We start from the raw sequence: 120000 nt of genomic DNA, 5'->3' as shown, positions 1-120000 counted from the left end.
CCGCCCCGTGGTGCCGACTTCCAGCGCCGCTCAAGTTCACAGAGCGAGCTCCAGTCTAGAATGTTCAGGTGATCACCTGAACATTCATCTACAACCTCTGTCGTGAAGCAGCACGACAGTAGAGTATAGAGTGTAGTACAGATAGTAGCATAGCACAGTAGCATTGGAAAACAAGCTGGTTAGATGGGTTAGTAGGACTACATCAATTCATTTATACTTAATCAACTACTAAATGTGTTTTGTTTCATCTGCCTCTGCTCACTCTGTGTTCTGATTGTTTCAGGTGTGCTGGAGACAGAGCAGCAAAACACCTGCCTGCCACACACTGTTAGACCTGCTCTGTCTCTCTGGATTGAGCTCCGGCATCTGTTTGGATCTCCGGTCTTACCCTGATCTCCTCTGTCCCCTTTAGTCTCAAATAAACCTGTTTCTGTGTGTCTCTAATGCCACATAACAACATTATATACAAGTTCAGTATTGTTGACTAACGCACGATATTTTATTAAAGCACTCAAATACGTTTTGATTGCGATGAAAGTGAATTAAAAATGCCGCCTAGTTCACCAACACACAGTCTTAGTGATTTATAAGAGGCCTGCATCTCCCATGACAGATGCTGTGTATTTATTTAGTCTTGATGCAGAGAATCTATGTCTGTTTATCACACACACACACACACACACACACACACACACACACACAGCTGGAACAGCCGTCAGGAGCAATGTGGTGTTTAAGTGTCACACCGGCACGTAGACCAGTGGAGCCGGGAATCAAACTCACAACCATCCATCTGAAAGACGACTCGCTCTGACACTCATTTTATTTTTCACCTGAAAATGGCATAAAGAAAAAGAAGAGAACGTTCTGTGTGTTTCAGAGAGCAGAGCTGGGTGTTAACTAACTGACTTAACTAATTATAGTCAGTCAGTCATCATCTAACCGCTTTATCCTCCACCAGAGGGTCGCGGGGGGTGCTGTGCCAATCTCAGCTACATCGGGCGATAGGCGGGTACACCCTGGACAGTTCGCCAGTCCATCGCAGGGCCACACACACAGATAGAGACAAACAACCATTCACTCTCACACTCACTCCTACGGTCAATCCAGAGTGTCCAATTCACCTAATCCCCACATTGCATGTTTTTGGACTGTGGGAGGAAGCCGGAGAACCCGGAGAGAACCCACGCACACACGGGGAGAACATGCAAACTCCATGCAGAAAGGCCCTTGTTCCAACCGGGGCTCGAACCCAGGTCTTCTCGCTGCAAGGTGAGAGTGCTAACCACTACACCACCGTGTGGCCCACTAATTATAATAATAATTATTATTTATTTATAGCAATTACAGCAAATATATTGCTACAAGGACTAAAAACAGCCAAACACTTTAATGTGGACAGAGTTGGACATTCAAGACGTCACTGGACTGTGGAAACCTGGACGCTATCAGCACGGACGTACATTTGACAGGTCAGTGAACGCATCACAGCCGAGCAGAACTACAGAGCAGACAGATAGATAGACATAGAGACAGACAGATAGACAGATAGACATAGAGACAGGCAGAGACAGACAGACAGACAGACAGAGAATGACAGACAGACAGACAGACAGAGAGAGAGACAGACATAGAAATAGACAGAGAGAGAGACAGACAGAGACAGACAGAGAGAGCCGACAGACAGATAGACATAGAGACAGACAGACAGAGAGGGCCAGAGACAGACAGACAGAGAGAGACAGAGACAGACAGACATAGAGAGAGACAGAGCAGCAGGTGATGTGCAGTCGTGACACAGAACGACAGTTTGCGTCTACAGAGCCGCAGACGATGACGTTTAAACACAAATCAGCGTTTTTAGTCCAAGTTTATTCCACTCAATCACCAACGACTTGAAGTTTTGAAGTGAACAGTCAAACACTACGTTATGCTTCACTACTTTCTTTATATTTGAACAGGTTTATTTCACTCAAACACTCATAAATAAGGAGGAGTTGAATGTGTATGTTGATTTGTGGACTAAGTATAATTATTAAGTCAAAATCCTAACATTACATTACACAACTAGATATTTGTACACTTTTTTATACGCAGCGTCAGTCATTCTGTTTCAGTCACTCCAGCGCCCATGAAGAGCAGCGTGACTGACACCTGCTGCAGCCAATCACGGCGCAGCACCAGCATATTTTCACATTTTGTACAATAACATCCGGATTGACTGTTTTAAAACTGTTTTATGATCGCGTGTCTAATTTCACACTTTCAAATAAAAACAGATAAAACAAAGTAAAAAAAAAGACAATAATTGATATAATGAATGAACTTATTACCGTTTTCAAAAGATTTCAAAGGATTGATCACTTCATTTTATTTGAACTGTGTGATTGACTGATGACTGACTATCTTCAGGTTCTCGTTCACTCTTCATTTTGAGTTCATGCTGCGACTGTGGTGAAGACACAGCTCACGCTCACGCAGCCGCTCACGCAGCCGCTCACGCAGCCGCTCACGCAGCCGCTCACGCTCACATGTAACATAGAGCAGTCATCAGTGTCTGTTATGTTAACCTAATGAATGTATGTCTTCATCTGTGCTAATCCCGGCGGGCAGCTCAGCAGAGGGTCACGCTGTGGTCAGAGGGGCGTGGGGGGGCGGGGGAGGGCGGGCGGCGCTCTGTCACCGCTGCTTGACACGCTCAAAGGAGCAACTTCCCTTTCATCATACCAGGGGTCAGAGTTTTACTACCTCCCAGAGCCGAGCCAGCGCACTGCACTGTGCAAACTCTGAGCTGCAGCAGCATCTGATAATCATCATCTTACAAAACAAAGCATGTGGACACACTCTGACTGTTCACACTGGACCTGCAGCCGTGCAACACCAAGAAACTCTTGTATTAAAATTCATTTGAATGTTTTACATATGTTGTCTTGTTTTTCATTTATTGGACTTTGAGTGGATGTTTTATTTTATAACGTCTTCAGTTTCTCTGGTTTCTGCAGCAGCAGAGTGAAAGAAGGTTATAGAGCAGAGGCTCAAAGTTATTTACAATTCAATCCTGTTACAAATAAAAAAAAACTAATAATGAATCAGTGAGTATTTTTAAACCAGCTCTGTGATTTCAGCCTTTTAAATATAAATGTTTTCTTTATCAATGTAAACTGAAAATATTTGGTTTGAAAAACACTGAATGACGATTCATCAGAACAATTTTACACAAATGAACAGACAATTAAAATGAAACCATCCAATAAGGAACTCAAAGGGATTGAAATGTGACACGCTAGTTATTCATTAAGGGAGATACCAACTGTACCAAAAACACTTAACTCTAAGTTGTTTTAAGTTCAATTATCAAAAGTATTTAGGCTTTACGATCGGGGATCACTGCTGACGTCCTGAATCCATTTCATGTCCCAAAACAATTCAATGCTCGATTATGGAAGAGATTTCAAGTTTTCTTCAGTCGTTAGCTGAGAGCGACTGGACTTGTTGTCCAAGAGGCTTCTTCAGTTCTGACTAACCAGAGGGAAGAAGCAGGTTTTTAACCTCTGAGGCTGATACAGAGTCGACTTGTAGACAACATTTTATAGAATTAATGATTCATGAACAAATGTGAATTAGTGTGACTGTTACTTTGCTGTTGCAGCTCCAAATCTTTGCCCTGACCGGTCTGGAAGTTTTTAAATCCAAACTAAAAACATTTTAGACTGGATTTTAATTCACTTTGCTTCTGCTCTTCCTTTTCTCACTCATTCATTGATTCTTATTTAATTGATTCATAAAATTGTACATTTTATTTCTGCTATTTTATTGTAGGGTATGTTTTATTATTTCATGTAAAGCACGTTGGTCAACACTGGTTGATGAAACAGTGTGTGTGTGTGTGTGTGTGTGTGTGTGTGTGTGTGTTGAGGTAATGAGTACAGCAACAGTTTAGCAGATCCCTCTTACAAAGGTCAATATGCACAGCTCTGTGTATCTTCTCTGTTGACTGTGACGTGAGCACAAACCAATCATCATCATCACCATCACCATCAGTTTGAAGGAAACAAATCAGCTGAGACTCTTCTCTCATTCATCGTCACAGGCCAGTGTCTTACTGTTGAGACTCCCGACAGCAGAGAGCATCCTCTCAGCTCAGCTGCTCATTTTATAACCCACCAACAAGCACATCCTCCTGCCCTGCACTCTGACAGCAACGCCGTCCTGGCTCTACATACCAAGTTCAGTGTTTTACAGCTGCCTGTAAACTCCTCCTCCTCCTCCTCCTCCTCCTCCCAAATTCAAACTCAAATTGAAGACATTTATGGCGTCAGGCCGGGCGACGTGTTGAATATCACAGAGGCCTGACAACAGCAGGGCCTGCAGCAGACTTACAGTAACATACATCTCCCCTAAAACATAGACTTCATGGCAGGAAGCTCCCCCGCTGTTCACCAGCAGCTGTTGGAGCCTCAGGTTGAGCCACGACGGAGGCAGCAAACATCCCAGTGCCACTGCAGCCTGTAGCTCATGGATCAAGTGGAGGCTGTAAATACTTTGCCAGGTTAGATGGAGGTCAGCACAGAGCCGACCATTAATGCTTCTAGAGCAACGTCCCAATGGCCCTGGTCACCGTTCCCATAGTGCTCGCTGCAGTGCGGCGCCACCTCCCCCATGTGTTCACCACCGCTCACACAACAACAACAACAACAACAAACGCAGCCTCAGCAGAGAACTGTGACGATGACCCTGCAACATGTTCACAAACTTCTATGTTTAGTAAATATTCTGTTAAAGATTCATGTGACTGGACAAATACAGAATAATAACAATAACAATAAGAAGAAGAAGAAGAAGAAGAAGAATCAATTGCAACACCTAAATCTCATTATTTTGTATTACACAGAAAACCCGGAAAATGACTTCAGTTGATATGAAGATATGATCTATAAATGATATGAAGCTTACTTTAACTTGAACTTACTCTTTTTAAGTTTATCAACCATTTTATTTGTTCTCTGAATTATGTTTAGTCAGGTCACAGAATCCCAATTCATTTAAAAGTCTCCTTTGTCAAGACTAAAACTCTGTCTATGCATCATTTCAAGAGTCTTTCATGAGTCATTAATGTCATGAGATTCTTCATTTAAATGTGTTTTACACATTTGGATTGAAGTGAAACACGTCAAGGAATATGTTTGTGTGTTAGTAAAAATGCACGGATGTTAAAATGTGCTCAAGAAAAACAGGGTGACCTAATGTGTCGTGCCGTGTTGTGTTGTGTTGTGTTGTGCCGTGTTGTGTTGTGTTGTGTTGTGTGGTACATGGGTTTGCTGTTCTTCTTTTCAATGATGTTGCGTTGCCGCCTGACCATCTTCATTGTGACCACAGAGATGTGTGTTGCCTGGAAACTGCAGCACTGGGATCAAGGACACTCAGCCTTCAGACCTCTGGGACAAATAAATACGGTATTTTTGACCATGTGACTGAAGAATATGATTTTCCTCCATGTTTTAAATTTAAAACTCATCAGTAATCATTAAACTTCCATGCACAGTACAAATATGTAAGTGATCTCCGTCGTCAGTGTCATAATTATGAGCCGGGTATGGCTACGTGCGCCGTGGTCAAACGTGCGCCGTGGTCAAACGTGCGCCGTGGTCAAACGTGCGCCGTGGTCAAACGTGCGCCGTGGTCAAACGTGCGCCGTGGTCAAACGTGCGCCGAGGTCACACGTGCACTGTGGTCACACACACAATGATGATGTTCACAAATGTCTTGTTTTGTCCACAAACCAAAATGATTTCCTTTAAATGATTTCTTTGTTCTCCAGAGAATAAAATATTCACATTAAAGTGGTTTTAATCATGAAAAAAGCTTCAAACCGATTCATTGATTATCAAAATAGTTGCCGATTAATTTAGTCATCCATTAATAATCAATTCATCGATTGATTGCTTCAGCTCTAGTTGCTACAATGTGTCTGCAGCTCACACTGGGGGTGTGGTTAAATGGTTGATTCCACCTTTACTTTGGAAGGTCTGGATCGTGACGTTGTTTTTGGAGATTGTGAGATTGTGTCGCCAGTCAGAACAGATTGAATACTGTCTTTGCTCCAGTAAACAAGCACAGACGAGGATTGTATTTATTGAAACTCTGTGGCAATATGTTCCCTTTCAGTTCCCTTTTATTGGCTGGTGATTTGTGATTTAGCTAAAAAAATTCATTAAATAAATAAATAAATAAAAAGGCGCAAAAAAGAAAGAAATCTCAGCTGTTTTCAAACCAAGGTGACGTGTGGATGTGGAACAAGAACACTAAGACAATAGTACACCATCTGCACTCATCTGTCACTGTCATTAATGCCATTCATTAATATTACACGCTACTTTTATGTAATTATAAATAGTCAATCTTAGATTTTAGAGATTTATAAATATCAATGTTAATGTTTTGTTGCTACATTGTCAAATTTATTCCAACTTGACAAAAGATTCATTATAAATAGAGATTAAATGTAAAAAGACAAAGATTTAAAGTTTAAAGAGAAACTTACATACATAATTAATATCTTTTCTGTCATCATTTGTCTTAAAATAACTAACAGTTTGTCGATTTACAGATAATGTCTAAGGTTTTCAGTCCTGTTTTTTCAAAAAAGAGAAACTACTATAAACAGTTATTTAAAGAGTTATTTACCCTAAATTTAAGGTTCGGCTCACAAAAATCATTATCATTATTATTATTATTATTATTATTATTATTATTATTATTACTGAGCAAGGAATTACTAAGCTTTTGTGAATGATTAGAATCAAGTGTGGATGAACAGGAGCCTGATTTAAGATAAGATTTTGGCCCTTTAATTCATTTCTATTCCACTTTGTACCAGAATCAAATGAAAGGATGAAGCTTCAATCTTTTTGGTTTTCCTTCACGCTCACGTTTAAATCCCTTCATTCGTCAATATCAAGTCTTTAAAATGGAAACAAACACAAACATCTGCTGTGGAGCCGCTGGTGAGATAAATCACTCTGTTTGAAATGCTAATCAGCCGAGGGGAAGAATTTTCCTGCATCTGCTCAAATGATCTGGGAACGTCCCGAGAGGAGCGACGCCGTCGTTTCACAGCGTTGTCATTAAGACAAACAAAATAAAACTTTAACAATAAAAACACCACTGATGTTTGATCGATGGATATCTGACTTATTCTTGAATCCATTTCTTTTTACAATTAAAGACTTTTTTAATGAAGGTCTGTGATATTCAGAAACTTTATAAACATGTATTTATATATATATATATACACACATGTATATATACACATCATGATATCTGTACGACGGTAAACTGAAAAAAACAAACTACTGAGATGATCAAATGTTTACATCATTTTCTGCATTTCATGGATGATCATAAACATAAATAAATTGACTGATTGGGGAAATAGTTTGTTGATTGAAAAAAAAAAGTGATTGATGTGTTTTAACAACTACGTGCAAATGACTTTGGTTTCCTGAGATTTCCTGATAAAAGTTGTAGTGTTTATTTCTTTAGTATTGAAGTAAATGAAGTGAAATGAAAACATTTACATTTATAACAGCTGAGTTTGTATTTAAGCTTTAACACATGAACACCAGCAGAAATACAAACTATTATAAAACTATTATACTTGAATGTAAAAACGAGAGCTTACATTCACTTCTGTTACCTTCATGTATATATTGCCTGTTCTTTGTGTTGTTTTGTAAGAGTTCCTATTATATTTGTTTATTTATGTATGAACTATTGCATATTATTGTATTGTGTCATTATTTATTTACTCATAATTTTGGTTATGAAAAGGAGAACTGGAGGTGTGTCTTTGAAGACTGTGGAGGACAATCAGGCCTTGACGTCCTTCTCGCACAGGTAAGAAGACAACTGCAGAACTGGTCCAGTGAAGATCAGCAGCTTCTTCTGCACATCTCTCAAATGATTGTCTGGAGGTTCTACAACTATGAAGCAGCATCACACCGTCAACACGATCACGTTCTTAACAACCAAGTTCCTCCTCAATGTCTAAGATGAAGTATTTTGACTAAACTTCAGAAAGTTAGATAAACCCTAATAAACCCTGGATCAGCTCATCTAAATGAATATAACATCGCACATAAGCGGTCAGCTGGTCAGCTGAGTCCAACCCCCGCTTCACACAGAACACGAGATGCAGAATTTAACAGCTTCATCCAGGAAACAATCGGGTTTTTATTTTCTAATGTATTCATTTTCTCCCTCTATATCCTCCACGTGAGGTCAGCAGTCACACAACCATTCACTCTATGGTCAATTTAGATTTGTCCATGTTGTTCAATTCCCCTGTGGAAGGAAACCTGGAGAAAACCCACTCACACACGGGTAGAACATGCCAACTCCAATACAACATAATAATATCATCTATAATAATATCATCTATAACAACAGTGACTATCATCGGGGGACGAGAGAGAAGAAAGAGAACTGTGTCAACAGATCTGCTGATAGTGGAGAAGAAGAAAACATGGACCCCCCACTGTACCCCTCCTGGCTTATCATTCAAGTGAAACACTGGGGGTTTTACATCCTATCCCTCTCCACCCAGTGTCCCCTTCACCCTGCCCTGGGGGACAGCACACACACACACACACACACACACACAGAGAGAGAGAGAGGGTGGGTCCAAATTCCTGGTCAATTCAAAGATCAATGAAAATTGAGTTTGTTATATCATTGGAAGCTGAAGGAGCTTTGACTCCTTTGTTTCAGTAACAATGTAAATTGATAAGAGACAAAAAAGCTTCAACACTTTTCACCTATCAGTGACAGGTGAACCAGCTGGACTTTACCATCTGCACATACATCTCATTTGTCTGTGGGTAATTGCCATGAGCCCTGAATCAGCTGTTTTTGTTTTCTCTTTCTTCATCGTCGTGCAGTAAAAAACATGACGACAATGATTATCCCCAACATTAATATAAGATATGATTTAACATGAAGAACATTACAAGACCATGTTTGAACAGCTAATGTGTGTGTATGTGTATATTAAACTAAAATGACTTTACTGTTATTCGTATCGTCGTTATTGTTATAGTAAGATTATTATGATCAAACTAAATAAATAAAAAAGTATGAATAATTAAAAGTTAATTTTATGAATGTTTTCATAATCTGCTGGTGACGATTGAAGCATGAAGGTGATTCACTTCCATGTTTTAATAAATGCATGAGTAACATAACTGCACCATCCTGCATATTCTTGCTCAAAGTCACCTGTTATCCTACAACACACGCACACACACACACACATACATACGTGTGTGTGTGTGTGTGTGTGTGTGTGTGTGTGTATTCCAGATTTGGGGAAGTGAAGAGCTGATCCAGCTCCAGGGTATTCTCCAAGTTCAAAAGTTCACCTTTTACGATCGCCCTGAACAGACTGACTGAGTGACCACCAAATAAAAACATTCCAACCTCTGTTCCCACTGACACACACACACACACACACACACACACACACACACACACACACACACACACACACACACAGAAAAGGTTTTCTATACCCATGTTTAGATAGAACTGCAGCCACTGGCTGATATTTGAATATTTGATGCTGATTTCTTCTTCTCTGTCTCTGCAAAGTGCGTTTTAAATCTTCAGTGCAGGACACTTGTGCATTTTAAGCAAAGAGGAAAATGTGTAAACTCACATAAATATATTGGACTATTAAATAATAATAATAATAATAATCTGCTGCCAATTATTCAAAAAAAAGTCCATCTTATCAATCCAACCAATTAGTGGGTGAATAAATAACCACAGGCCATTCAAGTGCATATCTAGCAGCATGTTTTCTAATATATTAGTCTCATACTGTTTTGTTCACTGTACACTTTTGTGTTGATGCATTCACCACACACACACATAAGCACACAAACCACGCGACAACTATTGTGTTCATGTAAGGAGAAAATACGGCCACATGTTTACAGGGTTCAGGGATTACTTTAATTCTTTGTCCACATTATTATATTTTTAGATTATATCATTATTATTATTATTACAATATTAATTGCTTTTGTTTCTAGTAGGACTGTTTTGAAGTGTGCACAACTTTCTTACATTTTATTTTTCAAACAACAACATTTGAATCAATGTATTCATATTTGGCTTATTCTTATTTCCTCGGCTGTTTTGCACTAACAATCATTTAACTTCAGTGTGACGTGCAGCAGGAACATGACAACATGACAACATGACAACATGACAACATGAGAACATGAGAACATGAATGGTCTAATCACACACGCAACAGCAGTACGTGCAGGTGTGTGTGTGTGTGTGTGTGTTGCCTACCGTTGACGGACTTGCTGTTGTTTCTTTCCGGGTAGTCGAACCCATTCGTCCTCTGCTCTATGTCCATCCTCCCGAGTCCTTCACCGAGGCTGGTGAAGATGAAGATGAAGATGACAGCGGTGCTGGTTGTGATGAAGGTGATGAAGGTGATGAAGGTGCAGTCACAAGTGAACGCCGCTGCTTTGTCCCCGCACTCACTCTCCCGACAGCAGAGCCATGCTTTGAGCTCCTTCCTTCAGTCACTCACAGTAACACAGTCACTGGATCCACACCCCCAGCGCTGGTGCGTTCACGGACCGAGAGCGTGCTGGAAGATAGTGGCATCCAATTCTGAGAGAGTTCAAGTGTTCAAAGAGTTTCTGTCAATGACTTGTAATACAGACAGAGGTTGACTCGCTCTGCAGCTTTGCAGCTCTGCAGCTGTGCAGCTCTGCAGCTGTGCAGCTCTGCAGCTGTGCAGCTGTGCAGCTGCTGTGATGCAAAGACAAAAGAATTAAAGGTGGAGTGTGGAAGCTCAGGTGATTGTTGTTATTGATGATGTCATGTTGCAGTGAACTGGAAATGTTTCACAACACTTTACACAGACACAAGTAGACGCACATTAATGTCAGAGAATAGCACAACATATTTTTGCATTATTCACATTTTTGCATCACTCAACCAACACATTAGCATCGAGATTCAGTCACGTCCATGACAGACGTATGATGACAGGAAGAAACATCTTCAGTCATGTTCTCTCTCTGCAACGCAGCATCTGACCTCTTGTTCGCGATGTTAGCAGCATAATAATAATAATAATAATAATAATGTTAGATTATATTTGTTCACAGAGGCTAAATGCTAGCGCTGCAGTCAAACCACTGTGCCGTGAAATGATTTTTGTCCTGAAGGCAGCATATTTTAGCCAGAAGAGTTTTAAACCACGTTTATAAATGAAGGATTTCTACAAATGAACACGAATGGCTATGCTAATGGCTATGCTCACTGGTGGAACATGAACTCATGGCCCACACTAGAGGATATTTGGCCAGTTTTTGGTCCTGATCTGGTCTTTCCAACAAATCTTTACACGATTTTAACAATAACCACTGAGAGCAAGTTGACCTTTCAGCCATGACTTCATCCACAGTTTGTTTTTTTTCTACCTGAGCACAAAACATCGTGCGCACACGACAGCTGTTCACCGACGGCACGTCTGCTCCCATGTCTGTTTATATTCTGAAGTTTCTGTGAGATCCAGAATCCCTGAAACTGTTTGATTAGACACCAGGTGTGTGGTCCTGACTGATCGTCTCAGGATTAAAACAAAGTTTGAGAAATGAGTGAAAGCTGACTAGTAAAATCAATCAATCAGACTTTCTTTATATTGCATCTTTCTTACAAAGCAATGCAACTCAAAGCATTTGACAGGATCAAAACAAAACAAGGAACAACTAAGTAACTAATAAAAGTATCTTGAACTGATTCTCAAAGAAACCAGGAACCATTGCAATCATTTTAAAATTGTAATAATTGCTGATGAGTAAAACACCTGCAGGAGCTGAGCTGTGTTCTTCTTGGTGAACTTTGTAAAACCAGAAAAAACACATTTAAACCTGGAATTATTATTATTATTTGTTTCCTCCTGGAGCCACATGGGGGACTAGTGGTTAGTGCTATTACCTTGCAGCAAAAACACCTGATAATGACCCAGTTGGAACTGGAAGTGCCGTTCTGCATATTGTCCCTGTGTGTGTGTGTGTGTGTGTGTCCTGGTTTCCTCCCACAGTCCAAACACATGTGCGAGTCAAAGGTTGTTTGAAGGATAAGGTGACAGACAATAATAAGCTCATGATGGGCGTGGCTTCCGTCACCTGTGCTCCTGTTCATCACACCTGCACCTCATCTACTGATCACTGCTGCTGCTGCTGCTGCTGCTGCTGCTGCTGCTGCTGCTGCTGCTGCTGCTGCTGCTGCATGGTCAGTTTGCTGCTGCTGCTGCTGCTGCTGCTGCTGCTGCATGGTCAGTTTGCTGCCCAGGACTCAGACGACAGGACTCCGACCTGCATCAGCGTCTCCTGAAACATGTCGTCATCCTGTGAACAAACCTCCAGCAGATACTTGTAACATTCTCGAGTCTCAGAAACAATTAAACTCAGTTTGAATTCCTTGACTTTTTGCTTAATCGTCATTGTGTGAAAAGTAACTGTTGATTTTAGACAGAAAAAGGAGGATTTGTCCTCGAGGTCACAGGCTGTATATAAAAGTATTAGTATATAAAAACAAACTCTAAATGCTCCAACAAGATCTGACCGGTGCTCACTGACGTCACGACCAGCACGCACAGGATGATCTGAGCTGTCCGTCACACCGGTGTCTTCACATACTGTATCATCTACTTTCTAATAAATGAGAACATCATTTACAATATTGACACCTTGTCCCAAAAGACCTGAAACCAGTGATTTTGACCATGAACTTTATAGATGACAAGTAGAAGCTCTTTCACATTTAAACTGATTTATTTTAATCAGCTGTCGCCCCCTGGTGGTTATCTGCTACTTCCATCCTACGTTGAGGGCTTCACACACATAAGGTCACAGTCTATTTATATACAGTATTTGATTAAAACCTACAGATATTTTGTGTATTTTGGAACAAAAAATGTAATTGAGAAAATAACACTGAAGTACTTCAAAACTTCAAAATGAGTGAGTGAATTTTTCCTTTCTGTGAAAATGAGATGAGAGCAAGAATGTGTTGTAGGCTGACCATAGTTACAAGAGTCAATGGTATAATATGTTTTCATTATATACAAACACTGCATTATAGCAAAACTGAACAAATACACGAATGTAAAAATATAATCAATGATTTTCTTTTTCAGAAAAGTGTGAAACTAAACATTTCCACTGCAGAAATGGAAAACATAAACAAATAATGTAACAGACACATGAATTCAAGTCTTTAAAATAACAGCATTGCAGTTCATCTAAGAATAATGGAAATGATGGGCTTTTGTGATCATTTGGGTTTGAAGACATTTAGAATGTTACATTCACTTTATTATTTATTTATTTATTATAAGACCCAGTCTGAAAGAACGTTTTAAAGGAAGTCTAAAAGAAACTTCTCCCACAAAACGATACAGCTGAATGAATGAATGAATGAATGAATGAATGACTTCCTTGGTAGCGAGTGGTGATGTTGTTGTTGCGTAGTCTTTTACATTACCGCCCCCTGGTGGACTGGAAAACAACAGCTTGTTGTCATCATCATGTAAAGTATGTTTTGTGAATAAGTGAATAAGTGAATGAACTGCAGACCAATAATATCAATATATTCATGTCATTGTTCACAGGGAACTGAAGGATTACAAATAAAAAAGTCCTCACATCACAGAATACCTGTGCATGTAAACCATGTTTCCTTACATAATATACATGACAATACAATCCAAACTTTTCAAACTTCCAGAGCATTTTAAAAGACGGCCAGTAGGTGGCACTATTGCCTGAATAAAAACACACCGCTTAAATGCCACTTCCTGTGATCTGCGGAGGGTTAGAAGATGGTTTGGTCCATATATGGACATGACATTTGAAATCACTTTTTCATGATGAATGCTGCGTTTCATTTGCATCAGTTTCCGGGTGCGCGCGACTCACCGTCACACCGTTACATGTGTGTTTGAAACATGACAACATGCTCTACTGTGTGTGTGGCGTTGTATTATTGTATGCCTCTTTAGGACCTTTGTGGCATCAACACTGACCTTTACTAAATGTAATAAATTAAGACCTACTCCTCAATGAGACCAAAACCTGGTCCTAATGACGCAGAACCTCATTTCTGTGGAACTGGATATTGTTTTCTTTAGTAACATATAACAGACTCTATATCTCTCTCCATCCTCCTCTTTTCTGATAGATTATAACGTAACCCTATTGTAAGATATGAATAGTTAAGTAGTTAAGTTGGGGTTAGTTAACTGGTTATGGTTAAATGTAGGAATAGTGCTTTGTTTAAGCTGTCCAAGTGAGTTTGTGTGTGTGTGTGTGTGACCTGGTTTTAGGGTTAGAATTGGGTTTATTTTAGTGTCCTCAGTAAGAGTGCTACACGAGAATGTGTGTGTCCTTTGTTACTTTTTCTCTCATGTCTTTGGTCTCCATGAGGACTACTAGACCAAAACCTGGTCCTAATGAGGCACAACCTCCTTTCTGAAGAACTGGTTAGGACTAAGATGTAAATTGTGGTTAGGTTAAGCATTAACTGGTTAAGGTTAAGTTTAGAAATAAGACTTTGGTTAAGATGTCCAAATGAATGAAAATCAAAAGAATAGCTGTGAAAACCTGTGTGTGTGTGTGTGTACGCGCGCGCGTAAACCCCTCCCACCACTGAAGCTGGGACACAGTCAATAGTTTAAGTCGGAGCGCGCACACCTACATACACTGACACGCAGCATCCATCCATACATGCAGACAGACAGACAGACAGATGGAGCTGATGTAGCTGCACTGCTGCGCCACATGGACTGAACGCAGTGACTTACTCCAGTGCGTCAGTTTGGATCTTGCGCTTGGATCTTTGGATCGAGACTCTGCGGAGTGAAAATGTGGAGATACACGAACCTGTTCGCCTGTCTGTTGCTGTTGTGTAAGGATGCGGCTTCACAGAGCAAGGTAAAACATGGTCTCAGTCAAGATCTGCTCCCTTTATTTACCCGATTTAGTGCACGGCTGAATTGTAATTACTGCGTAAATCAGAGTTGTTGTGTCGGCATGTTCGTGTTCTCTTCTCTCTAACTTTACACCTGTAAACAAGTAAACAAGTGTCTTTTTGACATCCAAGTCTCCCAGGTCAGACATTTAGGTTTTGTATCTAAAGGCAGGAGATGATTCACTTGAGTCCACTTAATCCGGCAGACGACGGTTCTTGTGTGACATGAGTGTAACAATAGGTTGATGTAATGATACCTCTGTGTGGGTACGATGGTACCCTGCTATCTAATATCTGCTTGGCCTTGTTTGTGCAGCTGCTGGACTCCAGTAACCCCCCATCCACACACACAACCCCACTGTCCCTCAGCCTTAAGCTACACACACACACACACTGTCAAACTGCCAGAAGATGAAACACATGTACACACTGACCAGAGGAACTGCTGTATATAACCAAGTATGGTGTGTGTGTGTGTGTGTGTGTCAGTGAAGTGTGTGTGTGTCAGTGAAGTGTGTGTGTGTGTCAGTGAAGTGTGTGTGTGTCAGTGTGTGTGTGTGTGTGTGTGTCTTTGTAGTGTCATGCGTCATGTGGACAAACGCATCTCACTGCGTGCTTTGGTTTGTATGGGTTGTTTTTCCATAAGTGTCTAGTTACACATACACACTCAGTCACCTCGGCGACACAGCTGTGAACTCACTGATGCATTTAACATTGAATTGAATTGAATTGAATTGAATTGAATTGAACATCTACAGCTATTTAAGTTTCAAAGACTTCATTCTCCAAGTGTGATACTAATATTATTCTCCCGTAAAGAAGACATGAACGTCATGACTCTGATTGCTGATTGTTATTTCTATTTTGACACTGTTTTTGGATTATGTCCAGTGATGTTTGACCAGTATTGGGCCGAAATTGATACTAAGTATCGCACTGGGTCATCTCTAGAATAGAGTAGAATCCGGAGAAGGTCCATGGATGTTGTAAAGGAGGACATGAGGACAGTTGGTGTCACAGAAGAGGACAGACGGAGGCAGATGATCCGCTGTGGTGCCTCGTAAGAGGAGAAGCTGAAAGAAGAAAACTAGAAAAGACCATAATGGAAATTTATTTCTATTGTATAAGACAATGGAATTTGTGGTGGATTCTGACACAAACAACACAAAATACCTCTGAAAGATCGTCTGTGCAGCTCTTCCTTTCTTGGATTGACAGTTTTTAGCAGCTCTTTCTCCTGGTGTTACTGAAGAGTGAGCACATGGCTGGAGCTGTATGTCAGTCCGGAACTCACATGTACGTGGATCGTTTGCCAACGGTGACACTGTCAGTGCAGTATTTAATATTATGACAAATACGTATACGTATCTGGTGAAGCAGTGAGATTATTTGACTTTTAAATTCCAGCGTCTTTGTTCACTGGTTTTAAATGTCAGAAAAAGAGCTTAAAACTTCAAACTCTCTTAAAACACAAAGGGTTAGATGACTTAGATGAATATGTGATGTGAAATTAGAAAGAAATTGTGTTGTGTCTGCAGCTGTGTCTCAGAAGTGGATCATCCAATAAACACAAGGTCACTGGTTTGATCCCTGTTCCAAATGGGAAAGTGCCCTTGGGCAATACACTGAACCCCACACTGACAGCTGCACCAGAGACTGGTGACTGAGTGATGTGTGTGTGGATAATGAGTGTGAATGAGTGAAGGCAGTTTCCTGTGCAATGAAAAGCTCAGTGTTGTCAGGACCAGAAAAGACTGATTTAATTCCAGTGGATGTACAAGTTAGTTAGAGCAACATTATAGCACTATTTAAAAAATACAGCTGTGAAAGCAGATGTTTATCATACACTGTTTTGTCTCCTCTTCTGTTCTGTTAGTGTGGAAGATTTAAAATAACCGAATAAAATGTACACCTGCAATATCTCAAAACAGCCTTTTCTGACATCACTCACTCTCCCACACCAAAGTCGACAGTTTACATCAGAGCACACAGGAGCGTCCTCCATCAGTCTCTCTTACGTTCAGTTCACTGTTCATCTTATATGTTGTGTGTTGTCTGGTTTGGGTTGAAGTGGGCTGAGAGCTGATGGAGGGAGAGTGGGGAGCAGGGGGGCGTGGTCTGGGTGTGGAGTCTGACACAGTTGCAGCTGTGTGAGACGAGACGAGAGAACGATGATGTGGTGACATGAAAGGGGGAGGAGTCTGGGAGAACGAGCCAGTACATATACAGTATAGCCCAATATACAATACAGTAGTTTGTGATTTCATTTCTTTCCGTTACTATGTAACATGTCATGTCTGTTGCCAAGTGCCAGAGTCTTCTAACCTCCTGATGTCACTCATGTCAGGACAGTGAAGAAGAGCAGGGCGGGACTGCATTTGTTGCCTTATATGATTGTCGTGCTTCCCAAAATAAAAATGGTACGAGTGTCACTTAACATTACAATAGTTAGTGCTGGCATCAGCCTCAAGAGTAGTCACTGTTTACATTTATTCAACGTTCTCGTTGGAGTAATAAATGACTTTGCATTCAGCTTTAGTGTCTTTAAGTCCAGAGCCAGTGATTAAGCTAACTGTCGCTGCTGGTGGATTTATACTCAATTCAAATATACACCATGAATGTTCTTTTATAAAAAGATCTGATATAGGTAGTTCATATATAGCACCATCATTTACTGTCAAATACTGAATACCCCAGTGATGCATCTGCATTATACCAAGTGTGTATGTTCTCTCCACGTGTCCACGGGTTCTCCCGTTTCCTCCCACAGTCACAAACATGCAGACGTTCATTGGACGCTCTAACGTGACCGTAGCTGTGTGTAGTTGTTGGTCTCTGTGTGTCCAGGGTGTGACCTTTCCCACTATGTCAGTGTGGAGTGGAATCATGGAGAGATCACTAATGAACTCAAATCTCTGTGGTTGCAGACTCTGCTGGACTATTACAGTGTGCCCGTCTCGCCAGGATTGTGTGGACCAGGCGTTTGTTGCAGCCAAAAATATGCTTGAGTTCATATTTTAACAATTCAGTTAACCAAGAATAATTGACAGATGAACTGTTAGTGAAATGTTTTGTTATTTGCAGCCAGTTTTCTACTGCAAGCCACCGAAAACCACCCAAACTCTGTAAGTGATGAACATTATGGTTAGTTAGTGTTGTATAAATCACAAAGAGCAGAGTGAACAGCAAACAAGCTCCATCTGTAGTTTAAAGAAGAGAATCTTTGTTCAAACTGTGAGATGCTGTCACACAATAATAACCCACTGTAAATAAGATTTATTTATGTTGCATTAACTCATTTAATGTCAAGTGTTACAAGCTGCAGCATTTAGATGAAACATTTGATGAATTGCAATTATTCACAGCAAATTCTGTGGTTATTTGTTTTTCAACACCACAATGCTGCATTCAAGTTTCATAACATTATTTGATTTCAGAACCTGTTATGATGTTTAAACAGGAACTAGTCCCACTTCACACATGCACAGAGCAGAGGCACAGGGTCCACTGCAGCTCATCTCCACTAGCACAAACATGGCTCGTAGGACACAGGACTTGCTGGTCTACTCACATGAACAAGTTCAAACACTGACACAATCATATCATTTACTCAACACACAAAGCTAAAATATCTGCTTTTCTTCATGGGATTTGGTGTGAGGGTAAGGGTTAGTGTGAGAGACACAAAGTGGTGACACATGCGCTGGTTGCCTGTTGGAAAAATCTCGAGCTACAATATGCATTTAAAGAACGAGGGATGGGCACGAGTATTTGATTATTCAATCGCGTACCAGATTATAACAAGTTGATCACTTACTGTGACTAAACATTAAAACACAAAAAGATGCTCTTATATATTCATATTGCATTTTTAAAAACTAAAAATATTTCTACTTTGTGTTGCATCCCTTATCACAAGGAGGCAGCGAGTGGACGTGTGTGTGTTTGCAGAAGTGATGAAATTCAAGCTGCTCCTCTAAGCTCAACACACTGTAGATCCAGCTAAAGTCCTGAAATTTACCAGGGTCTTTGAATGCATCTTGTTAGCTGCTCCTGTTACTGCAACAATCTCACCCCATTGTGGAATCATCATTTCATAGAGAACATAGAGTCCACAGAGAGCGTGTGGACACATAAACAGAGCTAACAGGAATGTAGAAGTGTCTTCTAATTAACGTCTCTGTGTTAATGTGTGTGTGTGTGTGTTTGTCTCTGCCCTCGACCTCACGGCTGAGCTCACATTTAAGGCTTTAGTTAAATTCCTCCTTTGTACCAAGTTTGTTTATCATACATGCAGCTAATTAGGTTTAAGAATATGAGCTGCAGACATTTCACAGACCTTCTATATGGGGAAAGTCCCCAAATCACAACATCGGTCGTGACAAGAGAGCTGTAATATTTTTGATTAACACAATGAATGATTTCCAAGAGCGGTTTAGTAAGAGACTTACAACTTCTAACTAATGTTATTTCAAAACATACATCAAAAATCAAAAATCTGTCTCTCTCAACTTTGTTTGGAGACCCAAAAAGTCTCTCCCATGAGCCATCTGTGGGAACCACTGCTTTAGAATCATCATCTGATGACTTCAGGCTGCTTTGAGCTGGTGTTTTTTGTGCGTTTGTGGGAAACAATCAAAAGGGGGCAGGGCTGGATGTGATGAGTGGTTGAATTAGCTGTAGGTCGAAACAAGAATCCCAGTGCTGCAGTGCACTGACTTTAGTGAGGTAAGAACACACAGTCCCGGCCATAACAACTCAGTTAGATTAAAAAAACAATGGTACACAACCGGCATAATGATTTCTTTCAGGCTTTCGGTTTTGTTTTGCCGTTGTACTCGATTAACTGATTAACTATATGACTAGTTTGTTCAGAATCAGCTGTTTATTACAGAATCACAGAAAAAAGCAACTATTCAGTACAGCTGAGCAGATGCAGAGGCTAAAATCATATTCAATATTTCATCATGATATCACAAAACAAATATTAGTATCAGTGCCATATTCCAACTGATCTCCTTCAACACTGGTTTCAGTATCTCACTGTATGTCACCACCTCACTCATGTTTCAATGGTTTAGAATTTCCCATTTAATCTATGAACTGTCCTCGTAAGAACGGAAGCACACAGATCAGAAAAGTGTGTTTGATTGACAGGAAGCTATCTTTCACTGAGCATGTGCAGGCTGTTGTGTAAACTAAATTCCAAATGAATGTTACTTTGTACCAGGAAAGTAACGTCGAGCCTGACGGGAGCTCACCTCTCATCATATAAGCCCTAACCCTCGTGACCTTTGGAGGAGACTGGGCCTGTCATAAACCACAGGACAGACACACATGTGCTATCACTTCACACACACGTGGTCCTGCCCTTATAGAACGGAGAACTAATATGAGGTAATATGGAATATTGACATTTCTGCACAAATACTTCAACTGAACTGAAAATTCCCCCATTTCTCACAGAGTAATATTTCCTTGTTGCTGTGAGTGAAAGAGAAACATTTGTTCTTCCTCTAACAGATGAACACACACAGAACATGAAATAACATAATATGTCCGTTTATTTAGTTTAATACTCATCTTCTCTCTGGTTTGGAGGTGTTTTTGTTCATCTGATATCATTTTGCTCTTTTGAAATTGAAATTCACAAATTACATTTTGACGTATGACACATTGACGGAGAAACAAAACCCAGCTATTCTCAAACATTACGGTCAAACACTGGGGCGCTGGTGGATGAGTGGTGGAGTGCGTTGTCTTTTAACTGGAGGGTTGACCACTAATATGGATGAACGCCACTGCTGTTACTTCGACATTTAAGACTCGTCTTTTGTCCCTCCCAACACTGCTGTCCTACTCTTGCTCATACAGTGTATTGTGAGTCTCAGTAGGGAAACGTTTGTGTGTATCATATTTTAATTGTATTACAGTTTTGGCAAACATGCACTCTAGCGGTCTGTCCAAGGCTTAACGAAGGTGAGGAGGAGGAGGAGGAGGGAGGAGCTAGGGGTTCATTAGTGGAGGAATGTATGTGGAGTGTGTGTGTGTGTGTGTGTGTGTGTGTGTGCGTGCATGCTTTCCCATCCATTATTGCAGACTTATTCTGATAAAGGGCAAGAGTCCCATGTCAAGTGAAAAGGCACAACGTTGACAAATGCTGCAGCCACATGAAAACAGGGTGGATTAGCAGATCAGACCTCTTGAGCAGAACTCATGTCTATGATCCTGCTGGGCCACATTGTTCAAGCCCAGCTGAACAGTGACTGCTGCATAGCAACATGAGCTTAAGTTGCTTTAAGATGGAGAAGTCAATGAAATTCCAGGCAGATTAACGTTGGTAAGCTTAACTACAGGAGAGATATTTGTATTGTCATGACTCTGAATCACAGCTGCCTCCTCCTCCTGCTCCTCCTCCTCCTCCTCCTCCTCCACCTCCTCCTCCTCCTGTCAAATCAAATGTGCCAGTATACCCAGCAGACTGCTCTGCATCTGTGGACCTAGCAGCATGAGCATTCAATTCTTACTTTGAGCTTTAAGTCACTGAGTTTGGCCTTTCAAATGAAGTCAAGTTACAGGTCAAAAGGTCACGACTCAAACATGAACTTACGTCTGATCGACTGCTGCGGCCTTCAACACATGCATACACATACACAACACATGCATACACAACATGCAGCGACTGTAATGATATTTGACCATTTATTGTATAACATTTTGCTTCTTAACCCTTTTCCATTGCTACGTTTAAATATACAGTGTACAGACGGTATAAGAATGTGCAATAAAGAGTGTCTTATAAGCTTTTTCAGCACAACCCAGGAAATCTGTATGTAAACACACCTGAGCAAAAAGTAGTCCGAATGTTTAAAGTCGGATTTAATTTAAAACAAAGTTTTTTATAAACAAAAAGATAAGAAAAGAAAAGAAAAACTAGTATCATGTCTGTCTATTTTGTGACTTCTGCACAATTATTGCTACTTTCTATCACTACTAAACATGCATAACTGTGACTCAACAACACATAAGGAGACATAAAAAAAGCATTTTTTAAAGCCTGAATATGTGACCTGTAAACACGCCCCCCAGGATGTCCATATAAGGAGTTGTGTTTTATTCCCAGGGTGGGTGCACCTGCGGGAGCACTAAGGGTTAAAGCAATCACCGCTGGTGCTTTGTTTTCTGTGTATGAAGAAAGCTGTGAACATGGCCTGACAATCAGTGGCCAGCTGGTGATGCATGACTGTGTTTGTCTCAGGGCTTTTCCTCTGAGTCACGCAGGCTAACAACCAAAAGAAGGGAAACGTGGCTCATTTTCAGGGTTACTTTCCTTCCCTTGCTTTTGTTTCCCTGCAACAGCATTGGATTTATTATTCATGGGAGTCCAGCATGGGTGAGACCAGTGGAATAGATGACTGGAAAGACTAACCACCGGAGGAAGGAAGTGCACAGCTCTGCATGCAGTGTGTCTTAATATTTACTCAACCCCACCCCATAATTTATGTGCTTGAATAAATCAGGTCTAAATATCTTTGTCTTCCAAGTTATATTCTTATACAGCACCACAGGCTGCTTATGTCTGTCTTTCTTTCTTTCTTTCTTTCTTTCTTTCTTTCTTTCTTTCTTTCTTTCTTTCTTTCTTTCTTCTTTTCAATAACTTCAATAAAAAAACGAATTATAATGTTTTCATTGAAAGCCCTGGACACACAGATCCATCTACAATGTCTGGCCTATGCTGCCTCTAAAGACTTGTTAACTCATCACAGGAAGTAGGGATGGGATAATGTACTATTCCATGTGTATTTTAAGTGTCCATCTGTAATAAAAACCTTTTTAGAATATGTTGATATGCTGTTGATATTGACATGCAGTACGCCACTAACTACTATGGTATATATGACATTAATAACAATACAGTTTTTGTGCCTCCTGCGTTTTAAATAGCGGCACTTGTGTTCGAAGTTTACCTGCACATACGTAGCTATTACCATCTTACATACAGTAAGTGTGACACAAGTCATCCTGATCTGTTCAGATGTTGTTGAGATATTATAAGAAAGGGTTGTTTTCTTACCAACATGAAATGGGAACACACTTGTGTCACTAACATCACAGAAAGATTCACATTCATCCTTAAAGAACTGGAGACAGGAAGTTGCTAACAGGACAAACTTACAGATGAACCCACTGTGATGAAAACATGACCTCCTTGGTGGAGGTTAAAAAAAGAAAAACGTGTCCACATATGAATCTACTATTTGTCGTACTGGCTAAAAACAAAGTCATATTTTGTCTTTTGCAGTCTGAAATGCTGAATGTTACTTTGCATAAAGAGTAAGAATCAACATCTGGACAGATGTGAGGAATGTAAAAATGCATTCTAATGCCAGATGTGAGATGAACTCGGCCTCTAACAGCGATCGTTTAAAGAAGATTCAATCTGTTCTACTTAAATTGTAAAATGAATGTTTTGTTGCCTCTAGATCTTTGGGGAGAGCGAGTCCGTCCGCATGACATCAGAGGGTTCAGACTGCCGCTGTAAGTGCATCATGCGGCCTCTAAGCAAGGACGCCTGCCAGCGGCTGAAAAGCGGCGCCGTCCGTGTGGAGGACTTCTACACGGTGGAGACAGTCAGCTCCGGATCAGACTGTAAATGCTCGTGCACGGCACCGCCGTCCTCCCTCAACCCCTGTGAGAATGAGTGGAAGATGGAGAAGCTGAAGAAACAGGCGCCGGAGTTGCTAAAGGTGAACATGTAGCATAGATGATGTATCATAGATGAACTAGTACTGCATGTACTGCATGTACTGTATGTTCCTGTATGTTCCTGTATGTTCCTGTATGTTTGATCTGACTGCACTTAACCTATGGATCACCCCAATCTCTTAAGGAAGTAATTACGCTTGAAAAAACCGACTGAGAGTCTGTGTGCTGCTCACTGAGTGGAACGAGCCACTTAAGTGATTGCTGCAGTTCAACCTGTGAGCACTGTGTTGATGAGACTGCAACTGATGCAAGTCATTTGCATTTTCTGGCCTGAATGAGCAGCTCCAGTCTATGGTGGACCTCCTCGAGGGGACGCTTTACAGCATGGATCTACTGAAAGTGCACTCCTACATCAATAAAGTCATGTCACAGATGAACACGCTGGAGGAGGTAAGCAACAAAACGCTTCCTCACATGCTTTACACTTAACGGCGTGGCTGGAGACGTTGTATCGAGATGATGCTGTTCCTCTTGCAGACCATCAAGACTAACCTGACCCGGGAGAATGAGTTTGTGCGAGACAGCATGACGAGCCTCACCAACCAGTTCAAGAAGTACGAGAACTACTCCAACGTCATGATGAGCATCAAGAAGGAGATCTCCAGCCTCAGCCTGCAGCTGCTGCAGAAGGACTCTGCTGAGACTAAAGCTCAGGTTACATTTGGTCGTGAGCGTCCTTGACTAGAAATATCTCAGATTAACTAGTGCTGGGCAGTATACCCAAAACTGTTTTTTTATTATGACTATTTTTCATAGGCTGTATAGCAAAACACTATTCGGGGGGGAGGGGCCAAATGAATCCTAAGGGCTTAGCTGATGAAGTGATGTGGTAGTAATAGCAGGTGTCGAGTGGCGTCTGTTCTACCTGCAACTGAAGGTAGAACAGAGCGACAGCGAAAAGAAAAACTGTGTCTGTTGTTTGGAAGTTTTTTTGGGTTTAAAAAGTCTGACGTGGACCAAACAACGATTTAGTGCAAATGTTGTTGGGCTTAAGTTGTTGGAAGCGGGTTAGGGTTCGGATTAAACACAAATTACAGACTATAGCTTTTGATAAAACAAAAACCTGAAGAAGAGTGGAAAGTAAACTGTAAACACTTCATAGCTTCAGGACAGACTTTAGATTTCTATCAAGTCATATTCATTCACAACACACATGCGTATTAAAGAAATCAACTGTAAACACTTTATAGCTTAAGGTTCTCACTATGTAATTAGAATTTTGTGGTTTTTTCTTTTGGATTTTAGCCCTTCCTTACCCCACACACACACACACACACACACACACACACACACACACACAGATACTCTCCACAGAACATTTGTAGAAAGACAAAAACAGTTCTATTATAGAGTTAATATTATTAAAGTATCTTGTGTGGTAATGTTCCATCAATGAACATGAACTTTAAAACCACACACACACACACACACACGTGTCATAAAAAACAATGATTTATTTTTTCCCAGATTGTCCAGCCCTCGTGTGGGTGGATAATTCCATGTTGTGTCACATGACGTCGTGTCCTAACAGAGTGTGATATGCATTTGCTTTTCACAGGATACTAATGGTGCAAAAACTGTAAAAGCACTCAACAAAAAGGCGTCTGCTGTCAAACCTCCTCTGAAACCACCCAAAGAAAAGGTTGTTAAGGTTGTCACAAAAGAGGTTGTTAAACCTGGGAAAGCAGTCAAGCCCAACCCTACAGCCAAAGCCAAGGTGGCCGGCCACCAGCCTGGTGTGGTGAGGGGCATCACGTACTACAAGGCTGCCAAGGCCAGTGATGGAGAGCATGGAGAAGGTGAGAGGTTTTAACACTCACACATGAGCTGAGTTTGCTCTCCCATCTGTGTGTGTGTGTGTGTGTGTGTGTGTGTGTAGGGGGGGTTCTGCCACACTGGAATTTGCTGCTATGTGTGAATGTAAGAGTGAATCTGTATGTTGTGGAGGATAAAGCAGTACACAACGTTTTCTGTCTGTAATTGTGGTGCTTTTTTTAACCCGGGTAATCCACATCTGTGTGGCTAACAATACAAGATTTACTCCTCTGTTGCTGTAAAAAAGCTGCTGTAGTCTGGGTGGGATTGGATTGCTGCTGTAGTCTGGGTGGGATTGGATTGCTGCTGCACATTCAGAGAGCAGGAAATCCAAATCTTTTATTGACAAAATACAGGGAGGTGTTGCAATGCTGTGTTAATGGAGCACTGCCATGTCCATGATATGCCTCAGCTTCACTCCTCACAACAATGTCTCTTTAAGTCTAGTTGAATGAATAGGTATGCTGCATTTGCACAGGGCGCACACACACACACACACACACACAGTCCAGAAACAGGAAGTGGTAGTATTATTATTATTATTATTTGTGTGGTAGCTGCTGACCACAGTTCTCACCTGTACAGTGGACGTTGTGTTCTGTGTTGCAGAAATAATAGAAATGTGAAATTCTCTCATATTATTATATAGAACACATGTATTACTGCACGTGTAGAGAACAGTATGATATCTTCATCACGATCAACATGTTTAAAGGCATCTTTGATCTCTATAGTAATCAAGTAACAATCAAATACAGGATGTGTCCCATCTGCTTCACTAAATCCAGATGGAAGTCACGTCCGTTATTTATGAGCGATCTTCTTCTTTCATGGGCTCTTCACACTTTGGTTAAAACAGGTTTATTGTGGAGGCGAGTTGGGTTCAGTGGCAGGTCCTGAGCATAAACATCTGCTGTAATCTGACGATTCTCTCCACCCCAGCCTTCACTGGGTCCATGTGTTCATGTCGTGTCAGGAGATTCTTATGCTGCAGCGCTGTAATCTCATCACATCTGTGTGGCAGCACAGGATCAGAAGGAGAGCAGCCGCTCACTCTGTCAGGATCATCTTTGATTTATTATCTCAACATCAGCGCAGTGTACTGTACATCGACGTTTGAAACTACAAAACAGGAAGAAGGATTTTTTTCAATCTATTGTTGGTGGCTTTCCGCTCTTAAGACCATCAGAGGATGCAAATGTTCTTTGTACCATCAACAGACATGAGGTCATCGATGCGACTGGTCCACATCTAAAGGCAAAGCTATTAACGTGATCCAAATGGCAGACTAAACCCTTTCATCGGCCTTCATGAAAGGATGAGATGCAATGAAATCTCTTCTCAAAGGCACCGATGACGCTGTACTGTATTGTTCACAAGATGCTTCTAATTAGCTTCACATCTAAATCGGTTTCTGAAGAAGAGCTGTTTTCATTTGGTTTGGTTTCATTGCATTTGGTTTTAGCTTTTACTGAAAAAAAAACCAAAAAAACAAATCTCACAGTGAATCTTGGTTCCTTTCTTATTCTCTCCATGTGCACATGGGTTTTCTGTGTTTTCTGATTTCCTCCCACAGTCCAAACACATACAGAGGTTACATTAACTGTAAATATGAACATGGGTTGTTGGGCGTGACCAGAAACCCGTCAAGATCCCGACAAGTCTTAAATACGTCTTATGGAGCATTTACTGTGTGGTCTGTGCTGTGAACGCTTTACTGGTTTAGAGCTGAATTTGAAAAGAGACCACAGCCCTTCACACTACAGCCTCATACTGTGTAATAACGAGAACAGGAAGCAGCTTGTTTACAGCATTACTGTCCTGTCTGTCCTTGTTTTATCAAATGAAGAATTTGTTCATCCTTTTATCTTCGGCCTGATTTTCACCCTCATCTCTTCCTTGGCAGAGAACGCTGCCAAAACCTTCACAGTCCACCACGTCACAGAAAGCCAGTCTGAGGATGGAGGAGCTGAAATGATCCTGGAAGCTGTGGAGGCGTCTGTGGCTGAGCCCACTGACACCACAGCAACAACAACCACCACCACCACAACAACACCCACAACCACCACAACCACCACCACTGCACCCACAACCACCACAACCACCACAACCACGGCGGCGTCTGAAAATCCAGCTCCAACCATCGTGCTGATGCTCGACAACTCCAACAACAACAGTCGCCCCACTCTTCACAGAGCAGGTGTGTGTGTGTGTGTGTGTGTGTGTGTGTGTGGGTACACAGTGACAGCGTCTGGGTTCACGCTGCCAACAAATCTTTGACTGTGAAATTGATTTAACTAATCTCATTTTAATGCCAGCCACTCTCCCCCAGGCTAACAAGGGAAATGTTCCGCTTGTTTCTTCCAGGGAAGATCCTCAACTGTGAGGGGACTCTGGAATCCATCGAGCAGCCACAGAAACAGCACAGTTATGGGCGTAATGAGGGAGCCTGGATGAAGGATCCTCTGGCCAAAGACAACAAGATTTATGTCACTAATTATTACTATGGTAACAACCTGGTGGAGTTCCGTAACCTGGACAACTTCAAACAAGGTGCGCTTCATTTGGGTCTTTTTTAAAGAGTAACTTTTCAGGTGTATCTAGAAATGTTATTTTCTAATCCAGAAGCAAATCTTCAAGTCTTGAAATGATATATTGTGAGAAATGGCACACTGACGGTCTCTCTGGTCAAACACAGCAGCATTCAAATGGTGCCATCAGCTTCCTTTTATTTATTGATGACACCCAAGTAGCAAGTGAGTGAAAATACTCTTTAAAGACTCTTTAAAGAGTCTTTAAAGAGTATTTTCACTTTTTTGGTGCTTGGAATGAGAGAGGAATTTGGCCTGAGCAGCAGATGAATCCAGACACTGGTGGTAATGGTGACTGATGATCTGGAGGAAGAGGAATGATGAATATGATCATGATGAAGACAGTGATGATGGGAGATGGAGAACACGTGTTACAGCAGCATGAATGAACTAAAAAGACAACTCTAACATAAAAGCTTAACACAAATGACAGCTGGTGGACGCCATGTTGAGGTTTTGAAGCAGAAGTTCAGAGGCATCACATGATATCAGCTGTCAGTCATTGTTAACCATTGAAGTTAATTCAATTGACAGAGTGGTCCAAACTGGCAAACGTCTTGCTGTGAGCCAACGGTGCTCACCGCATGCACCACCATGTGCCCTGCCTTCTGATTTATCTAAATAACACTGACTTATCAAACATGGATCATGAACACTGATTGTCTGCATGGACAGTGAGTCATTTACAATCTAGAGATGTTCATTTAAATAAAGGGCAGTCTAATGTTAAGATGAAGGGTCTCTGGTGAGCCTGTAGTTCAGTGGCCAGATTATATTAGCAGTATTAGCAGATATGCTATCTCAGCGTTTGAATGAATAGTAGTGTTTGATTGTTTGACACCAGCAAGCTCAGTAACTAACCCATGTCTCATGGCTTCAGTGGGAAAGTCAACCTCGTCACACCCAAGTCCACTGAAGAATTGGATTACACTCACTCTCCGATGATCTGCCCTCGTAGGACTGGGATTGTTGATGTAGATGTGTTTTCTTACATGTGCGGTGTCGTGCAGTGTGCTGAGCTCACAGCTGTGTGCGCTTGACTTGGTATCTTGGTCAGTGGTGGTGATGCCTGCTGCTCCCTGACGTGATCTGTCCTTTCAACTGGGCACAGCTGGGAGTGATGGGGGGTGGTGGCAGTGGTAGATCATTATCATGATCTGAATCAGACTTCCTGAGGTTAGAAGGTTAACATAGCAGATGGGATCTTACGTCCTCCAGCGAGCTCCTGTGTGCAGACACAGTATGGCATAGTGAAAACACGGCCTACAGGCTTTGTATATAATCACCACACAGAGGTCTTAAAACACAACATCCAGCTGCAACATGAATGAATGAATGAATGAATGAATGATTCCAGCTACAGTAGATGGATCGAGTCTCATCTTTTAGTAAATCAGAAGGTTTTCCATGGCAAATAGCAGCTATGCTGTAAACAGACTTCATAATAAAGCTATTTTAAACGATATGTTGTTTTTTGTCTTAGGGCGCTGGAGCAACCTTTTCAAATTACCATATAACTGGATTGGAACAGGCCATGTTGTCTATAATGGAGCCTTCTACTACAACAGAGCCTTCACCAAGAACATCATCAAGTATGATCTGAGGATGCGATACGTGGCAGCCTGGACGCTGCTGCATGACGTGGTCTATGAGGACACCACCCCATGGAAGTGGAGGGGTCACTCAGACATTGATTTTGCAGTGGACGAAAGTGGCCTGTGGGTGATCTACCCTTCTGTGGACTATGACTACAACCAGCAGGAGCTGATTGTCATCAGTAAACTGGATCCCGGTGACCTGTCCTTGAAAAAAGAGACGACCTGGAGGACTGGTCTCAAGAGGAACTCTTACGGGAACTGCTTCATCATCTGTGGCGTCTTGTATGCCGTCAATGTGTACAACCAGAAAGAGGGTGAGGTGAACTATGCTTATGACACCCACACCAACAGTGATGCCGTCCCACGCCTGCCCTTCATCAATGAGTTTGCCTATACGACCCAGATTGACTACAACCCCAAGGAAAAGGTTTTGTATGCGTGGGACAACGGCCATCAGCTGACGTATCAGGTTAACTTCCTTGACCAGTGACCACAGCTAGTTTGTGTTCTGAATAAGCGCACGGTAGGCCTGCCAGTATGGCACCTATGTACAGAAAGAACATGCTCAGTATTTGAAAACAAACATGCAGGCATATTGGACTAAACAGGACAGAATCACCAATTCATGCTTGATGTGACCTCACTAAACAACAAACTTACATGCCTCAAAAATGTTTGTACATGATGTTAATAGAATGAGACGTAAACGGTGGAAATAATCGAATGGGTTAATGAGTTAAATTTCATTAGGTTTTATATATCTTCATTTAGAGCTCGTCAGCAGGCGAAAACAAGACATACATACAATAGTTACTGTTGTTGAGCTCAAGGGCTGCATTTATCTCTGTATATGATGTACAGTAGTATATGTAGCAAAAGAGTCAATCGTAATAGAAACCAAAGGGTATTTTTACCAGGATTGGGACTTAGCTGCAGCATGTTCCTCTAGTCTTCAAACAGCAAAACACAGCTGTGAATGAGGGAAGAGGGTGAGTCTGAGGAGATGAGACTGAAGAAACAAGGAAGAATATGACAGACTGGGTTGGAGTAAGAGTTTTCTAATTCCAGAAGATTGCACTATTGCAACATCATGGACACAAGCTGCAGTTATATCACATAGAAGAAGAAGAACAAGAAGAAGATGAAGAGTTAATAAGGGCAGAGCATGCAGCCTACTGTCTGCATACTGTCCACGTTTCTACACTTTTTTATCTGTCTATTCCCATGAGTATGTGCGAGCATGCATGAGAGGACGTGTGCTCGTACCCAAGCATGTAAAACTCAGTGTTCAACAACTATGACAAACTGCAGCAAAGAGAATGGAGACTGACGCTGGACTGACACTGGACTGACGCTGGACTGACGCTGGACTGATGCTGGACTGACGCTGGACTGATGCTGGACTGACGCTGACTGACGACTGACTGGATGCTGACTGACGCTTGACCTGGACTGCTGACTGACGCTGCGCTGAACTGACTGACGCGACTGACTGGACTGGACGACTGACGCTGACGCTGACTGACGCTGGACTGGGACTTGATGGACGCTGGACTGACGCTGGACTGACTGACGCTGGACTGATGCTGACTGACGCTGGACTGACGACTGGACGCTGACTCTGACTGACTGGACTGACGCTGACTGACTGACTGACTTTGCTGACGCTGCTGACTGACGCTGACCGACGCTGGACTGACACTGGACTGATGCTTGACTGACGCTGGACTGACACTGGACTGACGCCTGACGCTGGACTGACGCTGGACTGACGTGGCCCCTTGTTTTAGGATGAATTACATTTCAGTCCTAACCTGACCTAGCATGAGATAATATTGAATATAATATTTTTGTTTTGCATTCTGTATTTTCTTTGTAGGAACCAGACACATGTAGAGTAAGCTGAAGCATAAACTGACTTCATCTATGATGACGAGAAAGGAGGAAGAGTGTGTGTAAGGTTCAGCGTGTCATCATAGACAGTAACTCCCATTCTCCACAGAAACACTTTCAGTTTCTACTTATTGTCACTTCATTTCCGTCGTTATACACCCACTTATTAAATGTTTACATCATATTTTACATAAAGCATCTACTTTATCCTATTTTACGCCATTATTCACAGAAAGAACCATATCTGACCCAAGTCTGACAATTATTTATGACTTGTCGTCCAAACCCGGTCTTTGGGGTCCTGACGGGCTCAGATCGGGTATCCGTGCTCTAACACACATGGAAATGTGAAACCGCTCTGTGCAGACACAGAATGTGGAAAGTATGACCCATAATGAAGTAGTACATGCAGGACTGGTCTTGAAACTAAGAGAAATATTTAAAAATCTATATTTACCTGCTGTATTAGATAATGTAGCGAGGCTTAATTTAACAACCAACATTAGGTTCCAAAAAAGTCATCGTGTAATAATTGTCTTTGTGCTGACGATACACTACGGTACAACTCTGCGGGGACTGCAGTCATGATCTCAAATTGTAAAAAATAATCACACTGCTGGAGACAAACATGGCTGCCTGCAGGGACTCAAGGAAACAAGGATTTAATGGTGTGTTCCATTTATAGTAGGAAGTTCCTAGTCACAGGTTTTAACTGGAGCACCCCCTCAGGTTGGGTTTCAAATTCTATGATGGTTAATAGATAAAACACTGCACCTAATGAATTCCACATTTTCACAGCTTGTTGAGTTAACTTAACTCCACTGAGTATCTTTGAGATGTGCTGGAAAAGACTTAAGACAGAGATCCAACTCCATCAGCATCGACACAAGATTTGGGCGAAAAACGAATGCAGTCGTGGATTGAAATAAATGTTGTGACGTTGCATGAGCTCAGTGTTTCCTAACCCTGGTCCTGAGGGAACACTGCCCCGCATCCTGCTCTGACACACCTGATTCAGATGAACAGCTCGTTGCCAGGTTGACGAGCTGGATGCAGTGTTCACTGAGGACCAGGGTTGGGAAACACTGCATTAGCTTATCATAACAAATGCCACGGTGAATACATGTGCCATCAAACTAAAGGCTATCCAACAAAATAATAGCGTGTGCAGGTCGTGTATTTGCCTCTCTGACATTTAACTCACCCAAGAGATTATTTCTGCCTCTGAGAAATGTTAGTAAAAGTGAATTATTCGTCCTTTGAGCACTTTGTTTATTACTCTGGCCTCATGATGCTTCTTGTCTCTTTACCATTGAGTTTGTTTTAAGGGATGTGTTGATTGTAATATGAACTCCAAAACAGCTAGACTAAGCTTTTATATTTACAGGAATTCATTCAACATTTAATATCATGCAACCTCACTCTGGTGAGGTTTGCATCTTATTAACATGCATTTATGATTTATAACCACTACATTAGTTCTGATTACTGTGTGTTTGAACATTCTCATCTCTGTGTAAATTATGACCTAATATAAAATGTGCACCATCCATCTGCAATAAACCATGAACAAGTGACAGTGCAGACAGTACATTACCAGGCAAACAGTGAGAATGTTGGGGTTTTAGACATTTAAGATAACGATAAGAACACTTCATGGTGTTTTTAAGCTCTCACAACCAACTGCATTCTTTTCCCTCTTCTTGAATCAGTTCATTTCATTGCATGCAATTTTTGTTCAGTTGCAAAGTCTTTGTACTTCAATGTCATGAAATGTAACAACACTTGAAAGCAGCTGTGTCTGTGGTATGAAACAATAAAGGTCAGTTGTGAGATTTATAAATCCATGTGCAGTGTACAGATCCAGTACATGTTCATACCACGGGAGAACAGAACCCAGCTGCTGAAGGGATGATGACCAGAGTGACTCAGTTCTTCTGAGTTCTGGATAACAGCTCTCATGAGTTCTGCTTAGTTCTGGAGTAGAGGTCGTTGTGCTCCAGTGATCTCGGTCCAAAACTACAGTCAAAGAAGGAGCTTCGGTTCACGGCTGGGGATTTGAAAAGATCAGCTCCAGTCATGCAACTTTGGAGAGAGAGCTGAACTGTGGGTGTGGGTGTGGGTGTGGCTGGTCCATGCATGTGGGCTTGATTTAAGAAAATCAAATCTCACTCATTGTCTCCACTTCGTCCTTCACGGTCTCAGGGTCCACAGAGGACCGGTCTCCAGTCCATCACAGGGACAAGTCATTCACTCTGCATGTTCTGGACTGTGAGAGGAAGCTGGTGTACCTGAACGAACCAATGAGGACACAGATGTGCAAACTCCACACAGAAAGGGCTCTCAGTCAAACCGGGATTCAAACAGGTGACCTTCTTGCTATGAGGCAACAATACCAGCCGCCATGTGACCCACAAAATCGAATCCCTAGCTCTGTTCAAAGAGGCATGCACTGTTGTTCCTTAATGAGTATGGAGCAAGCACTAATGGTGCATCCACTCATGAACTCACGAAAGGTTGGCGTGTTGTCAGATGAACAATAACGTCCACACAAGTCGAGGTGATGCACAGTGACAATTCACATGACCTATGCTGCTTCTCATGGTGGACACAAAGACCCTCCTGTTGCTAAATCAGGACCCGACTTGATCCTGTTCACATCACCGGGGGCCTCCTGTATATCAGCATCACACACTCATATGTCCTCATGTCCTCATGTCCTCATGGAGCTCAGGGTGTAAAGCCTTTGTCCGACAGTAAACCCAGGAAGTGCGAGGTTGAGTCATTATATTCATGTTCAAGAACTAATTGGGTTAATTATCCACATGGATGATTGCTATCCTGAGGTTATTGTCTGTGTCTGTATAGAACGTTTCCATGTTAATCATAACCACATGAACACATGAACACATGAACACATGAACACATCAGGGCCTCACACACCCACACATCTAATAGAAAATGGAGTCACATGACATAACCCTCTGTTCACTCCCACACTTTGTTTGTAGTGACACACCCGTCATGGTGCAGGGTTTTCAAACTCAATCACAGTCAAACTGCTTTTATCATAAAAGTCAAATATTGATTTTGAAATGGTTTGTATTTATAGATTCTAGACTTTACATCGATGTGTAGCACATTTTATATCACTCATCCTTCACACACGTCATCACAGTCATCACAGTCATCACAAGCAACTTGGGGTTAAGTGTCTTGCCCAAGAACACCTGGGAATGTAGACTAGCAGAGCCTGGAATCCAACCCACAACCTGTCGGCCCCCACATTACTGTTACTGTTTCAAGTTATATACACATTTGCAGACATTTGACCTCCAACCATGAACCCCCTGTTCCTGCACACCCGTCTATACATACATCACTTCATGTACCCCCAGTTTGGGAAGCTCATGCACACTCGTGTCGACTGTTCACAGTGTGTGTGTGTGTGTGTGTTCTTCAAAATAAAAGAAGAATTAAAAAAAACATGTTGTCATACAGGTGTTGCAGGTTTAAAACCCACTGGTGCTCACATGATGAAATGGAGCTCATGACAACAGTCGACGACTTCACTGACACTTTGATTCAGACTCTTTGGGCTCATGACAAAGATCCAGCTGAACAGGATGTGAGAGCAGCTTTCACAAAGTCTCTGCTGCTTTATTAAATCTCACTGGTCAAATACTCATAACCATCCACTTACAAGTGCTTCTCCCTCTCTGAGCTCGTCTGTGGGAGCTGGCACACACTCAATAATGTCTTGTGTTCTTTTCCGAGGGGGCTTTCCTGACGTTTAGGCTAGTGACAGCAGAACAGACCATTGTATGAGACACAATAGAGGCCTTTGGAGATGACAGAGGAGGAGGAGGAGGAGGAGGAGGAGGAGGAGGATCTGTGTTACAGACAAAGATCAAAGATGATTTATTTATCTATTGTTTTATCATCACTTATCAAGACATGCTAATCACTATAGAAACACAGACAGACCATTTAATGATGAGGAAATGAAGAAGAGACACGTCACAAACACGTGTCAACAGGTGAAATGTTAGATTTCTATTCACATGTGTCATGTGGATGTGCGTGAGGACAGAGAGAAGTCACCTGACAGTCTGTACAGTCGCTCTGAGTGAGAGTTTGCTCCGGTTGATCAACACTAATCTCATTTCAAACACACTTCATTCGTCTGCTTCAGTCCAAATGTTGTTTGTATGGATCTTATTTACTGTCACTCACATACAGATACAGAATATCCATTTAGTCTAATCACATTATCTAACATCCAGGAATTGTCTTTCCTCGGCGCGCTGGAGCTACGGCGATGACTCGTTACAATGTGAACATGAAGTTTGCCAAAGAGAAATCCCCTCCACAAATGACTTCCAGACAACATTTCCACTGGCAGCAGCTTCTATCGTTGAAACAAAAGAGCAAAGACACAGAAAGTTATCTGCATGTGTTGTTCTTGGCTCAGCATGAGAGGAAGGACACAACCACAGTGTATCAGGATGAGGACCCTGGGGGTGGGGCCAGGAATGTCCTCGTCTTTGGAGTAAAGCCAACAACAATGTTTCAGAGGAAAATAAGAAACTACAGCACCAGAGTGACTTCAGCCGCAGCTCCGCCTCCTTCACGCTGTCCCTCCCAACGCCAGCTCCGGTGTCACCACACATGTGAACACTGTGCAGCTGCTTTGTTTTGAATAAACAATTCTTAACAGCTGGGATTATGGTGGCGAGCCTGACGTCAGTTAACATGAGCAGCTTCACCACAGATCACATTCATTCCCAGAAGATATATGATGTTACAAATGTGAAGAAACAGCTTCAGTCACGACCACTGATCCCTGACACCACCAGGAATGCATGTTATTGTCTGCTTGTAGAGCAAATAGAAGAGTGTTTGCATGTTTATTACAGAGGCCTGAAGGAAACACGGAGGAACACGAAGCTTTAAAGACTTTTAAATATGAACAAATGTCACTTACAGTCAAAACCATTCACATGTCACATGACTTTACACAATAGACCCGAACTCTGCAAGATGGAGGTCACGTGAGAGTAAAGCTGGCTGCTGACACGATTCTGACAAGCCTGACAGAATACACACAAACACTCCCTCAGTCACGTCTGATAGTATTGCTTGACAGAGTCTGAATTGTCACAATGTCAGGCTTGTGTTTGAGTGAACTTTTGATTGAAGGAACTGTTTCCTCTGACTTGTGCACTTGTTGAACTGTGCAGAGACAAATGATTCAGCGTAGGCTTTGATGAAGACGTCTGTCTCACACATACTTGACATTCAGCACAAAGCCAGTTTGTCCCCTGGTCTTGAGGAATGCCGGCTGAATCCAGACTAACAAAGAATGGAAGCATTGTGGTGATGATCAGATATCTCACGCGCAGCTGCTGTCTGGGGGCTAACGGCTATGACACCAAGTGTATTACTGCTGCTTCATACACTCATCCGCCAACACTTTTGAGTGTAGAGTTCCATGTTGTCGTATTTGAAACGACTGCACACTCATGACACGCTGCAAGTGTTCTTTTGTTAGAACATCCTCTGACTGCGACGTCTTCTGCATTTAACAGGAGGAGGTGATCATCAGACGCACCATCAGAGAGGACACGGCACCACTTCCTTCTCAATGAATCCCAGCAGAAACAAAACAGAGCTCAGACACAGTGAGACCAGATCAGCTACTTTATGATGCACTGCATGGATTTACTGTATAGAGAGCTTATCTATAACTCTGCCATTCACCCATTCACTCACACTTTCATACATTGCATCTATGTGCAGCACACTTCTTTCAAGACAATGATAAAGGGTTCTGTTTTATTCTGAGTGTCCTCAGGAAACTGGTCCAGTTAGTGCTGGTCTTGGTTCCACCACCAACTCTACATGTGTCAACCAAAGAAATTTAGGAAGGAGGGAATTTACTAAAGCAGCAGCATCAGTGAAAATGAACAGGAGGTTCTCTGTCAGTGATACTGGTCACTTCAGAGCAGATAATGAACTCTCTCAGGTCACATGGTCCATTCTGATGTGACTGCAGTCGTCTTTCAGTGTCTTTCAGTGTCTTTCAGTGTCTTTGTCTTTCAAAATACTACGTTGGGATTTCTGAGTGAACAGCGAACTTTGTTAAACTTTTTAATTAGGTCATAAAAGCTGGGTTTTTGAGTTGATCTTTGATTTCTCTAAACTGTCTTGTCTCTTATTTCGTGGAGGTCTAGCACAAGTAAGTCAGTTGAATCCGCCTCATTGTTTCAAGAATGACTCTCTTCAGGCTCCTGACTTTCTCCTGAGATCTGTTTGCACGCACTCGCGTCTTCGTGGTGTTTTTCAGGTGTTGATTTTCAAATTCCTGAGTCGGTGACTTACGTCTGGTCCAGCCACAGTCCAACTTCGAGAGGAAGCTTCATCTTCCAAAAGACCAATAGCTCCCTCGTCTCCTTGATCGACGTCTAGAGTCTCCATGTGTCTCAAATGAACTGCATATTAAACTGATCCAGGTCAACAAAGAGTTCCTGCAGGACTCTCTATTTAAACGTGGTCATCTACTCCAGGTTATGATTTCAATATCACAAACTTTGTTGTTACTTTAACTGCAAAGGGTCTGTGGCTCTACTCACTTACTAGGGCAGCCCGGAGGGTCGCCGGTTCAAATCCCCACCCGGCCAAAAAGGGCTGGGGTACCCCTGAGCAAGGTACCCAACTCCCAATGCTCCCCGGGCACTACTCGGTGTGGCAGCCCACTGCTCCTAATTTAAGGATGGGTCAAATGCAGAGGAATACTTTCCCTAAGGGGATTAATAAAAATAAAATTCTTAACTTCTTACTGCGATCGCCACCATCACAAATGTGGCTGAACTGCTGTAGCACAAAGAAATGCTAAGAATTAGCTTCAGTTACTGACAACGCCTGCAACATGGTTGTTGTTGCTGCTCAGTTCCTACATGTGAGACTCAGCCAGCACTGAACTCATCAGCTGTATCAAGGGGCGGATCACAGCATCACTGGAGAGTCGTCTATGACCCGTCAACAGTGACAGCATTTACACTTGACCCACTCCTCAAGGGATAGACTTTCCTTTCCTTTCCTTTCCTTTCCTTTCCTTTCCTTTGTCAAATGTAACTCTGTGTCCAAAACTTAAATCAAATTAGTAATAATAACCAGCCCTAATTATTTGCTGCCCTTCCCTCGGGGGAACAGAGTAATGGTACAAAATGACCGTCAGCTGATTGGGTGACATATTTCAAATGATTGTGTTGATTTTCAGTTGTGTAAGTGTAACTGTGCTCCTCAGCTCTGCTTGTATGAATTCCTCAGGGCTCAGTCCTCGAGTCGATCCTTTTCTCACTGAACATACTCACATCTTGTTTAGTGCTAAAGCTAATCATGTACATCCACTGCTTCTCTCCATGATTGCTTTCTATATTTGTTTTATATGGAGAAAGCTAATGCTAACCACAGGGTCAGTGTGTCACCCTGAAAGTCTTGAAAACGAGTCACACGTCTGACACAAACATGATGCATTGAGGCAACTGCTGCTGAATCAATCTCACGCTGGTGTCAGAGGAGAAACTGTGGGTAAATCCCCTCTGGCTGCTTCACACACTGACACACATCACTTTGAGGTTGGACATAGTTCATGCGTCTGGATTCATCACTAATGCTGCGTCTCACGGAGAAACATGAGCTGAGGTGTGTTTCATGCTCTGTGCAACGGTGATGGTGTCTCTCACGTCAGCTCGTGTTCCAAAATAACACACTGCTTACATTTGACATCGTCTGTGCTCAAGATGTGGCTAATGCAATTAGCAGCATGTCTCTGTGTGTGTGTGTGTGTGTGTAGGAGACGTTCTAAAAACAAATATCTGTGCACTTTACAGGTAGAACCATGCTGTGACCTCATAGATCAACGTTCTGACCAGTGAGAGCAGTTTGTGCTTCTTTGTCTGCAAAGGTTTAATATGGAGAGTGAAAACATGGCTGCCAAAGAGGACACAAGGGAAAAGCTGATTATTCAACAAAGAGGTACGAGATATGTTTATTTATGTATATATATACATGTGTGTGTGTGTGTGTATGTATGTATATATATCATTAAAAGGACTTTACTGATGTCAGGTGTATTTGTGAATCTACTGCTCAACTGTGACGAGGAGAAAAGTAGCTCCTTCAACACAAGAAATCTGATAAAGAACCAACACGACAAACATCAAAGGATACCAAGTATTATTCATTTAAATCTAATTCACTGTTCATCTGTTTCTATACTTTTGTGTTTTTGTCGATGGAAATAAAATGTGAAATAATGATCTCTGGACTCAAACTCAAATGTTTAACATGGAAAACAGCAAAAATAAAGCAAGTGTTGTCACTCTTCCAAAACCTTTGGACTTAGACTGCACATGTTTAAATCTATCTAATGCTGTATTTTGTTCAAAGTCAATATGAGAAAGTACTCAGTATCAGCACGTGTTCAAACTCAAGTCAAAACACTTGTAATTTGTGTATCTCTAATAATAGACCAGAGTATTTACAATAATCACGTGGACATTTGCACTATTTCAGGACAAAAACTGAAAGACATTCACAGCCCTGCACTGTCTGCGACGTGGCTGTAGATCATTCATATAACACATATATATATATATATACTGTATATATATATATATATATATATATATATATATATATATATATATACAGTATATATATATATATATAACATCATATTTTCCCATCAGTGTTTTCTCCAAATGCCTCGATGATATTTGAAGAATATGTTTTCACTGCTGAACAAAAGGTGAAACACGTCATGTCACGTCTGTATGTGAGAGAATGCACTTTATAGAAATAGATGTGTAAACGCTCAGTATTTATAAAACACTTTTCTAGTCCAGTCTCACGTTCACTCACACATTCATACAGAGCAGCAGCAGCAGCAGCAGCAGCTATATGCACGCACACACACACACACACACGCTGACGTGTTGTTGCTGACATGGTTACATGTTTGTCTTCATATGTGACCAACAAGAGAAATATGTCATGTGAACACAAGTTCTATTATCTGCTCTATTATTTATCTTTGAATCTTTTTTCTTTTCTTTTACTTGCTGTTTTTAGTGTGTTAGTATTTTAGCATCCAGTGTTTCTCTCTCTCTTCTTCACTTCTATGAATAATAAAGTGTGATCTTATGTTCTATGACTGAGAACTTCATCACAGTTCACATGTATTTACACATCATCAGCACACACACATCAATGCTTTGGACAAAGCAGTAACTCTTACTCCTGCTCTAACAACAGAGACAGAGACAGAGACAGAGACAGGGACAGAGACAGAGACAGGGACAGAGACAGAGACAGGGACAGAGCAGTGATTTCACACCGTGTCAAACACATCAATATGAGAGGAAAACAGTTACTCTATCTATCCTGCACTTCACAGAGACACACGGAGACACACAGAGACACACGGAGACACACAGAGACACAGAGACACGCACACTGAATGATAAAGAGTCAAATATGAGCGTGGATTCACAGCCAGATGTTGGCAGAGCATGTAAAGCAGAAAGAGGAGCAGCATGTATAATTCCAGGACTCTTTGTCAGGAGTGGACGTCACATGTTCTACATTATTTCTCTTTACAGGACACAGAAAAGCTTATATTTCATCACCATTTGATAGTAGTATATTTCCTTAAATACTCAGAAGTGCATGTACATGAACCTTCAGTGGAAAACCACTTCCTATGTTGCAATAACAATAACAATAACAATAATAATAATAATAATGATAAGAGATTGACTTGAGTCATGGGAGGAGCTAAGGACAGAGAGTCAGTATTAAAGAATATCATAGCATGTCCTGTGAGCTTCATTCTGATACGTAGATGCATAGATGTCTTTTTTGGACAACGTGCTTACATTGTCTTTCCAAAGAGACTCTGGTCTCTATCTCTTGGCTGGACGTGGCGCACAGATGGAAGTCAAAGTATTATTGTTATTATTATTATTATTATTATTATTATTATTATTATTATTATGACATTCAGAAATCCTCAGCATGTGTTCACTGGCGTGAGCCCTCGTTGACAGAGAGTCATGTGATCGTAGTGTCTGCGTATATTCTCGTCATCGTGTTATTTTTAAGGACGCACAAGTCGCACTGACAAGACTTTAGATATCTGAATCATATCTGTTTTATTTCCACATATGAACGAATGATATCTGACTCATGTGCTTTTCTCACGGGTCACATCTGATTCACGTCACATCTGAAGTGGATCAGGTGCAGCATGTGGTGTAAACTCCTCTGAGACAAGCTTGTGCTTTAGTTACATGGTCTTAGCTCTTAGCTCATGGTCTTAGCATGTGTCTGCTACATTCCAACCATTGTCTGAGTCTCTCAGTATAGCATCTCAGGTCACATGGCTGCACACAGGAAGGGATTTGTTTTATGTCAAGACAGATGAAGACAATGAAACGAATGAAAAACAACTACAAATGTCAAAGCTCCTTTGCTCCGCCCACTCCTGCTGCGCTCCTGTATACACAGATGTGACAGAGTTCGTGTTCATGAAAGATAAACAGAGGCACAACAGACAGACATCAGCCAAACTTACTCAAGAGGGTTTCGGATTACATGGTGATTAAGAGTCGGCCATTAAACTTCACAATCATGTGACTGTGAATGTGTGAACGAGGTCAGAGCGTCATAATCATATTATACATGTTCTGACATTCATTCTCGCGACTGTAACAAAGTCTGTGCAAGATCACATTCCTTCTTATGAACATCTGGATTGTCTCTTTGGATTCCTGACAGCTGTTGAATTTATTGTAGCTTAAAGTTTCACATTTACTGCAGTGGATCAGTGGTAGAGTAGAACTGTCATTAACCTGAATATGACAAGTAATTATAATGAACTTAGATACATTACACTACTGATTTACCTCATTACACTGTGTGTGTGTGTGTGTGTGTGTGCCCTTTAATTACTTATGAATATGTGGTTTCATACTCGGCATCTTGTGGTTAAGGGTGGGCTTTGGCATTGATATACATATACATATATATATGTATATATATGTATATATATATGTATATATACATATATATATATATATATATATATAATAACAGCTTTGTGCCTTACTACAGTATGTACAGTGCCTTGATCACATTAAACAGAGTCTGATGTTCTCCAGGATGTGAAGGCTGCGGTCTCTGGTGTAAATATGACAGTAATGTGTTGTTTAGATGATCAACCAAAGCCAGCAGCAACATCGTGAAGCAATACATGAACTTTGAAAGAATCCACATGATGGTGATGATGTTGTGATTGAAAAAGCATACAAGCCCAGACCTCTCCTGTCTCTGCATGCTCTGTGTTTATTATTTCATATGTCAAGTGGGCAACGCTGTCGTGGTTCATTACTTTACGACCGTCCCGGGGCCTTTTGACACTCTGAGTATGATACAAAGTATGACACGGAGCTTTGTTACAGCAGATCACGCGTCTTTCATCTGTGATGTGTGGAAACACTCTGGTCACAGAATCACAGCACTGCTCCTCACAACCTGCAGCAGCTGAAAGGTTGAAACAATAGAAGTTTCACAGGAGGTGTAATCAAACACCAGCACTGCCAAGATCCAAGAGGGATGGGAGGGAGTCCTGACCCAGTGAAGCCTCATTCACCACCCACAGAGAGCGACAATGATATCATGGTTCCAAGCAGGAAAACCCCTGAAAGTCTGTGGAGAGGAACATCGTGTGAAGGTCTGAGACAAAGACAAGAGCGACAGTGTGGTCAAACACGTCCATCCACAGCTCACACTGAGTCTTTTCAGGAGAGGACAAGCTGTGAGGACAGGTCAAAGGTCAGCCCTGAGTCTTCAATGAGATAAATGAAGATTCATATTGAAGTGACTGATGAAATCCCGTCCACTAATAACACACACACACACACACACACACACACTGCACAACTGATGACACAACATGTGTCATTCACTATAAAGTCAACTTGAAGTTTCTTCTTTTTTTAAAGTTGCCACATTGGAATTGTCTCTTGACGCATGAAGACATGAACATGAAGTTTTCAAAGTTGTGTTTTGGAGAGAATGCTGTTGTTGTCTGGACAAACACATTATATTAGACACTTTTATTGTTGGCAAATGAATAATTACAACAACTATTGAAACACTTGAAACCTCAAAATAAGTCAGTGGTTGACGAGTTTCCTCTAGAGTGTAAACGCCCTTTTCATAATTTATATCAACATTTCTCTCACAACAGAAGTGTGCACCAGTAGAGCTGACGACACAAGTGTGTCGAGCGTAGGACGTGATAAGGTAGGAAACCTTAGGTTTCGCCACCCTGGGAATTACTGTCAGACACAAGTTACAGGTTCAGGGTACGCAGAGGGCAGGAGACGTGGTTCCAAGTTAACGCATACTTTTTATTACACATTCATTTGTTCTAAAATCTCATTAAAACTCATAAACAAAGAGAAAAACCTAAACAGGACTGAGGCGAGTGGCTGGACGTGGAAACACGACAGAATCATGGTGATGATTGACACCACCAGAGCAGCAGAGCAGCAGAGCAGCAGCAACTGAAGGAGGATCACAAGAAATTAGTGAGGCTGCACACTCACAACAAGAGAAGAAAACTCAAGACAAACTATAAACATGGGCAGGTCACAGGCTTCAATAAACTAACCCAACAGATGACCAGAGAACTAAACTAAACTTAATTACCTCAACTACAAAACAAAATGAAATTACAGAAGCAAAATCCCCGTTTAACGCAGACACAACTCCAGAAGTGATGAACACTTTCACACATTCACACATTCACTCAGTACGAGGGACCAACGCCTCCTGTGCAGCTGTGAAGCACCTGATGACCGCAGCAGCGGCACAGTGAGGTGGTTAACAACAACAACAACAACAATAATGACAACAATAACAACAATAACGACAACAATAACGATAACAACAACAACAACAATAACAACAACAACAATAACGACAACGACAACAATAATAACAACAACAATAACAACAACAACAACAATAACAACAGCAACAATAATAACAACAATAACAACAACAATAACAACAACAATAACAACAACAATAACAACAACAACAACAATAATGACAACAATAACGATAACAATAACAACAACAATAATGACAACAATAACGATAACAATAATAACAACAACAACAATAACAACAGCAACAATAACAACAATAACAACAACAATAACAACAACAACAATAACAACAACAATAACAACAACAATAATGACAACAATACGATAACAATAAACAACAATAATGACAACAATAACGATAACAATAATAACAACAACAACAACAATAACAACAGCAACAATAATAACAACAATAACAACAACAATAACAACAACAACAACAACAACAATAATGACAACAATAACAACAACAACAATAATGACAACAATAACATAACAATAATAACAACAACAACAACAATAACAACAGCAACAATAATAACAACGACAACAATAACAACAATAACGACAACAATAACGACAACAATAACAATAATAACAACAACAACGAAACTGTTGAGTATGCTACGATTAATGCGGCTGCATTTTACAATATACAACAGACACGCACGAGAGGAGGAAGTGAAGAAGGTTCCAGACAGCCGGCAGCATTTACCTGTGACCCCACTAGCATTAGCCACCCAGTAGCATCAACCAACGACCAGAGAGAGAAGAGTCTCACACCACTGACACGACACGACACGACACAACACAACACGACACAAGGCGTGGAACATACTGACTGCAGGTGAAACCACGAGCGGACATACCTGTCGGGGACGCGACCTCTGACCCGGAACCGACACAGGTGACAGGCGCGGGGGAAGAGCCGGCTCGCCTCAATGATTACCGGAACTGAAGCCATGGCAACCGATGCGCACATACTGCTACACAAGGTAACAACAAATGTGTTTACCTCTACAGACTGTGTTTCTCCACAGTGAATCAGCACACTGCAGCTTTACTGAGGTCAGTATCACAGTATCAGCACAGTCTCATCACAGACTGGTCACCTGACGTGTGTCTACATTCTGTGGCTAAACTTCTCAATGATAGCTCTCTGTTATAGAAGAATATGTCATCTGCTTGTATGATCCTGACTCACCCTCTAATCAACTTCACAAGTGAGTCTGTGTCTATAATTATGGACATGTTGTGCGCTGGTGTAGTGTTAGTGCAGAAGATTACAGTGTAGCTGGTGCCACAGGTCCCACAACCAGCGGAACCCGAAATAACAGAACACGACCACAGCGACGAAACATGGGACAGGGACCTGTGATGCGTCCCGGCACAGAGGCTGAAGGAACTGCCACACGAGAATAAATGCTGACGCCATGGAAACATCACGTCTCCAATTATGAAGGATCATTATTATTATGAAGAAGAAGAAGAAGATTTTTGTTAAGGTTTTGAATGTGTTATATTCGTCTTTTGGTTTCTCCCTCTTTAGACCGGAGCTCTGTCCTTTTCCTTCACTGTGTTCACACCCATTTTAATAGTCTGGGTGTCAACACTTTCAAACATACCAGGGGTTACCAAGGGTAACACACACTAATGCTTCTATAATCTCATGATCATATTTTTCTTCCATATTCTGTGAATACATCTGTTACATGTTTGTTTCGCGCTCTGTCCAAAACAAATGTTTACTTACTTCCTGTTTACTTCACTTTCATTTGCTCGAGCATGTTTGTGTCTGGTAAACAAACCTGTGAGACTTCCTGCTCATGTTCTGATAATCTCACAGGTAAACTGACCATTCGTTAGCCTGTGGTCAGTGTCTGAAGTGAATAATGTCGGAATCTTACACTCTGAGTGAATGAGTGAGTGAGAGAAATGTAACAGTGACAACAAAGGGTTATTCACACATTCATCTCTGAGGTTTTAAAATAGGAATTGATGTGGAATATGAGATGAGTCAGTGAGGCTGGAGAGTGAGGGAGCGAGGGAGTGAGAGAGTGAGGGAGTGGGGAATAAGTCAAAACTATTTGTTGACGTAGCAACAAACGTCTCTGAGGAGGAATTTGTTTTCACTCACAGGGGGCGGAGTTAAAGCTGTGGTGAGAGAAACAAGCAGATTGATGGTCTGTGATGCCATCTCATCACTCACTCATGCTGTTGCTCCTGCTGAGCGGCTCCACATGCAGCTGCCTGAGCCACTTAGTAGCAGGTAGAACATCCTGCAGACGGAGCATGGTGGTGCTTGTGGCAGCTGAGGTCAGAGGTCATGTGAAACCGTTTCCCTGAAGACCCCGTGGAACGCACATGCTTCTTATTATGAGGCCGAGCTTCTAACAGAAACGTCCTTATTGAATCAGCTCCAAAACTGTCTTCTGTTTAATGTAATATCAGATGAAAGTCGACAGAGCGGCGGAACACGGGGGGGAGTGGCTCAGTGGTTAAGACCTGTGTGCAAAAGACTTTGTGGTCGCAAGTTTGACTCCACCCCTGGCTGATTGTACTCAATTCCCTTGTAAGTCGCTTTTGAAAAAGCGTCTGCTAAACGACATGTAAGGCTAACACCAGCAGGCTAACACCAGGCTGCAGCTTCTGGAGTCTGTAGGCACCTCCCACTTCCAAGAGGCGTGTCCAATGTAGATCAAGTGATCTGTACACAACTGGACAAACCTACAACCAATCAGACCAGTGAAGAAGGTCAACAAAGGTGCGTGATGTCAGTCAGTCAGTCGTCATCTACCGCTCTGTCCTCCACCAGAGGGTCGCGGGGGCGATAGGTGCGTGATGTATCGTTTAAAATCATATAAAATAAAAGCAACAAAAGCTTTTCTCTCTGACATCATCGTGTTAATCTTTCATCTCTCGGCTGTTACATTACATTTAACAGACATGAACAGTAACCATGTTCAGTACCAGCTCAGTCCTGACACTCACACACACTCACACACACACACACACACACACACGCACACAGCTGTGACAGTCCACCTCCACGTCTGTTTACATTTAAATCCTTGAAGTGAGCAGTTTGTTGCCTGTTCTCAGAGAGTCTGTGTCGTCAGAGTCACTCAGGTTAGGCTGTGATGACATAATATGACCCGTCTCACCCTCTATGATGAGGATGATGTGAGACCAGCTCAGTGGAGCGCGTTGTTTCTGGTCTACGTGTCAAAGACTCCTGACAGCGTGTGAGCGCTTTGAAAGACGAGTGATAGATGCGCTGTATGAATGGGTGAGTGAATGGGTGAATGGCAAAACTGTAACGCAGCATTGAGTGATCATCAAGTCCAGAAAAGTTGTATACAAATACAAACCATTTACACAACACGTGAGTGAGCGCGTCCTTCTCTTCATTATCTTCATGACACAAAGACACTTTGATTAGATTGGAGGGTCATTTACAGCAGTAGGTTTGGAACACGTCCTCATTATTTCACAGCCTGCTCCACAGCTCTCTTGGCCGAGTGTGAGCTGGAATGTTTATTGTTTGTTTATTTCCTGCTGAATATTCCAAGAGCACTGTTCCCACCAAATGACCCAAGGAGAGGAAACAACAGCAGAGGTGGAGTAAAGCACGCGTGCTGTTATTAACTCCATCAGCTGACACTTGGTAACCAGAGAGCTTTGTTAAAACATCCGCCATCATTGTGTTACACAAACTGAGGCTTGTAACTATGTCCCCGTCCCCCCCCCCCGACCTCACCCACATCCCATCTTATCTACCACAAACAAACAAACCAGTCAGCTCATGTTGCCATAGCAACAGGAACAGTCCTGTGGGTGAAATCAACTCGTGGGTGTGGATTCATATTAGACGAGAGAGAGAAACACAAGCATGGGATTTTGTTCAACTCAAGACCTCACGATTCCTCAGGGAGAACTGATGCATGATGGGAATGAGAGCAGGTAAGAGCATCATTGAACACTAATGAAGTGTAACCCCTGAACCCACACATGCTTTCTGTTAAGACGCTGTTGATAATTCTGCCCGTTTAAGTCACTGAAACTAAACGTCCAATCAGTTCCAGAGGGCGAGGCCGTCTGTTTCTCTTTAAAATATGGCAGACGGTTGAAATGGTGCTGATCTGAGCTGCTATAGAAAGAGAGACATGACAAGACTGTGTTCACACTACAAGATTATTCACATGGAAACACAACAGAACGTCAGGTTTTCTGCTTCTGTGACAAAGTGACACACAGCACTGACTTTGCAATGCATGTATTACTCCAGCTGGAAAATGACATTTGGAATCTGCTCACTTTCCCGCACCAAAGTCCATAGAGAAAATCAGCATTTTTAGCTCACATTTTAGCTGCTGCTGCTGCTGCTGCTGCTGTTTTTTTGCCGCTGAGGTAAATCTGAACAAAATAACCCAGCAGACATAGTTGAATGTATTTGAATCATTTTGCCTGAGACAACCACACAATTGTGACTTTAAAGCCGCTGTACGTGAAACATGATTCAGTGTGTGTCTCGCTACCTCTGACAGTGAATAATAAAGTTTCCAATATCCAACAAATCTTTATCCAATCAGGACATTCAGTGACCGACATGTGACAAATATAGTGTGTGTAGTGTAGTGTTCTCGTGCAGCTGGTGAATGAGGACTAAACACTAAGTTAAACTTATCAAACTAACTAACTTCACACTTGAGTTCATCATCAGTGACTGAACTGACCATGGATTCACACAGAAGAACAGTCAGAGGCCATGTGGTCCACACATTACGTGAGTTTACTTAATCCAGAGTAAATCCTGGTTCCACTTAGTGGGTGAGCCACTCGAGAGCCAGATACTGTGAAGTACTTCTTCATTACTTCATTTATCAAATATCATAATGTTACGTTTTAAAATCCATATGAACAGCACATGTGCAGCGTGTCTCTGCAGGTGAACGTGTGAACGTGTGATGAGTGACAGGAGGAAACACGACACACATGACCCTCTGCTGCCTCCCAGACCACGCCCCCACGTGGACATGCACCTCTGCCCGACCGACACTCAGCCTCTGTGTCTCCAAGGTGACGAATGATACGCACGACGACACAAACCGTCAAACAGTGACATCACGACATAGATGTTGTGACACTGCTAACAACAATGAAGCTACTGATCAATAAGTTCTCAATTTAAATGTGTAAACAACACTTTGAGGCAGGAAGTGACCTCGTCAGGTGGTACACAGCATTACGATAAACATTTGAAAGGATGAAAGATGAATTATTATAACTCCAAAGACTAAGTGAGAACATCTGTGTCAGACACACTGTTCTGCACAGGTCACTGCAGAGGAAACATCATGACTTTAGAGGCCGTTTGGAACTGTTGTGTTTGACACAAACAAACTTTATAAATCATGTTTGGATTGGGTGGACGGGTTCTAAAAAAATAAAACCTACAAAACAAAAATGAATGAAGCACTTTAGAGTTATATATAGAAAACTACAAAAAATTCATTACACTAAATGAAGCTCAAGGTGTTCACTGTTCACTCACTGAGCTCTAGCCTGTAAACTGTTTCAGAACAAATGATGATAAATGATGATGAATTATGACAAATGATGATAAATGATGACAAATGATGATAAATGATGACAAATGATGATAAATGATGACAAATGATGATAAATGACAAATGATGATAAATGATGATAAATGACAAATGATGATAAATGATGATGAATGATAAATGATGACAAATGATAAATGATGATAAATGATGACAAATGATGATAAATGATGATAAATGGTGACAAATGATGATAAATGATGACAAATGATGAAAATGATTATAAATGATGATAAATGACAAATAATGATAAATGATGACAAATGATAATGAATGATAAATGATGACAAATAATGACAAATTATGATAAATGATAATAAATGATGATAAATGATAATAAATGATGACAAATGCTGATGAATGATAAATGATGACAAATAATGATAAATGATGACAAATAATTATGACAAATGATGATAAATTATGACAAATGATAAATTATGATAAATGATGATACATGATTAGAAATGATGATAAATGATGATAAATGATGGCAAATGGTGACAAATGATGACAAATGATGACAAATAATGATAAATGGATATTTATTGTGAATCCTGTCACAGTGCAGGGGTTTTGCTGTCCCCTCCAGCAGAGGCCTGGCAGCAGCAGCAGCACCACCACCACCACCACCAGGGCGGCGCCTCTGAGCAGAGGGGGAGCAGATGCCAGGCTGATTGTGTTGCGCAGAGGAAGTGTGGAGAGCAGAGCACAGGCAGAGTCCAGGATCAGGAGTGGAACCACACACACTGGAGCTGGACTCAATCAAAGAGCAGGTGAATGTTTCCACTGCCACTGGGCAAGGCAGCTTTATTTGGATCCAATCCCCCACTGTTCCCCAGGAACAGAAGTGCCCAGCCTGTGTGTGGTCACTATGGGATGTAATAAGGATGAGTTCCATTCAGAAGGTCATAGGATCATTAAAACAAACTCTGGTTACTAGTGAAGTGCTAAATCACTTGACTAGTAACGAGAAAACATTCCTTTGTTAGTGAAGACAACATATTCAACACAATCATGATCACATGCAGACACTGAAAGGTCCAGGAGGAGAAGAGCTTTCTTAAAAGCACAGCATGAAGCCATGTAATCATACATTCATGTAATCATAGGGTTTAACGTCTGAGGAAGAAGAAATTAAAGATTTAACAAAGAGCTACACTGAAGACACCGAGGACACTGAAGACTGACGTCAGTGTCTTCAGTGTCCTCGGTGTCTTCAGTGACATCACTGAAGACACTGATGTCACTGATGTCACTTACGACACTGAAGACACTGAAGACACTGATGTCACTGAAGACACTGACATCACTGAAGACACTGACATCACTGAAGACACTGGAAGACACTGACACACTGAAGACACTGACATCGCTGGAGACACTGAAGACACTGACATCACTGAAGACACTGACAACACTGATGTCACTGAAGACACTGACATCACTGGCGTCACTGGCGTCACTGACAACACTGACAACACTGAAGACACTGACATCACTGAAGACACTGACATCACTGACGTCACTGAAGACACTGAAGACACTGACATCACTGAAGACACTGACAATAACAAAAGGCTCGTCTTCATCTTGCACCACTCAAAGCTGCTTTACAGTTTTGCCATTCACCCATTCACCCATCACCTTTGTCCTATCACACATCTTTCATGATCTCTGTCAGTCTGTCGTCAGGGGAACGTGGGGTTAATCATTAGTACACTTGCGGAGCTGGGAATCAAACCCACAACCTTCCAGTTAAAAGACAACTTGCTTCACCACTGAGTTATTGTTTCCCCAAAAAGACCAACCTCACAGAATGTGTTCTGGCTCCAGTCAAATGTTTATTAGAACGTTAAAAACTGTGTTTTTAGTTCATGGACAAGAATGAAATTGCAAGATATAATTTTAAGAGGATAAAGTTAAAGTTAAAATGGAAATCATACTATTAAAATATTAAGAAAACAATTGTGTGATTAAACGATTAGTGGTTTGGTCCATAAAAAGTCAGAAAATGTTTGAAAGTGTTGATCAAACCTGAAAATGATGTTCTCAAATATCGACAAATCAGAATGATTCAGTTTTAATGACATTGTTGTTAAATGGAGCAAATAATAGTTATATTCATAATTAAGAGAACTTAATTATTTAAAAACTACGGACTATATGACGTTAAGTCAGTCATGGATTCATTGTTGTAACTCTAATTATTACTTTGCCTCATGACAGCTAAATAAAGCATCAGCTGTACTTTATCATAGGAAACTGTGCTCTGGGTCTCATTGTTTTTTTAGAGAAATAATAAAAGCATAAAAGCTCTTTGAACAGCAGCAGCTGTGCTAATACTGTTGCTAATGTGCTGCTCATGTCTGTTCTTACTTAACAAGACGCGCCACGTTCCCCATCATGTCACAGGCTGCAGATGATCTTGAAAATAATATTTATAAGAATACATTTAATACTTTATTCTCGTAATATTAATGTTACACCTTTTATCCTGTAATATTACGACTTTATTCTCATAATATTGTGACGTTTATCTCTATAGTTTGAATTATGGGCAGCGAAGGGGACAGAGGACATTACATTGACTTACAGTCATTTCCTGAAGACTCACTCTAACCTTAACCATAACTGTAATATAACCCTAAATTTCAAATTTTAAATTTTTAAATATTATAGAGACGGAGATGGAGAAGGACGAAGCTTTATAGTTCAGTCAGTAGAAGAGTGTATACTGGTATTTAAAACGCCTCGTGTGTAATTCAAGATGCTATCCTTCATCATCATCATCAACGCTCTCCCTTATCAGCAACACCAGCGAGAATATTCCTAAACAAGACAAGTCCTCACAACATGAGTGAGTAAACAGACGGAGGTCCCCACAACATGACTAATACCAACATGAACACACACACACACAGTACAATACACAATAGCTTCCATGTGGCTTCACATTGTCATAATCACATCCAGACAACATGCACATGTTGTGCAGGAACAAAACAGCTGTGCTTGTTTGTGGTGACTCAAATAAATAATCTAATTTCATCGCCAATTGACATGAAAGTTTGTCTGTGGAGCATTCCTCCCGTATTATCTGGATCGAGGGCAGTGGATGTTGTTGCTGCAGTTTGGGTAATTGCCTCTTGGATATCCTCTGGTGATAAACAGACACAGTTGTTCAGAACATCCATCACCAGCTCCAGAGCTGTCGATGACATCTGCATCAAAGATGTCACTGTAACTCCTCCCCCAGAACCTCCCAGAACCCCCGACAACAACGACAGACGGGCTGGTCAGCGTCAACCCGGCGCCGCCAAGGTTCCTGAACTCCATCTGTATCTGCCTTCAACACTGTGTGAGGACACGGACCACGACTCAGAGGCAGAGGAGACGAGGTACGAGTCACAGTCACAGTAGAACACATCATATTCTTCTATTATCAGCACACAGAAGTGATGTCATGATCAGGGCGGGGAGGTGCAAATATTTCCCCAAGCATTTACAACAACTGCAGTGCATGTAACGCCATGGCCACTTGTTTTAATATTTCACTTTTCAGGAACCACAACTCCACAAGGGGGCGCTCCTCTGTGCTCGTAAGGTTGCGCTGCTTGTTGGTGATTAAATTAAAGCTTTAGCAGAGCTCCACACACACGTGGACATTGTCAGGCGTTAATGAGACAGAAGACATCAGAGAGTATGAGACGTCTTAAAGACGCTGCAAACATCAGACTTGTGTTCATCTTCAGGGGAACATGAACATTTACTGTATGTCCACACAATAATAGTGACTTTGAATTATGGAGGAAAATATTTTTAGGATCTCAATCATCATTTCAACATAGTATGATTTCTATTTGTAAATAATAAAGTCATAAAGCCCAGCATGTACTGGGGCGGGACACTGTGATCGGCAGGTGGTACAGTCAGGCTCCTCCCTCTCCTCTGTATGTTATTGTTACTTCTGGAAGCTTCAAGACTGGAGTCAACACTGGAACAGGAACAGGAACAGGTCGTTGTTTTAGTTTGTTAACTCTAATGTTTCTGTTCCAGGCCTTCATCATCATCATCATCATCATCATCATCATCATCATCAAACAACAACCTGATGTCACACCAGGCAACCCCGCCTTTCTGAGGCAGCACGACACGTCACCTACTGATGACATCACACAGAGCCACTGAACACAGCAGCACGACGCCGTCACCTACTGATGACATCACACAGAGCCACTGAACACAGCAGCACGACGCCGTCACCTACTGATGACATCACACAGAGCCACTGAACACAGCAGCACGACGCCGTCACCTACTGATGACATCACACAGAGCCACTGAACACAGCAGCACGACGCCGTCAGCTACTGATGACATTCACAGGCCGTTACTGATGACATCATCATCATCATCATCACTGAACACAGCATCATCTGATGACATCACACAGAGCCACTGAACACAGCAACAACCTGATGACATGCCACTGACCACAGCACACCACTGATGACATCACACAGAGCCACTGACCGCCTTTCTGATGAGAGCAGCACGCACACGTCACCTACTGATGACATCACACAGAGCCACTGAACACAGCAGCACGACGCCGTCACCTACTGATGACATCACACAGAGCCACTGAACACAGCAGCACGACGCCGTCACCTACTGATGACATCACACAGAGCCACTGAACACAGCAGCACGACGCCGTCACCTACTGATGACATCACACAGAGCCACTGAACACAGCAGCACGACGCCGTCAGCTACTGTGTTCCACTGCTGCAGCGTGTGTGCAGTAACAGGTGTCACTCATTTACATTTATATGGTGACTCTCTCGTCAGTAAACCAAAGAACTAGTTACATCAATGTTAAATGTCAATCAGTAGTTGACACATGAGTCAGCATCTTACATACAGACCACCTCCGGCCTCAAACAACCTTGGACACGCCCCCTGGCAGGAAACAGCGCGGTTCATCCCGTAGACGTAAGAGAACTCGTCTCTTAGTTTTTTACATTGTCCCTGATCCCCACAGCTGCTGTGAAACACGGTCACTGTGAGCAGAAGAAGCAAAGGATTATCTCTCTAAGTCTGACTTCAGTGATTCACTGCTGCTGCATCAGTGACATGAGTTTAGATTTAGAGTTCTGTGTTAAAATGACATCATCACTAAACTATAAATGTAAACCATGCAGGTGACAGAATGCTGACCGTGTTCATGGTTCAGTGTCCAGTCTCCTCACCGGCCTCCTCTCAGCACAGTGATAACACATCATACACCACACACTGTGCTCAGGAGCCATCTGGACTCCACTGCTGCTCCGAAACGGTCTGAGTGCACAGGAACCTGAGAGAGGAAGGAAGAGGGAAGAGGAAAGAGGAAAGAGGAAAGAGGAAAGAGGGAACAGGGAAGAGGGAAGAGTTGTCATGTCATGGATGTTGAGTAAAATAAAGAAATGACAAATATTCCATGTTACTGCATTTTTATTGGGCGTCACAACCACAGACAGTGGACTCACAGAAGTGTCTGTTTCTGTGGCTGAGGTAAACACTCTGTGACGTCTGCTGTGACCATGCCGGGTCCCCAGAGGATCACTAGCCTCCATGACCTCTCCCTCTCAGACATGATGAAGAACTTGTGTTTGATGTTTGTTGGTTTTGGTCATGACCAAACCTTAATGCCACAAAGTCTTCACACACTTTGGTTTGTTTATGTGTGTAAACATGATTGTCCGAGGTTTTCAAGATGATTCACTCTCTTGTAAGAATGAAAAACTGTAAAGTTCTGGGAGGTTCCCTGACACCAAAACATCACAACAATAGCTTTTACTTTTCAGAGCTTACCAAGGATAAAGTAGGCAGCAGCACTGAGGGAGAGGATGATGAGGAAGATGGTGCCCAACCCCAGATCTCCCATGGAACAAGCATTTGGACAAGCACAGGGGCTCTCCACCCAGATCTGCAGGGGCTGCTCAGCACTGAGGCTCTGGGCCCGGATGAAAGACGCGGTCTGGTTTGGATTACAGTGATAATGCACCACTGTCAGAGGACGCTCCTCATGAGCTGGTGCAGGGAGGAAAGAGAAGAACAACACATTCACACTCACTGTGAACATCTCAGTCAGGTCTGAGTATACGTGCAGACATCTGACCCTTCCATAGGTGGCGCTGTGCCTTTCTATAAGCTACTGCTGTTGACTTTCCTGTTGATCTTTTATGTCACAGACAAACAAAGAGATGGACGATTTCAAGCATGAAGGTCATCTCTTCTTCACTGATGTCATGTGGTTGTTTGTTGTTTTCCTGCAGCAGTAATGCAGTCGGGCTCAAAGCCCAACCCCAGTCCTTTTAAGTGTCTAATAGAGAGTAATGGGACTAAGAATGGAATGATCTATTTTAGTCCACAATATGAAGTTGTGTTGTCATAAGGTCAACACAGCTATCATCACTTTTCTTTTTAATAATTAAAACAATAATATGTTCTGGTTCCTTTGATCCATAAAACTAAGAAATCATTAAATAGGAATAATTCTGGTCAAGGTTTCTGAAACACGTACGGACGTATGTGGACCAAACAACTAACGAGTGATTATGAAAATGATTGTTCACTGCAGTTAACAACTCCATCACGTGTGAGCAGATATCACTCACCAAAATATGAGACAGACAGCGTCCTCAGAGTGTCGTTGTAGTGGAACTGATTCCCTTCATGTCGTCCATAACTGACACAGCGGCTGATGTGTTTGTCCCGCCTGTGATCACATTATTATATATATATATTTATTCACACTTCCATTATTCCATATTCACATACATGTGAGATATATGAGATACACACACACATACACGTATATACAGTGAGGGTGAGATCCTGAGCTCTGACTACAAATGGAACAGCAGGGAGTCCAAAATGCTGCTGCAACCCCAAGGGATTGTGGGTGATGTGGTACTTGTCAATGAAACCATAAAAGCTACAGTTGATATTGTTGGACTTCTTAATGATTTCTCTGTCCTGTTTATACTTTAATATTCAGGATTAAAGGCTTAAAGTCACCCACAGTATCTCAGTATTACACATACACACATTTACAGCGCCCTCTGGTGGCTCATCAACAGCTACATACATTTACACTGAATTGAAATGAACATTTAACAACAGTGTGTTTTTCCTGGTTCTCTTTCAGATGAAGTCTGATATGAATCAGTGATGTGTTGGTAAACAGTTGGTCTGCAGATGTGTGCTGTCAGTGCTGGTGTTTAAAGCAACAGTGTGTAACTTTGAACACGTCGTCACTGTTGCAAACAAGTGTTTTTACAGCTGACCTCAGTGCATTCCACTTTGGCTTTCTCCTGGATTTGAACGATCGACTGATTTTAAAAAGCACTCGACAGCTCCTCTCAGCACCAGACGAGGGTTTGAGGGTTGAGAATGAAGCGAAGCAGAGGAGACTATAAAAAAAGCCTTCAAGGGATTCCAGCTGCTTCCACTGTCTGTGGATGTCAAGACAGGAATGTAGAAGACCATGAAAAGTGCACATCTGCAGGGCAGAGAGGTGAAAGTGAACCTCCAGAGGACACAGGCAGAGCCGATGATGCACTAATGCACTGGGTCTGCCAACACACAGTCACACAAAGAGGTTCAATACCTCGGTCTAAATATAATCAGCATCATTTAGATACTGGCCAATATTAGCTTTAAAATGTATTATTGGATCACTCCCAATATATCAGCAAAGAAGACACACAGAAGAGAGGATTATACTCTCAGTCAGTGACTGTGAGCGTGAACAGACACAAGTTTCTGCAAGAAGACGACGATCCACAGCAGATCTCAGCATCCACAACTCTGACAAACATTAGTTTTAATGTCTGTGACTGTGTGTGTGTGAGACTGTGTGACAATATATTATATATTCAACATATAATAATATGGTGTTGCACAAACATCATTTTAGAGTGTGCCGTCATAAATGTTATCTAAAACAAATCGGTGCAAATTGGTTTGGGGACCCCCAAAATCTCCCTTGACCCATGTCCCGACACGGTCTTTGGGCACCCCTGCAGTCAGTACTTTTACAGTCACACCCTTTGACCTCAGATTTACAACTCTGCAACTCGCAGCAACCTCACACTGCCCCAGGTCAGGATTCCAAGATGGCTTCTTCTTGTAGCGTGAATATAATTCTGTCATAACTGACAGTAAATCAGCCACACACATGGTGCGCTTTCATTTGTAACTCTTTGTGGAGAGTGTCGTTATCGACTGTTATCACAAACAGTGACGAGCCCCAGATGTGGTCGTTTTTTCTGACTTCTCAACTGAACTCGGGAACGACGTCACTCTCAGCTCCGACTTCCGATGTAAATGGAACAGTTTTTTGTCAGCAGAGGGCGTGGCTGTGTGTCAGCACCTCATAAAGCATGAACTATCATTAGAATCATTTCTTATGGTATAATAAACATACCGTAAAGTTAAATCAGCACTAAGTTTACCTGATGATGAGGGACGCAGCGATGTTGCTGCAGTCACTCCCCGTCATGTCCTCCAAGTGTGAGAATGGACGACAGGGACTGAATGAAAACAGCATGTCATCACCGTCTGCTGTGTCCTCCGCTGTCACAGGCCTCAAACGGCCCAGGAAACCGTCTTCATCGCCCACGGCGTCCAGGTTAATCAGGCCGCTCCCGTCCTTCATGATACACTGGCAGTTGTTGACTTTAAAGCAGCCGGACTTCTTGGCAGAGCTGGAATAAGAAGAGAGAGTAGAGGAAAACAAACTGAGACACAGTGAGAGGTAGACTGCAGGAAGACTCATGGTGACGGTGTGTGCATCAAACAGACCATTGTGAGCACTCGTGTGTTGTTAGGTAACTAAAGAGCAGCTAACAGCACGGTGACAGCAGGAAAGTCATTAGAATGAAGGTGATTGCCATTCCAGACATTCCTGAGGCCCACTGTGCTCACACCAGTGTTTGTCTGGAGAGGACGAGGACACACAGTCCCATCATCACTGCAGGAGCACCATTACATCACAGCTCCAGTGAAAACTGTCCTCACAAACAAAGACCTGGGCCAGATCATGAGCCAAAACTGCCAATAATTCTTTTTTTTTTGCATGACTTGTTTTTTTATAAACCAACACATCTGTTAAATTTGCCATTGTTAGTTGAGATTAGAAGAATAAAAGGTCTGTAGAAACACAGCCAGTTCTGTTACATTTCAGTCTGAAGCTCCAGTTTAAGGGAAATCCCTAAAAGGTCTCACAGGAGTTTCCCAACATCAGCAGTTACTTTCCTGTAAGAAATGTTATTATAATATTGTACTACACATACATGCGTTTGCTGTTCAGTTGCAAAATCCATCAATTTTGATACATTTTCTGTTGAATTCCTTACAATACACTCAACTTAGTTCAAAGATATACAAACAATACAAATTCAAATAAATGGATTGAAATTGTCAAAGTATTCACATGTGCTGCCCTCATGTGGTCAAACGCATTAATTACCATGTCTGTCAAAATGATAAAGGTCTAATTCAGAGCAGACCTTAGGGACCAAACCACCACTGAACATTTCCAGAAAACACTTCCTTCACCTCACAGCTCAGACATGTGACCTGGAGAAACGTTTGTTTGTGTTACCGACAAATCGCTTAAACGTTTGATACGCGTGATGACATCACACTGATGCAGAGGAAACAGTTCACAGCAGACCAAAGTCTTTAACACAGATTTTATTAACTCAATAGAAAAAGCATCTATGCTTTGACTGCAAATTTGCGCATGGAGTAGAGGAGATCCTTCCTCTGCTGCTTCTTGGTACGCAGACCCTCTTCGTGCTTGTTGAGCCGGCGGCGCAGAGCTCTGGTCTTCTTGGGTCTCAGATCCAGGGGCTTGTACTTCTTACCCTGAAATACATTAAATAGACTTTGAGCAGGGAAAGAAAATCTGGTTTTCAACAACGTGGAAAACCAGAGTTTAAAAATAGAGAATACTTTCATACACAGCTGGCAAAAGGTTTTTGTACTGTCACCAGGAGATATGACATGCAAAAGCACATCACATTACTGTGTTTGACACTGACTGCAATCTTCCAGAGTTAAGCAGGGATGCACTATAATATCGGTATGATGTCAGTATCTGCAGATATTGGCTTTAAATCGTATTATTGGATGTCAACGAACACCTAGAGCTGATCTGACTAATGATTACAATAATAGGTTAAATAGTCTCCTCCTTCTACAACTATTGTTCCTTTACATTCATTTTGCTCAATCATGAAAATGTATCCATCCAAAAAGGTTAATACGGTTTTGTTCAGTCGGACAGAAAACGTTTTTTTAATTACAGTGACATGTTACGACCACTTTTTCTGTCTAACAAACAAACCTTGAGCTCAAGAAAATCTTCATGCAACATGAAAAATAAGTTAATTTCACTACAGAAGAGACTAAGTGACCTCTGCAGTTGGACACAGAAACATCGGCCAAACACTTGATATATTGATGTATCTGCAGAACGTCTTCAATCACCATTTATCATTTCATTATGAAATATTATTCAACCATATTTGAATAACCGGATATAAACGTCACAACAACTAATCAATAGCCACACAATGACAGTTGCGATCATGTACTGTAGAGAGAAATCATTCATTTGAATAGTTGCAGTCAGCCGTTGCTCACAGGAACATTTGGGTAGTTCAGTCTCAGTCTTTTGGTAAGCAGTTGTTGAAAATGCATCAGCAAAACATCAGCTCAACAAATATCATCACAGACAAGTGAACCAAAGAAAAAAGAACCCAAGTCCCGAGCAGGCGTGTGCGCTGGTTAAGACCAGAGCAGTCAGTGCTCTCTCACCTTGTAGAACTTCCTCAGGTTCTCCTTCTGTGTCTGGTTGACAACAGTCAGGACTCTGGCGATGGACTTACGGACGACGCGGCTGAAGAGGAGCAGAGCTACAGTTTAGTTTAAATGTTCATCATTGTGTGACTGTAAATAAGTGAAGACAACAACAGTAACACTTGGAAGCTGACAAGGAAAACTGGTCATAAAAACATGTCATGGAAAACACAGGATTGCTGTTAATCTGGCAAAGAAGCTAGTGTTACAAGGCTGCGGCTTAAGATCCTTTTCATAATGATCTGATGTGTCCATTTTCTCCATTAATAGAGTGCTTCTCAGAACATCAAACAATGTTGATCAGTGTTTACCAAATCTGGAAATTGAGTTGTCAAATGTCTCGTCCACAAACAAATTATTCAGTTTCAATAATTTGTTATTTGGAGCCATTAAACATTTACGTTTAAGGTGAAAAACCTGAAAGCTTGTTTTAATTACTGAGAAAACTCAAACCGATTAGAACAGGCGTTTGGTAATTTGGGTGAACATTTGGGTAGTTCAGTCTCAGTCTTTTGGTAAGCAGTTGTTGAAAATGCATCAGCAAAACATCAGCTCAACAAATATCATCACAGACAAGTGAACCAAAGAAAAAAGCCCAAGTCCCAAGCAGGCGTTTGTGTGCATGTCATCTTAAACCATTAGTTGCAAGCACGTATGAAACCACCGATCTTTAACAGTCCATTAAGTTACCATTTAACGTTTTTCAGTTTAGATTTGTCGATCAATCAATCGGCAGAGTTGAGGTCAGCGAGGAGATGCATCAGATATGTACTGAACTTAAGGGGTCTAACAGCACCTGGACCTGCTGTGATCCTCAACACCACGACTGGAAACGTAAGAGTTTAAGTGTGATGTTCAATAAGTTTGCATTACGTACATCTTGGAGAGCTTAGAAGCAGCACCGCCGGTCACTTTGGCCACACGGAGCTGGGACAGTTCATTTTTCAGATCATCCAGCTGCTTCAGCAGCTCTTCCTTCTTCTTACCCCGCAGATCTCGTGCCTTGATCTTGGCCTGGACCAGAAGAGGATGATTTTAGACACTGACAAGAAACATTAGCATCAGTAATGACACGAGCCAAACACGGGGTGCTAGTTAGCTTAACAATTACACTTCGAACACAATCATCTTCTAACCCGACACCAATGATTCAGATTATTCATGTACGCGTTAATGTTTCAACCCGCTTCAAGAATTTGCTACGGCACATGATATAAACCAGGCCGTTGAAACCGATTAACTAGCACTGTTAGCACGCTGGCTATATGTAGCCTGATGTGTTAGCTTACGACTAGCAGCTCAAGTAAAGCAATGACTTGTCAATCCAGCGCTACGCAATTTAACATTTAAATACATTTCGGAGACAGTTTACTTATCGAAGCGTATACGAGCGACTAGAGCACACATTTATGTGCCAATGTGACGCGCGTTCGCTGAGATTTAACCAAATTTCACGTGGGAAAAAGCGAATTTAAGAGAAGAGCGTCAGCCCCTCACCATGTTTCTTCTCGCTGCCCTGCTGGAAAGGCCGGACGCTCCGCGTGCTCACAAAAAGTAGCTTCCGGGGAAGTTCTTCTTCGTCGGCTTAGTGTTCACAAGCAAACAGCGCCACCTGCGGGTGTAGGTCAGATGAAACAACTGAAAGACGGCGAAGGTATTTGTGGAATTCAGGTCTCTGTTTGTCTGCTTCATCATGTATTTACTCCATCTGTGTGTGTGTGTGTGTGTGTGTGTGTGTGCAAATTATAATTCAATCATTTTTATTTTCATGTTGCCCACAACACAATATACAAAATCATGTCTAATGTGAATACAATTTTCATAAAAGGTGTAATTTAGAATGTGCACATATTCTAATTAATAATGTTTACATAAATGTTGATGGCGTAAAATGATGAGTTTATAAATGTTAATAATACATGCATATGTACAAATTATAATCACATTTTAAAATATTACATTATTAGAAAAAAAAAAACCCTTCCCAATACAGAGGAAGCCAGAGCCACAGGGAGGTTTCTAGATTTTTGGTTTTAATATTAAGAAACAAGAGAAAAGGGAAACCCAGCAGCAAATGTTAAATCATACAAAGCAAAAAGACAAACACTGTAGTGACTGTTTGGCGAGTTTTACCACAGCAGAATTAGTGCATTGACTCTTTGTTTAGATTCTCATGGAGACAGTATTTAATCACCCAGCAGGGAAACGTTCTGTGGTCACAGATGTTTTCTTGCTATGGAAGTATGAAGACAACAGATGAATGACATGAAGAACAACCAGTGTTTCCCTAACTTTCTATGGAGACCCATCTCATAACTCTGATATAAATCATGACAAGAGCAAATTTGTGCATAATGAAGCAACTCATTTACAGCTGATATCATTTAGAATTTTATGCATGTTATATAAAATATAAACCCATAAATCTTAACTATAACATTGGGAAAATTGCATGGGGGACCCAAAAACATCTCCCACAACTCCTCTGTGGGTCTCGACCCGCTCTTTGGGAGCCACTGGTTTAGACGACGACCCTTGTATGTTCTATGATTCAATGATTCTGCTTTCGTTGGACATCCCATGATTCCGTTTGAACAGCAGACATGCAGATCCTCCCACTGATTTAAAAATATGATAAATACTGCAAAACAAACATCAAACCATTTACATCCACTGATTTATAAAGTTCTCGACGCATACCATATGTACATGTTTCTGTACATAAATAGACACATGGAATGTACATTCATTTACATTAGCAAAGGCAGGTAAAGGTAGAGCATGTCCTTCTGGCATTAATTACATCAAATTCACTTATTACACCACACCATTGTTATTATTATTATTATAATAATTATAAACCAAACAGTCAAATAAAGTCCACATCAATCATATTGTAGATTCATCAGTGTAGGCTCGTGGCAGCCATATTTGGAGTCTTCTTTGACCCTGAAGGGGGCGCTCTTTCAAACAACAAGTTATTTTAGCTTATTGGTGGTTTAGGTTGGAGCCTACAGCCCAGAGAAAGTCGTGTCGTGGTGAGAACAGTCAGTGGTCATGAAGAGCAGTTGTAATGGTTTACCCTGACTGACCACACTGACATCAGCACGTGTAAGGTCATGTTTAATACAGACACACGGTCAAACCACGGCAGCCAGCACGAACACAAGGAAACACTGATTTTAGTCACGCCTAATAAAACCCTCATCATCTTCAGCACAGGACACAAAACCTCTTATCAGCGATTTAAACTCAGAGACACAGGAGCTGCTCGTCTCCTAATGATGGAAGAACAGCTCCTGTGTGACCATGGAGTTTGGTGTGAGGGACAAAGCAGTTCTACAGCAAACTCCTTTCCATAAGTGGTTTAAATCAGTTTAAATTCTTGTGTGCATGCGAGCACTGTGGCCAACTGTGATGTGCAATGTGCCGAACATCCGTGTCTACATGAAAAACCAGATGTTCATGCATGTGGCCCAGACCTGATGTGTTAGTGTTAAACACAAACCCCTCGTTTATCTTAAAATGATACAGTTGGAAGAAGCAGCTGTTCAGACTCACACCAGGCAACATTAGTTTATCAAGTCAGGCTCCTTTTTCTCTCAAAAATAGTTCCTAAAATAGCTGATGTCATTTTCTCAGCAGGTCACTTTTAAATCATGTATGAATTATGCTTAGTCAGATTTACCTCAACCATTATCAAGAAAATATGATCCTTTTAAACTGATGATGAATTTGTCCTTATCCACGACCTGTGCAGCTCTGTGACAACAACACTGTTCACATTTTAAAGCTAGAAACGTGTTCCTCATGGAGGTAAATCCTTTCAGCTCCAGCTTCTGCTGCTGCTGCTGCTGCTGCTGCTGCTGCTGCTCATCATCTCCACTGAGTCGAGGTGCCTGAGACCGAAGGCCGGATCGTCCCTTTAGGAGAAGGCTTGGACCCAAACCAGGACATCTGCAATTAAACAGCAGGTTTGAGTCTATCATGACAACTGCTCACACTTGAGTGGGAAAACAGTGGGAAAAAATGAGTGCAGTAATAAAGGACGGAGACTCTGACGTGAGAGTACGTATCATTCTAAAGGTCTTCGCACACCGGACAGGACGCACACACGCACGGTGATTATGATGTGTTCCATAATGGAGCAGCCCTGCTTGAATGATGCGCTCGTGTGACACAAACCTTGTACTCTAGAGTTTGCTTCAACATGTCCTCTTCCTCACGGGAGAAGTTCAGCAGCACAGAAACAGCTCGTATTAGCTGAAACGCCTGTTAAAGCAACACAGAACACACAGCGATCGATATCATACAACTGTATTTATTAACAAGTGTATTATACAACAGTTGTATAATACGAGTAAAGCAGAGTTACCTCAGCCTCTCTGGAGGACATAAACTTGAGGACGACATGTTTGAGGTATTCAAAGTTGATTTCCCGTGAGTCGTTGAGGTCGGACGTGTTGGTCACGGTGGTGTTGGAGGTCGGGGGACTCAGGGTGGACACCGGTGAGAGCTCCGGACAAAACCTCTCCTGCTTTTCTGCTCGGCTTTCTGTCAGCTTCTCCTTCACTTCAGCCTCTGGTTCAGACTTCAGCTTCTACAAAGAAATGCATCTGTGTTTACACTCAGGGAACAGGACAGTTAGGAAGATGACACTGCCCAGTGGTTGTGGAATGTCTTCTGACCAACGCAGCTCCCGATCTCCCCAGAATCACGTGACATGCACATGTTGACTTCAAAGGAATTTAATGTTCCAAATGCAGGTCATCCTTGAGTCCAAGTGAGCATTTGTGCCAAATGTGGAAATGATACGTGGAGACTGATCTGTGGCTCCAGCTGCAGTTGTCAGAGATGAAGACACATGACACATGAAGTCACTTTGACCTCTACAAGCTCCAGTCTGCATGAAGTTATGGTGGCAACCACACAAGAGAATGTCAGCCACTAGAACCAGTTATCTAATATCAGCTGGAATTCCATCGTCTTGCTGCTTTAACAGAGAATGCAGATCGATGGACGCACCTGTACTTCTAACTCTGCTTCCTCTGCCTTTTAGTCATTTACCCACTACACTAATACTAATACACTAACCTACTACACCAATACACTAACCTACTACACTAATACACTAATACACTAACCTACTACACTAATACACAAACCTACTACACTAATACTAATACACTAACCTACACACTAATACACTAACCTACACACTAACCTACTACACTAATACACTAACCTACCACTACACTAACAACCCCACACTAATGTACACTACTACACTAACTCACACTAACAACCACTACCTAATACACTACACTACACACGCTATACAGTACACACACTAATACCTAATAACTAATACTAAAACCTTACTACACTAACAACCTACACTACTAATACTAATACACCTACACCCTAATACACCAATACAACCTACTACACTAATACAATACACACTAATACACTAAACTACACTACACTAAACACTACACACTAATACACTACTAATACAACCTACTACACAATAACTAATACTACACTAATACACTAATACACTAACCTATATACAACCTACACTAATACACTAACCTACACTAATACAATACGCTACTAATAAACCTACACACTAATACCTAACCTACACACTAATACACTAACCTACACAAACCTACAACACTAACCTACTACACTAATACTAATACTAACCTGCACTAATGCTAACCTGCTACACTAATACACTAACCTACACTAATACACTAACCTACACTAATACACTAACCTACTACACTAATACTAATACACCTACACTAATACACTAACCTACTACAATACAAATACACAAACCTACACTAATACACTAACCTACTAACCTACACTAATACATACACTAACCTACTACACTAATACTAATACACACACTAATACTACCTACACACTAATACACTAACCTACTACACTAATACCTACCTACACACTAATACACCAACCTACACACTAATACTACTAACTAACCTACACTAATACACTAACCTACACACTACATAACCTAACTACTAATACTACACTAATACACTAACCTACTACACTACTAATACACTAACCTACACACTAATACTAACCTACTACACTAATACTAACACTACACACAATACCAACCTACACCACTAACCTACTACACTAATGCCTACACACTAATACACTAACCTACTACACTAATACAATACACAACCTATGAACCTACTACACTAATACACTAACCTACACCACACTAATACACTAACACTACACACACTAATACTACTACACTAATACTAATACACTAACCTACACACTAATACACTAACCTACTACACTACTATACACTAATACACTACTACTACACTAATACTAATATACTACACTAATACTACACACACTAACCTACCCTACACTACTACAATACATTACACTAATACCTAACACTAGATACTACACACTAATACACTAACCTACTACACTAATACTAATACACAAACCTACACACTAATACACTAACCTACTACACTAATACTAATACACAAACCTACACACTAATACACTAACCTACTACACTAATACTAATCTGTAACTGGACACTAGAGATGAAAGCCTGAAACTGACCATCTGTCATTAGAGAAGACATATTTGTGAAGCAGCTCGTTACACTTCCTGTTTTTTAACAATACTAATGATGATGATGATGATGATGTTAATAATAACACTGCCTTCACTACCTTACCAGTTCTTTCTGCAGTGTTCTCTTCAGTTCAGCCAGTCTCTGCTGCAGCTGCTTGATGGTCTGCACGACAAAGACAAAAGACAAAAGACATCAAACATGTGTGGACAACTGTAACTAAAACACCTGAACACTAAAATCCAAAAAGCACAAAGAATATTTCCTCTGTGACATTAAAACAAAGAAGGATACAGAGCTTTTATGGTGACGACTGTAAAATAAAGTAAGAGGTGTGGAAGTGAGTCTAGATGAAATGAACGAATGAATGAATGAATGGCTTAATTCTGGTAGGATTATAAAAATATGAAACAAAACAGCAGCAAAAGAGACAGAAATGAAGAACCTGGTGCAGGTTGGCTGAGGACAGGATGGATGGCAGTAACATGCTTATATTTAAGCTTCTTTGAGGGCTAATCATTATTATTGTTATCATTATTACTGTTATTATTATCATTATCATTACTACTGTTATTATTATAATAATAATAATGAGGGGCCCCGTTAGACGTATCACATAACCTAACCTTTGTTGGTTTGCATCAGTAGTGGATAACATAGTCTAATAACCAGTGTTCTCTGGCTGCGATGAAGAACATAGTAGTGAAGATATCGGGACAGTAGCATACTTTACAATAAGTATCTGACCCTGTTCTTGTCGTTGAGCTGCTGCTCCAACTCTCTGTTGACTTTGTGAATGTGATCCAGATCATCCACCGTCACACTCCCGTTGTGGTCGTCCTCACACACTGCAGGGCTGTGAAGCTGTTCTGTCAGAGTTTCTACCTCCACCTCCAGATACAAGACCTGGACTCAAGCACAGGACACAAACCAGCATTTCATCACTGACACAATCAGTGGAGACAGGAAACGTAACAACGAGACAAGTCATTCTGATCATAATACTAACAAAATAACCAAATATGCTGTAAATGTGGACTGACTGCGTGATTGTTCTCTCAGGCTGTTGTGTATGGATTTACCTCAGCCTATTTGTTTTTAAACAGTATGTGTATGACTGATTCAATGTGCTATTGTAACTGTTGTAACAGTAGCAGTGTTTGTGTGATGGCAGCCATCTTAAAATCCCATGTATGAGTTGGTCAGAGATGGAAAGTGTCACCGACAAATGAAACCACCAGGACACTTGTTTCAGACTCAAGTATTGTATGATGTAGTTAGGAGCTCATGTAGAGTCAGTGTTCACAGGCTGAGGTTGACTGACCCGTGCCTGGCAGCGGTCTAACTGCTCTGTCTGACTGAGCAGCTCCGTCTTCAGGCTGCTCAGCTCAGAGTCTCTGTCCAGCTCCATCTGCTTGAGCTGAGCTCGCAGTCGCTCGTCCTGCTCCTGCAGCTGGACCTGAGAGGCCTGTCCACTCTGCACCTCTGCAACACACACACACACACACACGGAGGAAATGTCATCAGCATGAAACACAAACACTGAAGTGATACCGTCTGACTGTTGTTTTTCTGCATCCCAGTAAAACTCTAAAAAAGTTGACTTCTTATAGCATTTTACTGGTCAATGTCAACTTTATTTATAAAGCACATTTAAAACAACCTCAGTCGGTATAGATGACAAATCCATTTATCATGAATAATAGATCAGTCATTTTCGATCTCAGATTCTGACAGAATGTGTGTGGAGCTTATCACACATGCATCAGTATGAACAAAGAAAACACAGCTCCACCTAAAAGCATTAAGTGTTGAGAAATTATAAGCATTTGTATAAATGGTTGGTCATTTTCAGGGGCTCAGAAATAAAGGGACAATCTCAAATCATGATAAATGAAAGGCTTCTTTTAATAGTTGGTTGAAAATGGTTTGCAGTGAATGAGTTTCCTCCCTGGATATGCTTGCTCACTTGGTCACTTTAGTCTTCAGTGAGTGAAAAGCATGAGATCACGTGACTGACTCTTGTGTTGTGAACCCAGGTCCTCTGGTGTTTCTGAGTTCTCCTGTGGATTCTTCTTCTTCCTTCTCTTTGAGAACGTACTACATTGTTGATCCTAATGTTTTTCTATCTGAATGTTTATTTGGTTGTGGTTATTATTTGGAATGAAGGCTTTCTTCACTTGTGTCGACATATCTTTCTGCAGTCAGCTGCAGACGTGATCTGCTTGTTGTCAGGTAACAGGCCATACCTGGCCATGAACAGTGTTTGAGTCTATGGTCGGTTTATTTTGGAGCCCCTGAAATGTGACCTGTATAGAAATAAGCACACGTACCGTTCTGTAGAGCTGTGATGTTCTCCTCTGCGAGCGCCAGCTTCTCAGTGACAGTGGACAGTTCCTGCTGTGAGCTCTGCAGGGATGTGGCCTGCTCTCCAACCTTTAACAATGAAGACAGTGACAGACAGACAGTCACACACAGGATGACAAACCCATCCACACTGTGTGTGTGTGTGTGTGTGTGTGTGTGTACAGACCTGTTTCTGCAGCTCTTCCTTCTGTCGCCTGCTTTCTTCAAGAGCTTTGGCGATTTCTGTGCTCAGCGTCTGCCGACTGTTGAGCTCCAGCTGAGAGAGAACACAGAGTGTTTGTGTGTGTGAACAGCAGCTCCAGTGTATGAGCACTTGTTCTGTCACATGAGAACCTGAAGGTTGGTTTAAACACTCTATAATGTTCTTCATATAATGCCTTGTAAGGTTCTTAATCATTCTTTATTTATGTTTGATGTGTCCATACAGATACTGATTATTACTCATTAATCAGGCTGATGAGTAGTTGAGCTACATTTACAATGAACATTTGAAATTTTATAAACCATGTTTAAATGTTTTTAAATGTTTTCCAACAGCCTCTTACAGCAAAGAGCAGGGAGCAAGTCTTCCGATTCTGATTCTGATTCAAAGCCGTGAAGGCAGATCACATCAGAGCAGTTTTTGGAATGTTTCTTTTTTATTCCCCTCTGTTTTGATGTGAATGTTTTCCTAATCACAGTCATATTTCTATTCTTCAGTTGCAGATTACAGTTCGTTCTAGCATTTTATGAAGATTATTATTTGCTTCATCTATGTCAGTGTGGCCTTGTGTTGCTGTGGTTTTACCCTGCACTGCTCCAGCTCCTCCATCCTCTGCGTCAGTGTGGCATTCACATCATCACTCTGCCTCTCCACATCAGCCTGTCGCACAAACAAAAAAGTTAATTTCACTGCTAATTAAAGACAGAGTTTAGGTGAAGGTTATTTTTTTATCATTTCATCCACCTGGAAACAGTGTTTAGGGAGCACTGAAATATATACATACATCGTAATCCCACTTCTCTGTCGTCACTTGTCTTTTTTATCATTGTCTGGTCAATTTACTTTAGAACTTTTCTTTTCTTTCCAGGCCTTCTTCATTCTGTCTCTTTCAGAGTTTGTAGACATCGTAATGTGTATTTATTGGAATAAAGCTATAAATACATCAAAGGAAGTGAAAAAGAAAAGAACATACCAATCTGTCCCGCAGCGTCTGTTTATCCTTCTCTAATGACACAATGCTTTGTTCCAGTCGAGCGACCTTCTCCTCACTCTGCTGCTGCAACAAACACACCTGCTGGTCCAGAAAGGCTTTCTCTGCACTCCACACTGCACGCTGAAGAAACACACACACACACACACACACACACACAAATGCATGATTAAAAACCGACAATTTTCTTCTTTCAGCTTCTCCTTTTAGGGCTCGCCACAGCAGAGCTTTCTATATTAATGATTTTTATTCATATACTGTATTGACCAAGATTTAAATACTTTGTTACCAGAATTTCACAGAATATCATATCATCATGTGATGATAGGTTATCTGTGATGAATCTTCCTTCCATATGTATTATATTGAATACATTTGTGTCACTTCATAACTTAATGTTATTATTATTGTTATTAATAATAATAATAATAATAATAATAATGATTATAATAATGATGATAATAATAACAACGATATAATGATAATAATAAAATAACTTAAATCAGGCAACTACATTGTTTCTTTCTGTTTTTGTTGTTTTCTTTTTTCTGTGCTTCACCGCATACCAACCATGCTAACTGCTAACACACATGCTATCATGCTAACATCAGAGATGTATCTCATTTACACAATCTGGTCACATGGCATCACCTTCTGAAATGTTTTAGCACATGTGATAACGATCCATCCTCAGGTGGATTTACACCTGAGTGGTCAGATAACAGTGAGGTCCTCACCAGTTGATCCATGTGCTGCTGTTTGTCTGTGATGTGCTGCTCAGCACTCTTCAGTCTCTCACTACACTCCAGGACCTGCTGCTCCAGGTTACAAACCTGAAACACACACTAGGTCAGTATGACACTGGCTGTGACAGCACTGTCAATCAACAGAGCCGTTATAAGAAGGACTTAACATGGTCCTTCACAGAGAACTGACACTGTTGTTACACTTCTCAGACGCCTCTGCAGTGATCTGTTTTTCTTCTTCTTCTTTGGGCTTCTCCCTTCAGTTGTCCTCTCTCTTGTGTCCTCTTCTGTTGCACCAGCTGTCCTCATGTCCTCCTTCACAACATCCATAAAGCTTCTCTGGGATCTTCCTCTTTTCCTTCTGCCCGGCAGCTCCATCGTCAACATCCTTTGTCCAATATAATCACTGTCCCTCCTCTGAACATGACCAAACCATCTCACCTTTGCCTCGCTTACTTTATTTCCAAACTGTTCAACCTGAGCTGTCCCTCGAATAATCCCGTCACTTCCAGCGAAAATCCCACAGCACAGGAAGGAAGTCAATTTGACTGTTGTTTTCTCGTCTGATGTGTGAGTGGGTGTGAGTGAGTGTGTGACTGTGTGACTGTGTCCTGTGTGACTGAGTGTGTGACTGTGTGTGATTGTAGTGTGAGTGTGTGTGTGTGAGTGAGTGTGTGACTGTGTGTGAGGAGTGTGTGAGTGAGTGTGTGTGTGTGACTGTGTGACTGTGTGACTGTGTGACTGTGTGACTGTGTGACTGTGTGTGTGTGTGACTGTGTGAGTGTGTGTGACTGTGTGTGTGTGTGAATGGTGTGTGTGTGTGTGTGTGTGTAGTGTGAGTGTGACTGTGTGTGTGAGTGTGTGACTGTGTGTGTGTGTGAGTGTGGTGTGTGTGAGTGTGTGTGACTGTGTGTGTGACTGTGTGTGTGACTGTGTGTGACTGTGTGTGACTGTGTGTGTGTGAGTGTGTGTGTGTGGAGTGTGTGACTGTGTGTGTGTGTGTGTGTGTGTGTGTGAGTGAGTGAGTGTGTGTGACTGTGTGACTGTGTGTAGTGTGTGAGTGTGTGTGTGTGTGTGTGTGTGTGTGTGAGTGAGTGTGAGTGTGGAGTGTGTGTCTGTGTGTGTGTGTGTGTGTGTGTGTGTGTGTGAGTGTGTGTGTGTGTGAGTGTGTGTGTGTGTGTGTGTGAGTGTGTGTGTGTGACTGTGTGACTGTGTGTGTGAGTGTGTGACTGTGTGTGTGTGTGTGTGTGTGAGGTGTGTGACTGTGTGTGACAAGTGTGGTGTGTGTGTGAGTGTGTGAGTGAGTGTGTGACTGTGTGTGTGTGTGGTGTGTGACTGTGTGTGATTGTGTGAGTGAGTGTGTGTGACTGTGTGACTGTGTGTGTGAGTGTGTGAGTGTGTGTGTGTGTGTGTGTGTGTGTGTGTGTGTGAGTGTGTGAGTGTGAGTGTGTGTCTGTGTGTGTGAGTGTGTGACTGTGTGTGTGTGTGTGAGTGAGGTGTGTGACTGTGTGAGTGTGAGTGAGTGTGTGTGACTGTGTGACTGTGTGTGTGTGTGTGTGTGTGTGTGTGTGTGTGTGTGACTGTGTGTGAGTGTGTGAGTGTGTGTGTGTGTGTGTGTGTGTGTGTGTGTGTGTGTGGTGTGTGTGAGTGTGTGAGAGTGTGTGTGAGTGAGTGTGTGAGTGTGTGTGTGTGTGAGTGAGTGTGTGTGGTGTGTGTGAGTGAGTGTGTGAGTGTGTGTGTGTGTGTGAGTGTGTGTGTGTGTGTGTGTGTGTGTGTGTGTGAGTGAGTGCTTACTTGTGTGTCTGTTCTCTCTCTGTAGGCCCTGGAAGAGTCGTCCTTGTGTCGGAGCAGGGTCTGCAGCTCAGTGATGCTGCAGCTCATTCTGGAAACCTTCACATAAGAGACAGATGATGTAGTAGATCCACTATAATGTTCATTGAATGACAGGAAACATCAGCAGTAAAGTCAACATTTGGATGTTGAGTTGATGGCATTAGAACAGGTTTGAATTGTCCTCCTACATCACTCTGTCACATACTTATACACTAAATAGCACACACATCAGGTCATTTGCATTATGCTCCTTTTCTTTTAGCTTTCTACATCAGCACATTATTGGCTAGGATAAAGGTCAGTGTGATGCAGAGGGAATCAGGAAAGACAGATGGAAATATCCGAATTCAGTGGAAAATCATTCAATATTTAACTCCTCTGTTAAATATTGCGATTTGAGACATTTCCCTGGTAATTGTTGGAGATGAACCACGTTTTTAGGATTGTTAACTCATCTACAGTCTGGCATTCAGATTCTTACGGGTGAGATCACGACCTGTTGCCACATGGTCAGAACTTTTTCTTCTACATAAACCAACAGTAAGTTCACTGTGGGGTTTACAGATAGGATTGGTTTACCTGTGCCTCCAGTGAGCTGACAGTATCAGCATGGTTTGTCCGCACGGTCAGCAGCTCCGCTCTGGTCTCAGCTACACTTTGCTCCAGGATGGACTTCTGAAAAACAACAAATGATATAAACATTGATATAAACAGGTGCTCCTGCTCCTACAGTCAATGTGATGACCAGTGAAGTTTTAAGTAAAGAACAACCGTGATGAAAGTGACTGACAGCACTCTACACACTCTGTGCTGAGGCATGATTATTGAACTAATCATCATCATTTAGAAATCATTAATAATCGATAATCATCAGTGATTAATTGTTACAGCCCTAGTATGGACTGGATTTTGCCAAAGTATAGCTGGCAGACATGGAAGATAAGAAAAAGTCATGTATCGATTATCCTGATCAAAATAATTGCATTTTTACAGATTGAACGACTCAAATTAAAGGGAATGCTCTGGTGTGTAAGTTCTTCACCTCCTGGAGAAGCTCCTGTAGATGCTCATCCTGACTCAGGTTCCCCTGCAGTCGTCTTTCCAGGGAGGTGACTTTCTTCTGAAGGTCCACCAACAAGCGCTCCTTCTCCTCCTTTGTCACAGCAGCCTGCCGAGGTACCAAGGACGAGATGTGTTAAAATAAGAAAACAAGTTTATAACTAAAGTCTCTGTTTTACATATAACAGTCTGACACCTTTTACACTGCGTTAGTCAAAGATGTTCATCTGACCTTTTGCTGTTGCAGTTTTAGAGAATCATGTTCAGTCTGTAAATCACGGAGTGAATTCTCTAGAGTTGACACCATACTCTGTGACTGACACAAAAAAAAAGCACTTCACAAACTTGAAATGGTTAAAAAAGGTTTTGTAAGTGTATGTGGAAGCTGAGTTTTCAATCCTGACCTTCTGGAAGTCTTCAGAGACCTGCTGGACGACCGATTGCAGCTCCTGACATTTTCCCTCCAGCTCACTGATCTTCCTGTCGGCCTCCTCTCTGAGCAGCAGCAGTTCCTCTCTGCACAAATCAAACTTTGGACTAGTATTTTTGTAGTATTATGTAGTAAGTATTTAGAAATAGAACGTCTTTATTTAGCTCTTTTTTGGAGATGACTTACCGCTCTATTTCCAGTTCAGAGTTGAGTCTGCAGCTCTCGTCATGTTGCTGCTCCAGAGTCTGGAGTTTCCCTCGAGCCTCAGAAAGCCCACGCTTTGCCGACTGGACTTCAGCCTCTTTCTTGTGGAGCTGTCGCTCCTGCTGGTTCAGCTGCTCCTCCTTCCTCAGCAACTGACAGAAGAAAAAAGAACAGAGCATGCACTAACGTTAGAGTCACACTGCGCCTTCATTATCATTAAAAATGTGACTGTCCTCTGAAAGTTCAGCTCTAAAATCACGCTGCTGATTAAATGTTTAAGTCATTCTGTGATCATGAAAACAATGAATTATACATTTAGGTGATTGTACACTTATTTTATATTACATTTCTGCCAAATGGAACTATTTGTTTCTAAATCTGACACACTGGACCCGTATGAATAACATGTTTCTATTTCACCTCTAAACTTCTTCTAAGGCAGAAAAGGGAGAGCAGATCAAGCAGAGCACACCACACACACACACACACACACACACACACACACACACACACACACACACACACACACACCATGTGTTTCACTTTGGCCAGCTCCTGCTGTTGAAAACCCTCCAGTTCATCCAGGTCATCCCTTTTCTTGAAGAGAGTCAGACTTTGCTCCATCATGTCTTGCAGTTGAGCCGACAATTCAGTCTTCTCCTACACAAACACAACAGTCAGAGGGTTATCATTATTGTTATTATTATTATTATTATTATTATTATTATTACATTGTTCATCTTTCTGATTGACTTCTTTAACATTTATTTACGTATATATATATACATATATATGTATGCATCAATAGTATATATGTCAGACCTTCACATCACCCAGGCTATACACAGGATACTTTTGCAAGTTCATCTTAAATAAATGTCAGAATTGAATTGAATTGTCAGATTCTGAAAGATTCACACACACACACACACATACAGTATATATATATTATGTATTGTAAGACGTACCTTTTCCAGAATTTCCATCTTCTCCATCCAATCCTGTAAGTGGAATCATGTGAAGACATAAGTACACAAACCACAACTCAGCATTGAGCTAGAACATGGACAGTGACATTTACCTGATCCTTCTTCTCCAGAGCTAAAGTCATCCCCTCGGCCATTTTGGCTCTGCCAGCCTGGTGAGACTCGCTCTGCTCCTGGAGTTTCTTTATCGCCGCTGCAATGTGAAAGTGAAAGGAAGAAGCAGAGAGTGGGGAAAACAGGAACATGGAAACCAGATAGAAAGGTTGGTATGCAACCAAAAGAAATAACATACATGAGCGTGGCACTGTTAGTAGCTGTGAAAAGTTAACAGTCACATTAAGAGGCGTGTTCCCTCAGAAGCAGAGAAAAGCAATGCATGGCAACTAGGGCTGGGCAGTATGTGCATTATACACGGTATATACATATATATAGATAGATATATAGAGATATATATACACACATACTGTACACATATATATATATATATATTGTACATAAGGTATCTGTAATGACTTTTCCTGGTTTTAAAGGCAGTTGCATTGATTATATTGCTGTATTATATTGAATACATTTGTGAAAGACACTAAATATTATAAATTAAATATACAGTATAGTTTTACTGTTTCTACCACATGTAAATGTATTTACAAACATCTCAAAAGAAGAAAAACAAATATTATTTACGAACCATATCACGCAGCCTTACAGAAATATTGATTGGATTTATATTGTTATATGCATCGATGGTGAATGATAAATGTATATAGTGATTTGATTGTTTTGACCATATCACCCAGCCCTAATGCAACAAAGATTAAATGCTGTTTATGAAGAAAGGAAATCCACCCTGAAGAAGTGAAAGTGACGAGGTCTACTCTCTGAAGCCCTGAAAACACATCACAGTATCTGAACTGAGGGAAAGGATTTCTCTGTATGACAGCGAGAAGGTTCCTCGTAGACTTCATTGTAACTCCTCATGTCCACTGAATACAGCTGAACATCAACTGCCTTCATTCACTCGATACTCTGCTGCTCATTGATCATACCCACGTGTGCTTTGTAATATTTCAATCATTATTTATCACCACTGGAGCCACAACATTTAGATTCACTCATGTAAGATTAGCCGAGAGTGACATGAGTGAAAAGACAAATCTGACAACCAGTGAAAAACACAACAAATCTGTGTCCAAAATGCCAATTTGGCATTGGATGCTATTCATTACATTACTTTGGCTCAATGCTATGGAAACGTAGAAGTGCCACAGGAGAGAAAAAATGATCGGAGCCATTTCGCACTATGACAAGATGGTTTTTTACGATCTTAAAGTCAGTTTACACAGCTGTAACAGGAACTTTGTCACTCATCAGTTTGTCAGTTCTTTAAAAATGTTACTATTTACAGTTCAGATACAGTTCTCACCTGTGGCTGTTCACACTTCTGTGACATGCAGTAAACAATATTCCCCAATAACAAAAACACCAACATCCTAATAAATTGACAGTCAGATGGTTTAAACAGCTTTAAACTCATGGAAACTCTGCCGTCACCAATTTGCCATCGCAAAATACGGCATAACACATTTTCTCACCAGATTTCAAGGAATACGTATTGATCCTTAGAGGCCTTAGAATCCTTAGGTCAGTCAGTCTACAAATTCAATTTAACAACCTCAATCTAAACATCACTGTCAGACAGAAGATGCACAAACACTAGTTTCCCGGGAAAAAGCTGAAATCAACACACTAATAACACACTGTAATTGTTGAAGGGTGGATTTTAAAGCGTTACCAAAACAAACCTCTACAGCTCATGACAGTAGAAAAATGATTAGGATGCACTACAGCTGATAGACAGCTGACAGACAGCTGACAGACAGATGACAGACAGGAAGCTCGTCGGGAGGAAAGTGGAGGTACGTACAATCCTGATGCTTTTCTAAAGCAATTTCAAGCTTGTCCTTGGTCTTCTGCATAATTCGTAGCTGCTCAGCGTAGTCTAGTGTTGGGGAGTGGGTAGGATGATGAAGTTTAAAAAGCACACACACACACACACACACACACACACACACACACACAAAAGACAAGCAAGATGGAGGCAGATGACAGTAAAACAGACAGTGAAAAGGGGAAAGGGGAAAAAGTGATTGAGAAATAATGGTATGCAAAAGTACTACAAGTACTATCACTGAGTATGTAAGGAATGGGAATGTGTGACCTTTAACCCTTGGTGTGTGTGTAAAAATAAAAGTCTCTACACAGAACGTTACCTCAACTTTGTCAAGTTTTCTGTAAACACAGCATTGTTTTATCCATACAAACAACGTGAGTACAGAAATACACCAAAACTAGAGACACATACATTACACTGACAAAGACCAAACAATCTCCAAACACAAGAAGAAGAAGATGACGACGACGACGACGACGGAGATAACCGACAGTGAATGCAAGCGGGGCTATGACATCAGTGTTTGGCCCGTGTAGCGCATTGGTGAGGATTTCAGATTTTCCTACACTTGGACCGGTTTTCAAAAAAATGTTGTGCTCCCAAAACGCTGGTTCCATGTGGATAAGAAGAAACTTTAATTAAATTCACTTTTATGTGAATGACCATTGAAGGTGGACCTCTGCCGAGCACGTTCATTATTAATGTGAAATCTGAGTTGATGTGATCGTACTACGTTTCCATGAATAGAATGGTAAGCACAGTGAAGGTGAACTGGAGTTCTTCTTTACATTAAAGCTCAGTTTAAAGCTCTCAGAAGATCTTAAGATCCAGATGTTGAATGAATGATTACGGGATAAACTATAAAAACTGTGTGGAAATTATAAGATGCAGATGTTATAATGTCCACACACCTGGAGCCATCTCCCTATGAAAACTCTGGGCAGACAAACAAATGTCTTTTCTAAACAGCGCTTTAGAGTGCTTTAAGGGGCAAAGGGCTGGTAATGAATTACTGCACCATGAAAGCATAAAGAATATAGTGTAAACATGTAGAATAAATAAAGAATATAGTGTAAACATGTAGAATAAATAAAGAATATAGTGTAAAAATGTAGAAAAAATAAAGAATATAGTGTAAACATGTAGAATAAATAAAGAATATAGTGTAAAAATGTAGAAAAAATAAAGAATATAGTGTAAACATGTAGAATAAATAAAGAATATAGTGTAAAAATGTAGAAAAAATAAAGAATATAGTGTAAACATGTAGAATAAATAAAGAATGTAGTGTAAACATGTAGAATAAATAAAGAATGTAGTGTAAAAATGTAGAATAAATAAAGAATATAGTGTAAACATGTAGAATAAATAAAGAATATAGTGTAAACATGTAGAATAAATAAAGAAATAGTGTAAAAATGTAGAATAAATAAAGAATATAGTATACAAATGTAGAATAAATAAAGAATGTAGTGTAAACATGTAGAATAAATAAAGAATATAGTGTAAACATGTAGAATAAATAAAGAATATAGTGTACAAATGTAGAATAAATAAAGAATGTAGTGTAAACATGTAGAATAAATAAAGAATATAGTGTAAACATGTAGAATAAATAAAGAATATAGTGTAAACATGTAGAATAAATAAAGAATATAGTATACAAATGTAGAATTAATAAATAATGTAGTGTAAACATGTAGAATAAATAAAGAATATAGTGTAAACATGTAGAATAAATAAAGAATATAGTGTAAAAATGTGATCTGTTAGCACCCGTGAGGCTAACAGCTGAGTCTGTAGGTGCATTGGTGTCGTGACTGTTCCTCAGTTGATGTACAGTCACTTCCTGGTTTTCAATAATCCAGCCAGATGTAGCCAACGATGCAGAGAGTATTTAGCGACAAATTATAGAATTTAGCGGAGGCTGTGATTTTAGGCCATGTTGAATCCCTCAGGGCTAAATACTAAAACATCCAGGTTTCCCCTTTACGACAACTGGCCGGAAGTTAAGAAGTTAGCTTATATTTAGCGGAGGTTGTAAGTGATGCTCCATGTGCGTTGTCAATTGTCAGCTAAAAACAACATCACTCTTTTACTTCTGATGAGCAAAGAGGGCATGGATGCAGGCCAGGCTATGCTCACAGCAGCCGCTGGATCTATAACTTACAGATTACAGCAGCTGCTCATACACACGCTGTTTTCAGACACAGTTCCAGAGAATACGTGGAGAACCTGGTCCAGACATCCTCAAGAGTTTGCCATTAATATAACAAACAGCAGAAAATCCAGGCAATTTCTTTGCAGACATGTGTCTTCTAACACACTGCTCCTCTGAAGAACGTCTGAAAGCTTCAGTTCAGCTTCAGTCCAACGTGTCCTACCTGAAAGCTTGGCCTCCAGCTTCCGGATCTGATCGTTCCTTCTGAGGAGCAGAGTGGGCAGGTCATCCCTGGAGCTGCTGCCATCAGATGCCTGAAGAAACACATAGCATTAGATATTCTGCAAGTTCAAGTTAGAATTCAGATTTCTTTGCAATTTCAAGACTTTAGATTTGGACTGATCTAGCACAAGGCCTTACCTACAGGAAAACAGAACTTTACACTCATTTGTGTTAAGCACTACACATATGGTATACCAATGTTACAGAAGTACACCAACAATGGAGAAAGGGACGTTGAGCATGCTGTGTACCAACGTTTTTTAAATAAAGTTTTATTATAAAAAGTATCCATTACAATGTATACAATCACAGAAGCAGAGACAGAGTGGACGACTAGGGAAAGCAAATGAACGCTGTCATAGAACAAATTCAACAAACTAACGCGACAAAGACAGTGACATGGAACATGGAAGTGCAGTAGAGGGTGGTGATCTGAGGTTTTCCCACTCTGGGACTCAAAAGCCAATATTATATATATATATACAGTATAAAAAAACATTGAACCTGTTTTCGTGTGTAAAGCCTCTAAGACAAAGAAGCTTGCTGCCATTACAATCATGGCTGCCATATTGTAATTTGAGTAATAATTGGTTTCCCATCTTTAAAAAGTGGGTCCCTGTATATAAAGTTTGGGAAACATTGTTTTAGATGAGAGAAACACATCACTGTGAATGGTATTAATGGTTAAAGTACAACATTTTATAACATGTGGAGTAAACTGTGGAAACCACATGATTAACTTGTTATCATAGGTCAAACAAGTGGGTTCAGTATTCAAAGCTCTCTTCACATTTGTGCACATTTATTGTTGGAAAAGTCACTTTGAAGGAACAAAAAGCAACATTCAGTGCATTAGTATGAATGTTTCAGTTTTTTCACATTTATTATCTAAAAAGAAAGTTTTCACATTCTGAATGTGTTATTAAGGATAAACTTGTCATTCCTTTCAATTGTTTCATTTCATTTACTACACAGAAAAGTGAAGGGCTGTCGAGGGCAGTGAATACTTGCTTCAGCCACTGTATCAGATGGCAACATCACTAAATAATGTATCCAGTCTGGCTTCCCTGTGTGAGAGATGATACCGTCTTTGTTAACACCAGTTAGTGCCTTTCCTTTACTAACAATAAGAGTAGCTCTTCTATGAAACCAGATTTCCTCCTCAATCAAACAGTCGGTACATTTCCTACATTTCCATGCACAGCATCAACAACGCTGTTCAAATGGACTCCTGTCCTTGACCCAGTATCCAAGCAGAACTGGGATGGAGTCATCTCATCCCTATCTCGTCCCTATCTTGTCCCTATCTCGTCCGAATCAGCAAATAACATTAGAGACTCATATACAATGGTTTACACCCGTGAAAGGTGGTTTAGTGATTTGGTTCCATTTCATCTATTATTATTACTCTTTGAAAGGCAATAACTGATACAAAACCCCCGTTTTATGGTGCCCTGCTTGAACGAGGATACTTTCCCAACAGTGAGTTACACAGTATCTGGGCTACAAGCACTACTAAGAGACAACATCATTGTTATCCTATATTAATATATACTATATTAATCACAGCCAAGCCCTGCTACAAACAGCTTTCTGATAGATGACTGTTTCAATCACAGTGCCAATCTTTTCTAGAACCAACCAATCAACTGACTAATGACATCACAAGCAAATCTGCCCTTGATTACTTAATAACACCGTTTTGTCATTAGTTTTGAAAGTGAAAACCCACAAATGAAACCACTGTGTGAAGCAAGTTGATAAAAAATAAATACTCAAGACAAAATCAAATGACTCTCGCTTCCTGCCTTCTGATTTAAAAATAACCTGCAGAGGGAAACACGTCGCTTTCAGTCTGAGTTTGTTTTACTGCTTAAACTCTGTGTTAAGAATTCAAACCTGAGATGAATGTGTTTGTCTCATCATGCTTATTTTTCTATTTAACACTGAGCATCTTTACATTTGGCAGTGATGCAGAGCAGTGAGATGGTGCCTGGAGCTCCTTTATGCCAGAGGGAGGCAGTAAAAGGCTCTTATGCAGCCACAGAGGGGTTTACTAATGCAGCTGGAGCGCAGTCCATCAGCCTCATCTCTGACATTACCATGCTGCCCCCAACGCATGTCAACCATCACATAAATGTCACACAACACACGTCTTCATCGGTCTGGTTGATTTTCCAGTTTACACAGTACATGTACAGTTTACTGTGTACTGTATGTACATGTTTGTAAGACAGCCATCCATCGTCTACAGCGTTATCCTCACCATCATTGAAAACTCAACGCTGACTCTCCCCCCTCCCTTCCCCTCTCCTGGCTATCCATTTGCATTTGTTATTAATGGAGCTGGCAAACACAAGCTGTGGAGCCACGGCCACGCCAGTCAGCATCCACTTTGCATGCTTCTGTGTTTTTAGGACTTTAAAGTCTTTTTAACTGATCTACAGGTGGGCATTGTTCGGCTTGATTCTGGTGTAGGACGTCTCTTCCTGTGACGGCAGTCTGACCAATCAATGGCCGGCTTGGAACCTCGCCAGTGCAGGTACTAATAAAACCTGGTAGCGAGTGCTATGCTAGAGGAAACGGAAACTTAACCGCGCCGTGCCGAGGTGAGTCGAGCCAGTGGAAACGCGCCAAAACTCTTCCTTTGTGATGGTGTATACTGTTTTAGTGAGTACAAAAACATCCAAAACACGGGTAAATCAAAGCTGCTGAAAAACAACATACAAACATTAGGCTTCTAAAGACTTCACAGAGTCACTCACAAAGTCATCGCCTGAGTCTGCTCCCACTGACGTGATGGATTCCTTGCTGATGGTGCGTGGTATACGGACGCCACTCCGCGGAGCAGTGGCTGCTTCCTCTGCAAGCTTCTTTTTCAGCCTGGCAAACATGGCTTGTCTTTCAGTCAGTGTCTATTTTCCAGTGCAAATCGCAGTGTCTGTGGAGTACGTGGCTTCACTCGACGCATGGAGTTTATGGCTCCTTGTTCTGGGGACTGAGACAGAGCCGTGTCCGTGTGTCCCACTCAGAAGAATTCAATGGTGGTGATTCCATCATGCCACATCTACATGAAGACAAAAGTGCTCATTAAAATGTCAACATTGAAAACAAAAAACAAAGTGCATGCTCTGATGACAGGCATTTTAGCTGTCTGTCTCCCACAATTTGGGTTTAGAGCCTGACAATGTGCCTTGTTCCCCGAGTGTCTTTCAGAAAGAGTTGAAAAAAACAGTTTTCCTCTGAAAGGAGAAGTGGCTGGAAGATTATTCAGATTTCCTTAATATGGAAATAAGATCCGGCTTGCTCAACAATGGTGACAGAGGCCTTGCTGGTCACTGGGACATTGTCAGAAGGCTTTAATAATGTATATTATGCTGCAATCCATTTATATTGGAACTCGGACCTGGGAGTGACGTCACTGCCGAGTTCACTTCATTCCAGTTGAGAAGTCGAAAACACAAGCACATCTCGGACGAGCCGTCATTAACAACACCAGTCGATAACAGCGTCTATGGTTAAACATCATTATTATTATTATATAATTACACAGTACTATGTGTGTGACTCATTTATTGTGAAATAGAAAGGACAGAAGTGCTGTTAACGGTATAAGTCATCTCGGAATCCCATGTTGGGATTGCTCCGACTACAAATTTGAAGATTGGACGCAATGTTACTGCACCTCCTTACATGTACCTGACTGTGGGGATAGTCTCATACAAGCATGCACCATATATTTGCTGGTAGTGGTGTGTGTGTGTTAGTTTTATAAACAGTATGTAATCATGCCACCTGTGATTCTATTGCTGCATAATCACAGGTGCATGACAAACATTTTACCACGAGTTTACTGCGTGAAATAGCAGATACTACTAGGTCCCACCCATCCTCCATTTTGTGTGTGTCAATATCTATTGGTTGAGTTCTTCCAACCATATATAAACACATATTTGTATGTATAAACATATATGTGTATGCACTGTGTCTATATATACATGTACTGTATGTATATGATCTACTCTGTGAGCAACTTCAACTAAAACATTTTAAGTCTTAGACTAAATGACATCAAAATAAAAAAAAAAAGTAAACAAAACAAGTAAACACTGGTACAATCCGAACACTACATAGAATACGCTCTAAAGAGGAACGCAACTAAATGTCGTGGGGACTGCAGAGGTCATTTTGTCTGTTCTGTAAAATGACACAATATTTAGCATACTCATATCGCAGGCAATATCGATATTGAGACATTATCGGTATAGTCAGACTAATGTAAAGAGCCTGGCAGCACCCACGTTCTCATCATCAGTGAATGATGACAGATTTCTGATGCTTCAGTTGGCTGAAGTTGCTCACAGAGTAGTTCAATTGCTCAATAAATAAAGCTTTACTAAACGTCTAACTACATATCCCTATATTTAAATGAGGTGGCAAAATCACATTAAAAAAAACCCCTAAGCTAATAAAAACTAATAAACCCTAAGAATACAGATAAGAACCTTCAATGCTGCTGTAATACAACTGCACACACTGCGCTACAGGACCTGTGCTGAACAAACAGTGATGTACTGCAGTGGCGAAGAGAAACACTTTAAAATGGATTCTCGATCGCTGACTGTGACTCTACACTGGTTTTATTGCAGTGTCTCACAGCTGATAACTGTCATTAACTGTCATGTGTTTGAACGTCAGTCACAAACTACAGCAAAACAAAGCCTTTCACTGCTGACGCCATTAATTAGTGTACTATGGCATCGTCGGCCACTGTTTTGACAGACAACTAGCTAGCTAGCTAGCTCCTGTAGCCACAACAATGCGAGTTAACGTTCCACCACCGGCTAAAGCTGACGCTAGCTTGTTGGTTCTTTCTCTTACCATATTAACTTCGAACAATATCAGTCCGGGGCCGCATTTCATCCATTTTACTCGGAATAAACTCCAACAACTCCTACTGTGGTGACTCGTTGGTGGCACTGTCCGGTTTGACAAGGTAGCTGCTGTCACTGATGCTACTGCTAGTGCTAGTGCTAGTCTGTGAGCTACACGTAATCACCTCCACACAGACGACTGACGACGTCACGGCTGTGGCTGCGCTCTGAAGCAGCGACGCCTGCAGGTCACAGAAGGAACAACGGCTGTCTCACACGCGCGAACCATTCATAGTGAGGACCCTTACAGATGTAATGCATTCCCTAACCCCTTACCCTAATCTTAACCGTCACAACTAAATGCCTTACCTTAAACCCTAAAACCAGGTCTTAACCACCAAAGGCCCCTTTAAGATGGGAGGAGCAGCCAAAATGCCCCCACTTTCCCAAAATGGTTTGGGTCTGGGAGAAATCAGCAGAGTGGAGGAACCAACAGACTGGTGTGCCGGCATTGTAGTGGTGCCAAAGAAGACCAGTGTAGTGTGCACATGTGTGTAGACCTGTCAGTCAGTGTGTAGACAAAAGTGCACACTTCTGAAACACAAAGCCGGAAGTTAAGTGTTCATAGGAAAAGAGAAGAGGTGTTTGGTTCCACTGTAATGTTCTTATAGGGACAGACCTTCAGGTGAAAGAGGCAGAATAATCTTCTGATGAATCTATCAGCACATTTGTTGAGATTTTAATTCATTTATTTCCCATAAGTCAGCTCCTCCCCACACACTTTTTTTATGTTATTTCAGGAATTTATTTTCATGTGATGACAGTGGTTCAGTGGTAGAGCGAGGTCAAGGGTTCAATTCCTGGCTCCTATGTGTCCCCAGGCAATCCTTACTGACATTCCCAGGTGAAAAGGTCACCTGTGTTCACCCTTCAGCCTAATCATTTGTACTGTTTGCTCCCTAAAACAAAACAAATCATGTTTCTTTCATGCCACCTATTATAATTAGTTCATAACCTTTGTTAAGTCCATCACAATATGCATTATTAAGATAAATATGTCATGTAAAATTGTCACATCCAACTTAACTAATTCATTTGTGAAAGAAATGAGTTTTTCTACAGAAAATTAAAAACCTGCTCACTCCCCGTCTTCGTCATCTGCAGACACATGAACCATAACTTAGAACAGTGTGTGGACGCAAATTCTAAAGATGCATGAAAGGAAAGTGACAGGACACTTTCCTTTCATGATGCCCATCGTTCTCCACCTGTCTGTTTAAAGGCTATGTCAGGATTTTGGGATTTAGAGGAAAACAGTCATGACACGTTACTGAAGCAGTTTGCCGTAAAACAACCAAAGAAGCGACTCAGAGGAGTCACAGAGGAGCAAAAGACGTACGAGGGATAATCACAATAATCGAAAGATGAAACGTAACTGGAACTACGATGAGCAGAAGAGTTTCTGGAGTCAACCCCAGAGTGAGGACCTGAGTAGGCAGCAGGAGGTCAAGCGTTTGGAACGCAACCGGCTGCTGCTGGAGTATGATGAGGAGGAGGAAACCTGGGAGAAGAGGAGACATTTTCGACAGAGGCGGGCTGAGCAGAGGGAGCACGAAAGGGTGAGCACGCTCCTGAAGGCAGAGGAGGACAGAAGGAACAGGGAGAAGCAACGCGAGCAAGATGAGAGGATGGCTAAAGCCATCGCACGCATTGAGCTCGATAAGCAAGGAAAGGAGAAGAGGAGGCAACAAATCCGAGAGAACACCCTGGAGCTGCGAGATTTGAAGTCAAAACTGTTGGCTGCCTATGTGAACAAGGGGAGAGCTGAGCAGATGGCCGAGAGGGAAAACATGAGGCGTGAAAAGCAGTGCGAGGAGGCAGAGCTAGGACTAAAGATGCTGGACGAAAAACAACGAGAAGAAACGGAGCAGCAGAAACTAGAGCAGAAACGCCAGGTGGAGCGGGAAGAGTATCTCCAACTGCTGAAACAGCAGTTTGTGGAGAAGGATCACAGGAGACAGCAGGCATATGAGGAGTTTCTCAAAGAGAAGCAACAGGTGGACAACATAGTGAGGAAGATTTATGAGGAGTTTGAGATGGAGAGGAAGCAGAGACTGGAGAGGGTCAGAGCCACTCAGCAGGAAATAGAGAAATTTGAGAAGCAGCGCGAAGAGTGGAAACTCGTGGAGAAAGAGAGGATAGAAGCTGAGAACCGCCGCATCATAGAGTTTGTGGAGCAGAAGCAGGTCATGGAGGAGGACAGATTGGCTAAGGAAAAAGAGAAGGGTGAAGCCAAAGACCAGGCCTACCAATCCCTCTGTAGGAGGATGGAAGAGGAGAAGCAGCAGCGTGAGGAGATGGAGCAACTCATGGAGGAAATTTACCTGGAGGAGAAGGAGGAAGCTTACAGGCAGAGGGAAATTGAAGAAATGGAGAAGAAAATGAGGCAGAGGCTGATGCTTCAGCAGGCCTGCCAGGAACTGACAGCTCTCAAAGAGTTGCAGAGGAAGGCACAGAAAGAAGAGGAGGAGGCCTTCAGGAGGATGATGATGGACAAGTTTGCGGAGGACGATCGGATTGAGCAGATGAACGCCCAGAGGAGACGCATGAAGGAACTGGAGCATAAACGCGCAGTGGAAAAGCTGGTGGAGGACAGGAGGCGGGAGCGTCAGGCTGAAAGGGAGGCGGAGGCCAAAGAGGAAGAAATGGAGGAGGAGAAGGAGGCAGAGCTTAGACGCATGATTGAAGAAGAGAGACAGAAACTTCTTAAAAGCCACATTACAAAACTGTTAGGATACTTACCAAAGGGCTTGATCCGTGAAAGTGACCTGCAGCACTTTGACAAAGACTTTATAAACAATCTCAAATCAAAACAGGATGATGATATCTTCTTTATGGAGCGCCAAGACACTATTTAAACCAGGGGTCTCAACTCAAATGACCAGTGGCCCAAAGACTGTCTCATCTGCTCAGTCGGGGCCCAGTCAAGTAAAAAAAAGAAGAAGCAACAGTTGTGAAATGCAGCAATTGCGGTGGACGTTATGAGCTCAAAATGACATTTCAATATGCCTTATTAATTCCTTTTTTTATATGTACTCTATTGCCTCGTGTGAGCTTTTCCGTCTTTTACTTCTTCATTATTCTTTGGTCCATTGTGTTTGTTTTAAAGTGCTTTACAAATAAAGTTGGATTGGATCATTTCAAAATGTAAGTGATTGTTTTAATATGCAACAATAAAAAAAAAACATATTTATGATGCAAAATTAATCTATTCATTTAAACATAAAAACATATAGAATTGACTTGTTACAACTTGATATTGTTTGGAGGGCCACATAAAATCGATTGGAGGGCCGCAACTTTGAGAATACTGATTTAAACAGTACTGAAATCCTTTAAAGTACAAATATAACATACACTTATATCATCCTCTGCATCTGAGTTCTCCGTTGAACTTGGACTAAAAGTCCAAAGTCAGAAACAGCAAAGCAAATCAAGCAAGTCAAGCAAGTCAGAGCAAAAATACAAACTGGGTCAAAGATCAACAGGCAGACACTAGGAAAAAGTGAGAGGAAACAAAGACGCTGAGCACTGGAGTATTCCATTTGTAGTTGGAACTCAGAATCTTGGAAAACGACTCTAAACGCTGCAGTACCTATGCCAGGCCAGTACGTGACACTGTAACACTGTTTTGAACAGTATACGTTACAATGTAAACAATTACAGAGACAGAGCCAGAATGATGAAATCCAGACTAAGGAAAGACAACAAATGTTATAATAAAGCAAACAGACCAAACAATCTCCGACCACATGAGTGAATACCAGTACAACAGACACCCTGAGTTCTCCCAAACACCTTTTGCATGGGACTAAAACCCAGCTGCAGAAAGAACATTCATGGACTGCCCCTAAAACTGTCAGCTGTTATTCTCTATCATGACAACCTGAAGGTAAATGTGTCACATTAAATAAAGATGGGATCCATGCCTCTGATCAGTCAGCTGAGCCCTCGACAGCCATGGTTCTCAAACTGTGGTACGTGGTGGTACTTACTGTTCTACTGTATATACCAGGGTATGTGATCGGAGTTTTTGACCATGAAACAAATAAGAAAATATAATAATGATAATAATTCGAGTCACTTTATCACTTGCTCCATCTTAATCTAATCTGGCTATACCAGTCTGAAGGATATATGAGCTGACTCTGCTCGGCTTATTTACATCACTGCATTTTAACGTTGGTGATAATGGTGTTGCTTCAAGAGCTCAGTATTTTCTCAGGTACTTGGCATAAAGTTTGAGAACCACCACTCTATGGAACATTACTGATAAAATCACTTCTGTAAAAACCATAAAAATGAACACAATCTTCTGATTCGAAAGGCGAAACCTACAAAGTAGTACAGAAGTAAGTGGGAGACAAAGAGAACTCTGTTGGAATGGAGGTCACTTGATTTATAACATCACATAAATGTTTTCCTGAGGTGTTAGTGATCTCTGTCGCTGGTTTCAGCTAGAACATGTGTCAATTGTTAATTATGGTCCCATTTACAGGAAAATAGATGATAGAATGTATGATTGGATATCAGTGTGATTGACAGCTTGTGTCATCCAATAGGACTGGTTGAAACTTAATTTGCAACTGCACTACATCTATATTATACGCCATCGATGTGGTGAAGACCAAAGGTTTTGTAACTAACCACAAGCCACTGGTGCCAAAGTTCCATAAGGTGTTGCAACGTCCTCTTGAATTTTAGTAAAACTTAATCTCAACATTGTTGTGAAGAAAACAACAAAATCTGTAGTCAAAAGAATTACTATGGAAGTTTGATTATATCTTACAAAACTGTGTGTGTGTGTGTGTGTGTGGGGAATCATGTGTTCCTAAAATACAAAATTAAATGAATACCTTCAAACCATCAATTTTTTTAAAAGACAATCTATCTAGTCATGTTCCCTTCAGTTAAGATCAATGATGCCACAGTTTTAATTTTCTTTCAATTCCTGGTATTAGTCACAAATCACTGCCCTTTCCCTGGTTTTAACAGACGACATCATGTCAATCACATCCTGGCTCCGGTGTCTTTGTAGAACTGATTATACAATTTTAGAGGCCAGTGTTTAAAAGCTGCAGCTTGCTTCCATTATGTTGCATTATTATCTTCTGGAATTAGAAAACTCCTACACTACCCGGTTCATTATGTTCTTTCTCTTCTCATCCTCTCATCTTCTCAGTCTCATCCTCTCCTCCCTCCCTTGATGGAGTTATAAATCTCCTACACTGCAACGCTGTCCTTTTATCATCTTTTTTTAATGATCTATTTATTATTTTTTTTGGGTGATGTCTTCTGTTGGACAGTTATGTGATTAACAGAAGGACAGACATTCTGTGAATTAACAGAAGGTTGATCGTTCTCCTTCACATTGATCACACACTGTTTTATAGCAGTGTCATTTTTCACCGTTACATTTTTTGTTCAAAGTCATCAAAGTACAAAGTTACAGACAGACAGACAGCACTAGAGACAGACAGACATGTGGACGTTCCTGGAATTATTTTTATTTATTTTTTTGTGATATTTGTGGGGGTTTTTTTCACTTTGCCTGTTGAAGAGCATTTTAAATCTGTTTTTTTTTTTATATCTACATTGATATCTAAATAAAGGAAACAAATGGTGTAGTAGTAGTAGTTGGACGGCAGGTGGCAGTGTGGGATAGTGACACCTCCTTGATTGAAGTCTTGCAGGAAGTTGCGAATGAAGACCAGCTCGAGTCGGTACCATGGCGCCTCTGGACCTGGATAAATATGCAGAGATCGCCAAACAGTGTAAATACCTGCCAGAGAACGACCTCAAGGTAAATGTGGTTTCATCCAACTCATTTTGACGAAGATATGAGGTCAGATTAGCATAGCCATGTTAGCTCGTTGCCGTTTTACGTGACGTCTTTAGCCACCGTTAGCAACACTGGGTAGCTTCAGCTAGCTAGCTCGCTGATTTCATGTCTTCATTCAGGAAGTCAACACAGTTGATTAAATCCGGAGTTTGAGATCAGCCGAATACTAGAGCAGCAGTATTGTGACATGGCACATTTACATATTAATGTCTACATGTCCTGAATTAACGTCACACACATTTAAACGCCAGAACTATGACTAGTCGTAATTCCATTTGGACACAATGACAGTGAAATATCTGGAGATGAAGTTTGACTCATTTGAACCATCTGTAATTTCGATAAACAGAAGATATTCAGAATTTGATATCTTAAATTATGACTTCGTTATATTCTGTGTTCAAAATATTTGTGACTGGTCATAATTCTAGTTAAATATATTGATAAGGTTGTGACTAATTTAACCTAATTCCAGATTTCTATAAAGAAAGATACTGATGTTATTGATTTAGGGAAACTGAAGATAACTCAGACCGGAAAAAAGAATAGTTTATTTGTAAATATTTGTTATCAAGTTTAACACGGAAAAGTATAGAGATATTATATCCGTGTAAAGCATGACAACACACTGTTAATACATTCTAAAACATGAATATCTACATTACATTACATGTCATTTAACAGACGCTTTTATACAAAGTGACTCACAATAAGTGCATTTAAACATTTGGGTTCAAATAAGAGCTAGAAGTAAGTAAGAGCTTCAGGTAAGCCAAACTATGAAGTGCTAGTCATAAGTGCAATGTATAAATATCTACTATTTATGATCTGTGTTACCATCCATCTTCTACTGCTTGATCCTCCACGTGAGGGTATGGATGGTTTTAAAATGCAGTTATTACCTTTCATTTCAGATAATATCTGATGTATTTCTTCGGCTTTTAAATAGGGCTGTAATGATGAGGCGGGTAATAGATTACCAAATGAATTGCCAACTATTTAGAAAATCCATTAATCAGTTTGACTGTTGTTCTTTTCATAATTAAAGCAATTTCTCTGATTTGTCAGCTTCTTAAATGGGAATATTTTATGGCTTCTTAGCTCCATGTAACAAAGAAATCATTAAAACCTAATAATGTAGCTTAGTGGACAAAATAAGGTTTTTATTATCTTTATTTGAAGGTTTAGGAAACATCCATCAGCATTTTATGGTAGGGCTGCACGATTTTATATAATAATCTAATCACTATTGTTTTGACTGAAAGTTCGATTGCTGCGCGACATGAGAGGGGATGGTCATTTTTACATAATTATTCTCATCTTCATTTGAAATGATTACTGCGTGGTATATGTATAGATCTTTGAGAAACAGAATATGATGTGTTTTGGCGATAAGAAATATTGCTCTTGAGATTTGAAAATTGCCGTAAGTCGTACTTCGATTTTGATTTCAAATAATTGTTCATCCCTATTTTATTGGCCAAACGAGTACTTGATTGACTGAGAAAATAATTGGCAGATTAACCGATTGTGAAAATAATAGTGAGTTGCAGACCCACTTTTAAAGTTAAATGAAGGAAATTTGTGTTAGAAACAATTAAATTGCCTATAAATATGGTCAAAATTAAACAAGTGTTAAGTCACTCAAATTTTTTAATCAATATATAATATTCAATTTTATAATGTTTAGTTTAATATGATGATTATCAATGAGACAGCCTTTCAAACCAGGAAGTCATCACGGATACCTTATCACAATATGAGGATATCCAAAAACTAAGATCACATCTTGTCTCATGTTATGATACCCACGTTCTACAATAGATTTAATACAAAAAAAACCCCATACTTGTTGAATGGGAATGGTATTTGTCATTGGAAGAATGACATTGTGGATAACTGAAAAGTTTATTTTAAATTTGTAAATCTGCAACACGTATCCAGACTAGCTATTAAATATTTGAATGACTTGCCATTAGTGTCTAAACCAGCGGTGTGGTTAAGTTAATTGTACCATTCGTGAGCTGAGCCAGAAACACTTGTGCAGCTGTTCTAGCACTGCACCTACTCCTCAAGTTTTTGGGGTGATATAGAAAAGTTTGTTTATAGTGAAACTGGTCACTCTGCAACAACTCATCACTGGGTTTATATGTAAAAGCAAGCCGTTTACTAGACGTGGGAAAACAATCTAAATGTTACATTTACCCCGACCAAACATATGGGCTGGGCATTATGTAGATATTATAGCTATATAGGCTGTTGCATTGATAATCATCATATATTATATTGAATATATTACTGAAATACACTCAAGATTATAAATATTGATTGAAAATTCATTAACTAAATGATATTTTTAAAAGTCACTTAACCATTCTTTAATTTTATGGCTAGTTATAAAAACAACCCAAGCGGGTGAGGAATGAAATGCAGTGATTTGAGGCAAAATAAAAACTTTACGTTACAAGGTAGGAGCTGCAATCTCTTTTTGGTAAGTGAATGTACATGCTATGGGTTGTATTTACATATTTAAAGTTATTCAAACCAGTAAAAAGGATTGTGTGTCTTGATTAGTTCTTAGAATCTAACGAAAGTGTGACACTGCTGGGGATCGGAGTGCCTTTGTTCTGCTCACTTGTGCTTACGTGCTGCTAATGTTGTGAGTTTTGTGGCTGGTGTTCCCGCTGATGTGTGCGATCTATAGTAAGAATTTCACTGTCGATACGAGTAAAAATGTGAACAGTTTCGACTTATGACTTAACGATCACAGCGCACAGACGGGGACAAGCTTTCAAAGAGACAATAAAACTCCCATGATTTAGAGTTTCTGATTTTCCGGCCTGCACGCACCATTGTATTTTGGTCATCCTGATTTTAAAACAAAAAACAAACAAAGTTTTTCACATTAGATCTAGCACAAGTAAATACAGACAGAATAGTCCTCGTGTCTGTCAGATCACAGCCTAACGGGCCGATATGCTACCACGCTGCCTCCATCATTCATTTCAGTGGGTTATTTTGTGACTTTGGTGTTTGAAATTCTTTGTTCAATTTTGAATTTCAGTCAGCCCTAGACCAGTGGTTCCATCCATCTTCTACCGCTTTGTCCTTTATCCTCCACATGAGGGTTGCGGGGTTGACAGGTGTCATCTCAGCTGACACCTGTCACCTGTCACCTGTTCACCTGTCTCCTGCTCACCTGTCTCCTGCTCACCTGTCACACCCGGGACACCACCTGAGAAAATATAAAACCATTATCACCAACACTAAAATACAGAGGTGTCAATAAGCCGAGCAAAGTCACTCTCTCATCATCCCCCTCTTCCTCACATAGACTTCACACACTGCTGTAGTGGGATTAGATTAAGATGGACTGAGATGACTCGAATTATTATTATTTAATTTATCTATATTTTTTGTTATTAGTTGTTGTTCGTATTTCCACGTAATACATGTAATTGTTGTCACATCCAGAATATGAAGCTTGTTATTCTTTTTTCCTTTATGTTTGGTTTGTGTCTTGTGATAAAACAAAGTTCACAAAAAGAGTACAGATGTATAAAGTGAAGGTGTCACTTGTGTATCACATGTGTTCTTCATGTGAACAGAGGTTGTGTGACTACGTGTGTGATCTCCTGCTGGAGGAATCCAATGTCCAGCCCGTCTCTACTCCAGTAACAGTATGTGGGGACATACACGGACAGGTGAACACAGTACAATACAAACACACGTCTAATCTGTCATCATTTCATAACCAATGAATGTGTCGACTCATTGTTCAAAATGACCATAATGATTTCTTTTGTTATATGAAATAAACCAGAAGATATTTTTGCTTTTAATTGTAATTGTTTAAATGAGTTACTATTGATTGATTTAGTAATAGATTGATAATCATTGTGGCCCTAAAATCTATTGTTTACACAGACTGAAAGCTCTGATCCTTTCTCTCTGTGTCTTAGTTCTACGATCTCTGTGAACTGTTTCGGACAGGCGGCCAGGTTCCAGACACAAATTACATATTTATGGTTTGTATACTGATTATTTTGAGCTCACGCACACACACAATAATCTCTATGAATGGTTTAGTGTGAACTGCTGTGCGTCTCTGTTGTATGCAGGGCGACTTTGTTGACCGAGGATACTACAGTCTGGAGACGTTCACCTACCTGCTGGTGCTGAAAGCCAAATGGCCCGACCGCATCACACTGCTGCGCGGGAACCACGAGAGCAGACAGATCACACAAGTTTATGGCTTCTATGGTGAAGTGACGCGTGAAAGAGGATGATATTCTTCATCAGACTTCATCATCACTAATGTACTCACTCTCCCTGTTGGTCTTACAGATGAGTGTCAGACCAAGTATGGGAATGCAAACGCATGGCGTTACTGCACCAAAGTGTTTGACATGTTAACAGTTGCAGCTGTAAGTATTAATCTATGTTTTAATTCATCTATATGGCTCCTGTGTGTCATGAAACCATGTTTTTAGACATGTATATAGTGTATATGTATGTGTGTGTATGTATATATGTGTGTGTATATATATATATATATATATATATATATATATGTACACACATATGTTGATCTTATTGAAGATTTTTGTATTTAACTTGACAATCTTCAATGTTTCTGACCAAAATGTAAAATTAAATTATTTTCAGGTTTTTAGATACATTTTAAGAATTTAAATTTAAGCATTTTGAAACACCAGTGGTACATGAGCTTCACAGAAATACTAACAAATAATACATTAAAGGAGACATATTATACCCTATTTCCCCAATTAAAATAGTTCCCTGGTGTCCTAACATTAGCTTCATATATAAAATCCTCTGTAAAACACTGTGTTCCACTTTGCAGCCACCGACAGCACACTTGTCCCTCCGCTTTGACATAATACCACTCTTCCTCCCTCGCCTGCACTCTCACATTTTATAGGGACAGGGTGGAGCTAAAGTGGGGGAATTCAACATCGAGTGTTTTATTTGCCTCTACTTACACTAAGGGGAACCACGAAAACATGACTGAGTATTCTTTTTCCACACTTTGGTGACTGGTAGGGCCTCCAGAGTCCCAAATATAAGTATTGAAATGGTTAAAAAGTTGATTTTGCATAATATGTCCCCTTTAAATAATAATTAGAGTCACCTTATCTCTCACTCCATCTTAATCTAATCTCACTATATAATATTAAATCTGCCTCCTATGAAAACAACAGGATTTGTGCACATTTTCCAGTAGCTGTCTATGCAGTTTAGTAATTGACAGACGTTGGTTGCATTCACAGAGCGATGATGTGTAACTTGTGTTCTTCTCTTTCAGCTGATGGATGAGCAGATCCTGTGTGTTCACGGCGGCCTCTCACCAGACATCAAAACACTAGATCAGATTCGAACCATTGAGCGTAACCAGGAGATCCCTCACAAAGGAGCGTTTTGTGATCTGGTGTGGTCAGACCCTGAAGATGTGGACACCTGGGCCATCAGTCCCAGAGGAGCCGGCTGGCTCTTTGGTGCAAAGGTCACAAACGAGGTGAGAACAGTCACAATCCTCACTGATATTCATACAAGTATTTCTGTGTAAAAGTGCTCGTGTAATATTACTGTACATGCACCTGAGACAACATTTGGCTTAGATTGAATAAATGTAACTAATATTAATGCATGTTCCTCTTACATCTGCATCGGTTGATTCTCATGCCTGGGCTGCACTGGATGTGTGTGTGATGGATTCAGATACTGTAATGCTTGAGTGCTTTTGTGATAAACATTTAGGATAAACCTGATCATTACAGTGCATAGGAAACAAGCCAGGAAATCACGTCACAATTCTGTAAAACAAAGATTCCAACTGTCCTCCTGAAGGAAGATGGAGACAGGTCAGGTATTCAAGGAGAAAACATTCCATGAGTATTAGTGCTGGGCAATATCTCGATATTTTATATTTTATATTTTCATCACAGAAAAAATATCGAAAAATATCGCCATTCAGCTAAAAAATATCAAGATATGACTTTTAGTCCATATCGCCCAGCCCTAATGATCATCTCTTGCCAGTTTATTTGTCATGTTCTTCCTTGCTGCACATGTAAGAATATCATACAGTCCAGAGAGGGTCTTTGTGCAAAGCAAGACCAAATATTTTTCTCAAATTTTTGCAAGATTTCCCCTTAACTTCCTTGTGGGCAGTTAAGGGGAAACTTAGGGGAACTTAACTTGTCAAATAGAATAAACGTCTTTGTTTGTTGAATTTCCTTCACAAAACAGGTGATACATCTGTGGCTTGTGCAGAGACACAGGCCTGACAGTCGTGTTCTGACGAACTGAAGGACGGTGGTTTTATTGTTCAAATGTGTTATGAATTCTTCTTTGTGGGGGAAAAACACAAACACGCAGCTACTGTTCTCCACTCGCACCCGGAGAGAGATCTCCAAACAGCGTCGCATCCGCTCTGCTCAACTAACTAAAGTATCCCTTTAAGTAGGTTTTTATCTTTTATGAAAATATGTTGCTGTTAATGCTGAAGTCACCAAATGACACATGTGAAGTTCCTGTTGGAGGCAGCACTGATCAGTGAGTGGTGAGGATGCAGTTTTCATTGTGAGCCGTCCTCTGTGTCTCAGGCTGGTTCTTATTGCAGGGGAACAGCAGGGGGCGCAACTCTCAGCAACTTTCTACCGATACAGTAATTTTTACACCTTCTTAAAGTATGAAGCTGTTTTACCACCTGCAGCCATTTCAGGCTTTTTTCAAAGACATAAATCTAAGGTCATCTGAACTCTGGTCGGCCTGGAAACGTGGGAAATGCAAACAGACTATAAAACGAGCCAAAGAGAGGAAGTGAGGATCGCTCGCTGCCTCGCCTGCTGCTCATACCTGGCAGCTTCTATTCGGTTTGAACACCAAACTAAAAACAGAAACCCCAGGACTGCATACATGTGGTGTTGCACACAGTACAGTCAGTGCTTCATGAACAACAAACTCAAAAGAGTCTTGTACTTGATGACGTTTCTCTGTCTTCTCTCTAATTGCAGTTCGTTCACATTAACAACCTGAAGCTGATCTGCCGGGCGCATCAGCTCGTCCACGAGGGCTACAAGTTCATGTTCGACGAGAAGCTGGTCACGGTGTGGTCGGCTCCCAACTACTGCTACCGCTGTGGCAACATCGCGTCCATCATGGTCTTCAAAGATGCCAACACACGAGAGCCCAAGCTGTTCCGAGCTGTGCCCGACTCCGAGAGAGTCATCCCACCCCGAACGACCACCCCGTATTTCCTGTAACATCAGCAGCAGCAGCAGCAGCAGCAGCAGCAGCAGCAGCACAGCCCTCGTTTAGTGCACAGATACTAACCAGGGCAGTGTTCTATGTAAATTCTATATAGTGGAGCATTTTACAGTGCGGCCGACTGTAACTTAGCTTATTCCCAGTCTGTGCATATAAATCCATTCCTATGCATTTGAGCTTGTCACAGTGTCGTCAGTTAGCTCAGTAGCGTCGCTGTGCAGTTGAAATGTTTGGAAAACAAAAGTCAATAATGATCATAATCCCCCCAAATCTTACTTTGCAATGAAATTCCCTCTGCTCACAGTAAACGGTGTCATTTCATCCCAGTCACGTTGAGACTGTGTGTGAGATCATGAGCAGAGACTGCTGCGCACATACACGATCTCACCACTTCACATGTGTAAAAGTGAAAACTATAGCCGTTAGACGTTTCAGGATTTGTGATTCAGCCGTGAAATAATCCTCAGATTTTCAATACACTCTTGTAATTATTATTTTTCTGTGTGTCGCTCTTTTTAAATAAAGACATTTAAAAATGGTAGAAAGTCAAATGGCAGTCCTTGAGTCATTTCTACAGAGGTCAGGTGTTGACCTTTGAACTTATTCTGCCATAATTTGATGAAAGGGAAGTCACGAAAGAACCATTCAAATTATTTTGTCAAGATTTCAGGATTCTTTAAATGTTAAAAAAAATAATTCCCCAAGTTTGGATGAGTTTCCAAGTAAAACTCGACAGATGTCATTACATATTGTGGCCACGAGAGGGAGATCAATACTCACGACACGACAAGTTACAAGTGAAGCTGGAGGAATATTTCAAACTGTATTTATCTCACAGGTAAGAAAACGTGTGTCAACAATAACAAGTGCTTCATTACAAAAATCACTCCTCTGTGTTTCTTCACTGTTGATGAACTTGTCCTCGTCTTCTCTGTCCAGCGCTCAACATTCACAGAGGTTAGCCTCCTCCAGCTAACCTCCAGCTAACCTCCAGCTAACCTCCAGGTAAATTTAACGCTCATTGTAATGTAGTGCAGTAATGATGAGTTTATACACTATTTTCTTTAAAGATGGTCTCGTATAACGTAATCTAATGTATATTCTCCATGTTCTATTGTATTTATTATTCTTTTTCGATTAGAATGTTGAACATGTGTCACACGTTATTGTTTATTCTGTTAATATTTTGTCACTTTGCTGTAACGAGTGAAATTCACCGTCAATAAAAACAGGTGTATATTTGTAAACATGTTTGTATAACTGTGCTGTACAGTTGTTGTTAGTTGTTTTAGTGAATGGATGGATGAATGAATGAATGAATGCGTGTTGTATTTTTCTTCACAAGAGCGACACGTTTTTACACGTTTTTTTTTTATGATTTACAGCGTATTGTTTGTCCATGAGGGGGCGTCACCATGTATATGGGCGTTACCGCATCTGACTCAGCAGCCAATGAGCGAGCGCCGATCCACATTAGTGCTGGTGTCCTATTGGCTGAAGCACGCGTCAGTCACGTGTAAACTGACGTTCGGTTGCAGAGCAGGTGAAGAGTTGACGACTGAGCTTCACACACACACACACACACGCGCACGCACGCACGCACGCACGCACATCCATGGTGGAGCCGCGCAGTCATTCAGGGAGAGACGGTCTGACAGAGACCAGCGCTGCGGCGTACATGGAGAGCTGAGGGCGGACATGAGCTTCACCTCGCCCATGATGTTCATATCTGCGCTGCTCACTCTTCTTTTCTATGTAGACACTGGATTCTCCGAAGCTGCGCCTCGCGTCGGCCGTGACGATGCGTCGCCCATCAGCAGGAAGCCCGGCTCAGCCGCCGACACCTGGGACACCTTCCTCACCGACATGCCTCCTCCTGCTCTGCCCGGGAACAGGCCGCCGGGTGTCGGGCCTGTCGCCGGCCTCGCAGCAGCGTCGCCCGGGCCGAGCATCCTCCAGCCTCACTCTGGATTAACCTCAGCGGCCATTTCCAGATTATCCGCAGCTCGTAAACGGTCCACGGACGCGCAGACGTCGGTGTTCGCTCCGGAGAAAAGGTTGCAGAGTGTGGTGTCCGTGGTTTCCCAGCGCTCAGTCAACGATGCCTGGGCTGCGGATCACACAGGAGACCCGGAGAACAGTCAAGGTGAGTGAGTGACTCTTCATTCGTTCATTCGTCGATAAATAAATACAGTTGAAATGATCACGCACGAGGTGTGTTTGAATGTTGGTAATGTTTGAATGTGTGACACAGGCTGAGGCTTTGACGCATTAACCACATTATTTACAACAATGGATGATGATGATGATGATGATGATGATGATGATGGTGGTGGTGGTGGTGGTGGTGCAGCAGCAGCAGCAGCAGTGTTAGCGCTGTTCACCTCTGTCTAACACAAGCCTTACAATGTTCATTATATACATTATGTTCTTTTATTTATGCTATATAACGCCATGTATGTGTGTGTGTGTGTGTACATGGATGTGTGTCACATATGGAAGGCTGGAGGGGGGCGGGGCGGGTTGATCCCTGTTGTTGTTCAGGGAATTTATCCAATCCCTCAGTTGCCATAGCATCCACACATCAGAGCCATGATGATGATGCTGTGTGTGTGTGTGTGTGTGTGTGTGTGCGCAGACTGAGGTCAGCCATGTTTAGTCCACTGACACGCGCACAGAGAGGAATCCACGAACATCTTTAATTATCTGATTCTCCATTGTTTGTTTGCATCCAAGGCAGGCAGACAGACAGACAGACAGACAGACAGGCAGTGCCATGAATGAGCAAGGAGCTCCTCCTCTTCATACTGTGCACATATTCCTCCCAGTGTTCCCAGTATCCACATGTGGACATGTTGTTTTCCAGCACACATCTGTAATCTGTGTGTGTGTGTGTGTGTGATGAATTTGAATAGGGCTGGGTGGTATGGGATCCTTTATTTTTATATACATATTTGTATTTTATGTAATCAATATTAAAATTCATATTTGTGTAAGTCTGGATATTTCCCTGCTATATTCCGATACAGGAGATATATGTGGATATAAAGCTGCTCACAGGTTGTTTCTCTGGACTCATGAAAAGCTTAAATACACTTATAGTAACGTTTATGATTAGATAATACCGGCTTTATTTCTTTGGCTTTTTAACATTATGTGTGTTAGAAACAAGGAAATTGACCAAAAATATCATCAAATTCTGCTTATTATTAAGTGACCTTTTAACAATGTAATTCATCACAGATACTTTATCACCATAAGACAGTATTCAAATCTAATACCATATCTTGTGTGTATGTGTATATGTATATATATATATATATGTACATACATAAAATGTGTGTGTCCAGCCCTAATGAACAATACATCAATACATGATTAAGCATGATTGTGGCGATGAATCAGTTATTTCCCAATGACTAAATAACTAGGGCTGAACGATTTTAGTAAAATATCTCCTGGAGTTTTCTAACGTATTGTTGCAATACAATTTTTTAAAGTCAAGTCATTAAATAATAATGATAATAATAATAATAATAATAATAATTAAAGTCACTGTGAAAAGTCCACAGCTGTGTTTTAACGTTGGTGATGATGTTGTTACTGAGAGAGCTCAGTTATAAAAAGAAATGATAAAATGTCAGACCTTTTCTGACAAATATCATTTGTTTTTGTCAAGTTTCATTTCATTTTAAAAAAGATGGAACATTACCACAGGAGATATTATCAAAATATTAAATAGTATGGCCTAATATGTTGATGTGAAGTATTGTACGCTAAATTAGTGTATGATTATTACACATTACATTGTTATTTTTTGCTGGTCATCAGTCTGAGGTTTGACAAAACTAATCAACATTTTTCACTGTTTTCTGACATTTTTATGACGTGATTGAGAAAATATTTGACAAATTTAAAGATTTTGAATGAATTTTACTGTTGATTTACAGCAGAACCATGAATGTGCAGGTGTTTGTGAGAAGTGATGACAGAGCTGTATGATCAGTGGTTTTCTGGGGCTGCTACGATGACTCAGCATTAAAACAGCGCCATTCATTAACTGCAATGCACTACAGGAAGTGCTGGGGGCAGTAGTCACGCTTGTTCTCTTTGATTATGCATAAGCATTACATTCTCAACAGTAACATTTTAATGGGTGGTCACGTGATAACACTCATACAGCAGGATATCTTTATCATTATTGGATGGAACAACGAATCCTTGGATCTAAGGATTTATAAAAAGAAATAAACAGTTTAACAAGCTTATAAAACAATAAGTAATCACATGCAAGTCACCTTCTGTGATGTTAGCATGTAGCCACAATGATGCTACAAAGGCTCTGCCATAGAACACTATTAAATCACAATATACATCAGAAAACTCACACTTGGACGTTTGTATGTGTGCGATCAGCATGAACAACATTTCTCTGTTTATTGACATCAGCCCAAATAATAAATGGGAAAAATGGGAAACCAGTCAATTGATACTAAAACTAATGATCAGACTTGTGTTGTGTTCATGACTGGAGCTAAAAGAATCCCTTCATTTATTGCTGTTAATTACATCTGTAGAGAGTCAGTGACATCATGAAGCGTCATCCTGCTTCTCCAGCTCCGTCACAACCATCAATGCATACTCCAACATCTCAGATTATACCATACACTGGAATAAATGCTCCATGTTTCATGTATTCAGATTAAAACTGCTGTATTCCTGCTGCGACCTCAACATGGGATTCCAGGACGGCTGCACCTGATAAAAACTATTCTTTACGCTTGGCATTGAAAGACTTTTTTGTTGCTATGGCGGCGCACAGAGGACATGTTGCTGCATATGTGTGTATGTGTGCTATTGCTAACAATGGCTAGCCCAAGATGTTTTCTCTGGCCTTGTGTTGTGTGAGTGATGTGTTGTGTCACAGCGTCTGTTTAGCCTCGGCTTCATTGTCTGTTTTGACCAAAACAAGAGGGAGCTGCTAACTGGACTGGAATGATTGTGTTAGTGTGCGTTAGTGTGTGTTAGTGTGTGTTAGTGTGCGTTAGTGTGAGCATGTGCAGTCAGCTGTGTCACCACTCGCCAACTGTTTAATGTTATTTAGAAAAGTGAAAGAAGACTTTTGATTTAGCACAGCTGTAAGAGGCTGATATGTGAAATAGTGTGAGGTGAACCCTGATTATGTAACGATGAAATAAAAACATCCTGCCTATGAAGTTAAATGTATTAACGTATAACATGAGAGCGTTCAGTTATACGTCTTCTGTCGCCCCGGGTGTGTGTGTGTGCGTGTGTGTGTGTCACTGTCTGATCGTACACTCACACACTTGCATAAAAACAGGCCTTAGTTCTTCTTAGTTATATAAAAGTGTGAAGCCACAGTGGAAGAGCAGAGTGAGTGTGAGTGTGAGTGTGAGTGTGCTGTCAGAACATGAACTCGGTTGTCGTGTGCGTGTGTGCGTTGGCTGTTGTCTGCTCGTTGTCTTGGTGTAAACCGCTGACACAGACTGGAGATCAACAGTCACTCCACGCCTCACCTGAGATCACATTAATAATAGATGTGCTCTCTGTCCTCACGCCTGTACTTTCTTAAAGGGACAGTTCAACACTCTGACACACAGATGAACTGATAATTAACATAATACAGTCACATCATTGGTCCACCGCTGCGTCCATGACAAAATGCATGTGTGTTATTTTGCGACTGGTGTTTGTAATCTCCTGTAATCTTTGTAATCTGACCTCAGTGACACAAACAAACCCAACAGATTGTCTCCGGAGAGAATTACAAACGTAACTTTACTGTGAGATAAAGCAGCAAAGATGTTCTTCACGTAGCGTCTGTGAATTTAACGCTGTGTGTGCAGCCTCGTCACACTCTCATTAAAACCAGGCAAAAATGACATTTTAAATAATCACATTATTTTTTATTATTTATCACGTTATTTAATGTTATTATTAAAATATCAGCCAACTGTTCTGTCTTCAATTTTTTAATATATAAATATTAAAAATGTTGCTCAGTCAATAAAACTGTATTTTTCTTTATTGAAACTTTTATTTGACTGTTCATTAAAAGAAGTTACACAGTACTGTCATTCATTATAATTCATGACGCTTAATCTCGTTCTTATTCTCTGCTGTTGCTCAATCTCTTGTGTTTGTTTATGTTGTGCAGCTCAGACGAGGCGTAAATGTGTCTGCGCGGTTGTTGTAGAATAAACGTCAGACACTGTTTTCACCCCGTGGTCTGGTCTCGTCTTCAGAGAGCTCGTGTAACTGCACCAGCGGCGCTGAAGGGATTCTGGACCCTGACGAGTGCGACCAGAGCTCGGGTCAGTGCCGGTGTGTGTCCGGGTACACGGGCCTGCAGTGTGAGGAGTGTGAGGACGGCTTCTTCACCAACGGCACCAGCGGCTGCCTGCCCTGCAGCTGCGACTCCTTCGGTGCCATCAACCCTCTCTGTGACAGGTCAGGCATGAACACATGAACCCATGAACCCATGAACACATGAACACATGAACACATGAACACATGAACACTTGAACTGAGCTCTGGTTGTTTTCTTTACTTAACAAAGAAATCATTCAAACTGAATCATCTGGTGTGTGATGATTACTCGATGAATCGACAGATTCATGGATTATGAAAATAATCTGTAGTTGCCGCTCTAATGTACAATGTTTTTATGTAAACATTGGAGCAAACGGTGAAATCTGTAGCTTCCTGTTCCTTCTCCAGCTCTACAGTCATTCAGCTGCTCTGTTGATAAACCCACTGCACAGAACAGAAGGAGAATTGAATTATTATTCTATTCTTTTTTATTATTATTATTATATATATATATATATTTATTATTATTATAATTATTATTCTATTATTATAGAATGAAACAGACTTTGTTCTTTGATAGAAACAGGAAGTGAAGGTGCAGACAGAACATTGTTGCCCTTTGTTTACTTATCCCATTCTTCTTCTGTGTTCTTGGTCTCGCTGCGCTGTGTCTCGCTGCGCTGTGTCTCACTGCGCTGTGTCTCGCTGCTGTGACGTTAGCTGGTGCTTATGACGTGATCATGGCGAGCTGGACTTCACTGTTGTGCAGCAGCTTCTGTCAGAACACGCCTGTGATGCAGCTGATGCTGATGTGTGATAAGAGCTGACTGACAGCATGTGTTGAGGACAGGAGAGGAATGAGGTCAGGACACGAGTTCTTCTCTATCTTACACTCGTCTTATTTAACAAAGACAAAGATTATCATCTGAATTATCATCTGAATCTGATAAGGTGCAGTTATTTCCCCACGTCACAGTTGAAACATTGATGTGGGTGTGTCAGCCACATTAGCTACGTGAATAGCATGACATTTAGTTCTTTGACTAAAACAAACTCTGTTTTTTGTTGAAATATGAGACGACTCTGTGTCCGACTGTGTTTTCATGTCGGGGATGGTGAGCAGTATCTCAAATATATTCAAACCAATTAGAAATGTGTACAAAGTAAATATTTGATCCTTTCTTGATCCTTAAATAGACCAGTGGACTGGACTTTACAGCCGAGTGCTCAGTCTTTGGTGAATTTTACAGGATTTGAAACCTTCGTTTTAAACTCTTTTTAGACTCTTTTAATCTTTCAGATTTGACAAAGGTGACGTCACGTTACAGGGACTTCAAACGGCTTCATATTTCACTGAAAGTGTCAAATTCTGCATTTTCACATAAAAAAAGCCCAAAAATGTCCAGCCTGCAGTTTGTTGCCGACGTGCATGTGCAGTGCTGTTGTTACAGTTCCTCTGTATTTAGGTCACATCCCGAGGGCTTCATTCACAGTGATGCGGGAGGCGCCGCTGTCTGTCATGAAATATTGATTTTAGATGCAGATGTTTCACATGTGTCACTGCACTGAGGCGGCGCACTGGCAACGAGAAGCTTCTTGGTTTTTGTCACCCGTCTCACCCGTCTCACCCGTCTCACAGCCTCTGATTCCATCTCTCAGTCAGTGAGAGTGTGTTAAAGGAATAGTTGAAACATTTTGTAAAATAAGATCACAATAAGTAAAGAAACATCTTGTGTTGTGTTTTCACTGGAGGTTTGACGAATCCTCCTAAAAATGATCGTTTAAAAGATTATGAATCGATTATGATGGCTGAATGAGAGCCAGCGCTACAGAGTCTAATCTGACCAGAATAATCTGGATTAAATCCTGACATGTAGAAAAAACATCATCTTCGATGAATATGGGGAAGAAGCAACGACATATTTACACATCTGTAACACAACCATAAACACACGGCTGATGTCAATACGAAGTCAATATAATTGTGTATTTAAGGGTGGATTCAAACAAATCATTAAGGTGCAATACTATAATTGATTTAGAATCCTCATCGAATAGTTTTCACACGTGTTCTTTACACGTAAAGACACTCTGACTCTTACTGTTCAGGAGGTTTGGAGTTTTAAAACTGTCGTTTAAAGCTGGTGGAATGATCGTTAAGTTATACTGAACTGCCCTTAAAGCAATAAAATACACGTCATGCAGCGTTGCTTACTTGAGTATTGAGAAACGGCCTCAAAGGCTCTGTCAAACCCTGGCACTTATCAACGACGTATGGAAATAGGTCCTGGTCTGGATGATGTCATACAGGAAGTGCTGAAACATTCAGTCTGAAAATAGCAGGAAACAGAAAATATCGAATAAAACAAGAACATAGAAACTATCCTCTTATACCATTTGCCCCCATTGTCCCTTTTTTAACATGATATTGTTGCACAGTGACATAATACAGTAAACCTGGTTAATGACTTTAAATTATAACTTTTATCTCCCTCTGTATTTCTGAAGTAACTGAACTCTCACTCAGTGCAGCTGAAACTCTGTTTTTTATTGTGTTATGTGACAGACGGACAGACGGACACATGTTCAGTGAAAACCTGAGGAAATCCAGAGAGAAAATCAGCGGTTTTACATCACAGCACTACTGCCTCCATCACTAAGTTCATTTAGGTTTAACTAAGTGACACAAACTTAACAAACAAAGCTAAAAATGCAGATTTTCACTGTTGACGTTGGTGCAGGAGAGTGAGTGACTGACAAACAACCAAAACTTTAGTTTCCTGTCAGAACAGGCTGTAGAGATATAGCACTAAAGAGATTCTTAATAAATGAGTCCTTCCTGAGATAATCAGCAAGATAATGTGTTTTTCTGCCTCTTCCAGCTCAGGAACATGTGTGTGCAAGACGGGAGTGTACGGTCCCAAGTGTGACGAGTGTCATCCGGGTTTCTTCCACTTCAGCAACACTGGCTGTCGACCCTGTCAGTGTCACAACCACACCAGCTCCTGCCACCCACAGTCTGGTGAGTCTGCTCAGCATGGATAACACCACTGAGGACGACAGGCTACTCAACTTACCATTACCCATTCCATTTAGTTTGAAAGGGTGCACTACACTGACGGATGCACTGACAGATACACTGACAGATACACTGACGGATACACAGACAGATACACTGACAGTTCTATTTGTTTAAAAAGAATGAAAACTCTGAAAGAAATCACAAACCTCATTTTCACTATTTTGTTTGACATAAAAATAAATTTTTGAATCAAGAAAATAATCAATAGATTTATGAAAAATGAAAATGAGCTTCATTGATGAACAGCTGTTATTTCTCACCATCACTGTTCCGCTGTGATGAAGGTCACTGACATAAGCCACTCCTTTGTTGACATGCTGCAGCTTAATGTTTGGAGGAAACGCCCGATAATCTATAGCTGCTGGCTGCAGGTGTCTGTGACCCACACACACACACACACACACACACACACACACACTCAGTGAAAACACCAGGCAAAAGATCCTTCACCAGATTCCAGCTCACAGGTGTTTTTGATCCATCACTTAACTTTTTGGATTTACTAAAGTACCAGAAACTTCTCAAACTAAGTTGAAGTGGAGCAGCAGCTCTAGTGTCTGCTGACGATAAAGCCGTGAGGTCATCTGTGCTGATCATGTGACCTTTGTTCTTTTGTGCAGGAGTTTGTTTGAACTGTGAGGGAAACACGCAGGGATCAAACTGTGACCAGTGTCAGCTCACTTTCTACCGCAGAGCTGGAGCCTCGCTGACCGAGGCTTGTTCCCCGTGTCCCTGCTCCAACATCACCTCCACCAGCACCTGTCACACCGGTCAGTGCCTGCTGCACACACACACACACACACACACGCACACGCACACACACACACACACACACAGTGTGTATGTGAGATAAGGACAATGAATCGTTCACATTGTCACCATTTGATTGAAATCCTTGGATCAATAAAAGTTCTGTTGTCATGAAATCAGCTTACAGAGCTTTTATATTATTTTTAGATTATTATTATATATAAGTAAGTATCCTGGTCGTGTGAGGGTGACGTACAGTGCCTCGGTTCACTTGTAATCATAAAACTGAAGCCTTTGTTTTCTGTGTTTTTTGAAATGAAAGCAGTTCTGTTGATGAAAACTGAAGCTGATGCATTGAAAACACAGCACACAGGTGTCTGATGAGTGTGTTTCTAGTGCAGAATGATGCACAACTGTAGACTGGAGTGTTTCGTGTGCTTCTCTCACCTCCAGGCTGCTTCTGAGGTCTCTGACCTACAGTCTGGCTCATGTTTCTAAACCTTACCCTGGTTCAACAGTCATGTTGAATCTCCACCCTCTTGTGTTGTCCTGTTAGGAGGAAACAGTGTTGCCGTCATGTTGTGGCCTGCCTCTGCTCTGTCACAGCACAACGCTGCATATTTCTGCATGTCCCAGTGTCTCAGTGTCTGCTACATCACATCCTCTACAACTCCTTTTTATTCAAGCAATCTCCAAATTCCGCTCAGGTTGAGCTACAATGATTCCTTCCCTCCCTGTGTTGACTTGTTCCTCGTTTATTTATTTTTAAGTTACGTCACTTAAGTTTTAAGAGCCACAACAAGTCCTCACCACACCCTCGTCTGTCCTGTCTTGACTTGTCCTTCTCCACTTGCATAGCTCTTCTCATTTACAGGTAATGTATGTAAAATAGGCACAATGGCGACCTCTAGCATTTGAAACCGATACTGCACTTCAAAAAGTGTGAGTGTCACTGCTGCTAAAGTTTCTGTCTGTCTTCTAACACTTTATCCTCCACAGGAGGGTCGGGGGTGCTGTGCCAATCTCAGCTGACATAGGGCCATAGGCGGAGTCACACCCTGATAGGCGGAGTCACACCCTGATTTAGGGCCAATTTAGAGAGAAATGTAATGTAAATGTAAATGTAATGTACTTTTATCATTTGTAAGAGAATTTGAATGTTGAAGTCTGATAGTTGCAGGTTGTGGGTTCAATTCCTGGCTTCACTGAATGTGTACTCTATGTGCACATAGATGCTCTGTGCTAATGTGACGAACGTCAATATCTGGACCAGTGTCTCTGCTCGCTGTGTGTGAACACAGCTGGTGCTTCCTCCTGATTACATCACCTCAGCAGCTCAGGGGTTGTGTGTGCGCGCGTGTGTGCGCGCGTGTGTGCGTGCGTGCGTGCGTGTGTGTGTGTGTGTGTGTGTGTATATGAGGGCTGTGTAAACAATGCATTCTGTCGTTTAAAGGCTGTTGCCGTTCTATTATTTAGTCAAATGTATTTATATTAAATGAATTATAGTTTGAAAACACATGGTTGACAAAGGTGGTTCAGGCGTCTCACGTGTGTCTCTGTCTCCACGTCCAGACTCCAGTGGCTCTCAGGTGTGTGACCAGTGTCTTCCGGCGTACAGCGGCTCACAGTGTAACGAGTGCAGCGCCGGCTTCTACAGGTCGTCGGGCTCCTGTGTTCCCTGTGACTGCAGTGGTAACGCAGACCCGCGAGGCCCCGCCCAGCTCTGTCACCCCGACACTGGTCACTGCCTCCGCTGCATCAACAGCACGACTGGAAACCAGTGCCAGCTGTGTGCTGCTGGATACACGGGCGACGCCCGCGCACAGAACTGCACACGTCTGGGTAAAGACTGACTCCTCCTCCTGCACTGATTACATCATCATCATATCACTAGTTTGTGTCGCGTATAAAGCTGCAGACTCCGCCCACATTGAGAAGGTTCTCTGAAGTGATGGAGAACAGCTGCAGCGCAGGACCGATCGCTCGCCGTCTCTAATCGTACACGATTCTCTCTCATCAGTTCAGTCTCAGTCTGATTCTCAGTCAGTTCACATCTTAACCGTCAGCATTCATTTGTCCATTATGGGCTGTCGTCCTCCTCAGAGCTGACCCTGATATAAATATTAAAGGCTCATTTTGTAATGAAAAGCAATAATTCATGAAATCATGTGACTGTACACTCATTTCTGCCAAACTGGACCTTTAAGTCTAGTTTTATTGTGATTTATTTGAATCTGTTTTTCCTCCTCTGGTCTCTGCACTGCTCATGGGCACAATGTTAGTGTTAACCAGCACAGTTACATTCTTTCACTGATGTTTATCGTCTTCTTTCTCCTCAGCTCCCCGGATCCTTCCCACAGCAGCAGGTACAACCACCTCCGCTGTGTCCTCCCTGTCTACCACCAGCTCCTCACTAACCTCCTCCACAGCCTCCACGCCCAGCGGCGGCAGCAGCAGTGGCAGCAGCAGCAGCAGCAGCAGCAGCAGCAGCAGCAGCGCGGCCGCGTCCACGGCCCAGGTCCTGCTGACCAGCCTGAGCAGCCCCACAGACAACACCACGGCACTGACCCAAGTCTCCTGGACACAGTTCAACATCATCATCCTGGCCGTCATCATCCTGGTGGTGGTGGTGCTGCTGGGCTTCGTGGGTGGCGTGTATACGTACAGAGAGTACCAGAACCGCAAGCTCAACGCCCCCTTCTGGACCATCGAGCTGAAAGAGGACAACATCAGCTTCAGCAGCTACCACGACAGCATCCCTAATGCCGACGTGTCGGGTCTGCTGGAGGATGAGGCCAACGAGGTGGCGCCCAACGGTCAACTGGCTCTGACCACACAGAACAACTGCTACAAGGTCTAGTTTCATCGTCCCCTGGAGCTGCACACACACACACACACACACACACACACACACTGATGTATGACGACAAAACGCTGCTGGAAAAAGTACCAAATCCAAAGCTCTGCTCGTTCTTAACCTGCTCGCCTACATTTCAACTGACGTACAACTGAAGCAGATGCTTTTTTATACGACTCTTTTGTGGAATCAATGAACAGGATCCAAAGAAAAAAAGGTGTCTGGTTAGGTTCTGCCTGCAGGTGGCACTGTTGTGATCCTTTCAGCAGCAGCAGTGTGGGACACTCTTTAAGTTATGACTGGATCACGTGGAGCAGTGGTCCAACACTGAGACTATGATTGTTATTTAACTGAGTTTTATTCTGTTCTTATTTATTGGTTAACGTTTAATTTTCAGGAGAATTGCTGCACATGTGTGACGTGTTTTATCTCCATGTGCTGTTGAATGGCCAGCGTGTTGTCATGTATGTGACAGACAGACAGACAGACAGTCTAAGGGGAAGATGAAGGCTGCTGGTAACAACCTCATCTTTTGTTAATCGCTTCCTTTATGTTAAAGGGATAGTTCTGGTTTTGGAGTGTGGTTGTGTTCAGCGCTGATTGTGATGAGAATCAACAATAATTAAAGGCTCGCCTCATAAAATGTTGTTTTCACTGCTTTGTTTCACTCTCACACCGAGCTCCACAGACGAGATGAGCATGGACACAGACACAGGAGGAGGAGCTTAGTACAATCTGAAAGTGTCACTAATGAGGCAGCAACAGATCAACAACTGTGTGCTCTATGGACTTTGGTGTGGGAGAGTGAGTGGTTTGAAAAAAAAGAAAAAAGAGTCAACTCATTCTTGCAACCACACGTCAATCACCTGAACAATCCCTTAAAGGGTGTGGCTCACCTGGTTCATCTGAGAGGATTAACATTCACGCGCCGCAACATCTGTTGTGTAATCTGGACGGCTCTTTGCTGCTGTGTGTGTGTGTGTGTGTGTGTGTTCTTGTATGGATATCTCTGAGAGGACCAAAACACTTACAAACCATAGGAAGTGAAGACACTTTGGCTGGTCCTCACTTCCTGTCACGCCTTCAAAGGGCTTCTTGAGGGTTAAGGCTTGGTTTCAGGGTTAGGCGTTTAATTTTGATGGTTAAGGTTATGATAAGGAAATGCATTATTTGTATAGTGTCCTTACTATGAGTGTGCGTGTGCGTGTGCATGTGTGCGTGACAGAGGTTGGGCTCTGTGACTCATTCCCTGTTGTCTTGGATATAAACCGTACAAACAGGAAATCAACAAACTGTTCTGGAGTGAAACCAGACTGTACTGTAAAAAATGATTATTAGTTACAGTGAAGTTGCATCAGCTTCCACATTAACACATGAAGCTCCAGCATCAAAGCCTCACGCCTGATCCTGTGTGTGTGTGTGTGTTTTATTTTGGTTTTCATTGAATGATGTGCTTTTTTTTTTAATCACAATGAATAAGTAAATGCTAATTATGGAATTGTCTCCTCAGGTACTGGCTCTTTCCCTAATGTGATCACTGTAAATATAAATACTGTACAGATGAATGTGAATAGTAGCATTATTAATGTACAGTTAGTAAAGTGTGTGTGTGTGTGCGTGCATACACTGTCACTCAACAAGGTCTCAACCTTTCAGTGTCGGGGTTTGATGCTGCTGCTGTCGGCCCACAGCTTCTTTTGTATTTTTTATTGCTTAATATCACTGGACTTTGCCATATATGCAAACACGGGGACAAGAAAACACCATGAACCTGCAGCAGAGAAATGAACTGAACTGTAAATATTACTCTGAAATAAAAGTGGGCTTTAACTGTGTGTGTGTGTGTGTGTGTGTGTGTGTGTGTGTGTGCGCAGCCCTCCGTGTCTCCTCTGTGACGCGTCAATAAACACATTTTTACAATAAGGGGACATTATTTAATATTAACTGCTAATGTTTGAACGAACCATTTAATGGTGTTATTCAGGTTAATGAAGGTATTCATGGTTTATAAAGCTAACATTGTAATGCATTACTTAAAGGAAAGATCATTTTTTACTGTGTTGCTTGTGTTGTGATCCAATCATATTAAGTACAAGTAGAAGTCATTGGATCGTTGCAGCAACGTCACACAGAAAAGGTGTCGGATGTTGACCCAAGACCACAGTGAGCATCGGTGCTGAGTTTGAACGCTGGTGTGGAAGTGACGCCATGGTGGCTCTGGTTCTACTGGACAGGTACGTTCACGTTTGTTGTTTTTCGGCATCACTTTGACTCAAATGTAGCCTCTGCTCAAACCAGGATGTCCAACCCTGCATTTAACTGAACTTTTATTACTGCATCTCTTAACAAAGACTTCACTAATACACAACGAAGGTGTAAAAACTACAATGAGGGCGTTGTTTCTGACTCCCAGAACATGTGATGTGCTTCATTGTAGATGATTTGAGAGGATTTTCCCGACACAGATGTTATAAATCTAAATTTGACAAATGAAGCAAAGTCACATTGAATCGAAAGGTTTCCACTTATGTCTGCAAAGCATCCAAAATCTATCCAATCTTTAAACATAATAAATAAACAGAATCATTAACTGGCCGGAGAAAGCGAGGTCAAAGTTTGTGGCAGACTGCAGACTTATAACAACATTAAATGATGTTAATTCATGGACCTTTACTGTAAACCTGCTTTTGCTCACATTTATCAAAAGCTGTGGTCGATGAGTTAGGTTAGTCACGCGCCGAGAAACGAAAGGCAAGTTTACCGGCCGTGTTTGTAGCCCATGCTCTGTGTTGTGTTACACAGAGCTAACATAGATATTGTCACTGGCTGATGACAGACGTATGAGTCACGCTCTGCCCCGCCCACCAATGAGCCAACCATCTGCTTTATAATACTTGACCTTGTTGCATCACTGTGAGTGAAACAATAACAGGGAGAAGTAAAAGCTCTGACTCATCATTGGAACATGTGTCTTCAGACATAAGCAGAGGATTTCATCTGTATCACTGTATCCTCGTGAACACTGTGGACACTGTGGATTATTTGTGGATTAAATAGTTCATGTATTTATTTATTTATTTATTTATTTATGTTTTAAATTGTTTTACTGGTTTTCTTTTCTCCCAAATAACAACACCAAAGTAGGCGGAGTCAAAGACAGTATTAAGGCCCGTGGTTAGTAGCCACAGTAAAGGAGTTCCACCTATACTGACATCTAGTGGCCAGACTGAAGAGTTACAGAATATGATACAGCAGTGTGTTTATGAAGTCCTTTAGTGGTTTTGTTGGCTTCTGGTAAAAGTCTCTTGCCACAAAAACGAGATGTGTAATGTTAAATATGCTGACATTTAAACTTACTCAAGTACTGTTTTATAGTTCAAATTAAAAGAGACTTGACCTCTTTTACACTTTTACTGTCATATACATGTATTACTGTATAGATCTTAGAGCTATTGTTTGTGAAAAAGTGAAGGATGAAGTGTTTCCTTCATGAGTTGAAGCAAAATCAACTCCTTAAAACGCCTCTTGATCAGATGATGATTGAACCAGACAATCAAACGCAGTCGAGAATTAACACGAATCGAGTAAGAAAATGCAATCAAGTGACGTCTTAATGTAGATGTTTTTAAAATGATATATATATATATATACATGAATGTGTGTGTGAGTGTAAAAATAATGTTATATTAAACTGCAGTTAGATTAAATCTAATCTAATTTGCATATCAGTCGTATATCATATTCATGAAAGTAATGCATCTCTTAGGTTATGAGACTGTAAAACCTTCTGTCTTCAGATGCGCTGTTGAGATTTCTTAATCCACTTCCTGCAAATCCTGTGTACACACACACACACACACACACATCACCACAGCATCAGCTGACCCTCCGCCTCCACCTTATTTTGAACGTTACATTTTATACTTCGTGGGTGTGAGTGAGTGAATGAATGAATGAAATGAGAAGTGCGGAGGAGTGAGGAATGAGGAGGACCAACCTCCTCACTCGTCTGTGAAGAGGAAGTTACTCAGGCATAGAAGTGGATCCCAGCCTCAGTGTGAAGAGGAGCGACATGGAGCGAAGACACTCAGTGACCGCGCTCGCGAGGACACAATCCTTCCTGCACAGAACGGCTTGTTTTCTCACGGTGCTCGCGCTGCTGCTGCTGCTGATTTTTGCTGCTGTGACGTTTCAGCTGCTGATCATTGTCATGGAGAGAGGAGACCGTCACCAGGTAACGCTGTAACTGCTGTACACGTGCTCTTCCTCCCCCTCCTCCCCCTCCTCCTCCTCACGATATTAGAAAGTGAGTTTGGCCTCAGCATGAGGAAGACCTGAGTTTTTTATCTGCGCCACTTAGTGTGCACGTGCTCATGTCGCAGCTTCCATTCACCAACTTTTATTATCAGAACATTGTCATTATGAACAAATGATATTTTTAAGTCTTAAGTTTTCTTATAGCTTATCTTAAATATGGAGGACGGAGAATAACAGTGAATACAGGGATGAATGAATGAATGAATGAATATTCAGTCTTTTATTTATTTATGCATGTATTATTGTATTTAGTTATTCATTCATTTATCTATTTATTAATGTCTTCGTGGGTTTTTGGTCTCCACAGTGGAGTGTCTAAATAAAATCACAGTATTTGTACCTTTATATATTTACATATATACATGGCTCCCTCATATATAAAATACATATGATGGGACTGGAAATGAAAACAGAGAAGGTAAAACATGTGTGTGTATTTTATCATGTGCATAATACTGGATTTACATGTTTGTAATAAAAGAAATAGTTCTTTCTGAATGTTTGTCATTGGTTTGTTTCCAGGGTGAAAAGGACACTGTCAGACTCTCACCAGGTACGTGTCTTTACAGTGATTAAAGAAATGTGAATAGACAATAGAGGCTGTGTTGATGTTACTCATCCGTCATTGTGTTGTACCCCACACACACACACACACACAGGCAGCAGCAGCAAACAACAGCAGATTCCTGATGTGATGAAGCCTTGTGCCATAATAAGAGGTAACACATTATATATGTTTTTTTGTGGTCCTCAAACAAATTTAGCTAAAAGAAACACGACTGGATCAGATAAATGTAAAAAGTGATGCATATCACAGACGGGATAACATTTCAACATCTTTGAATGATGTCTGTGTAAGAATGTGGTAACAATGAGAATGTCTGCATTGTGTCATGAGCTTCTACTGAAGATGACTGAGAAGGTCATCACGTCAGATGATTCTGAACAAACTAGTAAACTTTTAGTGATGAATACATACAGTATGTACATTAATAACCTATTTTTGCTTCTCTTCCTGTTCCAATCCTCTGGCAGCTCCTTGTTGTAATAACACGAATGGCAAATACCTTCTGTGGGAGCATGAGCAGGGCATGGCCCGCTGTCTTGGAGGTTTCCATTACTCTGATGGAGACCTTGTGGTGCCCAGAAAAGGCATGTACAGAGTCTTCCTGCAGATCACCTTTGCGAGTAAGACCAAGTGCTCCGGCGAGCTACCGCTCAAAATCATTGTGTTTGCTCTCATGGAGAGTTACAATGAAGACATACATTTGCTGTCATCTGTCGACACAGTGAATTGCAACATGACGCAATGGAAGAAATCCCTCCATACGACTGGCATCGTTTACCTGGAGGCGAAGAGTAGACTACGCGTGAAGTCGTCCTACCCTGAACTTATCATAAGCGATGAAAACTTTGTGTTCTTTGGTGCAGAACTTGTCACTGAGTTACCTGACAGCGAGATCTAAATGACCCCTCCACTCCAAACAGACTAACAATATTTTTCAATGTGTCCCCTTTTAAGTGTTGCCTTTTTGTCATTTCATATACATACATATGTATTTAAATGATTGCAAACAAGAATAAAGTGTCTTCAGTTGAGGGACATATAGCACTGTTGCCTCACAGACACTGGGGAATATGGAAGTCCAACACATGCCTGTCAAAGACAACTTTAAATGAGTGTCAGTGTGGAGCCCTGCACAGTAGCTGGGTTTGCTGTGTGCACTGTGTGTCAGAGCTCAGGAACATTCTAAAGCTGATGATACGCTGAAGATTCTTCTCCGTTTCATATCTTTGTCAACTGCAAACCTACACAAATCCAGTCATTGCAAATTCTAATCAAGCTAATCAGTGTTCAATCAGCAGCTCTGTTGAACATCCTGATGTCAGTTACTGTTCGTTTGATCCCTGAGGACAAAAGTGTGTCTCATGCACTTCTGCAGTGAAGGCCACAGCATCCTGAGATGTTTTTGTAGAATTCTGTTTCCTGACCTCCTGGTGCTTTTAGTTCACAGTAATAAACATCAACATTTTTTGGGGAAATGATGATTTATTATTATTGTTATTATTATTGTTGTTGTTATTATTATTTTTTATTGGGAATTAAGTGTAATTAAAAAGTAACCTAATTTAGATTCGGGGCTAAGATGTATGTATTTTGGTGATTGATTCCTGTCTCACCTGTGAAGGGGTGTGTCCAGGTCACGCTCCAGCTTTGTGGCTACAGAGCAAATTAAATGCATCTTAATGTATTAGATCGCCCCTTTGTTGGTCTCATATATAATGACGTTGCTTGGATTGTTTTTTCTTTTAGTTTCTATGCAAAGTCAACTGGAGATTATTGTTTAATAAATATCAATAAATCAAGATCAAAACTCTGTGCGTGCTTTCAAGGAAATGTGTCGGACTATCTGTGCCCTGCGCATCATTGTCTTTGTAAAGTGCTGTTGTCGTCATTGTTGAGTCCATTGTTTGTTTCCTCTTGTTGAGTTTCATCTATAGCTTATTAAAGTCTATAATGATGTGGAATTGTTGCATTCTGTCATTCTGTCTTCCCTGAAAGTTTTCTCTTGCATTTATTGTAAAACTATACTAGTACTATTGTACTTGATTTACATTATGCTGAAATGAATTATTAATCAATAGCAACAGCAAAAATGACCCCTATTGTATCTTCAAAAAAAGAAAAACATTAGGAAATGAGATGAGGTGATTTAAAAAGCATGGTGGATGAAAGTATACAGCACAGGACTTTTATTTAACCTTTATTTACTGGAGTTAAACCCTCAGGAGTATTGTAGGAGTATTATAACAAACAAGGTCAATTAATTAGGTAATTACATTCAGCAGTATATGATAATCAGAATATGATCAGTTCTTTGGGCCATTAGTCAAGTACTAATGGCCCAAAGAACTGATCATATTATCATTTGCACATATTAGTGAGACAAATAAACAGACAAAGTTTGTAATAGGCTGTTAGCGCAGAGTCTCTGAGCCTTGCTTAACCCAACACACACCCACAATACTGTGACTGATCACCTTTATTACCTGCTCTTAAAAGTATGTACATATACATGTATATACATATATATGTAAATGTATAGATAAATATGTATATATATGCATATATATGCATATATATACATATATATGTACATATATATGTACATATATATGTACATATACATACATATATGTATATGTACATATATATGTAAATATATGGATGTATATGAATATATATATATCATTGCGACCATGATGTCTTTCGCACACAGGGTACCGGTCTTAACCACTGAGCGTGTATATATCTGTATGTATATATATATGTATATATTTGTCTCATTTTGGACGACATACTATAATATGACTTTTTGACTTATTGTGGAGGACATACTATATAGTATGACTTTTT

At 41.1% G+C, this 120000-nt stretch overlaps 9 protein-coding genes and 1 long non-coding RNA gene across 14 annotated transcripts in view; 5 read left to right on the top strand and 5 right to left on the bottom strand.

Moving 5' to 3' along the window:
- LOC122761912 (nuclear receptor subfamily 6 group A member 1-A-like) overlaps positions 1–10582 on the bottom strand; it is a 78642-nt gene extending 68060 nt beyond the window's left edge. The window contains exon 1 of the mRNA XM_044017095.1: positions 10363–10582. Within this exon, the coding sequence (XP_043873030.1) occupies positions 10363–10429 (67 nt within the window). The 5' untranslated portion in view covers positions 10430–10582. The remainder of the gene's footprint in view (positions 1–10362) is intronic.
- Positions 10583–14809: 4227 nt separating this feature from the next.
- olfml2a (olfactomedin-like 2A) lies at positions 14810–31239 on the top strand. Its single transcript, XM_044017090.1, has 8 exons — positions 14810–15026; positions 23547–23810; positions 24112–24219; positions 24307–24483; positions 25388–25628; positions 27551–27844; positions 28012–28197; positions 29719–31239. The coding sequence occupies exons 1-8, from the start codon at positions 14958–14960 to the stop codon at positions 30321–30323; spliced, it is 1944 nt and encodes a 647-aa protein (XP_043873025.1). The 5' UTR covers positions 14810–14957; the 3' UTR covers positions 30324–31239.
- Positions 31240–50909: 19670 nt separating this feature from the next.
- Positions 50910–59688, bottom strand: LOC122761915. Of its 2 annotated transcripts, none has more exons than XM_044017104.1 (5): positions 58889–59688; positions 57047–57147; positions 56241–56459; positions 55608–55743; positions 50910–51253 (listed from the first exon to the last, which is right to left on the bottom strand). In XM_044017104.1, exons 1-4 carry the CDS (start codon positions 59209–59211, stop codon positions 55613–55615), a joined length of 774 nt encoding a protein of 257 aa, XP_043873039.1. In that variant the 5' UTR covers positions 59212–59688; the 3' UTR covers positions 50910–51253; positions 55608–55612. The 2 variants fall into 2 exon arrangements, with proteins under 2 accessions (XP_043873039.1, XP_043873040.1); XM_044017105.1 differs by lacking the exon at positions 58889–59688 and adding an exon at positions 57719–58251.
- Positions 59689–60116: 428 nt separating this feature from the next.
- On the bottom strand, positions 60117–62878 carry rpl35 (ribosomal protein L35). Its single transcript, XM_044017106.1, has 4 exons — positions 62799–62878; positions 62179–62315; positions 61260–61341; positions 60117–60305 (listed from the first exon to the last, which is right to left on the bottom strand). Exons 1-4 carry the CDS (start codon positions 62799–62801, stop codon positions 60156–60158), a joined length of 372 nt encoding a protein of 123 aa, XP_043873041.1. The 5' UTR covers positions 62802–62878; the 3' UTR covers positions 60117–60155.
- A 435-nt stretch (positions 62879–63313) lies between these two features.
- On the bottom strand, positions 63314–86250 carry golga1 (golgin A1). Of its 3 annotated transcripts, XM_044017098.1 has the most exons (24): positions 86056–86250; positions 83940–84241; positions 81116–81206; positions 78705–78779; positions 76876–76973; positions 76763–76795; positions 76326–76454; positions 75777–75946; positions 75565–75676; positions 75393–75476; positions 75144–75269; positions 74681–74776; positions 74063–74158; positions 72260–72355; positions 71505–71645; positions 71117–71191; positions 70496–70585; positions 70296–70398; positions 69287–69447; positions 68710–68868; positions 68068–68127; positions 65677–65901; positions 65487–65573; positions 63314–65258 (listed from the first exon to the last, which is right to left on the bottom strand). In XM_044017098.1, the coding sequence occupies exons 2-24, from the start codon at positions 84066–84068 to the stop codon at positions 65178–65180; spliced, it is 2517 nt and encodes an 838-aa protein (XP_043873033.1). In that variant the 5' UTR covers positions 84069–84241; positions 86056–86250; the 3' UTR covers positions 63314–65177. The 3 variants fall into 3 exon arrangements, with proteins under 3 accessions (XP_043873033.1, XP_043873035.1, XP_043873034.1); XM_044017100.1 differs by lacking the exon at positions 72260–72355; XM_044017099.1 differs by lacking the exon at positions 78705–78779.
- A 1222-nt stretch (positions 86251–87472) lies between these two features.
- Positions 87473–88966, top strand: LOC122761907 (meiosis-specific nuclear structural protein 1-like). The gene has a single exon (XM_044017091.1). It carries the CDS (start codon positions 87473–87475, stop codon positions 88964–88966), a length of 1494 nt encoding a protein of 497 aa, XP_043873026.1.
- Positions 88967–91785: 2819 nt separating this feature from the next.
- ppp6c (protein phosphatase 6, catalytic subunit) lies at positions 91786–100095 on the top strand. Its single transcript, XM_044017093.1, has 7 exons — positions 91786–91911; positions 95559–95654; positions 95913–95978; positions 96072–96213; positions 96298–96377; positions 97280–97489; positions 98991–100095. The coding sequence occupies exons 1-7, from the start codon at positions 91837–91839 to the stop codon at positions 99237–99239; spliced, it is 918 nt and encodes a 305-aa protein (XP_043873028.1). The 5' UTR covers positions 91786–91836; the 3' UTR covers positions 99240–100095.
- A 597-nt stretch (positions 100096–100692) lies between these two features.
- si:ch211-158d24.2 (multiple epidermal growth factor-like domains protein 9) lies at positions 100693–114100 on the top strand. The gene is made up of 6 exons (XM_044017092.1): positions 100693–101389; positions 105510–105714; positions 108459–108598; positions 109279–109428; positions 110981–111250; positions 111748–114100. Exons 1-6 carry the CDS (start codon positions 100696–100698, stop codon positions 112266–112268), a joined length of 1980 nt encoding a protein of 659 aa, XP_043873027.1. The 5' UTR covers positions 100693–100695; the 3' UTR covers positions 112269–114100.
- LOC122761911 lies at positions 106330–109046 on the bottom strand. The gene is made up of 3 exons (XR_006358629.1): positions 108919–109046; positions 107792–107906; positions 106330–106403 (listed from the first exon to the last, which is right to left on the bottom strand). It is a non-coding gene; the product is annotated as an uncharacterized LOC122761911 (long non-coding RNA).
- Positions 114101–116118: 2018 nt separating the features above from the next.
- LOC122761914 (tumor necrosis factor ligand superfamily member 15-like) lies at positions 116119–119111 on the top strand. 2 transcript variants are annotated; one of them, XM_044017103.1, is made up of 5 exons: positions 116119–116499; positions 117105–117135; positions 117242–117301; positions 117618–117770; positions 117873–119111. In XM_044017103.1, exons 1-5 carry the CDS (start codon positions 116338–116340, stop codon positions 118046–118048), a joined length of 582 nt encoding a protein of 193 aa, XP_043873038.1. In that variant the 5' UTR covers positions 116119–116337; the 3' UTR covers positions 118049–119111. The 2 variants fall into 2 exon arrangements, with proteins under 2 accessions (XP_043873038.1, XP_043873036.1); XM_044017101.1 differs by having other exon boundaries at positions 117618–119111.
- The last annotated feature ends 889 nt before the right edge of the window (positions 119112–120000 follow it).

Source organism: Solea senegalensis, unplaced genomic scaffold (assembly GCF_019176455.1).
Source record: "Solea senegalensis isolate Sse05_10M unplaced genomic scaffold, IFAPA_SoseM_1 scf7180000015071, whole genome shotgun sequence".
Lineage (NCBI taxonomy): Eukaryota > Metazoa > Chordata > Actinopteri > Pleuronectiformes > Soleidae > Solea > Solea senegalensis.
The sequence above is the reverse complement of the archived record's forward strand: the minus strand, read 5'-3'. Positions and strand labels throughout refer to the sequence as shown.

Bases quoted from the DNA above. Each gene is read 5' to 3' on its own strand.
- olfml2a (XM_044017090.1), top strand. From the start codon at position 14,958: ATGTGGAGATACACGAACCTGTTCGCCTGTCTGTTGCTGTTGTGTAAG. The intron at 25,629-27,550 runs GTGAGAGGTTTT...CTTCCTTGGCAG, and splicing joins TGATGGAGAGCATGGAGAAG to AGAACGCTGCCAAAACCTTC. The intron at 27,845-28,011 runs GTGTGTGTGTGT...TGTTTCTTCCAG, and splicing joins CCCCACTCTTCACAGAGCAG to GGAAGATCCTCAACTGTGAG.
- LOC122761915 (XM_044017104.1), bottom strand. From the start codon at position 59,211: ATGAGTCTTCCTGCAGTCTACCTCTCACTGTGTCTCAGTTTGTTTTCC. The intron at 56,460-57,046 runs GTGAGTGATATC...TCCCTGCACCAG, and splicing joins GCTGTCTGTCTCATATTTTG to CTCATGAGGAGCGTCCTCTG. The intron at 55,744-56,240 runs GTAAGCTCTGAA...TTCCTCTCTCAG, and splicing joins TGCTGCCTACTTTATCCTTG to GTTCCTGTGCACTCAGACCG.
- rpl35 (XM_044017106.1), bottom strand. The intron at 61,342-62,178 runs GTACGTAATGCA...GCTCCTCTTCAG, and splicing joins GCTTCTAAGCTCTCCAAGAT to CCGCGTCGTCCGTAAGTCCA. The intron at 60,306-61,259 runs GTGAGAGAGCAC...AATGTATTTCAG, and splicing joins ACCTGAGGAAGTTCTACAAG to GGTAAGAAGTACAAGCCCCT.
- golga1 (XM_044017098.1), bottom strand. From the start codon at position 84,068: ATGTTTGCCAGGCTGAAAAAGAAGCTTGCAGAGGAAGCAGCCACTGCT. The intron at 74,777-75,143 runs GTGAAGAACTTA...GTTGTTTTTCAG, and splicing joins TACAGGAGCTTCTCCAGGAG to AAGTCCATCCTGGAGCAAAG. The intron at 70,399-70,495 runs GTCTGTACACAC...TCATTGTTAAAG, and splicing joins AGGAAGAGCTGCAGAAACAG to GTTGGAGAGCAGGCCACATC.
- LOC122761907 (XM_044017091.1), top strand. From the start codon at position 87,473: ATGAAACGTAACTGGAACTACGATGAGCAGAAGAGTTTCTGGAGTCAA.
- ppp6c (XM_044017093.1), top strand. From the start codon at position 91,837: ATGGCGCCTCTGGACCTGGATAAATATGCAGAGATCGCCAAACAGTGT. The intron at 91,912-95,558 runs GTAAATGTGGTT...TCATGTGAACAG, and splicing joins TGCCAGAGAACGACCTCAAG to AGGTTGTGTGACTACGTGTG. The intron at 97,490-98,990 runs GTGAGAACAGTC...CTCTAATTGCAG, and splicing joins GTGCAAAGGTCACAAACGAG to TTCGTTCACATTAACAACCT.
- si:ch211-158d24.2 (XM_044017092.1), top strand. From the start codon at position 100,696: ATGAGCGAGCGCCGATCCACATTAGTGCTGGTGTCCTATTGGCTGAAG. The intron at 108,599-109,278 runs GTGAGTCTGCTC...TCTTTTGTGCAG, and splicing joins CTCCTGCCACCCACAGTCTG to GAGTTTGTTTGAACTGTGAG. The intron at 111,251-111,747 runs GTAAAGACTGAC...CTTTCTCCTCAG, and splicing joins ACAGAACTGCACACGTCTGG to CTCCCCGGATCCTTCCCACA.
- LOC122761914 (XM_044017101.1), top strand. From the start codon at position 116,338: ATGGAGCGAAGACACTCAGTGACCGCGCTCGCGAGGACACAATCCTTC. The intron at 116,500-117,104 runs GTAACGCTGTAA...GTTTGTTTCCAG, and splicing joins AGAGAGGAGACCGTCACCAG to GGTGAAAAGGACACTGTCAG. The intron at 117,302-117,617 runs GTAACACATTAT...ATCCTCTGGCAG, and splicing joins GCCTTGTGCCATAATAAGAG to CTCCTTGTTGTAATAACACG.